The 144,179-nt window shown below is 35.0% G+C and overlaps 1 protein-coding gene across 2 annotated transcripts; it reads left to right on the top strand.

The window, feature by feature from the left end:
- The first annotated feature begins 36,327 nt into the window (after positions 1-36,327).
- On the top strand, positions 36,328-123,703 carry RGS9 (regulator of G protein signaling 9). 2 transcript variants are annotated; one of them, XM_031965684.1, is made up of 17 exons: positions 36,328-36,555; positions 52,065-52,161; positions 64,349-64,399; positions 66,377-66,486; positions 66,735-66,786; positions 67,706-67,764; positions 68,652-68,728; positions 72,053-72,134; positions 75,079-75,141; positions 90,829-90,858; positions 91,752-91,813; positions 102,601-102,714; positions 106,275-106,390; positions 109,132-109,219; positions 112,869-113,007; positions 119,167-119,252; positions 122,633-123,703. In XM_031965684.1, the coding sequence occupies exons 1-17, from the start codon at positions 36,499-36,501 to the stop codon at positions 122,805-122,807; spliced, it is 1,458 nt and encodes a 485-aa protein (XP_031821544.1). In that variant the 5' UTR covers positions 36,328-36,498; the 3' UTR covers positions 122,808-123,703. The 2 variants fall into 2 exon arrangements, with proteins under 2 accessions (XP_031821544.1, XP_031821545.1); XM_031965685.1 differs by lacking the exon at positions 90,829-90,858.
- Positions 123,704-144,179: the final 20,476 nt, after the last annotated feature.

Raw genomic sequence — 144,179 nt, 5'->3', positions numbered from 1 at the left:
TCTGGCTTCTCTTTCCTGAGATCACAAGCAGGGAGACTTTATTTATTTAGGAAACTAGAAATCTAACCTAGAATAAAAGCTCACAGATACACAAGGTTCCAGGGAAAGGGGTTCCAAGAGGAAGGGGCAGTAGGCAGCAGGAGCTCTTAAGGTTAGAAACAGACAATCTGTCAAAAAAAGATCACCTCCCCCCCAAACAAATCATAGGTATTGATTTCCCCCCCATTACAACAATGGAAGAATAAAGTGACTATCCTTTAGACTAAATATCTCTCCAATGAGCTAGCCTTTGTCTTAAAAGGGAACAAAGTATCTAAAAGTGAGTCCTAATCCACTGAGCTATGGTAGAGCACTTGGAAAAGAGTTACTGAAATCCTAGCAAAATATCCCATAATTTCCAGCTTGCCAATCCTATAATGGTATGGAGTTATACTAAGTAATTTGAAGAGTGCAAAAGATACCACTTCAGCTAGATCTTGAAAACATAGGATTTTTTAATAGTTTAATTTGAAAGATGAGAAAGAGGGAGAATATTCTGTGCAGAGAATGCCCTTACCATAGCACTAAGCAAAAGAAACCAGTTATATTCAAGGGAATAGCAAGTAGTCTAGATTGGCTGCTGTTTTTATCAAGCTGCTATTCATTTATTCAGTCAACAACTATTTATTAAGCATCGACTATATATAAAGCATTGTAGTAGCCTTAAGGACAAAGCAAAGATAATTAAAATGATCCTTGTCTTCCTGCAATTAATAGTATATATACACACATATATGTATATGTATGCATGTACATCTCAAGAGAGTATTAGATGAACAAAATACCATATGAGGTACAAGAAAAGAAGGCTCATTTCTGCTTGGATGATCAGAGTAAATCTCATGAAAGTTGTCATTTGAGTTAGTGCTTTAAAGATGAATACAATTTTTTCCTCTTTCTTTTTTTTATTATTATAACTTTTTATTGCCAGTACATATGCATGGGTAATTTTTTTTACAACATTATCCCTTGCACTCACTTCTGTTCTGACTTTTCCCTTCCCTCCCTCCACCTCCTCCCCTAGATGGTAAGCAGTCTTATACATGTTATTATATATGTTATAGTATATCCTAGATACAATATATCAATTCTCTTGTTGCACAGGAAGAATTGGATTCAGAAGGTAAAAATAACCTGAGAAGAAAAGCAAAAATGTAAACCGTTCACACTTATTTCCCAGTGTTCCTTCTCTGGCTGTAGCTGATTTCGTCCATCCTTAATTAATTGGAACTGAATTAGATCTTCTCTTTGTTGAAGATATCCATTTCCATCAGAATACATCCTCATACAGTATCGTTGTTGAAATATATAATGATCTCCTGGTTCTGCTTATTTCACTTAGCATCAGTTCATGTAAGTCTCTCTATGCCTCTCTGTATTCGTCCTACTGATCATTTCTTACAGAACAGTAATATTCCATAATTTTCATATACCACAATTTATTCAGCCATTCTCCAATTGATGGACATCTATTCATTTTCCAGTTAGATGAGTACAATTTTAAAAGGAAGGAAGAAAACAAACTGTGGGCCAAGAACTGTGATCTACACATTTGATCTTGACAACAATGCTGGGAGGTAGTTGTTATTATTATATCCATTTTACAGTCGAGCAAATTAAGGCAAATGGGTGAGTAATTTGCCTAGAGTCACATAGGTATTAAAAATCTGATGTTGAGGAAATGTGAATGGTATAGCTCAATGGAGTGAGTACCAGACTTGGAATCAAGAAAACTTATATTCCTGAATTCAGATTTGGTCTCAGACACTTACTGTGTGATACTGGACTTCCCTTTTCCCTCTCTGCCCCTCCCCCATGTTTGAACTCATGTCTTCTGCTTCCAGGTCTGGTATTCTGTCCACTGGGTCACTTAGCTACAGAAATGGAGGTGAATAGGCATTTCAGGCATAGACAGAGTTCTGAACATGAGGAGGGAGAGTCCAGTCCAGTTTTTTGTAGTGTGAGATAAGGTTGGGAAGGTAGGAAGGTATTAGCGTATAAAGAATCCTAGTTTCTTGTAAGTGGGAAATGGGTGAGAGGGAAGAATCAAACATAGTTTTTAAAGCATGGTAATCTCAACCTTTGACAGAAGTGAGAAATTAGAAGGAAAATAAGAATGTAGGCGTGGATACACTGAGTTTGATCTTTGAGATCATATGTCATATTAGCTTATACAATTAGAAATTGACCTATAGGAGACCAGAAAAAGATAAGATAGAAAAGTAAGATTGTAGAGGACTTGGCAAGAATCTGATTTATTTTGCAGTATTAGGAACCCCTTAATGGGTTTTGTAGTAGGGGTGTTATGCCATTATCATTGAACTATAAAAATCTAAGGCTGGAAGAATCTTAGAAAGCACCTAATTCACCTTTCTTCTCTTCATTTTATAGAGAAGAAAATGAGACCTAGAGTTGGACTTGCTTCCCAAGATAACACAACTAGTTAGTTGCAAAACCAAGGCTGGCACCCAAATTTTCAATTTCTCCAGTCTAATGTTTCTTTCATCACTCTATACCACCTAACAGCCCTTTGGGAAGAATTATTTTCTTTGAATTTTCTAGGCCTGGGAGTATTATGAGGTTTTTGTTTGTTTTTTTACAATACTCAGTATTTGGTGGCCACAGGGCAGCCTGTATTTTGAATAAAGGACCCTCCAGCAAAGAACAAAGAAGCAAAGAACTAAACTAAAATTTCCAAGGCAAAAACTCCCATCTGATGTTACTGAAAAAAAAAAAAAGCAATATTAGATTCATATGGGTGTTAACAGAAACAAGACCATAACAGTTGAATCTCAAAACTCTGTCTTAATGAAGATAGCAAGCACTTGTTGGTATAAAGCAAAACAAACCCTTGGAGGTATTAATATTTCTGTTTTCTATGTGTTTACCTGAAAAGTTACCTTTATAACTGGCACCAGACATCCTTTCCCACAAAAGCCAACCTATATGATTTTTCACTTTAGCTATGTTAATGCAATACCCCTTTTGGACTCATAGAGAAAGGCATTGCAGCAGCATGGAATAATCTACTAATGGACTTAGTCAAGCAGATTATGCTACTGGCTAAATTGACTCCTTAGGAGACCAGTTGTTGAAGAACTACACTGAGTAGGATCTGTACCAGATTTAATCACTGAATGGGTGCGGCCTCAGTCAAACTGAGACTTGTTAAAGACCTTAACTTAAAAAGGCCAAAGTCTCCCATTGCATCCAGAGCCATCTCCAGTCATCCTGACCTATGCTGTTACTGGACCCAGATGACTCTGGAAGGGAAAATGAGGCAGGTGACCTCACACAGTCCTCCCTCATTTAAATCTAATTCACTTACATGTTATGGCGTCACCTCCCTGATGTCATGGTCCTATTCCAGAACAAAGGACAAACAACACTACCAGGACTCAGCCAATTGGTATTATTTCCAGGATGGGCTGGACAGGCTTCTTAGTTACTGGACTGCTATATAACTGAGCCAGACAGGCCACATAGTCATTGATTTATAGTTCCCTGGGCTGGGAAGATTGCCCAGTTATTGGACTTTTCACAGAGTATGGATCAATTTTCTGGTGTTCCTGGGCTTATTTTTCCACAGGCAGCTGCAGACTGACCACTGTCCATTAATGGCCCAGTTAGGTGATACCACTTTCTCATTGCTTGACATTTTATAGTGCTTTTTTCAATTGCATTGTCACTGTGACCTTTCATGCACTACAAATCAGGGCTTGATTAAGTGAAGGAGATGATAATTATGCAGATTAAACTTAAAAGTGTGTCCTGCAAAAATTTATTAACTGATCTCTAGCCAGAAGCTTCTCCTCTCAAAACCTCAGCTTTATTACCTCAAATAAAAAGGGAAAAAATGGTACTGCCTTTGCAGTTCAACTGTTCAACCATCCTCTTAATTCTGAGGTGGCTTCTCCTAGTTTTTGGACTCCATCTTTGCTTATGTTGTTCAGTTGTATCCAATTCTTCATGACTCTCTTTGGGATTTTCTTGGCAAAGATGCTGGTCATTTCTTTCTCCAGTTCATTTTACAGATGAGGTTCTGAGGTAAACAGGGTTAAGTGACTTGCCATGAGTTATACAACTAGTAAATGTGGGTCACTTTTGAACTCAGATCTTCCAGTTGAATTTCTAAGAGGTAGCTGCTAGTCTTCACTTAGGAATATTGGCTACATTACACTTTCCTGTTCAGCCTTATGTAAATGAGTGGGTGGGGGGAAAAGTGTTGAAGTTTGTATCATGGGGCAAGTTCATTGTATTGCCCACTTCTTAATTTACAACTGAGCTAGTTAAAACTCAGATCCTTTTTCTAAGGTGTAGAATGTTTCTTCTGCATCAAAAGTTCTTCCCTTTATATTTTAAAGACTGTCCTTTGCCTCTTCTGGCATTCATTTCTGTTGAAAAACCAAATAGAGCATAATATCTCCTTACACTCACTAGGAAAAGTGTTTGTTTCTGGAAGAGATAGAAAAATTCCATTTAAAATAACTAACAGCAGTATACCTGCCAAGACATAATACAGTTACAAAACACCCTTTATATAAATAAAAAAAATTAAGTAATTGGAGAAATATTACACAGGGTCAGGTCAAGTCTATGTAATAAAAAGAACAATACTACACAATGTAATTTGTGTATTTAGTTCAATTCCAATCAAATTATCAAAGGATTACTTTTTAGAAGTAAGAAAAATAGTAATAAATTCATCTGGAGAAACAAAATGTCAGTATTATCAAGGAAGTTAATAGGGGGAAATGGAAAGTAAAGGGATCTAGCAATAACTGATCTCAAACTACTACAAAGCCGTAATTATCAAAAAAGTTTGGTAGAGATAGAAATAGAGAGGTTGATTAGCGAAACAACTTAGAATAGGGGTTAGCAATTTGGCACATTGCATGCTTTTATATGTTGGCTTGCAAAGTACAAGTGGTTTTTAAAAATACAATATAAAGAACATAGTTTGCTGATTCCTGGCCACTGTTTGATAAACCCAAAGATATCATCTAATAGTACAAGAACTCATAATTTACAGAAACTATTGGGAAAATTGTAAAGCTGTGTAGCAGAAAGGTATAGACCAAAATTTCACCATATATTAAGGCAAGTTTCAAATGGGTATATGATTTAGCAATACAGGGTAAACACCATAAAGATTTAGAAGAATGGGGCAGCTAGTTGGTGCAGTGGATAGAACACCAGCTCTGAAGTCAAGAGGACCTGAGTTCAAATAGGACCTCAGACACTTAACACTTGACACTGCCTACCTATGTAACCCTGTGCAAGTCACTTAACCCCAATTGCCTCAGGGGAAAAAAAGAAGAAGAAGAAATGATGAAAGGGATGATTTCAAAGAAATCTGGGAAGATTTAATTGAACTCAATCAATAAATATTTCTAAGCACCTGCTATGTGTCAGGTACTATATTTAGTGCTGGAAATGAATTGATACAAAGGACATTGAGCAAAAGGAGGAAAACAAGTTCTATAATAACAATATTGTAGTTATAAAAAATTTGAGATTGTAAATTAAAATTGAATTTTTCTAAAAAAGAAAAAGAAAAATCCTTGCTTCTTTTATCACCTCAACTCCTAGTAGAACAGATGTTGTTGGAACCAATTTGATCAAGGGATATGAAGAGACTCAGTTTGCTATCTCTTGGTACTTAGAGCAGCAGAAATATTAAGCTTGTATTTTGATGTAAGGTATGACCAATGTAAGACATGTATATACACCACATATTTAAATGTATAGATTAAGTGGCTCAAAGGAAGGTATAGATAGATATCTCTGGGAACTTGCTCATTCCTCTGGCAGAGAGAATGTAATTCTTGCTTTGAGGAAAGCAGAAAAAGGGACCACAAGACTGGATGCTCTTATCTTCTCTGAGAGAGATATTGGACTAGAATTATAGCTTTCTGCTTCCTTAAATACTACTGTCTAAGGGATTTTATCCTCTCAAGTTAAAAAAGTTATTGTTGTTGTTAAAACCATTCACTTCCTTAATCCTTATCCTTTAAAATGGGAATGTAACCCATGCCTATATCCACAGGCTAGACTCATCTCTATCAAATCTTAGTTGTTCTGGACTGGCCCTGGCTCAGGCTAGTCTAGTTTAGTTAGGTTCAATATTGGAACAAAATGAGACACTTAAAAGTCAGTCAACAGTTAATAAGAAGTGAGGTTTACTTAGCCAAAGCAGGAAAAACATATTCAATATAATAACTATGGAGGATAATTTGAGTTCATATAGCTGAGGAAAAATCCTTTGCCAAAGTTACTGACCTTGATCCACCAGTCAAGCATTTGAGCTTTCCTGAAGTTCCTCATTTTTGTTTTTTACTCTGGCAAGAGGTGATGCCAGGAGTCTCAGGCTTTAATCCTTTGAGCCAAAACAATTCTAGAAGAATATCTCAATACCTTTAAAGGAAAAACTCGTCTAACTTGCCTGGAGGAAGGGGTTAGGGTACTGTACCACTTGTGGGAAAAGACCATTTCCATTAGTCAGTAGAGATGATTTACCTAAACAGAAAACAAACAGAAATCAAAAATGTTTAGATTAGAATCTGCCAAAAAATGCATAAAGGTGCATGAGTTCTTTTGATGGGAAACAAGATATCTTCACTTAACTAAGACAGAGACCCTGATCTCACTCAAAGGAAAATTTCCTGGTCTCTAAGGAGGCAAGATAGAAATCAAAGACACGTTTCTCTCCTTCTTGGAGTTATTCCCCAAAAAGTCTGGAACCATGAACATAATATCTCAACACAGGAAAAAGAATGCCCCTCATCTTTCATATCAACTCTTCCCTTGAGGAAGTATTACAGTTATCGAATGATAACTCTCCATCAATTAACAGAGTGTTCTGCAAAATTCTCCAGATGGGACTAAAAATCAGGTTATAATAAAACAAAACTAGGAAGGCTTGGAGACTATATCTGTAGGCATTCTAACTTCTGTACCTAAGAAAAGAAAGGACTTCCTCCAAGACCAAAGCAATAAGTTGAACTGCATAAGGTGACAGTTTACAGGAAGTGGTACGAACCCATAAGTCACTCCTCACAATTTCTAAACAATCATTTTATAAGTGTTGATTACTAACTTCTCCTGATTCTGTATACTGGTCACTGGGATAGGTATGTTCTGAGAGATTTGGAAGCTTAGTAGGGGATGGAGGCAAAATATACTTTAAAAATATGCCATGTTGTTTACAATTACTTGGCTTGTTCACTGGATGAATATTTAAGTACCTACTAGGTACCTTGTACAGTGCTGGGTACTGGTGGAGATACTTTGTTTAGAGCTGAAAGGAACCTTAGTGGTTATCTAATTCAACCCTATTATTTTGCAGGCTAGGAAATAGAGACTAGAGAAGTTGATTTATCCACTTAGGTTGATTTATCACAAGTGGTATGACAAAATCAGAATTTGAACCCAGGTCCTTTGACTTTAAATCCATCACTCTTGCCATACCCTTGAATAGTCCCTTTAATGGGAGATACTAATTTGGATCCATGTGGTTATATAATCCTATTATGTATTTGTGATTCTATTATATGGATTATACACTTCAATCTAACCCTACTTTCTATCCTTTGCCATTCTTGTCCATTTCATTTCTGTTCAGTCATTTTTTAGTTATGTCTAGCTCTTTGTCATCCCATTTGGGTTTTTTTGTTTTTTGTTTTTTGGCAAAGACACTGGAATGATTTGCCATTTCCTTCTCTAGCTCCCTTTAACATGAGGAAATTGAGGCAAATAGGGCTAAATGACTTGGCCAGGGTCATAGCTAGTAAATGTCTGAGACTGGATTTGAATTGACTATAGACCTGAGTCTCTATCTGCTGTCCCATTTAGCTGTTCTGCCAGGAACTCTTGTTCATGCCCTCCCATAAATGTTCCATGGCATATACTTGCCCATTAAAGAGATATAAAGGAGATTAAAATTTGATAGAAAGTAAGTAGACATTCCCCTAGGAGAATATAATACTTAAAGGTAGGGAATATTTCATTTTTACTTTTGTTATCTTTAGTCCTTAATACAGTGTATGACATATGGGCATTTACAAAATCTTTATATAGTTAAATTGCATTGAATTAGACATGTAGACATTTAAACTATACACTAAAAACAATTAGTTGGTAATCTTGGGCAAGTTATTTTGCTTCTCTTATTCCCAGTTTTCTTCTCTATAAAATAGTAGTTGCACTGCATAATCTTTATATCTTATATTTCTATAATCCTATGTGATAAATTTGTAAGAAACACACAAAATTCAGAAGGTCATGTGAGATGTAGCTCTCATAAGGTTTTGTTTGTTCAGACTTTTGAGGTTCCTAATGTTGAGGGAATTTCTGAAACTTTCTTCCCTAATCCCTTTTGCCCTGCTCTGGAACAGTGCTTAGCACATAATAAACTCCTAATAAATATTGACTAAGTGACTGTTATAACCTTATATTACCCCATTTGGTCATTTATAGATTGGCATATGATAGCACTAAGGTTATGGAGTCCCCTTTTTTCATTAACCAGCTCTGAGTTTTGATTACTGTGATATGTTTATGATCTCATGGTTTGAAATGTGACTGATTTATCAATTTCAACCTGTAGAAGTAAGGCAGGTGATAGATCAAGCCATTGTTGTTGCTGTTGTCATCATCATCATTCTATAACTTTTATACTAAAATGCAAATGCAAGTTCAATTTTAGATGATTTTCATAAATAGGAGCCTTTAAAAATTAAATATATATTTTTTTGGCTTATGTGTTAACAATTTTCTTTGAATCATAAATATGAATATTAAAACTTCAATGTTTTTTTAAAAATTAGTATGAATTGACCAATATAATAAAAATGATAATTTTATAAACTAATTTGCATATTCAATGCCATCCCAACTAAATTAACAAAAAAAATTTTTTTACTGAATCAGAAAAAAACAAAATTCATCTGAAAAAAATATCAAAGCAAATAAGGAGAAAAAATATAAAGGAAGGAAGTTTAGTAATACCAGAATTAAAACTATATTATAAGACAGTAATTATCAAAACTATCTGATACTGGCTAAGAAACAGAAAAGCAGATCAATGGGATAGACTAGACATACAGCTTATAATAAGAAATGTAATCTTATATTTGATAAGTATAAAGACAAGATTTGGCGATAAGAATTCAGTGTTTGGTAAAAATTGTTGGAAACACTGGAAAGCATTGTGGCAGGAACTGGGTATAGATCAATATCTTATGTACCATTTATCAAAATGCAGGCAAAATGGATATGTAACCTAAACATAAAAAGAGATTTTACAAGAAAATTGGAAGAACACAGAACATGTTGTTTTTTAGACTTAGGCAAACAATTTATAAAATAAAATATAGAAAGCAAGGTTAGGTATAAAATGCATGTTTTTGATTACATTAAATGAAAAAGTTTTTGTACAAATAAACAAATATAACCAAGATCAGAAGGAAAGAAAAAAATTGGGGAGAAAAATTTATAGATAATATATCAGATAAAGGTCTTCTATCTAAAATATTTAAAGAACTTTGTGAAATCTTTAAGAATGAGTCAATCGGGCTAAGATGACAGGAAAAAATAATGATGATTGTTGGAGGGGATGCGGGAAAACTGGGACATTGATGCATTGTTGGTGGAGTTGTGAACGAATCCAACCATTTTGGAGAGTAGTTTGGAACTATGCTCAAAAAGTTATCAAACTGTGCATACCCTTTGATCCAGCAGTGTTACTACTGGGATTATATCCCAAAGAGATTATAAAGAAGGGAAAGGGACCTGTATGTGCACAAATGTTTGTGGCAGCCCTTTTTGTAGTGGCTAAAACTGGAAACTGAATGGATGTCCATCAGTTGGAGAATGGCTGAATAAATTGTGGTATATGAATATTATGGAATATTACTGTTCTGTAAGAAATGACCAACAGGATAATTTCAGAAAGGACTGGAGAGACTTACACGAACTGATGCTGAGTGAAATGAGCAGGACCAGGAGATCATTATATACTTCAACAACAATACTATATGATGACCAGTTCTGATGGACCAGGCCATCCTCAGCAACGAGATCAACCAAATCATTTCTAATGGAGCAGTAAGGAACTGAACCAGCTACGCCCAGAAAAAGAACTCTGGGAGATGACTAAAAACCATTACATTGAATTCCCAATCCCTATATTTAAGCACACCTGCATTTTTGATTTCCTTCACAAGCTAATTGTACAATATTTCAGAGTCTGATTCTTTTTGTACAGCAAAATAACGTTTTGGTCATGTATACTTATTGTGTATCTAATTTATATTTTAATATATTTAACATCTACTGGTCATCCTGCCATCCAGGGGAGGGGGTGGGGGGGTAAGAGGTGAAAAATTGGAACAAGAGGTTGGCAATTGTTAATGCTGTAAAGTTACCCATGCATATATCCTGTAAATAAAAGGCTATTAAATTAAAAAAAAAAAAAAAGAATGAGTCAATCGCCAAATGATAAATAGCCAAAGGATATGAACAGGCAGTTTTCTGATGCAGAAATCAAAACAATTTGTAATCAGATGAAAAAATGCTCTAATTATTAATTAGAGAAATTGAAATTAAAGCAACCTTGAGAATCACTTTATATCTATGAGACTGGCTAAAATGATAAAAGAGAAAAGTGACAAATGTTGGAGAGGATATAGAAAAATTGGGACACTAATTCATTTTTGGTGGAATTATGAACTTATTCAACCATTTTGGAGAACAATCTGGAATTATGCTGAGTCATTAAACTATATATATGTTCTTTGACCCAGGATTATCACTACTGGGTCTATTTATGAAGATAATTAGGGGAAAAGGAAAAGAACCAATCTGTTCTAAAATGTTTATAGCATATCTTTTTGTGATGGCAAAGACCTGGAAATTGAAGAGATGTCTATCAATTGGGGAATGGCTAAACAAGTTGTGATATGTGATTGTTATGGAATTCTATATGTGCTATAAGAAATGATGAGGTCAATGATTTTAGGAGAAACATGAAAAGACTTTCAATACATCACGAAGAGCAAAATTAGCAGAACCAAAAGAACACTGTTGTACAGTAACAGCAATAATTTTTTAAAGAACAAATTTGAATGAATACATTATTTTGAATATTATCACTACCAAAATTAACTATAAAGGACATATGAAGAAAGATTGCCTTCAAAGAACTGATGAGTAGAAATATGTGAAGAATGATTATAAATATATGCCTATTTGTATCTAATAGTAGCCATCTTTAGGGCAGGAGGAGGGGAAGAAAGAAAAAAAATGAAATTTACATGATAATTTTGTATATTTGAAAGGAATAACGAGTTGTGCATAGTAGATTTGCAGTTTCATGTGCATTTTTTATTGTACTATGTTATGGAAATGCTTGTTTTATTCTATAAATTTAAAATAAAATTTAATAGTGATTCAAAAAAGGTAGTTCAAATTATTTTTTATCTTCCTCTCCTTTCACCTGCCCCAGATAATTTTTTCTTTCATTAAGCTCATCCTGAGGATACTTATTAGCTTCCAAGCTACGGATATTAATATCTCAGGACTATCTATCTTGAAATAACTGCTACGTCATTTCACTTGATTTAGATTATTTATGTGAAGCATCTCATCACAAGATTTCATTCCTCAAGTAACAGTGCCTATTGAAACTGCTGAGGATCTTGAACACATGCCTAGGTCATGATGTCTCAAAGACCAATCATGAGTGCAGAAAAGACTGTCTATAGTCTAAAAGCAAGAATAACCATGGTAAATTAGTGCATTTAAATTGTATGTAGGGGGATAGTTTGATTTTATTTAACACAATTTAAAATGTGTGATATTTACTCATTTTCTTTACTCCTTGGTCTCAAATTTGGATTGATGGTCTTAATAATAAACTATACTCTCTCTCAGTGATTTTATGATTCTTTGAAAAAACATTGAGAACCATCATCAAGTCCCAAGATTTGTGGCATATCAGGAGCACTTCTACATCTGACAGTGTATATATATTACAAATTTCCTGAATCCCTTGGGTATTATATGTTTTATATTCTTAACATTTCTGTAATCAATATTGGGAATTAAGTTTGGCTTTTGAATTACCTTTGAACTTGTCATTAAGATTATGATTTACTTGAATTTGATGCATCAGTCATCCTGGTTAGCTGTTGGGTTGCTGTTGGATGATTCTTGACCATTTTAAGCTTCATGATGGGCAGGCATTTTGCCTGTGAGTTGTTGACAGCCCCATTATGGGCATCACTGGAAAAGAGAATAAGAAAGTAGTATTCTTTTCTTAAATCTTTAAAGATACTTGCAGAGTGGAGGTCTTATTGATAAGTGATAATAGAATTAGGAACTTTTCTTTATATAAGCAAGAATAATTATTATCCAGTTTCAAACTACAATGCTGCTGAAGGATATGAATTACTAAAAGACACAACTAGATAGTAGCTAGTGACTAGAGGGAGTGAGAATGCTCCTAATACCTCCTCTGGTGCTTCCAGATGAAGATTTTCTCCTCTAGGCCTTTAAGATTTTTTAAATTGATTACTATTTTTATTTTTTATAAAATGTATATTTTTAAATTAATCTGTCCTTCCTCATTTTCTGCTTTCCTCACTAGAAACACACATTCAGTTATGTGATTCCAATTGGGGTTGTAACCCAGAGTTTAAGAAGCTTTGTCTTAGAGGATAAGTGGGTCCTTTACCAAAACTAATCTTTCTGCTTTTACCCTTCCTGTTATCTCCTTCTGTCAACAATCACTGTGTTAGTTTCTTTCTTTTTTTATTATTATAGCTTTTTATTTATAAAACACATGCATGGGTAATTTTCACTGTGTTAATTTCTAGGAAATAAAAATTAATATAAGACAGAATCTACCCTTGAGGAACTTACATTCTACTACAAAGAGGTAGATTATGGTATGTACATAGCTAGGTGTAATACAGGGTGGGAATGATAAAATCAAAGGAAAGAAGCAATTTTTTTTAGAATATTTAAGTTAGAATTTATATTTAGAATATTTTGATGAGTGAGAACATTTTCAGCTGGTAGAAATCAGGGAAGATTTCATAGAAGAGATACTTGGGTTTCAGCCTTTGAGGAAAAGAAGAATTCTGAAAGGTAGAAATAAGAAGAGAATGCATTCTAGGCCTTTGTAAATGAACTTATGTGGGAGTGATACTCTAAATCCCAGAGCATTTGAAATTGTAATATTAACAAAATTCATCTGGAAGAACAAAAGGTCAAGTATATCAAGGGAATCAATGAATACAAATGTGAAAGAAAGTGGTTTAGCTGTGCCAGATTTCAAACTGTATTATAAAGCAGTAATTATCAAAACAATCTGGGTACTAGCTAACTAATAACTAACCACAAAGATTGGTGGATCTTTGGAATAGAAAACCTTAAATGGAATCCCAAAGGGTCAGTCATAATTAAATGGACACAAAAACAGCAAAATATTAGGGACCATATGAATGACCCCAAATGGATCCCAAAATGAAATGCACAGATAAATATCTTTTCTTGTTCCTTCCTTCTACTTGTTATTATCCTAATAAGTTGAATCTATGGGGAGGGGAAGTTCATGGCAAATGAATAAAATGAATGAAACATTTATTTTGTAAGCACTTACTATGTACAACTACTATGCTAAATGTTGGGGATACAAAGAGAAAAGTAAGACAGTACTTGAGTTGGCTAGATGGCAGGCATAATGGATAGAGCACCAGCCCTGGAAGAGTCACTTAAACCCAGTTGTCTACACACACACACACACACACACAAACACAAACACACACAATATGTACACACACACATGCACATGCATATACACAATTAAAGGTCATAGAGAAGGTTTCACCTGCAAGTCAGATAGGAAGTTCCCATGACCTTTTATATGAAACAGCAAAGTAGATGGTAACACCTCTTCTTTAATGTCATTTCCACTGAAAAAAATCATATCAGTTTCTGCTGCTGAACTATTTGCAGTGTTAAGGACTTAATTACAAGAACTTTCTTCTCTTACTCTTCAGTAAATTCAGTAGAACTTGCAGGACAATGCATCTCTACAGAGGTTGCTTCCCAGGAATGATGGGCTTGAGTAGTGAGCTAGACAGAAGCTTTGCAATTTGCACAAACAAAATTAGTATAACCAAAATTTGAAGGAACTTAGAAAACTAAGGGGAAATTTTTTACAACAAATAACTCTGATAAAGGCCTCCTTTCTCAAGTATATAGAAAACTGAATAAAATTTATAAGATTACAAATAACTTGTATTCTTATAACTGATCAATTGATAAGTGGTCAAAGGATATGAACAGGCAATTTTCAGGCAAAGAAATAAAAGCTATCTGTAACTCATATGAAAAAATGCTTTAAATCATTATTGATCAGAGAAATGTAAATTAAAACAACTCTGAGATACCACCTTGCAAATATCAGAGTGGCTATTATGATACTAATATAAAATGATAAATATTGGAGGGAATGTGGAAAAACTACATTTGTTAGAGCTATGAATTAATCCAACCATTCTGGAGAGCAATTTGGAACTGTGCTCCATTAATATAAAACTATATAGTTTATAGGCTATAAAACTGCACATACTCTTTGATTCAGTTAGCTCTGTATCCCAAAAAGTTTTTTTTTTAAAGAAAAAAAGGATTTATTTGCATTGAAATATTTGTAGCAGCTTTTTTATGGTAACTAAGAATTAGAAATCGAGGGGATGCTCATCAATTGGGGAATGGCTGAACAAGATAGGGCGAATCATTGTGATGAAATATTTTTGTGCTATTTGAAATAACTAGCAAAATGATTTCAGGAAAACCTACAAAGACTTACATGACCTCATGCAGAATGAAGTGAACAGAACCAAGAAAACACTATACACATCAATAGCAATATTGCATGATAATCAACTGTAATTGACTTAGCTATTTTAAGCAATACAGTGATCCAAGACAAGAGTAATGATGGAACATGCTCCAGAGAAAGAATTGATATTGTCTGAATATAGATTGAAGCATCCTAGTTTTCACTTTCTTTTTTTGTTGTTGTTTGAATTTTCTTGTACAAAATGAATAATATAGAAATGTTTTACATGATTCATATATATATATATATATATATATATATATATATATATATATATATATATACTATATCAGATTGTTTGCCATCTCAGGGAAAGGGGAAGGAAGGGAGGGACACATAGAATTTGAAAAGTTAAACTTTTAAAAAATGTTAAAAATTGTTTTTATATTTAATTGGGGGGAAATAGAATGTTATTTTTAATGCACAAAAGAGAATACAAGTTAGGCCAGAGAGAAACAGACAAGTAGGGCAATTTTAAAAGTTGAATGCTGAATTTATTATATATTTTCTAATTTAATTTTTATTCATTTTGAACTTAAATACAAAAAACAAAACAAACAAAAAACCCACCAAAACTCACATATTTCCATGTACACAATACAATATAAAAAGAGACTTCTACATATAACCATGAATTTCCGTTTCACACCATTTTTTTATTTACATACCATTTTATTTTTCCAAATACATGCAAAGATGGTTTTCAACATTCATCTTTGCAAAATCTTGTGTTCTAATCCCTCTTCTCCTCCCTTCTAATAGCAATCTGATTTGGTTAAATGTGTTTAATTCTTCTGAATATATTTCCATATTTGTCATGCTGTACAAGAAAAATCTGATCAAAAGGGAAATGATAAAGAAAAAACAATAACAAAAAGGTGAAAATACTGTGCTCTAATCCACATTCTCTGGTTGCAGATGGCATTTTCCATCACAAATCTATTGGAATTGAATCACCTCATTGTTGAAAAAAGCCCAAGTCCATCACAGTTTATCATCAGGTAATCTTGTTGATATGTACAATATTCCTTTGGTTTTACTGACTTCACTCAGCATCAATTCATATAAGTCTTTCCAGGCTTTTCTAAAACAGTCTGCTCATCATTTCATATAGAAGAATAATATCCCATTACATTCATATATCATAACTTATTCAGCTCTTCTCCAACTGATTGGCATCCATTCAATTTCTAGTTCCTTGCCACAACAAAAAGCATTTTTGGACCTTTTAAGATCTCTTTGGGATACAAACTCAGTATAGACACTGCTGGATCAAGGGGTATGTACAGTTTGATAGCCCTTTGGGTATAGTTACAAATTTGCTCTCCAGAACAGTTGTATTAATTCACAACTTACCAGTGTCCCAGTTTTCCCTCCTTCAACAGTAAAATTGTGTCTATAATTCTTATTTCACAGGTTTGTTGGGAGGTAAATGATACAATATATAGAAACATTTTATGAATCTTAAAGACCATCCATTATTATCATTATTATTATTATTATGTAATATAAAACCCAATTATTAATAATTTGTTTTAATATTTCTATTCTATAGTCTTTATGTCCAATATATTTGTTCATATTAACATATCTGAGCAGTGAGGTGGCATAGTGAATAGAGCACTGAACCTGGAATTAGAAAATACTTATCTTTCTGAGTTCAAATCTTAGAAATTTAACTAATTAGCTGTGAGTTGCTGGGCAAATTTGCCTCGGTTTCCTCATCTGTAAAATGAGCTAAAGAAGGAAATGGTAAACCACTCTAAGATCTTGTCAAGGAAACCCCAAATGGGATCATGAAAAGTTGTACACAACTGAAACAACTGAATAACAATGAGAGAGGTTAAGTAACCTGAAAATAATGTCTAGATTTACAAAGTTTACTTTATTACAAGTCTAATGTGAAACAACATAGGAACTTACTGAAAAAGAATGCAGTAGATTAGAAAAGAGGATACCTGAATGTTACTTCTGCCATTTATTATCTGTGTAATTTTGAACATGTCATTTAACCTTCAGTCTCACTTTCTGCATCCCTAAAATGAGGAGATTGGACAACCAGATGATTTTTAAAGTTCCATCCTTCTCTAAAATATTTTGAATTTCTTGAGCAATCAGAGAAGAGTGGACTAAATTGTCTTTGAAAAACTTCATAGTGTTTTTGATGGTCTCAAACTTCTCCCTGAAATAGAAGTTTGTCCTTTAAATATCAGTTTTTATCTAGTGATACTACTTAGCTTTGAGATATGGAATATCAATGTTTCTGAAGAATTCAATTTATATATATATATATATATATGTATATATATACACATATATGTGTTAAATATATACCAGTTTAAGGTTTGTAAAGCACTTTACATATTTTATCTCATTTGATTCTCATAACAATCTCATGAGATGGGTGCTGTTGTTATCCCTATTTTATCGGTGAGAAAACTGAGTCTTGGAAAGGTTAAATTATTTGCCCATAGTCACACAGCTGTTTAGTGATTTAGGTGGGACTCAAATTAAGATGTTCCTGACTTCAAGTCCAACATTTTATTCATTGCACCACTTAACTGCTTGCAGAAGCCTTTTTATCCCTTTCTTTTACCCACTATGGGGCAGTTAGATATAGCACAGTAGATAGAGTTCCTGGCCTAGAGTCAAGACTTCCTGAGTTCAAATTTAGCCTCAGATGCTTATTAGCAGTGATCTGGGCAAGTCACTTAATCCTGTCTACCTCAGTTTCCTCTTCTGTACAATGAGCTGCAGAGCAAATGGCAAACCACTGTCTTTGCCAAGGAAACCCCAAATAAAATCACAAAGAGTTACATACTAATGCTTTGAGGGAAATCAGTCTCAAGATTGTGTTTCCTTCCTGGGGTGTGAAATTTTGAAGATCCCTCTAAAAATCAGTTGTGGTACAATAGCAGCACTTATCAGAACAAGAAATGTTAACCCAATGTTCCAGGAAATCACCTATGGGGTGTGAATCACAAATAAACTTCAATAATGCATGTAATAGTCATAGTTGTTGCAAAGCACCCCTTGAGGTTAACAGTAAGCTTACCGTAACAAAAATAAATTAATATTCATATAACACAAGGAAATATACATCATAGTATGCAAATTTAAAAGCAAATAATAGAATCATTGGTCTGAAAAATAGCAAAGCATTCAGCTGTAGCAATAGCAGCAGCAGCAGCATTTACAAAAATAGCTAACAGGATGAGCTGCTGTGGCCCTCTGGATAGGTGAAGGGCTTCAGACCCTCTCCTCTGGAGCTAGCATGAAACCTTGCTACTGCTTTTGTTTCTGTTATTTTGGTTCTTCCTATCTCTGCTCCCGACTCCATATTTCACCACTATGACCCATCATACTTTCTTCTCACCATAGGACATCCCTTTGTTATGATAGCCCCTAGTGCCCATAGATCTTTTAGCAGTCTCCATTTTAGGGATGGAGACAGGCTAGTTATGCTTCATTTCCTTCCTGAATTCTTCTGAACTCTCAGGACTTTGCCGGCATGCAAAATGTGGGTATCTTTTTCAATGCCTTTTTAGGTGCCTTCTTTTTGGGTACCTTTGCTCTCCCTTTCCCCCACTCTTCATCTTCCTTTTATATTATTTTATTAGAATGTAAGCCCAATAAGGTCAAGGACTGCTTTTGTTTTTGTTTATATTTGTCTCACCAGAAGTTAGCACAGTGTCTGATGTATAGTAAATGCAAGCATTTATGCTTGCTTTGCGCTTTTTGTCTTGATTTGTATCTTAGAGATTTTAGATAGCTGTAACTTTGAGAATTTCAAAAGGATCAGGGAAAGAGGGAAAGAAAGGAGAGAGCAAGGAGAGAAAGATAGGCAGACAGTGAGAAGAGAGAGAGTGAGTGACAGAGAGAGGGGGGAAGGAGTGAAAGAGGGGGAAAGAGGGAGAGAGAGACAAAAAATGAGAAACAGAGCTGGGGTAGGGGGCAGAGTGGAGAGGGAAGAGAAAGAATCAGTTTTCTGGGTATTGGAGTTCATGCCAAGATTTCCAGGAAGCCAGACAATGAGGAGTAAAACTCCTACCACAGCAGTAGCAGAAATGAAGATTTTTCCATCCATCAGCTATACTGCATTTGAAAGTGAACTTGGTGGGGTGCTTGCTACTTAGAAATGGTATTAAGTCTGAATCCACTCTTCTTAGGGACTGAGATGAAGTAGGGGAGAGTGTTTTTCTAGGTGGTTGGAGAAAATGTTGATACTTTTTTTCTTGCTATAGCTTTAAAATGATTTACCAACATTTGGATAACACTTTGAGGTTTGCAAGGAGCTTTACATATACAACCCTGTAAGGTAGGTGTTATTATTATCCCTATTTTAAAGATGAGGGAACTGAGACATACAAACATCAAGTTACTTATTCGTGGTCACACAATGTATGAAATCATAGGCAGGCTTTGAACTCAGGAATTCTGACTCCAAGTCTAAATCTTTCTACTATGTTACCTAGATGCTTAAATGTATCTTTATAAAGGTTAATTATTGTTAATTGGTTAAATTCATTGGGATTGCTAATTACTGACAAGGTGGGAGGGGAAGAAAAATTAGATTCAGGAATTTGATCCCAGCCATGTCTTTAGAGAAAGACATTCCATACAGGGCTAGTTTAGTGAGAAGGTGATATAATTGACTTTGCTCTGGGAGAAGGAAGACAGAATAATTCCTATAAGAACAAAAACAAAACAAAGCAAACATAACAGCCTTTGGAAGGAGTAACTGAAATATAGGAGAATGACGACCAGAATCCTAGGGTTACTAACCAGGCTCCCTGGAAGGGGATGGAGTGGAAGGTGGGACTTTCCAAATCATTGACTCTTTAAAAGCCTCCGAAGCATTATCCTGCTTTTTCTTTTAGTGTTTGAGTAGACATTTACACCTCTTCTTTATTCACTAGAATCCAAGTCAATCTCCTGCCCCTTGGTTTCAAAAGATAGATCTTCATTGAGTAGTTAGTTATCCAGTGATTATTGGTATTTTATTGGTAACAGTGGAAGCAATGGAGAGTGATCTCATTAATTCCCGATTATAATCTGGAAGCAAAAGCTACACTGGATCAGTCTTTGTTATTATCTATAGTAATGCTCATTCAGTTGGGGTTCATATTTCTGCCCATTTCACTGACACTTGGGTCTATTGTTCTGTCTGATATAGCTGTCCTGTGGGGCTGTGTCATCCTGTTTGTGAGACCAAGTGCTGTCATTGGCTGCTGCCATTGGTGGGACCTGTCCTTGTCATTGTATATGTGTCATTAGAAAGGGTCATTTCCTTTCCCTTTTTTCTCTCCTCCCCTCAATTTCCATTCCAGGGCCAAGTAGCTCAGCAACAGTACTATAAGACAGATACTATCTCCTTGTATGTCAGGGTTGAGCATTTCTCCCTGAAGCATGGGTGAGATGTCTCTAGTGAGTCTATCATGTTGATGAGATGAGGAATATTCTATTCAATAGACATTTATTAAGCATCAATAATGAGGTCTTGAGTGTGGTTGACAGAGAAAGAATGAAATATTGATGGAATTGCTCCCTAGGGCAGGGCACTAATAGGAATCAGTTTAGCCTTGTGGTCCCATCCTCTGTGGAGGTTCTCCTCCACAATCTGTGGGAGAGTCCACCTTGCTGTGTCCTGTCAGAAACCACAGTCATATCCTTGAGGTTAAATTTCCCCTATAAATCTGCCTATGGTTCATGTCATCTTTGCTGTACCCCTTTGGGTCATTCTACTACAGCACTCTCCCTCACTTTTTCCTTCCTCCTGCCTCCATGCCTCATGGTGTCTTTCCTCTCATCCACCCCACTATGCCTTATGGTGTCTCTCTCCTTTTTATAGCTAACTAACCCTTTTAGGGTGCTAAATCCCTTTTAGGATTTAGTCTGCCGACTAAGGGCATGTCCCAACTTCATGGGGTGTTGCCTTTCTCTTGGCTAATTGTGAATTCCACTAAAGAATTTGTTTTTCCCATCAGTAATTATTAAAACCTCTTTCTTTACTATATGTTCTCCCAACTATTTCATATTTACCATTCCTGATCTCTATTGTAACTCTTCATTTTGTCTGTAACCTCTTTCCTTAAATAAACCTATCTTTTGCCAAAGAGACTGAACCCCAACATTTGGTGTTCTCCTAAATCACATCATCTGGTACCTACATCAAACCACATCATTTGGTATTTCTGCCACATCATCTACTATGTGTCAGGCATTGTGCTAAGTAATAGATTTACAAAAAAGGGGCAAAAGACAGTCTCCACTTCTTGTACCAATAGATTATAGTAATGGCTAACATCCCTAGGGGAAAGCTCAGGGAACTTAAAGAGGTTCTTTCTACTGACAATCATTATCCTGTGAATGAAATACGTTCTGTTGCGTTATCTTCCACTGAGGGATCCAGCAATTCCTGACATCTCAAACTCACAAAGCTGCCACCAAGGCTAGAAATGTCTAGCTTTTATAGAAAAAAATATAAAAAAAGCAGAAAGACATAAAAGCCAGAGACTCCTCCTCTCAGCCAAGACATATACTTTATCTGATATGTACAGGCAGTTGCTATTTCTGCTGGACTAGAGAGAATATCTAAGGCCTGAAGCCTTCCTCATCCATCCTTCTGTAGAAGAGAGAGACAGAGAAACAGACAGACAGATACAGAAAGAGAGAGGGAAGAGAGAGAGAGAATGTCTCTCTTTTTAATATTTTTAAGCTGATGCAATCCCCTACAGCTGATAATATTGGTCGATTGTAAAAGTCTCTCGACTCTTGAAAATCAAGCAAAGCATTTCAATTGTACCAAAAAGTCCCAACAAAGTCTATGTGGCACAACTCCCAGTGTCCTCCCAATAAAAAAAAAATCCCAAAAAGTTCCTTCAGCACAGTGTTTCAGGCAATCCTAAAACTAGTCTTTAGAGAGTTAGGGGTTCTGAAAGACAGCTATCACCCTGAACTTAAAAAAAAAATCATGCAACAAATGATAATTTATTGAATTTATCTTCAGGGTACAGTTTTTAAAGACAAGGAACTTATTTATGTCTGTCTTTAGTTACTGAATGTTTACAGTTTACTCTCTCTTCTCTGAAGGATGATGAGAAGGAGTACCTTGCAATATGTAGTCACTATTGATAGAAGTATCATCAAGATTACCACCAAAAGTATGGAGGCCAGCTGATTCTCATCTTCCTCCTCATTACCCATCCCTTACTTTGTTGGGATCATTCTGAGCCAGTCCTGCCAACTATTCCAAATGTTGTGGGAAAAGCCTGACTCAAACCTACCCTTTGGCTCAATATTGCAATGAAATGAAATATTTGTACCTCTGCCAGTTAGCAAAAGGAGATTTATTTAGCCAAAATAGGGGAAGAATATTCCAGACAGATATTGTTAGGACAGTGCAGTGAATTGATTTAGATGAAAGCAACTTCCCTGCCTCTCTTTTGTCCATCAGGGTCCGGCTAAAGTTCCTAGTGCTTTTTGTATACAGACTACCAGGAAGCCATGTCAATAGCCCGAGGCTTAGTCCTCTGAGTCAATTAAGTTATTAAAAAATAATTTTATTGATTTTGTTTTCACATTGCCTACATTTCCTTCTGTATCTCTCCCCTTACTAGAAAATGACGCTTTAAAGGAAAGAATATTTTTAAAGAGAAAAATAAAATTAAAAAATCGCATTAATGATCAATACATTTAAAAAATCTGATGTTATATGTAATAATTCATGGATCCCAAGCTCTGCAAAGGAGCAGGGAGTAGTGTCTTTTTATATCTCTTCTTTAAGATCAAGCTGCTGCTTCTTCTTCTTTTTTTTAATTTTTATTTTTTATTTAATAGCCTTTTATTTACAGGATATATACATGGGTAACTTTACAGCATTAACAATTGCCAAACCTCTTGTTCCAATTTTTCACCCTCTTACCCCCCCACCCCCTCCCCTAGATGGCAGGATGACCAGTAGATGTTAAATGTATTAAAATATAAATTAGATACACAATAAGTATACCTGACCAAAACGTTATTTTGCTGTACAAAAAGAATCAGACTCTGAAATATTGTACAATTAGCTTGTGAAGGAAATCAAAAATGCAGGTGTGCATAAATATAGGGATTGGGAATTCAATGTAATGGTTTTTAGTCATCTCCCAGAGTTCTTTTTCTGGGCATAGCTGGTTCAGTTCCTTACTGCTCCATTAGAAATGATTTGGTTGATCTCGTTGCTGAGGATGGCCTGGTCCATCAGAACTGGTCATCATATAGTATTGTTGTTGAAGTATATAATGATCTCCTGGTCCTGCTCATTTCACTCAGCATCAGTTCGTGTAAGTCTCTCCAGTCCTTTCTGAAATTATCCTGTTGGTCATTTCTTACAGAACAGTAATATTCCATAATATTCATATACCACAATTTATTCAGCCATTCTCCAACTGATGGACATCCATTCAGTTTCCAGTTTTTAGCCACTACAAAAAGGGCTGCCACAAACATTTGTGCACATACAGGTCCCTTTCCCTTCTTTATAATCTCTTTGGGATATAATCCCAGTAGTAACACTGCTGGATCAAAGGGTCAAGCTGCTGCTTCTTAAAAAAAAATTTCTACAGCATTAGTTTTAATTGTTTAATGGTTGTTCTGGTTGTTCTTTACAATCACATTGTTGTAGTCATTGTGTATTTCCTGTGTTTTGCTTATTTCACTTTATATCTGTTCATGTGCCTCTCCATGCTTCTTTGTAGTCATCACGCTAACTGTTTCTTACAGCACAATTTTATTTCATGCCCTTTGCTATTACAAAAAATGATGCTGTAAATATTTTGGCATATATGGAGCCTTTCTTTTTGTCGATGACCTTGCATATATGTCTAGCACTAGAAACTCTGGATCAAAGGAGTTGGACATTTTAGTCACTTTTATTTGCATAATTTCAAATTTCTTTCCAGAATGATTATACCAGGGCAGTTAAATGGTGTGATGAATAGAATACTCGTTCTGGAGTCAGGAGAACCTGAGTTCAAATCTATCCTCAAACTTATGACACTGTGTGACCCTGGGCAAGTCACTACTTAACTCCGATTGCTCCAAAACAAAACAGAATATTTATATAATCAATTGTTTTACCAATAATTGCATTATTATGATTGTCTTTCCACAACTTCTCCAACATTGACAACTTCATTCTTTTGTCATCTTTGTCACTTTGCTAGGTATGAGGTACCTCTGGGTAGCCTTAATTTGCATTTTTAAAATTACTAACAACTTGGGTCATTTTTTCCCTATGTGGCTGTTAATAGTGTACAATTTTTCTTTTGAGAACTAATTGTTCATATCCTTTGACTATTCAATTATTGAGCAATTATTTTTGGCTTTATATATTACTGTTAGGTATCTATATATTTCGGATGCCAAATCTATTTTTTCTCTTATTGGTGAATTTGGGACCTTTCATTTTTAAGGAAGGGCCCAGACTAGTCATCCTTCATTTACTGGACTTCACCCATGGTGATCCCAGGGTGAGCCAGTCCTCTATTAGAGTGTGTGCTTCTTGACAGCAAAGACTGTCTATTTGCTTCTTCTTCTTCTTCTTCTTCTTTTTTTTTTTTTTTTTTTTTTTTTTTTTTTTTTTTTGCTTTGAACAGTGCTTGGCACATAGCAAACCTTCAATAAAAGCTCAATGCTTTGAAAATTCAATATAAATGTGTGAGGTTGATAACGGCAATCAAAAGATCTAATGTGATAATAAACTACTTTAACAGAAATAGATCAGAATTGGTGAAATCATGGTCCTATTATATTCAACCTTTCATCTCTGGAATATAGTATAAAGTTCTGAGTATTTCAGTTCCTTTTAGGAAGAACGTGGAATTAATTTATGCAGCATGATCAGGATGATGGGGGACTTGAAATCCTGTGATACATGATTGGTTGAAAAAATGAGAGATTAAAGAAAATTATTTAGCTAGAGAATAATTGCCTTAGGTAGTATGTGGCAGCTTTAAAATATTTAAAGCACTATTTGAAGGATTAGACATTTACTTCTTAAATGCAACAAGTGATGAAAGTTGAGAGGAGTAAGATTTCAGTGACATAAGCAAAAAAAATTTTTTTTAACACTGACAGGTGCATCAAAATGGTATAACTGAGGGGATGGGGGTGGGGGTGACTAGGATTCAATTTTTTTTTTGTCACCAGAGTATTAAGTGAAAGCTAGTTGACCATTTGGAGATGTCTATCAGATTTGTGATTTGATTGTGAGTTGAAATAGATGATCTCTGAGATTTTTTCCAGCTCTAGGATTCTATGATTTTTATTGAGTAAGGGTTATAGAATGTTGGTCTAGAAATAGACCCAGGGAGCAAGGATATTACTTAGTCCTATAGAACTGGGGGAGGGTGGATTGGGAAAGGGAATAGTTTATATTCTAAGCCTCAATAAATGCCTGTTGAATTGAATGGAAAGCAGAAGGCATTTTTTAATTAAAGAGAAGAAGTGAAGATAAGGAATATATGAAAGGCTTGTTCACATTAAATTTTGGTCTTCATGGACTCAAGAAGGAGTTAACAGAAATTGGACTGGCAAGGGGTATGGAGGTAATGGTAGAGCAAGATAGGAATAACAGTACAGGAGAAGAAAACAATGGGTTGGGCCATGAGTCTGCAAAGCAAGAATGAATACAGAATCTGGAAGGTAGATTGGAGACAAATATTGGGGTAGGAGATGGAATGTGAGTAAGCAGAATTTTGCTATAAAAATATCTCTTATTAACCAACCACAAAGTTTCAAATAAATTGTCAGTCAAATATGGAAATATGTTTAGAAGAACTATGCATATTTAACCTATATTGGATTAATTGCTATCTAGGGGAAGGGACAAAGAGGAGGGAAGGGATAAAAATTTGGAACACAAGGTTTTGCAAAGGCAAATGTTGAAAACTATCTTTGTTTATATTTAGAAAAGTAAAAAGCTATTATAAGAAAAGAAAATTTGGGGAAAAATTTTTACCACCTTCTAAAACAAATGAAATGTCAATGTTGGGGGTTAGCTTGAAACCATAAAACAAAAAATTTCAGAAATGGAAGGGACCTCAGAGATCATCTATTCCACCTCATATCTAAATTGTAAATCCCATATTATAGAAGCATCATCAACATATGCAGTCTCAGCTTGAAGACCTTCAGAGGAGAGAAATTTACTATTTACTGTCAAGTCAGTCAGAACATCAAGTATTTACTAAGCTCCCACCAAATGCCATAAAGGGAAGGTGGTAAAGTAGATGGAGTATTGAGCCTGAAGTTAGGAAGACATGAGTTAAAATTCAATCTCAGATACTTACTAACTGTGTGGCACTAAGGAAGTCATTTAACCTGTCTGCCTCAGTTTCCTCATCTGTAAAATGAGCTGGAGAAGGAAATGGAGAACCACTCCGGTATTTTTGCCAAGAAAACCCCAATGAGGTCACAAAGAGTGGCAGAACTAAATAATAACAAAACGTCATACCCTGTGCTAATGGGGCAAAGAAAGGCAAAAAACAAAAGAAAACAAAATGGTCCTGACAGTCAAGTAGAACACATTCTGCTGGAAAGGACAATAAGCAAACAACTGAGTGCAATACAAGATAAATTGGAAATAGCAGAGGGAAGACACTAGTATTAAAAGAGATTTAAAAAGTCTTTTTTGGTGGATAGAGCATCAGCCCTGGAATCAAAAGGATCTGAGTTCAAATATGGCCTCAGACACTTTAGACTTAACAGCTGTGTGATCCTGAGTAAGTCACTTAACCATAATTGTCTAGCCAAAAAGAAGAGAGAAGAAGAAGAAGAAGAAGAAGAAGAAGAAGAACAATAACAACAACAACAACAACAACAACAACAACAACAAGAAAAAAAGTCTTTTCAAAGGATTGCTTTAGTTGTGGCTTGAATGAAGTCAAAGAGGGCAGGAAATAGAGATGAGGAGGGAAAGAATTCCAGACATGGAGGACAACCGGTGAAAAATTCCTGGGGTCTAGAGTCAAAGTATATTATTAAATTGGGGCCTGATATGATGCAGCTCTTCAAAATTCAATTTTTTTTCTTATCTTTACCTAAAATCTGTTATCTTCTATCATTGATCTATTTTTACAGAATGTTAGATTTGGAAAGAGTTCTTTGGAATAATTGAGCCTAATTTTCTCATTTTATTTATGAAGAAACTAAGGTCGTGTGAGTGTGTGTGTGTGTGTGTGTGTGTCTATTCAGTGCATGTGCACATGCATGCTAAATGGTTGTCTGAGGTTATAGAATTATCAGAATTACAACTCAAAACTTAGTTGTGGTTTTTTTTTCCTAACTCCAAATTCAGTGCTTTTGACTCTACTACATGAGCTTCTTGAAGTAGTAGACCAATCCTGAAAAATCTGCCTTTAGCTCACTGTTCAAAATTTTTTTCATGCTATTCTTCTTTATAAGGCAGCTAGATAGAGCATGAATAGAGTCCAGGCCTGCATTCAAGAAGACTAATCTTCCAGAGTTCAAATCTGGCCTCAGATACTTACTAGCTTTGTGATCCTGGGCAAGTCACTTAACTCTGTTCTCATTTCCTCATCTGTAAAATGAGAAGGAGAAGAACTGATAAAATCATTCTAGTATCTCTACCAAGAAAACCCCAAATAAGGTCACAAAGAGTAGGACTTGATTCAACAGTAATTTTCCTTTAGGCACTCTGAGTTCTCACCAACTAGTCTACTACTACTCCCAGAAATTGCCATTTGTTTCCTCATTTCCCTTCTCTGTGCTTTTGTACAAATTATTATTACCCCCGCCCCATACCTGGAATATGTTCTCGTTTAGTTGTCATTTCTTAAAAACTTTATTTACCTTTATAACATCATACAGTCATATCTGGGGATTTGAGGGGTGAGGAGAGATTCTTAGCTTTGGATGTACACAGGAATACTAGGGTCAGTACTGGAGGAACATGGCTTCTCTGGAGATCAAGTGCATTTCCTGAAGTCTTTAGCTTTAAGCTCCTACTCTACATCCCTGGGGAGAATCAGTTAAAATTTAGATAAGGCTCATATCTAGGATCTCCTCCAAAAAAGAGAAATAGAAAGGTTTTTTTTTGTTTGTTTTTTTTTTTTAGTATACAGCATAAGGAAGATATAAAAAGAAATGTTTATATAAGATTTATAGGTTTGTACCAATACTTAAATAAGCAATAGTATTTTTCAACTTTGTTACTCATAAGAGTGTTATTTTTTGAAAGATTGAATTTTCTTTTTTAAAAAAGCTTTATTTAAGATTTGTTTTAAAAAATATTGAATTTCAAATTCTTTCCCTCTCTCCATGCATTGAGAAGGCAAGCAATATGTTATTATGTATTTGAAGTCATGTACAACATATTAGAAGGTTGATTCCCTTGAATCATTTTATGGGGCTACTAAATTGACATTTCACCTTCACTTTGTCACTTCACTGTCCAATTTCTTCCAGGTTTTTGTCTTCTGAGAAGCTAATCCAAGCCTTAGATCCAGACTCTTGTTTGTGTCATTTTCAGGAATTTGTCACTAATCAAAAAGGGAGAGTGATTGCCTCTCAAAAGTGCAGCCATCTTAGACAGAGGAGTCAGGAGCTCCCAACATTTTGAACTCATGATTGCTTCTAAGTCTGTGATTGTTCTTCTCAGAATCTTTCTCAATCCCCAATTCCCAAGAAAGAAATATAAAACACAAGAGATAGATACTTGTGGGAAATATAGTAAATGGAACTATTACAATGGTTGGACCAAAATGCCATCACTAACTTAGTCAAGTTACAGTGCGTCTGACTGTGATTGATCAGATCAATACAAGCTCTGAATGCTCTAACCATAGGCTGGGCACAAGTAGTCTATATTAGGGGTAGATTTTCTAAATTTGTACATCTTCTGTGTGTTTTTTTAAGTTATTGAGCTATTGCAATTCTGTTTTGCTCATAGAGCACAGTATCTTCTTTGACTCTGACACTCCATGATGGGTAATCCTGTGCCAATGTCTCCCATATCACAAAACAGTTCCAAAGTTCTTCAGAGAGACTTTGACAGTGTCTTTGTATTGCTTTTTCTGACCATCATGTGAATACCTTCCTTGTGTGAATTCTCGGTAAAATGTCTTTTAGGCAAGTATACATTTGGCATTCGAACAACATGGTCAGCCCATCAGAGTTGCACTCTCTCGCAGTAGGATTTGAATGCTTGGCAGTTTAGCTTAAGAAAGGACCTCATTGTTCAATACCATATCCTGCCAGGTGACCTTCCTAAGACAATCAAATAGAAGCAATTCAGTTTCTTGGCTGGTATGGGTATACTGTCCAGGTTTCACAGATATACAACAACGAAGTCACCATAGTGGCTCTGGTAGAAAACCTTCAGTTTTGTAAATAGTCTAATACCTTTTCTCTCCCACACTTTCCTTCAGAGGCTCCTAAACATTGAGCTAGTTCTAGCAATGCATGGCTCAACCTTATTATCATTGGTTACTGGAAAATATCCACAGTATTTACAACTTCTCTATTTACTGTAACTCATGGTCCCATGGATGAATAGTGGTGCTGGCTGATAGAGCGCTTGTGTTTTATTGGTGTTAATTAATATGGCCTAAATTAGTATGGGAGCAGAAAATTTATTCATGTTTTGTTGCATCTCAGCTTCAAAAGTCGCATTGAGTATAAAATCATCTGCAAATAAAAAATCATGCTACAACTTTTCCTCTACTTAATCTTGGCTTGGAGCTCTTTCAAGTTAAATATCAGTGAGGTAGCTAACCTTGATATCATGTTTGTCCTTATTAAAGGTGCCTGACAATATTGCTGAAAACAAAATCATTACAATATCCTCAGGTGGGGAATATAGATTCTTCAGAACCTGCAGAAGTCAATAAACTTCTAAGTTTCCTTTTTAGACTATGGGAGACTATTGGAAAGGAAATCCAGAATTATCTGAATTCTTTCCATCTAGTATATTCCCCAGAACTTGGCTGAAAAGACCAGGCTATGAATTTTCTTACCTTAAATTTTTCAACTTCGTTACTCATATGAGTAGCTATTCCATCATCTTATCTAGAACCTCTGCCACCAAGGCTGATATAAATCAACCTTATGTCATCAACTCAGTGGTAGATGTCAATGTTCTCAAGAAGTAGAGCCTCTTTTAAGTCTCTGACCAACAAAACTGAGGCAATATGAAGGAACCCCAAGGAAAAATAGTAAACATAAGCTGAATTCCTTCCTTGGTGAAATCACCTGTCTACTCTTAGCTATAGGTATAAAGAAAAAGACATTGGTAAGATCAATAACCTCATGCTGCTCATCTGATGTCTTGGCTATTTGAGCTATCATGTTAATAAGATCAAGAATAGCCACATCAATTGACATAACTTTATTCAGTTTTTAGTATACTGTAGAGTAGCCAAGTTGCACAATGGATACAAAGCTTGATCTAGAATCAGGAAGATCTGAATTCAAATTTGGTCTCAGAACTTACTGTTTGACAAAAATTGCTGGGAAAATTGGAAACTAATATGGCAGAAACTAGGCATTGATCCACACTTAACACCATACACCAAGATAAGGTCAAAATGGGTTCATGACCTAGGCATAAAGAATGAGATTATAAATAAATTAGAGGAACACAGGATAGTTTACCTCTCAGACCTGTGGAAGGGGAAGGAATTTATGACCAAAGAAGAACTAGAGATCATTACTGATCACAAAATAGAAAATTTCGACTATATCAAACTGAAAAGTTTTTGTACAAACAAAACTAATGCAGACAAGATTAGAAGGGAAGCAATAAACTGGGAAAACATTTTTACAGTCAAAGGTTCTGATAAAGGCCTCATTTCCAAAATATATAGAGAATTGACTCTAATTTATAAAAAATCAAGCCATTCTCCAATTGATAAATGGTCAAAGGATATGAACAGACAATTCTCAGATGAAGAAATTGAAACTATTTCTAACCATATGAAAAGATGCTCCAAGTCATTATTAATTAGAGAAATGCAAATTAAGACAACTCTGAGATACCACTACACACCTGTCAGATTGGCTAGAATGACAGGGAAAGATAATGCGGAATGTTGGAGGGGATGTGGGAAAACAGGGACACTAATACATTGTTGGTGGAACTGTGAATACATCCAACCATTCTGGAGAGCAATTTGGAACTATGCTCAAAAAGTTATCAAACTGTGCATACCCTTTGATCCAGCAGTGTTACTACTGGGCTTATATCCCAAAGAGATCATAAAGAAGGGAAAGGGACCTGTATGTGCACGAATGTTTGTGGCAGCCCTTTTTGTAGTGGCTAGAAACTGGAAACTGAGTGGATGCCCATCAGTTGGAGAATGGCTGAATAAATTGTGGTATATGAATATTATGGAATATTATTGTTCTGTTAGAAATGACCAACAGGATGATTTCAGAAAGGCCTGGAGAGACTTACACGAACTGATGCTGAGTGAAACGAGCAGGGCCAAGAGATCATTATATACTTCAACAATAATACTAGATGATGACCAGTCTGATGGACCTGGCCATCCTCAGCAATGAGATCAACCAAATCATTTCCAATGGAACTGAACCAGCTACGCCCAGCGAAAGAATTCAGGGAGATGACTAAAAACCATTACATTGAATTCTCAATCCCTATATTTTTGCCCACCTGCATTTTTGATTTCCTTCACAAGCTAATTGTACAATATTTCAGAATCTGATTCTATTTGTACAGCAAAATAACGGTTTGGTCATGTATACTTATTGTGTATCTAATTTATATTTTAATATATTTAACATCTACTGGTCATCCTGCCATCTGGGGGAGGGGGTGAGGGGTAAGAGGGGAAAAATTGGAACAAGAGGTTTGGCAATTATCAATGCTGTAAAGTTACCCATACAGATAACCTGTAAATAAAAGGCTATTAAATAAAAAAAAAAAACCAAATCTGGTCTCAGATACTTCTTAGTGAATGACCCTGGACAAATCACTTGCTAAATAACAACAGCTCTCCTTTATGAAGTGTGAAAGAACTGTCTGTTTTCTTATCTGGAAAATGAGCTGGAGAAGGAAATGGTATATTACTTCAGTATCTGCCCCAAAAACCCAAAACCCTCCAAATAGGATCCCAAAGAGACCAACACGCTTAAAACTACTGAACAACTAAAAGGACTATTATAAAAAGGAGTTTTTATAACATTGTATTCTGGTTTCTTTCATATCTATCACCACCCTACTCCCCAGACAGTTAGGAAAAAAACCCAGGAACTTGCTGGTGACTTTAGTTGGAGTGTTTCATACTGATTGGTGAGAGCTCACTATTTCTAAGTGACTCCAGATCCCAAAATCATGCTTTACTTGGATGATCTTTATGCATGTTAGCATTGGGCTCTGGTATTATCTAAATTAGACTTTCAGAGGCTGTGCCCTGGCTGGATTCTCTAAACCACTCCGCTCTCCTTTAGAGGAGCTTGCAATTCTGCTTGCCTGCTAGGTAGGGTTGGCAGAGAAAGCCTGAAATACTAATAAGAATACTCCCTAAGGCAAACAGGGAAAGATGGGCATCAGCCCAGTCTTACAGTTCTACCCCTTGTAGAGGTCTTGGGAAACTCCACCTTACTGTATCTCATCAGAAAGCCAAATTCTATCAAATCTCCCAGGTTAAATTTCCCCTATAAATCCCTTATAAATCCATTACCAATGCCATCTTTGCTGAATCCCTCTTGGATTAGCAATCCCCATGCCTCATGGTGTCTTTCTTTTTCTTATAGCTAACTCTTTTAGGGTACAAAACTCCTATATGGATTTAGCTTGCCAATCAGTGGCGTACTGCTACCTCCTTTCTCCTGGTTAATTATGAATTCCACTAGAGAACTTGTCTTTACTATAGTTAAAACCCCTTTCCTTGCTAACTATATTTCTCCCAAATCTATTTTATATTTACCATTCCTGGTGTTCTATTTTATCCTCTTATCTTATCTTATTGTCTATAACTTTTTATCATAAATATACCTTTTTAGCAAGATAAAAACTATTGTAAATTTGTTACATGACCGAACCGCAATATTTGGTGCAAATTGCTCTCCACAATCTCATCATTTGATGTCTACATCAATCTCATCAGCTGGACCTCTCAGCATCAACCTTGTTTCACTAGGGAAATTTTCTTGCTATATTATCTTCAGGCACTGCCTCCTGCCTTGGGATTGTGCTATTCTGATTGATGATGGTCCATTTTATTTACTAGCTCCCAGATCCCAAACCATACTTAACCCCAGTCTTATTTCTCTCTTGTTTCCTCATCCCATCCCATTTACCTCATGCTTTAAGATGATTAATTAAATCCACACATGTCATTACTTCTAAAATATTTCTAGGGCTCTATTCTCTGTCACTATAACTTCCCAGATTAAAACACTCTTTCTTAACAATCAATCAGTACTTAATATACATAGTCTTCCCCTATTAGAATATAATCTCCTTGAGTCCCTGCTGTTGTACTGCTGTTGTAAATTGAAAAGCTCAGTTAGGAAAAAAAAACCTAATCCTAGCTGGTGAATTTAGTTGGAGTGTTTTATACTGATTAGTGAGAGCTAATTTTGTAAAGGGATAGACTGGGGTAGAATACAAACAATCTCTGTTTTCAAAAAAAATTATATTCTATTTGTAAAATTTCATTTATTTATATAATTTATTAAAATTTATTTTAAACACACATTGCTTTATGAATCATTTTGGAAGAGAAAAATCAGAGCAAAAGGGAAAAACCATGGAAAAAATTTTTAAAAATATTGATTTATAGTTAGTCTCCTTAGTTCTTTTTCTGGATGCAGTTGGTATTTTCTGTCCAAAGTCTGTTGGGTTTGCTTTGGATCCATGAACCATTAAGAAGAACCAAGTTTTTCATAGATGATCATTGCACATTCTTGCTGTTATTATGTACTTCGTATTCCTGGTTCTGTTTGTTGGGGTCAGCATCAGTTCATGTAAATATTTCAGGTCTTTCTGAAATCAGCTTGTTCATCATTTTTTATAGAAAATAATATTCCTTATCTTCATATACCATAACTTATCTAGCCATTCCTCAATTGATAGGAATCTACTCATTTTCTAATTATTTGCTACCACAAAAATAGCTGCTACAAACATTTTTGTACATGTGAGTCCTTTCCCCTCTCTTATGATTTCCTTGGGATACAGACCCAGTAATGGTATTGTTGGGTCAAAGGGCTTGCACAGTTTTATAGCCCTTTTGACACAGTTCCAGATTGCTCTCCAGAATGGTTGGATCATTTCACAATTCCACCAACAATGCATTAGTGTCCCAGTTTTCCTACATCCCAAAGAGATTATATTTTAATATAAGGAGTAAGCAATAATGCCTTTTCTATTGATCATTTTAAAAATTCACTTGTATTTATTTGTATGTACATTAAGCCCTGTTAAAATGTAAATCTTTAGATATCAGACATTCTTTCTTGCATTTTTGTATCCTCAAGGCTTTAGCCCACTGCCTCTTAAATTGTTTATAAAATTAAATTCTATTTAATTTTACATAAAAAGCTTTATTTTTTGAGTCATGTTGCCATCTTGTGGCCTACTATGGTATTGTGAATAAAGATATTTGAAACCAAATTTTCTTTGACAAAAGATAAGTAAAAGAATAAATAGGATCAGTTCTTGGCATGTACACTACAGGTCAGACCAGAGGTTATCCACTATTGCTTTGATGTTCCTTGAAGTTTTTATTTCATCCAAAGAAATGGAGCTCTTGCTTTCTCAGGGCATTTATTTGAGGATGGGATAGAATATGAATATGGCCCTACTGCTGCATAATCCTTTTATTGAATACAATATACATTGTGTAGATAACATTTTCAGATATATTTTCTTTCTCCCAAAGAACCTTTTATTATAGTGAAGAAAAATAGTGGAGTAAACCCAATTAAGTGAGACAAATCTACATCTACAATTCTCACCCGATGGTGTATTCCCTCATCCCTGGGGCTAAAATAATCCCAGGAACATTATATTGGCTATCAGACTATCTTGGTTATCAGACTATCTTGGTGGGGAATCTGTTCACAAAGGGTGGAAATTCTCAGAACCAATCTGGGTTGCACCTTGTGAGATTGAAAATATGCTGGATTGGGATTCTGGAGACTTTGGCTTCTAGTCTCATTCAGTCAGATTCTCATCTCTGTGGGCCTTAATTTTCTCTAGGACGAAGGGGTTATGTTAAATAATCTCTGAAGTCCTTTGCAATCCTAGTCGAATATGCCATAGATGACTATGCCATCTTTTTTTTTTTTTTTTTTTTAAAGATCAAATAGTTTATTGCTGTGAGCACAGTTTAAAAATTTACCAACACACCCAAAGTACAAAAGTACATAGCACCCTATGTTATTTCCTGCTCAGGAAAATATACTATGCCTTCTCGAGGAAAATATTTCCATCCTTCTCTTATACAGTTCCATCCTTAGCCCTCCACCCCCAGCTCCTCAATGCCTACAGAAAGAGGGAGGCAGAAAGAAGAAAGTTAAGTCTTCTCTATGACATTTTTGAGTCACAGAATCCCAGAATTGGAAGGGATTTTAGAGAATTTCTAATCTAATCCTTTCTTTTTATAGATAAGGAAAAGAGCCAGAAGAGGAAGTGAGTTGCTTAAGATCACTCAGGTAGTTAAGAGGCAGATAGGTGACACAGTGGGTAGAATCAGAAGTAGGAGTCAAGAATATCTGAATTCAAATCCCACTTCAGACATTTAGTAGTTAACAACCCTTACTAGTGTATTCCTAGGTAAATCATGCAACCTTTGTCTGTCTCAGTTTCTTCATCTGCAAAAAAAAGAAGGGTATAACAATAGCACTTATTTCCCAGGGTTGTTGCAAGAATCAAATGAGAAGATATTTGTAAAGGGCTTTGCAAAGCTTAAATCAATATATAAATCCCAGCTACCACAATTATTACTTGTAGATCCAGGACTTGAATCCAAATGTTCCCAGTGTTCTGTATGCTATTCCACCTTTATCATCATTCTTACTAACTGTGTTATTGTGTATTTGACAGCATCTGCCAGTGAGTGAGACATGGAAGGAGTGTGTAAGCCTTGTCTTTATCTACTCAAGGCGTGGACAGAGGTGATGGCTTTGTACAAATCCTCTTGTATCCTCAGCTCCCCCATCATTGGAACGCTGATGTAGTCTTGGTTGAGTTCGCATCTTCCCCCTTGTGGCCAGATGGCATAAGTACAGCTCATGCTAATGAACACAGAACCACTTGCTGATTGGGTGGGTGCTTTATTCCACAGCTGCTTTTCAAGCAGCTTGCAGAACGAGACTAAATCATAGCAACAGCAGCAGCAGCAGCAGCAGCAGCAATCACCATTTACCACCTTATTCCTTAGCATTACTTCTCCTTATCTCTAGATCATAAGAATGCTTGTCTTCTAAAAATATATATAATTTTTGTCTTTTAAATTTATTTTTAATTTTCACACCACTTATTTACTGGTTTTTAAGACTGTTCAGTTTCCAGGATGACAATCAAACATCAAGGCCAGCAGTACAGGCCAAGAATGGCATTCCTCAAAAAGGTAACTACCTCTGCCTTTCTTAACTTGGTGGGAAATAGGAGCCACTCTTCGCTAGGAACCAAATCCTGGACAGTAGCTTATATGTTCAGAAGTTGTGGGAGGGGGGTACAGTGAGGAATGGGCACAGTCCCTGTAAAAAAAAAAGCATTTGTTTTTTAATTTTTACCACTATTGCTTTTTGATAAATGTATTGTGAAATGATGTATATGTGTATGTGTGTATTTAAAGAAAAAAACTACTTAGATTTCCAAACTGACTGTGTTTACAGAAGAATCAAAACATAAAGAGCTCTTATTTAGAGCAGTGTGTGGATGAAAACAACCTGTTAGATGAGAAAACAGAGTATTGGGGAGTATCGGCAGATCTGTGTCTGGTGTGGGTTTTTCCCTCCTGTAAAATAGATGCTTGACTTCCTATTCTCTACTGAATTCTCTACTGAAATTGGTTGTTCCCTGGTCTCAAATACAATATTTGAAAGTTTTTTGTTTGCGATACCCTATACAGAGCATTATAATAAGGCATTTCATAGGAACATTGGTCATATTTGAATCTGTATATTCCTGGGTTGTGTGTGTGTGTGTGTGTGTGTGTGTGTGTGTGTGTGTGTGCCAGCAAGTGGCTCTCAATATGTTTCTTTCTAATTACAAACATTTGTAGGACTAAACAACCCAGAAAACTAAGCACTGTCCACTTTTATATGTGGGGTTTGTTGAGCCTACTTGAAGGAGGAAGTATACTTGTCCTCATTTTATTTCAGCGTTTGTAAGAAAGGGGTTTAAGAAAACTGGAGTGGAAAGACTTGAAGGGGATTAAGCATTAATCCACCCTTTCTCCAATTCCCTACTTCCTGTGGCTTTATCTTTTGAGTGCTGCTCATCTTTTTAGGTTTATCATTGAGAACAATATGAGCTGAGTCCTCTGTGATAGACATAGCCCCTTACTTCAGATTGATGATGGAGTCCCAGCTCCCCAAACAATTGGAAAATATGTCCCGCTACTCTAAAAAATTCAGGAACCTATCGCAGCTAGTGAATGCAGGAGATTCATCAACAAAGCATGAAGACCAGAGCATTAGTCTATCTAGTTATATCTCAGAGATCCTTACATATATATTTTAGTATCTTCAATGCAGAGGGAAACTAGCTATATATATTTATCTAATAGTATTTTTTCCAATTGCATGTAAAAAACTTTTCAGAATTCACTTTTGTAAGATTTTGAGTTCGAAATTTTTTTTTCTCCCTCCTTCCCTTACTCCCCCCTCCTCATCCAAGACAGCAAGCAATCTGATATAGCTTCTACATATACAATCATCAGTCATCCTTTTAAGATTTTACATATATATATATATATATAATCTTTGTTCTATTTCTTCCTAATTGAAAAATTTCTTCCCCAACCTCACCTGTCAGGTGAGATTCAAGGTCATCATGTGGAAGATGGGTTAGACTTAGTATGTTTGGCCACAGAAGGCAGAACAAGGGGTTGTATAGTTGGGAGTTGTAGAAAGGCTAAATGTAAAGAAAATCTTCCTAGCAATTAGAGTAGTCTAAAAATGGAAGAGCTGCTTTAGGAAGTTTTAAAACCCCCTTCACTGGAAGGTTTGTTGGGACCACTAGTTGGGAATGCAATAGAGATGATTCCTACACGATTCCATATGAGAACAAATTGATCTAGTTACTTTTTGAGGTCCCTTTAAAATCTGAAATTCTTTCATTCTTGTTTTATAGATTGAGTCTTTTGAAATCCTTTGATAGGTTATGATTCTGAGCATGATATAATCTTATTTGTTCTCCTAGTCTCTGGTTCCTGTCCTTGTTTCTTAAGCTCTGGGTTTTTTTTTTTAAACAGAGTTTAGTCAAGTTTTCAATGCCTAATAATTATTGCAAAGCACAGAAAGGAAAGACACTATTTTAGATTTAATTCTCACTATTTTTCAATTAATAAGCATTTACTTTCTTTTTCTTTCAGTCCACTTCTAATAGAACAACAAGAAAGAAACCCTTGTAACAAATATGTATTCACTAGCAATTGTTCATGTACAAAAAATCTCTGTATCAATATGAAACCTTAGTCCACTGTCTCTTTCAAAAGGTTGGTAGAATGTTTTAATATGAGTCATTTGGAATATTGATTAGCCATAGCATTAATCAGTCTTTCAAAGTTTTTTGGATACACACACACACACACACACACACACACACTATTGTTATAGAAATTGTTCCATTGGTTTTGCTCACTATAGTCTTCATCAAATTATGCAAGCCTTCTCATCTTTCTCTGAAACTCTCTTCTTCATCATTTCTTATAGAACAACAGTATGCGATTATATTCATATGCCATAATTTGTTTATTCCCCGATTAATAGGCATCTCCTTAGTTTGCTAGGACAAAAAGAACCCCCATAATTTTTTTTTTTTACATATAGGTGCCTTTTCTTTTTCTTTACTACCTTTTCTTTGCTGTATAGCACTAATAATTGTATCACTATTAGTGATGTAACTATCACTGGGTCATAGGATATGTCATACATGTTACTAATTTTTTGGGAGGGATACTTAACAAATTGCTTTCTAGAATGGCTAGACCAGTTAACAATTTCACCAATAGTGCATTAAAATACCTATTTTCCTACAGTCCTTCCAACATTTGTCATATTCATTTTTGTCAATCAAGATGATGGGTAAAGTTGTTTTAATTTGCCTTTCTTTAATTGTTACTGATTTGGAACATTTTTTCATGTGGTTATTTGATAGAATGGATTTCATTTTCTGAATACTACTTATTCATATCCTTTGAGTATTTATTGAGTGAGAAATGGCTTTTATTTTTATATATTTGAATAAGTTCCCTATATAGCTCAGAAATGAGATTTTTAAAAGGAAATTTGCTGTAAATATTTTTCCCATTTCCTTTTTCTTCTAACTTTAACTGAATTGATTGTGCAAAACTTTTTTAAAATTTCATATAATCAAAACTATACATTTTACATTCTCTAATCTCTATTGTCCATCTTTTCTTTGGTCATGAGCAATTCCCCTGTTTGTAAACTGGACAGGTAATTTCCTCATTTCTCCTATGATTTGTTTATAATGGCACTCTGTATGCCTAAGCCATGTATCGTTTTGTAGCTTAACTTGGTAGATGGTATGAGATATTGTTCTATAACTACTTTTCCTCAATATTCCTAGAAGTTTTTGTAAAATAGTGAGTTCTTATGGCAATAGCTACGATCACTGAGTTTATCAGCACTAGATTTATTCTTTCATAAAAACCCAACAAATTAATGTCCTGTTTATTTAAAATACCTCAACTCCTAGTTTTATTTATTACTTTTTTGCTTTTAATTTTGTTTATTTTTTCTCTACTTTTTAAAGACATTTTGATGTTTAATTAGGTTTTTTGAACAGTGGATCTTCTAGAATTTTTTTAGTTGTATGCCCAGTTCATTGAGTTGTTCTTTCTTTTATAGGTAAAAGTATTTAAAGATATATATTTTTTCTAAGACTGCTTTGACTATATTCCCAAATTTTTGTTTGTTGTCTCATTGTTATCATTATTTTTAATAAAAGTATTTTTATATGATTCTATTTTACTTTTCCATTATAATTTTATTGTCTGGTTTTCCTTAGAACTCATTTAACTTTTCTTTTAAGTACTTAGATGCTATGCTGGTTAGGGCATATGCTTTTTAGTATTGACATTAATAATAATAATTAAATATGATATCTTTTTAGCAAAATCTCATTATCTCTTTTAAATTAAGTCAATGTTTGCTGTTGCTTTGTTGGAGATTATAATTACTACCCCTCTTTAACTTCAGCAAAAGTATAAGAGATTTGCTTTATCTTTATATTTTACTTTGTGAATTTTTATGTTTCAAGTATGTAAGTACTTGTATCAAGTGCTTGTAAACAGCAATTGTTGGACTCTGTTTTCTAATACAGTCTGCTGTCCTCTTCTACTTTATGGGTGAGCTCATCCCATTCACATTTATTTACCATAGTTATTGCATAATATCCCCATTCCATTCCTTTATACTGTTTCTTTTCTTTGTTTCCTATCCACTCTTTAGAGTATGGTGAGAGAGATGAAGGGTGCTCAGCATCAGTGTTCTAGATTGGGAGTAGACTTCTTTTGTTTTCTTGCCCTTCTTCTTTCTCTTCTTGCCTACAGCCTAATAATAATTCTTTATTTTTTCTTTCTTTTTGAATATCGCTTCCTAATCCATCTACTCTGCTTAGAGTTTGTTTTGCTTAAGACAAATTTCTTCCTTAATGTACTTTCCTTATTTTCCTCCTTTCTCCTTGTTCTCTCCTGTTTTCATGTTGAAAAATATACTTTTTTTACCCTACTCTGTGTTTATTCGTCTATTCTTTGATTAGTTTGGATGACAATGTAATTCAAATGTTACTTGTTCTTTTCTACTCTTCTCTCCTTATTTGTATAGTCTTCCATTTACGTACTCCAATTAAGTGACATAAATCTCGTTCATCCCAGCATATTCCTTTCCCCATTTTTTCTTCTTGAATCATAAAATCTAGGAGAGAAAAAGACAAACAAAAATATTCCCAGTTCTTTTATCTTATTAAACTTTCTCTATGACTTTTGATGATAATAGAGTTGTAAGGGAACACATGTGTCATCTCATCTTATTAGACTCACCTGGGGCTGGATTCAAGCACCTGAACCATTCCTGAATTCAGAGCCAGACTTTCTTCTTTGCTTGCTTCTTGATCAGTATAAATTCTAAGACCTACAGTCATTTCTTACCTTGAGTCCTCTTTCCCCCAGGCTTAGGTGCAACACTGAAAATGACTTAGCAATGATTATTAAGTAACAGAGTTACTAGTTAGGATAAGATCAGAGGAGATCTGGGATCTCTTCTTGCCCTATTGCACAGCTGCTGCCAATCATACAAGTGCAAATGAACCAGATAAATTTGATATTGTTTTGGTCATGATTAAGGTTAAAAAAAAGTTCATTTAAAACAAAATGTTTTTTCCCCCTTTCATTATCATATCATATGGCATAATAGAATTTCTATTCATTTATTTGGTATGCTTTATTTACTCTAACTGACAGGGACCAACTTGGTTTTTAGTTCTTTGCTACTACATAAGACATTGCTATATATAAATATTTTAGTACATATGGACAGTTTTTCTTTCTTATAGCTCTTTGGGATATAGGCTTAGTAGTGACATAACTAGGTGAAAGAGTGTGTCTAGTTAAGAAACTTTTGGATCATAGTTCTATAATAGTTAAAATCAAGATAGACTGAGGCCCAAAGTTCTGCGCATAATCAATTTATTAGTAAAATGTGAATTTGCCAATAAATAGGTTCTCAGTTTCCCCCAAAGATAAAACCCCAAATGAGGGGGAATAGCTTTTTTATAGTTTTGGAGAGTACAGAAAATAGGAAATCTAGCATCATAGATGGAAGAAAAATATGATTGAATCGAAACTGGAAATGAGGGCCAGCCCCCCCTCCTTCTCTTAAATTGTGATTAAAAATTGTTAATTGTTGGAGTACAACTGCATCAACAAGGACAGAGATAGCAAACCAGACTGCTGAATAACAAATCAGACTTAGCTATCCTTGAAGAATAGCTTCGTGATATAAAGATACTAGATCAGATTCTCTGTGCTCCACCTGCCTCCTTCAAAGATAACAGAATTTCTAGACACAAGAATAGAACAGTGATTACTAGGAGAACTAGATTTCTAAACTTAACTCATTACAACACAGCTTAATTTCTGAAGTAAGTTCAAGAAAGAGCCATGACTTAGGCAGTTATAACACAAAATCAATTAATTGTAAGTAGAATCAATTAAAAAAAAAGACACAGATTCTGTCTGATTATTGAAATTCAAAGTGTTTTCTAGAGTGCTTGAACCAATTCATAGGTTCACCAGCAGTATATTAATGCTTCCAATATACACTTGGTATATACACTCAGACTGATAAAAGCCAAGTGGGCAAAAGAAAGCAGTCTTCTCTTTTTCTTCCTCTGCCATAAGTGGGCAGAAGAAAGCAGTCTTCTCTTTTTCTTCCTCTGCCATAACAATCTGATTGAATACCTTATTTAAATTCAATACTGTTAAACATTTCCAGGATATGATATTGAACCAATGTGATGATGTACTGGTCTACTTTAATTCTTTTGTTCACATTGTGGTAGTCTACACACAATTATAACTACTCATTCTTTTTTAGCATGTAATGATAGGTGATGGACTGCTGGAATTTGTATCGATGCTATTGATGTGCTAATTTGTTGGTTTGTTAATTTCTTGTGATTCCATTTTAGACTTTATGAACTGAGAATATAGTCAAAGATTAATTCTTCTACATGGTACACAGTCCTCTTAATGTATCCTAGAATAATATTAGCTTTTGGGAACTGCCAAATTACACTATTGATTCATTTTGAGCTCAAAATCCACTAAATCCCTCAGATGTTTTTTCATAAGAACATTTATCTAGTCATGTTTGCCCTGACTTTTATTTGTGAAGTTGTTTTGTAGAACTCAACTATAGAACTTAAAATTTGTTATTATATTGCAGGTTATTCAATTCATCAGGATTCTAGCTTGTGACGATCTTTCATGAATACCCATTATATTATGCACTATAGTCATTTCTCTAAGCTTAATGTTATCTGCAAATTTGACAAGCATGCCATCCAGGCTTCCATATATGTCATTAATAAAATTGTTGGACAGACTTATGGGAAACTCCACTAAAGAGTATTTTCTACATTGACACTGACACCTGAATAAATATTCTTTGAGAATAGTCATTTGACTACTTTCAAATGCATCTATCTCTACTATCATGCAGCCCATAATCTTTCTATCTAATTCATAACATAGAATTGTTGACTTCATCAAATACTTTGCTAAAACCTAAGCATAATCCATTTTTAGTATTCCCATGATTTACTATGTTAATAACTCTATCAGAAAAGGGCATGAGAATAATTTTGTGGGACCTGTTATTCATGAAGTTGTTTTTACTAATTTTGCCAAAAATGGAAGGCAAATTCACCATTATATTTTTTGCTAAATCAATCTTGTATTCTTTTTTTAAAGCTGAAATATCATTTGTCCAGTATAATCCTTTCACTTTCTCAGCATCTTTCACAGATGACCGACAATAGTTCATTAATCACATCTGCCAGTTTTTAATTACTCTGCAATTTAATTTATTCAGGTCTGGTGATTTAAACTCATTGAAAGCAGTAAGATACCTTTTGATTGTACTTTTATTTAACTTTATACTCACTCCTAGACATTTCAAGTGTCAAAAGTTTAGTATATTAGGAACAAATGTGCTGAGGAAAAAACTGGATTATTTTTTAAGCTTAAATAACATATCCTGAATCCCCAGTTCAGGTGGGACTCTTCTAAGGGCTAATCTAAGTATTATTTATTCATGTTTTCAGAAAAATGTATATAGGCAATTTAATACTTCAGCAAAAATTGAAATAACATGTAATGTTCTTTGGTTCGGTTTTCTTGGGGTCTCTGGAAGCAGCCTTCGTTTAGTTCAGTAATCACCACAAGTACAGCCAGGTTTTAAAGTCTAAATTCTTTATTGTCTCTTTCCAAATCATGTCTCCTTTCCTGGGGCCCGGTTAGCTTTCTTACAGGCCTACCTCTCCCCTTGGTTCTGAGAGCTTGAGCTCCTGCCCCAATCCTTTGTGTTTCTGCCTCTACCAGCTTCTCTTCTGTGGCTCTCAGTCCCTGTTTATATGCTCCACACTGAGTATACACCAATCATTATATCACTAGGAAACCATTATTTGCTGTAGGATTAAATCAATGCTAAACTAGATTTAACTATTGTCTCCTCAATTCCACTTAGTACCTTGTTTCAAGTTCTGGCCCATAAAAATAAAGTATTCTCTCTCTCCAACATTATGTGCGTTAGAATTAATACCTAGATTAGACCATCAAATCTTCCATCTTCATGGATAGGATCCAGTACAGAAAAGATGTACATGAGACACAATGAAAATTTTCTTGATAATGAGTGTTAGGCTGTGAAAGGGTGATGTGTAGAAGGCTGTAAAATTTCCTTTTCTGGAGTTCTTAATAAATAAGATAGGTCCTAATTTGCCTATGATATTCCAGGTGTGTTTCTATTTAAAAGGTGCTTCCCAGCCTTTGGGACTATATGACCTTGCTATACCTTGACTTTTGTAATCCTAAAGAGATTTTCCAAGGAGCATGATAATAGGAAAAAAAATCTATCAGAGCTTTTGTGGGCAGTTAAATAGTTTAGTTCTATCCATTTTTCTCCCACACTCTTCTCTATGTCAGAATGTGGAACAAATGCTGAAAAGGAAAGCTAATCTCATTGAGTATCAAAATAGATACTTATTTCTTTCCATGTGATCCTATGGAAGATTAATTTTTAAGTTCATAGGAATCTTAATTGTCATTATTTTCCCTTTTGGAGAGAAAAAAGTGAACTTAAGAACCTACCTCAGCATCAGGTGTATCTCCGAGTATCACTGTTAACCATTTCCCTACCATATGAAAAGAAAATTGTTGACTCATCTAATTATTTTTTTAAAATTGTGACTTCATCCCAGGACAGCTGAAGTATATAGTGAGAAGGCAAGGTAGATGTAGAAGGAAGAGATTTCATGATGTGGAAAAAGAGGTAGATTTGGAATCGGAAAGCCTTGATCCAAATCCTGGTTCTAATACTTATTACTTGTGTGACCTTAGTCAGACACTTTACCTTCTGGGTCTCAGTTTCTTCATTTGTAATATCAGGGTGTTGGACTAGATGGATTTTAAGTCCCTTCCACTCTAGAATTATGATCTATTTACTTCCTTCAATACATGTATTAGTTAGATTGTCCAGATTACAGGTGACAAATTCTCTTAGTGTTTTTAAAAAGACTTCTCTCCTCAAAGAGGAGCTTTTGCAAGCATCTAATTTTTACCAGGTGCTGGGGATACGAAGGCAAAAATCAAATAGTCTCTAAAGATTACTAATTAGAAGCAACATATACATAGAGAAGTAAACATATGTATCTATATCTATATCAATATCAACTACTCTTATGTCAAACTGAGATGGTCTTGGTCATTTCCTCTTTCACTACTATATCTGCTCATCATCCAGAGAAATGAGAGTAGGAAAAAAAAAAGAAAAAAAGGGACAGCTAGTTGGTGCAGTGGATAGAGCACCAGCCCTGAAGTCAGGAGGACCTGAGTTCCAATGTGGTCTCAGATATGTGAACACTTCCTAGCTGTGTGACCCTGGGCAAGTCACTTAACCCTGATTGGCCTCAGCAAAAAAGCAGAGAGAGAGAAAGAAAGAGAGAGAGAGAGAGAAATGAGAGGGGAGAGTCAAATAGTTGAATCCTTTTTCCTGTGGATCAAATTCTTAGTCACAGTTCCCCCTGAAAACTTCCCGAAACACTTATGAAAAAAAAGGTTATTTTCAGAGTTAAAACAACTAAATAGAAAGTAATTTCCCCCCGCCCCCACAGGATACTATACTTTCCTTTCTTTTTTTAAAGTATTTTATTTTTCCAAATACATGTAAAGAAAGTTTTCAACATTTATTTTTTGTAAGACTTTGTGTATAATTTTTTTCCCTCTATCCCTTACCTCCTTCCTCCCAAAGATAACAAGCAATCTGATATAGGTTACATATGTGCAATCCTTTAAAACATATTTCCATATCTGTCATTTTGTGCAAGAAAAATGATCAAAGCGGGAAAAAGCCATGAGAAACAAATAAGCAAACAAACAAAAAATTGAAAATACTATGTTTCAATCTCTAAAGTTCTCTCTCTGGAGGCCATTGCCATTTTCTATCCCAAGTCTATTGGAACTGCTTTGAATCACTTCATTGTTGAAAAGAGCTGAGTCTATTATAGTTGATTATCACATTAACTTGTTACTGTCTACAGTGTTCTCTTAGTTCTGTTCACTTCACTCAGTATATAGGTCTTTCTAGGCTTTTCTGAAATAGAAAGCAATTTCTTTTTTTTAAATTTTTAATAGCTTTTTATTTACAAGTTATATGCATGGGTAATTTTACAGCATTGACAATTGCCAAACCTTTTGTTCCAGTTTTTCTCCTCCTTCCCCCCAGTCTCTTCCCCAGATGGCAGGATGACCAATACATGTTAAAGTATAAATTAAATACAAAATAAGTATACATGTCCAAACCGTTATTTTGCTGTACAAAAAGAATCGGACTCTGAAATATTGTACAATTAGCCTGTGAAGGAAATCAAAAATGCAAGCGGGCAAAAATAGAGGGATTGGGAATTCAATATAATGGTTCTTAGTCATCTCTTAGAGTTCTTTCACTGGGCATAGCTGGTTCAGTTCATTACTGCTCCATTGGAATTGATTTGGTTCATCTCATTGCTGAAGATGGCCCATCATCCATCAGATGATGGATCCATCAGAATTGATCATCATATAGTATTGTTGTTGAAGTATATAATGAAATAGAAAGCAATTTCAATGGTGGGAACACTAGTACTGGGGAAATTAGAAAATGCTTCTTGTATAATGTCATACTAAGGTTATCGTTGAAGGGAGGTAGGGGTCCAAGAGGCAAAGGTGAAGTAAGAAAGCATTCTAGGTATATGGGACAAACTGTACAGAGAGGAAGAAGATGGTATGTGTGAGCAATAGAAAGAAGGACAGTTTGTCTGGATAAGATATAGAGCTTGTGAGGGGGAATAATATATTATCCTGGAAAGATTGGTTGCAGCCATTTGTGAAGGACTTTAAATGACAAATAGAGGAGTATCTATTGGCAGTAAGGAATTCTTGAAGCTTCTGAAGCAGAGGAAAGACATAATAGAGTAGCAGCTGGTGCTACCTCCTAGTCTACTCTCCCCTATGGATATTATCAATTTTCCTCTTTTCCCGGTGGTTGTGTTATTGACCTAGTGGCCTGAAAGTCTGCCAGACCCTGTCATTGAGGAAAACCAAGGAACAGCTTTAAATGGAACTAAATGAATAGTTTTCTGTTCCAAGCCCCCTCCTTCTCCTTCGCCCACCCCCATCCCATGGCTTTGATGAAAACAAAACACATTTCTAAATTAGGAGCCAATGGGAGTTGTCTGTAAGCCAAGTGTCTGTTTACATATTAGCTAACTGTCTGTAGCTGTTATCCAGGGAGTGATGAGACTGAGACAGAAGGGATGTCTTTGCTAGCATTTGTTTACACATTCAATTACAGTGGCAGAATTCCTAAAATTGTATCATCATTAGTATGTCACTTGATTTGGCTCCAGAGACCCAAATAATAAATCCTATCCCCAGTCTCTTAGCATCATAAATTTAGAACTGAAAGGGATATTAAAGAGTATTCCTTCAGAGGTTATTCAGCTTCTCCTTCATTTGATAGATGAAGATCCTAAGGGGATAATCTAACAGTTTATAAACTCTTGACTTTCCCAGGGTTGCCGCTCAAAATAGCAAGTAACAGCTCTGAACTTTAATTTCCCTCTCTGTAATATGGGGCTATTAGGTGGTACCATTGTGCATACGGTGCCATTCCTGGAGTTAGGAGCACTCATCTTCCTGAATTTAAATCTGGCCTTAGACACTTACTACCTGTCTGATCCTGGGCAAGTTGCTTAACTCTGTTTATCTCAGTTTCCTCATATTATAGAATGAGCTTGAGGAGAAAATGCAAATTACTCCATTATCTTTGTCGAGAAAACCCCAAATGGGTTCCTGAAGTGTCAAATACAACTGAATGACAACAAAAATGGGGCTAGTAGTAGCACCTGCTACTTATTGGTTGTGGTGATCTAATGAAACAATATATATAAAGACCTTTGTGCCATACAAAGAAAATAATCCTTCCCAAACCTTCTGATCTACCCAAGTTGGCCTTCAAATTGTCATGTGTTCCTCAGCCACTACTATTTCCAAGCCTTTGCAGTGGTGTTCTCTATCACTAGAACATACTCCTCAACTTTTGTCTCATAAAATACCCATGAAGGATTCCTTGACCCTGTTCTCATCTATTTTGAATTTTGTTCTTCAGTCATTTCAGTTGTGTCTAACTCTTTATGACCCCATTTGGGTTTTTTTTTTTTTTTTTTTTGGCAAAGATAATTGGAGTGGTTTGCCATTTCCTTCCCCAGATCATTTTACAGGTGAGAAAACTGAGGTAAAGAGGTTGTCAAATATCTAGTAAGTGTCTGAGCTTAAATTTGATATTCATGAAGATGAGTCTTCCTGATTTCAAGACCAACACTCCATCCATTGCTCTATTTAGCAGCCCTTCTAGCTACTTCCTATTTATTTTGTGTTTTTTCCCAGTACATACATAGACCTATAAACTTGTGTTGACTCTTCCAGTGGAATGCAAACCCTTGAGATTAGAGATTGTTTCATTTTATTAATCTCTATTCTTCAATGTTCAGCTTAATAAATGCACGCTGGTTATTAATTGATAAATCTGGGTTGTACTCTCCCACAAATACATATAATATCAATGGGAGGAGTGAATACACAGGGTTTACAAGTAGAGAGGTACATCTGTAGCCAAATTACAAGCTAAACACAACAATTTACATCACTGATGTTGCAGATCTTTGCACTGCTCTTATTGACTTGGGTCTTGTGTATTCCACTGGTGTCATTACATTGTAGTCACTGTGGACTTTTGCTTATGACTTTTCCGAAGTCCTGGTTTAGAGCAGTACTATCTACTTTCTCCTAGAAAGAACTGGAATGATTACCCTGCAATAAATAGTAGCCTCTATGATTCTGCTTTCTCAGTCTTGACTCTGAGGAGCATGGTACTGTCCCCAGGATCTCCTACAACCGACAAAAACTCATCTCCAAAGCTGAATTTCTCCATGTGCTTCTGCTGCAAAATGCAAGAAGAGAAATGACAAGAAGAGAAATCTTGACTTCCCCCAGCATCACTCTGAAAAATCTAAGCTGTACAAGGGGAAAGGTGACAAAGTGAACTGTTCACCATGTCCTTCTTCATAATTGTTTCTCTTGTAGATTCTTTTCAAAGATCCAAAGTTAGAAAGGTCAGCTTAGCCTCCCCTTCAAAACTTTCAAGTCTCAACCCCCAGCCAAGATTCCTGGTCCTTTTATATGCAAATGTGCCCCCTCAGAATCTAGAGTTTTTGAAAGCTTGGAAATATAGCTTCTTAAAGTCTGAAAGGGGCACACTTTGAGAAATCATTGTCTCTGTTACCTGTCCCTTTACTACTGAAACTTCATCAGGAGGATGTTGGGAACTCAGCTGATCAGAGCTTTTCTGTTCAACATCTTGCTGTAGTTATAAGAGCTTTGAACCTTTACAAATCTCCTATACTCGCTCCCCTACTTGAGCAGCCTTTTTTTCCATATTCACCTTTAGATGACTGCCATCAAAAAGTATCTCTTCTCTTACTAGAACAAGGCTCAGGTGCCCTCTGATGCACTCAGGTCTTCTATAAAACTATTCAGAACTTTGAGTCTATTTTGTTATTCTCTAAGCTAATTCAGTTGTACAAAAGCTACTTTCTTTTTTTTATTGAAATGCTCCGATATTTAGGGGCTCACTACTGTGCTAGGCATTATTCTAAGTATTGTGGGTGTAAAGAAAGGCAAACAAACAACAACAACAACAACAACAAAACCCACCAGCATTTGCTTTCAGGGAGCTTACTTAAAATTTAATGGGGGAAACAAGGCAAACAGTTATGTGCAAACAGGATATGTAAAGGATAAATTGGAGATAATCTCAGAGGAAAGGCACCAAAACTTAAAGAAGGGTAGCAAGCGCTTCTTGCAGGCAGTGGAACTTTAACTAAAACTTTTAAAAACCAAAACCTAAGGAATGCATTCTCTCTTAATCTCTACCTTATAGAATACCCCTTCTTTCTTTTTCTTTTAATTTTTTTTTCTGATCATACATCTACATTAATTTTTTAATATACACATTTCTTTATGAATCATGTTGGGAGAGAAAACTCAAAACAAAAGGGAAAAACCAGAAAAAAAAAGAAGAAAAAGGGAAAAAAAAGTGAACACAGTATGTGTTGATATATATTCAGTCTCCATAGTTCTCTCTCTGGATACACATGGTGTTTTCTATCCAAAATTTATTGGGATTGCCTTGGATCACTGAACTGCTGAGAAGAACCAAGTCTTTCATGACTGATCATCACTAAAATGCGTCTTCTTTCAAGATACCTCTCAAACACATTGGCCTTTCTTGATCTCATTAATGGTTATTTGGGAGCCTCTACACGAAAGACTTTATATTGTATAATTGACAATTAGTTCATTTCAGATTTGAGCTCAAATCTCCCAGAGTTCTTTCACTGGGTGTAGCTGGTTCAGTTCATTACTGCTCCATTGGAATTGATTTGGTTCATCTCATTGCTGAGGATGTCCAGGTCCATCAGAATTGATCATCATATAGTATTGTCGTTGAAATGTATAATGCAATAGAAAGCAATTTCAATGGTGAGGGCACTAGTACTGGGGAAATTAGAAAATGCTTCTTGTATAATGTCATACTTAAGGTTATCGTTGAAGGGAGTTAGGGGTCCAAGAGGCAAAGATGAAGTAAGAAAGCATTCTAGGTATATGGGACAAACTGTACAGAGAGGAAGAAGATGGTATGTGTGAGCAATAGATTGGAAATATAGAGTGAAAATATGGAGTATTTGTGATGGTTATTGAAACTGACTTAGAAGGCAAAAAGAGACCAGCAGAGCCATTTTTTTTTCTCTCAGCTTTAGTTTCTTCATCTGTAAAATGGGGATAATAATAGCTTTCATCCCTCAGGATTCTTTTGAGGATCAAATGAATTAACATATGAAAGGTGCTTTGTAAATCTACATAAATACTATTATTTAATTTTCTTTATATATATTTTGTATTTATGTATGCATATACACATATATGTATACACACACATATATACTTACATATATACCCTTATTGTGTTCCCTCTTATAATGTAATATTTTTGGAGTTGAGATTGTTTTCTTCATAGTATTTGTATTCCCAGTGCCTAGCACAGTGCTTACCACATTGGTTTTTAAAACATATCCAGTTGATTATACAGAAATTCCCTAACGTCCTACTTCAATGCCTTATCATACTAGGGCTAACTCTGATTTCTCTAAGCCTATGTTAGGTGAGTTTATGCTTTCAGAGATTATACTCAAGTTGGGAAGTCTTCAAGTGTGGTTCAACTGACAGATGATATTTATCATCTGAGGACTAGATGAACTACATGGAAAAAAAATTACAAATAATTTTATTTATGTTTTATTATAGTCAGAAGTAAGAAACTTGATTCTGGATATCTGGAATCATAAAAATAGAATATCTGTGTAAGTATTCCAAATATCTAGAATCAGGTTTCTTTTTCTTCTGGCTGTAATAAAATATATAATTAAAAAAAAATTAAATCTGAGGAAATAAGCAAGAAATACATTGTTAGGACTCATCTTTTGATTTCCCTCCATTCTGTCTTTCAGATTGAAGCATTGGTGAAGGAGATGCAAAACCCAGAATCAGGAATCAAAATGCAAAGCCAGAGGGTCATGATCACTAATATCCCTCATGCAATGACAGGTAGGGATTGGAAAGATTTGAAGGTATCCTGAAACTGATATTTTTGTCTGGAACAGAATGCATTCTTGTCACAGCAGTTGGATTAAGCCATAAATAGGAAGTGATAGAAGTCAATTCTAAAATAAGGTTTTGATTTTGTAATTGGTGGTAATATAAAGAGATGACTTGAATGTGTAATTTCTTGAAACTTTCTTGTCATTTTTGCTAGAAGGTCACCATTTAAAAGAAATAATATTTTATTTAATACAGTTTGTTTTTATGGCAAAACCACTTCTCAAAAATCTGTTAGTTTTTTCCTCTTTGCTCTTTCTTAATATAGAAAAAAACAGTTCAGCAAAACTGAATAATGCAATGATCACAACTGAGTATGTAACATTCTGCATCCATAGTCTCTCACTTTTTACTGAAAAAATTATTGTATTCAAATATCAAACATCTGAAATTAATTCTGATCATTGAGTTCTGTTTTTCATTTATATTGCCACTTTTAATATTATCATGACAATGAGTATGTTGTTTTCTTGCTTTTGTATCCTTTACTTTTCATTCATTCAGGATGTTTTCTTATCTTTCTCTTAATTCTTCATATTCATTGTTCCTTATACCACAACAATCTTTCATTACATTAATATAATGCAATTTGTTCCATAATCTCCAAATTAAAGACCACCTACTTTATTTTTAATTATTTTTGCTAACATAAAAAGTGTTACTATGCATATTTTATTTTATATAGAACTTTATATTTGTTTCACTGTAGCCATGTTAATTAACATTTCACTGTCAAGTTGCTAACTTCTTCTGTAAGGGATATGAGCCTTAATAGAAACATCCATCTGTGAACTGTGATCACCTCTTGTCTCTTTGTGTTTCATTTGGATTTAAGTCCATGTTTTTTGAGAGACGTGACAAGTTCCAAAGTTGAGCCTTTTGGTAGAGAATTAATTTTGGTATCACCATTTGTGGGAAAAATATTCTGTGCTAATAAGTCCATTGGGAAAATTGTTTATGTTTTCCCTCTTAATTTGTTATAAATTTTTATTTTTTATTTTTGATACTTGGCAATTTGATTTTATCATCTGAGGACCAGATGAACTGCATGGAAAAAAAATTACAAATAATTTTATTTATGTTTTATTATAGCCAGAAGTAAGAAACTTGATTCTGGATATCTGGAATCATAAAAATAGAATAAAATAATTGATATTTGGCAATTTGATTTTTTCTCTTTAAAAAATGCCCTAATGGTTTTTGTTAGTTTTTATTTTTTTATTTTGTTCTTCATTTTGTTAGTTTCCCCACTCCCCCCCAAAACTCCAGCCCAATTAAAAAAATAATTTAATGATTTTTTATTTTCAGTTTTGTATCTTATTTGGTTTTCAAACAATTTCTATGTTTAATTTGAAATTTTTGAATTTTTAGCTTTTTTAGTTGTTTGTGCATTTTATGTTTTTTCTTTCTTTCCCTTTCATTCTTTCTTTCTTTTGCTGAGGCAATTGGGATTAAGTGACTTTCCCAGGGTCACACAGCTAGGAATTGTTAAGTGTCTGAGATCAAATTTGAACTCGGGTCCTCCTGACTTCAAGGCTGGTGCTCTATCCACTGTACCACCTAGCTGCCCTGCCACCCAGCAGCCCCTTTCTTTTTTATTGATGAATGTGTGTAGAAATGACTGCATTGACTACTTTCCAAAAGTTTTATAATATCTTATTTTTGTACTTTTCTTTGTTGACAATATTTTATTCTTATAGTTTGTTCTTTGACCTACATATTCTTCAAGACTAATTAGTCTTTCTACTTAATGTTTCAAATGCCTTTAATTGATTATAATTTGTATTGTCTTATGATCAGTAAAGGATGTTAAATATTTCTTCTTTTCTGTTGTTGTTTATAATATGTAGCACATTGTTAATTTTTGAAATGGTGCAAAAGGCTCCTTAGAAAAATAGGTATTATTTCTTTTGGTATTTATTCAGTAATCACTAGAGATCTATCACATATAACTTTTTTTTCTCCTGAGGCAATTGGGGTTAAGTGTCTTGCCCAGGGTCCCACAACTAGGAAGTGTTAAGTGTCTGTCTGAGGTCAGGTTTGAATTCAAGTTTTCCTGATGTCAAGGCTGATTCTCTATCCACTGCCAGATAGTTGCTCCTATCACATATAACTTTGCTAAAATTCTATTAGATAACATTCCTTTTTTATCTTTTTTGTTAGTTTTGTTTATCTCTAAAAAAGGGTTTAAAGAAATTTAAGTTCTTAGATGCTGTGTTGTTCAGTGCATGTGCACTAAATATTGATATTGTTTTATTATGTTCCTTAAGAATGATGCAATATTTTGGTTCTTTTTTTTAAAACTCTGTTCATTTTAAATTATTGATTTGTCTGGTTTCTTGATTGCTACCTCAGTTAAAAAAATAACTTGAGACAATAAATTTCTTCTCTAAGCCTTCATTTTAACTCTTTGTGAATCTTTATGTTTCAAGTGTGTTTCTTGCTAACAGTGTATTTTTAGATTCTGTTTTCTAATCCATTCTGCTACCCATTTCTCTTTTATGGGTGAGTCTATCCTATTCACATATAAATTCACAGTCACAGTTTTGATTGTTATTTTGTTTTTTCCTGTCATATTCTTGTTTTTTCCCTTCCTTCCTTCCTTCCTTCTTTCCTTCTTTCCTTCTTTCCTTCCTTCCTTCCTTCCTTCCTTCTTTCCTTCCTTCCTTCTTTCTTCTCTTCCTTCCTTTTTTCCTTCCTTCCCTCCTTCTCTCCTTCCTTTTTTCCTTCATTTTTCTCTACACTGAATCTTTCCCTAATAATCAGTCCTCCAAAATCAGTAACTATTCCCTCCCAAACTCTATACACCTTCTTAAAAATTCTTCCCTGCCCCTGACTGTTTCTTTGTTATATTTAATGTGTGTCCAAATCAAATTCTTTGTATTTTAATATATTTGATACTGTTTTGTCTAGGTCAGATGGTAGTGAGTTTCATCTGATGTGTACTTCCCACTTTTTTCCCCACCTCTTTTTCATCTCTGTATACATTTATTTGGAAGAAATCTAATCATGAGTAATAAGTTCTTCCTCCTCATTTCTCATTTATTCTCTAAAACATTCCTTTCCCCCTTCCTTTTCTTTCCTCTCCTTTTCTTCAAAATAGAAGGAAAAAAGATCCCTTACCTTATATTTGTTCTCTTGACAACAGTAAGATTTTAAAAGAAAACTTGTGTTTTCTCCCCTTATTGGAAAGTAAACACTTGATTTAGCATGTTCCGCAAATGAACTTATCTCAAATGAAATTATCTTTCTAGATTTCTTTTATCTCTTCTAGTTAAATATCTGAGATTCTTCTCTGTTATGATCTTTTAATCAGCAATTCTTTAGAGTTCTCTATGCTATTAAAGAGTTATATCTCTGGTATAGGAAGTTACTTCAGGATATGTTATTCTTGGTTGTGAGTTTTTTCTTTATGAAATATTTCATCCTAAGATTTTTTTTTCTTCTTTCTATTAGTTACAACATAGTCTTCTATGATCTTGACTCTGGTTTCTTGGTATCTGAATTCTCTGCTTGGAGTATTGTTATTATTTTTTTAACCTAGAAGCTCTAGATAGGTATAAATAATTTGTGAACTCCAAAGAGTTATCTTCCTTTTATTATAGCAATTTATAAAATATTTCTCCCAAAGCAGACCTTAGTGCATTGTCTATCATCATTCTAGACCTCCAAACTATGCATCTAATTTAGATCATTTACATTTAAATCACACAGCCTAATTAGCCTCTTAGAGTGCAAGACTTGAATAATATAAATACATCTAATTCATTCTGTAGCATGATTGCACTAGAACTGCAGCCATGTTTTGTGTCTAGGAATAAATTATCTAGAGGTTAATTCTAAGCTAACAAATAAATTATCTAATGAGAATAGTATATGAGGCATACTGCCAACAAAAGGAAAGAAAATGAAATCACAGTTAAAACTATAACCATATCTTGAAGTCAGAACAGCTATGGTGTGGCCAAGCCATTAATTGGTGAAATGCATAGTGAGTGAAACTTGTGAGTAGGACAAGCAATCAGGAGCAGAAAAGCAGACACCAGCAGCACTTGAAAAATCTCTCTGCTCCAAAAACAGTTGTAAAAAATACTAGTTGGAAGCAGAAGATAAAGATTTATATTCCCCTTGCTTGCAACTTTGTGCTTAGCTTGAGATATTTTCCCTAATTTTAATGTGCTCTATCCCTTGGTTCCCTGACATCTCTTCTTGCCAAGGAATTCTCCTAAGTGAGGAAGGTCCAGAGTGTAATGATCACCCAGTTTATCTGAGGGTTCCATTGCCCATTCCTTTATCTATGGGCTATGCAGAAAGATTAATTGGACAACACAACTTTCCCCAGTATCTGTTCCCGCATCCCCTCCATTCTTTCCTACATGACTAGGGTTCACTGCCCCCTGCCCTGTGCTGTCAAATCCCCTTAGTTTCCAAGTAGATGATGTTCTCAAACCATTCAGAGAGAAAGATAAATTTGAGATTGAGAGGGACATCCTGTATGGTTCTGGAGGAAAAATGGGTCCTTTGATCAAAGAAAATGACAGTAATGTCTGTCAAGAAACAAGTTGTTCACAGAATTATTTTTTACAGCTGAAGATATATCTGGTCTAGTAAGTACTGATGTGGTTCACCTGAATACATGCCAGCAAAGTTCTGCCATTCAATGGTCCAATCACTGTGATCTCTACTCAGTGACTAAGAACACTTTCATGTTCCCCTGAAGGACTTACCATAATAGCTAGTATTTATATAGTACTGTGAGATTTGCAAAGTGCTTTAAAAGAGTTTCATTTGATCTTCACAACAGTTCTGGGAAATAGATGCTATTATTATTCTCTTCTCAGTTTTACAGATCAGGCCACTGAGGCAGCAAGAAGTAAAGTGTCTTGCCTAGAGACCCACAGTTAGTAAATGTCTGAGGCCAGACTTCAATTCCAGTATAGTGCATCACTTAATTTTTTTTGAGTTTCAGATGTTCTTCCTTTCTTCCTCAATTTCCCCACCCCCGTGATAGTAAGCAATTTGATATAGGTTATATTTGTGTAATCATGTAAAACATTTTAATATTAGTGATTTTGTGAAAGAAAATGAGACCAAAAGAAAAAAAAGTGAATAAAATTTTAAAAAGTGAAAAATAGTGTGCTTTGATCTGCATTGTCTATCAGTACTTTCTCTGGATATATATTGTATTCTTAATTATGAGTCCTTTAGAATTATTTTAAATTCGATAGTGGTTTTTGTTCTCCATATGGTTATCTCCCCTAAAGCTCCCAACACCATGGGGATTTCATATTCAATCTGAATAGGTTCCCCAGGGATGATGACCACTTGACTCCCTATGTCTAGAAGATCCCTAAAGATATGAACTACAGCTTTCATTTAATAAACCCAGGCCAAGGATCTCTGATATTCTTTTTATCTGATATCAAGAACTGAATTCCATTCAAGTCAAGCCCAGCCTTATAATTTTTAAATTCTATAAATTTGGGGCCCATGGGAGTGGGGTTTGACAAAAAGCCTTTTTCTCCTCCTCCTAGTGTGCCCTAACTGGGATATAAAAGAGCTGGTTTTCAATTTCTTTCTTACAAAACTCATGTTTTAATAACCAAATCCATAATCTCTTCTTGGATAAGGAATTAAAAAAAAAACTCTTTACCCTTTCACAGAAGCAGCTAATTACAGTGCCAGGCCCAAATTCAGGAATATTTATCTTTGTGAATTTAAATCTGGCCTCAGACACTTATTTGTCACTTAACCTCAGTTAACCTCAGTTTCCTCATCTGTAAAATGATTTGGATAAGGAAATGGCAAATTACTCCAGTATCTTTACCAAGTGGGGTCACAAAGAGTTGGACATGACTGAAAATGACAGAGCAATAACAAAACCTTTCAGAGACCACCTGAGATGCAATACCATCTAAGTACCTGCTTAGTATCTAAGGGGCATATCCTTCTTAGAAACTTTAAAAGCATATCTGCCCCACTCTGAATAAGAACAAGTGGGGGGAGGCCCATTTCAAGAGACTCCCCATATGGGAGAAAGGGGATGGGGCTTGTCCAGCGGATGTTCTAGATGCAGTCAATCTAGAATTCCTTTTATCATTCAGATAATGAACACCCTCCCTCCTCTGTCTTTAATTGGGAACAGGATAAGCATGAAATTTGTCCTTTATGGGCCAAATCTGCCTTTTCCTTCCTGAACTCTCTGAAACAGAGTTGCAAGCCTCTTATCCTTACAGTTAACAAAGGAGGTACTGGGTTAATCCTCTCATTTTATGCAATTCAGTCTCAATAAATTAATACAAAAGAACCAATCAATCAAGAGTGTGATGGTAAATGTTTAAAGATAGGCTTTGAAATTTAATTTGCATTTTTAACCTTTACTCCATCATTTTCTTGAGTCTAGAACAAAATAAAAAAAATCAAGCCCTGATTTATAAGATTACCTATTTCTTAGGTTTAAATGCTCATGCTGAAAATACAACAAAAGCCAAGACAGGTTCCACCCCCAACCCCCATCCTTGAGTCAGGTCTCTAAAGGCTCAGGTAATATTTAGGCTACAAGAGGTTAATCTACTTCCTTAAATACTTCTTAATCTCTTACAATACACAAATCCCCAATCAGAATATCCTTGGGGAGTGTGGTTAAGTACAGGAAAGATCTCAGTCTTGGGGAGTAGATGGGGTTGAGGGGGGAAAGGCCAGTGTTGCAACCTATCACACTGGAGGAATCAATATGGGGGAATTTTACTTTTTACATCATTCCTACCTTTCTCCTAAATTATATCCCTAGTAGCTTGGATTTCCTGGGATAACAAGGTTAAACTGGGATCTTGATTACATGGCCACTAAAATGAAGTTGGGAGTGGAATGGAGCCCCTTCTTCCTTCAACTGGGTTGTCATAAAATCCATTGAGACTTTATTTCAGTTTCTATACATACACAGCTAGTTTAGTCTCATTTACTTTCACTTTTGTTAATTTAGTGATGGATTTCCAATAGCAATAAGCCATAGGAAAGAAATAGTGAAATGGGTGGTGTTTTTATTTCTCTTCCTAGGAACTCAAATGAGCTTTTAGAATTGGCTTTGTCTTCTGTGGTGACAAGAGGATTGCTGGCTTTTTGTAGGGTTCTCAAGTATATAACTATCTTGCCTCCTTGTACAGTGACCTGCCAGTGTCCTTCTTTATTCCCATTTTTTTTTTTAGTGTCTCCAGACTTCTATCTTTTACTTCTGAAGTCTTAACAATGAATGCAAGTGCTTACTAATATTTGTTGTTGTCGTTTCTTCTACTGCTCTTTTAAATTTTGCTGGAGTGCTTGTGGGGGCAATGAAGCTGACCTTTCAAATTTTATTTGACCCAAAAGTTCTTAACATTTTAATTCCATGTTTGATTCTGCTTTGTGTTTTGGAGATAATCTCATTATGGGGGTCTTTTTGTGGGAGCAAGTTGGTACTTTCAAAAATGTGTTGGGTTTTTTATTTTTATTTTTTTAGTGTGGTAGAATTTGTTCCTATTTATAGGGAAAACTTTTGGTCAAAAAGGGTGATACTGAGAAGATGAGTATGGTATTACAAACTTATAAATCCTGCTAGAGGGGAAGTTGAGGTTGGTGAGTTGGAGAGTGGCAGTGGATTAGAGTTGATTGAGTGTTTTAAATCTAGCACTAATATGGTAAATCCCTGGGAGGGCCTAGGCTGCCTAAAGAAAGGCTGAACAGGCCTGGGTCAGAAATGGTTATTTCTTCTGTGCTGAGAAGTGGTAAGGTCAGTGAAATGTTGCACTTCCAGCTTAACTGAGATAAGGCAACCTAGTCTTTAAAAAAATGATCCTAGGAAGATTTATGAACTGATACAGAGTAAACAGTATGCAGAAACAAGAAAACAACAAAACTATATATATTGATGTATATACAAAAAATAAATAGAAAGAACAATAAAATGAAATGTTTGCTACTAGCAACTTCACCTTTACTAATGGACAAGATAACACAAGATGGATTATAATAGATCATAGATCCATGTAGCACCCTGTATAACAATGGAATTAGGTAAAATGACATACACAGATACCCTATATATCTTTCACACACACATATGCACAGTGGTATTCGGGAATGTGATTTATACCCAACACTATAGGATTTCTGGGTTAGTTGTTGCTCAGTCGTGTACAACTCTTTTCTTTTTAAATAATGACTATTTATTTTGGAACACAAGATTCCAAACTTTTCTCCCTCCCTTCCTTCACCCCTTCCCCTGGACAGCAAGTAATCCACCAATATATATTAAACATATATAATACTTCTATATATATTTCCACATTTATCGTGCTGTACTAGAAAAAAATTAGGTCAAAAAAGAAAAAACGAGAAAAAAAAACACAAAAAGCAAGCAAACAACAACAAAAAGGTGAAAAACCTATGTTGTGATCCACACTAGGTCCCTATAATTCTCTCTCTGGATGCAGCTGGCTCTCTCCATCACAAGTTATTGGAATTGGCCTGAATCACCTCATTGTTGAAAACAGACACATCGATCAGAGTTGATCATCACATAACCTTGTTGTTGCTGTGGTTTACAACTCTTTGTGATCCCATTTAGGCAAAGATACTTGGATGATTTGGTATTTCTTTCTCCAATACATTTTACAGATGAGGAAATGAAGCAAACAGAGTTAAGTGATTTGCCCCAAGTCACACCACTCGTATTTGTCTAAGGCTGGATTTGAAGTTGGGTCCTTCTGATTAAGTGCTCTGTTTACTGTGTCACCTAACTGCCCTCTTCTGGGTTAGAGGAACAAGGATATACTAGTGAAGGTGAGGGTAGTGGTCATAGGCGGTTTTTGTGGTGTAAAACCAGACTCAGAGCTTGGCTTAAAATCATAACCCTTGAACTTTCTTAGTTTTCCCCACCTCCAACATCCTGAGACTTTCTAATTGCTGTTAAAACAGAAGATAAAGAAAACCTCTGCATTCTTTAAGTCAGGTTGAATGAAAGTTAACTCAGCATACCCGATAAATTCTGCCTCCTTAGAGACATCTCTCTCTTTTTTTTTTTTTTTTGTCATGGATCCCTTTGACAATCTGGTGAAGCCTCTGGACCCCTTCTCAGAATAATGTTTTAAAATATGTAAAATTACAAAGAAAACAATTATGTTAAAAATGAGCATGTTCATAAAACCCTGTTTAAGAATCCTTTCAAAAAACAGGGAAACAAATCTATCTTGCAGGGCCAATATTGTAGATAGAAAACCAGACCAGATCAGAGGAACTCAGCCTGCTGGTCTTTGTCTACAGATCAAGTTGTCCAGTTGTGAGTGACAGGATAATCTTATAATTTGATCTATTTCAGGAAGTTGTCAAGTGGGAGCGAAATCCAAGGCTTCTTGGGTGACATGATATAATTAGTTTAATGTCAGTAAAGGACACTATAACAGTCTATACTCTGCCATGTAACATTTACAAAGAGTGACTCTGGTATTTTAAGTGGAATTTCAGATGGAGAGTCTTACTCCCTGTAAAAAATGATTATGGCTGCAGAAGGCTAAGGGAAGAAGAGACAATGGCATCAACTGGTAATAATATGCCATAAATAAAGTGAACTAATCTCAGTGACTGAATCAGGTATAAGCACGATACTGCCAAAGATATGATTGGGAAAAGACATGGGACTGTCCATGGTGGCTCAGTGAATGGAGCACTGGACCTGTAGTCATGAAGATCTGAATTTAGATTTGGCCTTAGACACTTCCTATCTGTGTGACAAGTCACTCCTGTTTGCCTCAGTTTCCTCCTCTGTAAAGTGATCTGGAGAAAGATGCGGAAAACCATTCCAGTATCTTCGCCAAAAAGACCCAAATGGGGTCACAAAGAACTGGACACAACTGAAAAATGACTGAACAACAACAAATCCAAGTAGTCAAAATTGTAAATTGGTTAATAAGGTAGAGGGTGTGTAAATCAATCATTATTCAACAAATGGCCTTGCTCCTCAAAGGTAAGGAAGGAAACTCTGGTACCCCTTATATCTTCTCTGAAGATGAAAACATTAGATCCAGGGAACTAATGTTTTATTTAGAAACCTCTATAAGACTACACTTTAAAAAATATTCTATAATGCCACTAAATCTCTAGCAGATCTTGGCTTCTGGATCTATTATATTGATTATGAGCATTTTACTATTGTTTTGCCAGTTCCTTACCATGGAACCAGGGGGAATACTTTCAGTCTTTAGAAATTGAGATGGTTTGTTAATGCTGTAAAGTTACCCATGTATATATCTTGTAAATAAAAGGCTATTAAAAAAAAAAGAGAGAGAATGAAGGACAAAAACAACAGCATATTTTTACTGGGACTTTGTATATATTTGTATTTATTAACTAGATATTTTTCCATGTACTTGATTTTTCCCATTAAAATGTCAGCTCAAAAAAAAAAAAAGAAAATTATCTTTGTATGTATTTGGAAAAAAATATATAATACTATATAAAACAGACACTTAAATAAAGGTTTTCTTTTTAATAAGCAAAAAAAAAAAAAAGAAATTGAGATGGTTGTTGAAAGATGTAGCCATTCTTTTTATTTTTTTTTGTAAGGAATGGTACATTGGGATGTCTAGTTTCTTCTTTCTTCCCAAGCTTTTTAAGATGTTCCCTGTAAGTTAATGACTTTTTAAAAGTCCATATTTGTTTATATTGAAGAGATTTAGAGTTTTTCCTCTGGAGATGGCATTCTAGTCTCATGAGACTACAGAATGATGGGAAAGGATATTTGTTTCATGAAGCTTTCTTGATCCCTCTCAAAAGTGCTATCTTGTGATACATAATATAACATCATATGTTAGGTTCTAAAGGATATCAGAATCTATCTCATTTTGCTTTTCCTAAAAAGGTTCTCATTTTACCTATTTTCATTCGGACTAAAATTCATGAAACAGAGACTAAGTTTTATTTAACCTGAAAGAAAATATAGAATGTATTTTCTGAAACTTTTAAACTCCTTGATAGCACAATTTTAAAATTCTTGTTCGCTTCCTGGAAGATATTTAACAATTCTTCTATCTTCCCTTGGAACCTATACAGTCCACATGACTCACAGCAATAATAGAGTTTGGTCTGGGTTGCTTCTTGATACAGATTGTTCTTTGCTATGCTAATTTAATATCAAGGGATTCTGCAGGTGTCATTGAGGACATGTACAGTTTCCTCTCTACTCCCTTGGTCTCTGGTGATTCAATTAGCCATATTATTATAAAGATTAATTTGTTTTAGCCTAGAGGCAACATAATGGCCCTTCAAGTGTTATTCTTTAGTCTGGTTTTTTTTTTTTGGAATTTTTATAAAAAGTTGAGAGTACAACCACAATCACTTAAAGCCCAGATTGAGGGGAGGGGTAATTCCTAACTGTTAGAATTCTTACAAGGTGCTAAGTAAGTGGAATTGAGGAGACAGTGATTAAATCTAGTTTAGCATCGATTTAATCCTACAACAAATAATGGTTTCCTAGTGATATAATGATTGGTGTATACTCAGTGTGGGATATATAAGGAGGAGGTCTCAGGGCCAGGAAAGAAAAGCCCACTAAAGAACAAGCCCATTAGAAGTTCTGGGAGCCTCAGCCAGGATTCAGTCGAGAAGACTGTATACATATTTCTCCCTTTGGTAGAAAGATGGTGAACTATGGGTATAGAATATTTTATATGCTGTTTGATTATTCTGTTTTACTTTATCTCTATTATAAGGGAGAGATTGATGGTGTAGAGAGTGTACTGGGGAATTACATTTATGTATATATTATATATGTGTGTTTATATACATATAAATACATGTATACATCTTATTTTAAAATTTAATTTAATTGTGCATGCATTTACAACTATATATATATATATATATACACACATGCAAAATGTATTCATAAAATACTGGAAATAAATCCCTTACAAACATCTGCCTGACATAGGTGAAAATGGGTTAATTTTCTATATGTGCAATACCTATGCTTTTTCCTCTTTACTAATACCTTCCTTTTAAATGTTGTATATTTGAGTGGTTTTAAGAGAGAAGTCTCAGCACAACTATTTTTTGCTAAAGGCTCTTTTCAAACTAGTTTTTTTGGATTTCTTCTGTCTTGTAGGAAATGATATCTTACAATGGATTGCACAGAAGCTTTGGATTGACAACCCAGGTGAGTTCCTTTCCTCCTTCCTCCCTTATCTTTCTTCCTTCTTACCTACATACGTTGTTTTAGGCTCTTCAGTAGATTCTAAAGAAGTAGGAGGCCTGGTCCCTCTTTGAAAAGTACATGCCCTGGGGCAGCTAGGTAGGGCAGTGGATGGAGCACCAGCCCTGAAGTCTGGAGGACCTAAATTCAAATGTGACCTCAGATACTTAACACATCCTGTGAGAAGCTGGGCAAGTCACTTAACCCCAATTGCCTCAGAAAAAAAAAAAGTATATTCCCTAATGCCTATAGATTGGGAATGACTAAATAAGCTAAATATATATAATTATAAATTATAAATAATTATAGTGGGATGTTATTGTGCTATAAGAAATGACAAGCAGTATATCCCAAAGAGATCATAAAGAAGGGAAAGGGACCTGTATGTGCACGAATGTTTGTGGCAGCCCTCTTTGTAGTGGCCAGAAACTGGAAACTGAGTGGATGCCCATCAATTGGAGAATGGCTGAATAAATTGTGGTATATGAATATTATGGAATATTATTGTTCTGTAAGAAATGACCAGCAGGATGATTTCTGAAAGGACTGGAGAGACTTAATGCTGAGTGAAACGAGCAGGGCCAGGAGATCATTATATACTTCAACAACAATACTATATGATGGTCAATTCTGATGGACATGGCCATCTTCAGTAATGAGATGAACCAAATCAGTTCCAATGGAGCAGTAATGAACTGAACCAGCTACACCCAGGGAAAGAACTCTGGGAGATGACTATGAACCACTACATAGAATTCCCAATCCCTCTATTTTTGTCCACTTGCATTTTTTATTTCCTTCACAGGCTAATTGAACACTATTTCAAAGTCTGATTCTTTTTGTACAGCAAAATAATAGTTTGGACATGTATACTTATTTTGTATTTAACGTATACTTTAACATATTTAACATGTATTGGTTAATCTGCCATCTGGAGAAGGAGATGGGGAGAAGGAGGGGAAAAGTTGGAACAGAAGGTTTTGCAATTGTCAATGCTGAAAAATTACCCATGCATAAATCTTGCAAATAAAAAGCTATTAAAAAAAAGAAATGACAAGCAGGATGGTTTCAAAAAAATCTGGAAAGACTTGCATAATCTGATGCCTAGTAAAGTGAATAGAACCAGGAGAATATTGTACAAAAGTTAATAGCAATATTGTTTGATAAAGAGTTGTGAATGACTTAACTATTCTCATCAATGAAATGATCCAAAATAATCCCAAAGGACTTATGATACATACTATGATACATACTATGCCCCTCCAAAGAAAATATCAATGAAGCATACTTTATTACTTTTTTCATTTTTTCTTCTGAGTCTTTTTGTAAAAAAATGACTAATATGGAAATGTTTTATATGATTACACATGTATATCTAATTGTTTACCATCTCACAGAGGGGGGAGAATAGGGAAAGAAGGAAAGTTGGAATATGTGGGGGCTGGGGGTAAATGTATACATGTGCATATATACATATATGTGTATATACACATATACTTACACACATAAACACACATATCCATATGTACATATACAAGTATACCATAGATGTGGGGGAGTATATGTGTATCTGTGTGTATATATGTATATCTGAATGTATGTGTATAGCATGTTGTCTCTCCATTCGAACATAAGCACCTGGAGGACTGTTTAACCTTTTTCTTCTACTTTACCTCCTAGCACAATACCTGGCAGGAGCTTATGCTTAAAAAATGCTTCTTGTTTCTTTCTTGATTTCTATTTCTTCATAGAGATCCCTATAACCTGGATAGACCTTTGCATCTTCTGATAGTGCATCAAAAAGTGAGGGTTCTTTAAGTTAAATTAATTTCTTCCATTATTTGAATGATAGTGGAGGAGCAAAGTGTTTGTGGAATTTGGTAATAGGATTTCTGAGCACTTAACCCAATCTGTCTCTGAGTATGAACTGCTTCTTTCTAGAGGCACAGAATTTGGGGAATTTCGTTGTCAAGTATGGCTACATTTACCCCCTGCAGGACCCCAAGAATCTCATCCTCAAACCTGATAACAACAGTCTTTATCGATTTCAGGTGAGTTATATCCTTGACTAATACTAACCCTTCCTGACACCTGTAGTGCTATTCTATTCTTACTTAAGAAACAAAAAGATTAGTTTCATATCTTTACAAATCAGCATCATTGGAACTTAAATACCAGGGACAGAAGAAAATGGTGACTGACAATTTTAAAGTCCTATGTAAAGCTATTCTTAGGCAATCTGGAAACTAAGAAGACCCTGATAAATCACCAAGCATAATTTCTCTGATTCTTTTTACAGACACCTTATTTCTGGCCCACTCAGCAGTGGTCAGCTGAAGATACGGACTATGGTAAACACTTCCTTTCTTCTCCCCCCCCCCCCTCCACAATAAGCAAATATTCCTTTCTTTAGGCTTTATATGCTATTGCTTCCTCTTTTTCTGGAGTGGTGGTGGAGAGACAACTGTATCTCTGATTTCATTGGTTTGGGAATTTGTCCATTGTGGAAATATGGATGGAGATATGCAATCCTTGCGTTGATTTATAATCTTAAAAAGGTGCTTTGGACCATGGTCACATAGTCAGTATGTCAAAGGCAAGAATGGAATCCAAATTTTGAATGCAGGACTGACTGTCTTGATCTTAATTAATTAATTGATCTTAATCAGTCAGTTATCTAGCATTTATTAAATACCTAATATGTCTACTATATTCTAGGCATTATGCTAAGTACTAGGTGTACAAAGAAAGCAAAACACAGTCCCTGTTCCCAAAAAACTCACAGTTCAATAAGGAAGACTGTGCAAATATGTACAAACTAGATAAATTGAGAGTAGTCTCAGAAGGAATGCTTCTTAAGAGCTTCTTGATATCCACTAAACCCTGCTACCTTATTTTTTCATTGACTTGATATTTGTTCAGTTATTTTAAATATTAATTATATATATAATTATTTAAATAATTAACATAAAATATGAAATTAAATAGCAAAATCATAACCCAATTAAGTATTATATATGTCTTTCTTAAAAACCTATACATATATTAATAGTTATTTGATGTTATATGTTATTGTTTTTATATTGTTTCTACTTGATCAACTAGCTAGTATTAGTTTAGGAGGTCAGCTCACAAAGAATTAGAACTGTATCTGCTAAAAATGCTCTTTGCAGTCCTTGTATACTACCTCTAACTTTAGTGTATCATTTCCCAGAGAGGGGCTGAAAAACTACTTTTGGATGATGGAATATAATCTATTTCTTTTTTTAGCTATCTATTTAGCCAAGAGAAATATCAAGAAGAAAGGAATTTTAGAAGAATACGAAAAGGTACAGAGATGCTTTAGAACTGTGTTTTTGTTGGTAAATGCTGATTCTCAGTAGGTACTTTTCTTGTCCTTTACTTCTCCATCTCAATTCTTTGTGGTTCCTATTTACATCCCCCTAAAAATCTGCCACAATTTATAACTCATCATTCAGGTGTACTGTCTGCAGCTTGTAGGAAGTGGGTATAAAGAATAAGAAACTTTTTATCAGCTACTGTTTTTTGAGTCAAAAGCTTTCTTTCAGGGCCTACTTTGCATCATGTGTTACTCAGTGGTCTATGTGGTATGATTTGAGAACTACTCGGGGACCTTGCTGCTCTGTCTAGATTTCCAAATGAACACAATCTAAACTTTAAGAGATTGGAATTTTGGATAGATAGTGAAAATACTGTTATTGCTCCTATATTTTAAAAAGGTTAAGTCAGTGTTCTGATAGAATCAGAGACTTAAAACTGAAAGGGATTGTAGAAACTCTCTAGTCCAACCCCCTCATTTTGCAGAAAAGTCAACTGAGATCCAGAGTGGTTTGAGTAACTTTTCAAAAATCGCATGGGTAATCTCATTTAAATGGTCTATGCAAGTGACTGTTAATTATTTTGCATAACTTATTTGATTCTGGGGCTTTTTCCCTTCTTTGATATGCTTTTTTGGTAGGTTTTTATTTTTAAGAAGTAGGTGAAAGTTTGTTCTGATATATTTTGAAGAATTTAACATTATTCCTAAGGTAAGATTTATCTCTTAAGAGATATCTTGTGTCGCACACCTAGAGTAAGCAATCTCTGTCTAGACACAATTCAATTTAGCTGAGTCAGGAGAGTCCCCTGCTGTCTTGTCTCCTGCAATGTATGGTAACATGTGTTGTTAGTTCTCATTTTGTTCTTCCTGTTCTAGGAAAATTACAACTTTTTGAACAAAAAGATTAACCATAAGTGGGATTTTGTCATCATGCAGGCCAAGGAGCAGTACAAGTAAGTAAAGAAAAAACATTTTCTTACCCTGTTTCCTTCTCTCCCTCTCTTGACAAAGAGAGATCCATATTTTTCAGCCTCATTCACCCTAACAGTTCGATGTCCTAAAATTCAACAAATCTTTATTAAATGATTATCACATTCAGAGCCCTCTGCTTAAGCAAAGAGAACGAGAAAGATTAGATAATACAAAATTTCTGGCAGCTTAGAGCTTGGGGATATAATATATGTTGAGTCAAAATGTTAGGTGAGGCCCAAGGCAGGAAAGGTAAATAGATTGTTGAAATAGAGGTAGAATTTGATTTGGGCTTCAAAGCTTGGGTAAGAATTCAACAGATTTTGGGGAAGAAGTAGGGGCAGGAGAAGAATCAAGAAAACATTCCATGGAGAAGAATCAATATGAGAGAAAGAAAACCACAGAGATGGGAAACTATAGGGCCTGATCAGGGAACAGTGAGTAATCCAGTTTGTTCAGAACCTAAAGGAGCTGTATTAGAGAAGGGTGAGAAAGGCTGGAAATGAAAGGTGACATTAGATTGTAGCGGGTCTTGAATGTCATTAAGAAGGAAGGAAGAATACAAATATTTATTAAGCAACTGCTAAGTGCTTTAAAATATAACCTCTTATATAAATATAAATATATTTGATCTCCACAACAATCCAGGGAAGTAGGTGCTATTATCATTCTCATTTTGCAGTTAAGGAAACTGAGGCAGACAGAAGTCAAATGACTTTTCTGGGTTCATACAGTTAGTACATGTATAAGACCATATTTGAACCCACTGTGGTACCTCGGTATAAACATCCATTTTCTTTGTAGACAACAGGGGCCCATTGAAGAGTGTGGGATCAGGCAGCGACATAAACAAATTCATGAGGAAGGAAAATTAGTTTTGTCAGGTATGTGCAGGATAGATTAGGAGGAGGATAGAATTAAGGCAGGAAGACCTGTTAGAAGTCAATTGTAATAGTCCAGGTGGATGGACTCTCTTATTGGCAGGAGGAATGGAAAAATGAGAGAACCAGTGCCAGAATGGTGGTAGAATCAATAGACTGTGAAAATTGGCTGGATGTGAGAAGTATTGATGACTAGCTAACAATGATAGATAAAAGAAAGTCAATAGTCAAAGATTAACCCAAATGTTTTGCATAAAGGGAGACTTTATGAATGGTAACACCATAAAGCATTATGGTTTCTGGATTATATTGGACAGGAAGTTCTGCTTTTCACATAATGCACTTGTGTGCCATAAGTAGCACTGCACAAAGCTCAGCATATAGGAGGCACTACATAAAATGATTTGACTGATTAAGCGACATTTTTCTATAGAGTATGTGGAAAAGAGCAATGGGTTTAGGTCTCTTGCTTCTCTAGTGAGAATGATATATTGCAAAAATGAATACTGATTAGATGTTTGCACCCATTTTGGTATCTATCTCAATTCTCTGGCAATATTTTATCCATTTACAAGTCAACAAACATTTATTAAATGTCTACTCTGTGCAAGGCAGAATTTAAAATACTGGGGATACAAATACAAAAATGAAACAGTCCCTGACTTCAAGAAGATTATATTTTACTGGAATGAATCTACTTATTGGATTTTTCACTGGGGGAAAGATATTCTTTCTTTTCTTTTCTTTCTCTTACCCAGCTTACTCATACATAGTTCCACTCCTGGTGACTGCTAATTTATTCAGGAAATGAAAACTTGTTTAATATTAAATATTAGCAAAATATATTTAAGAAGAAAGTCTCCTAATTATATCAACTATTTGCAAATCATTAACATTAATTAGCAATTAATATTAACCATTAGCAAAATATATTTAAGAAGAAAATCTCTTGTAAAAAAAAATCAATATTTTGCACAAAAATGACTTTTTTGATTATCTCCTATTTTGGATGCATCCACATCACTGCTTCCCCTTCAGTGTTGCAGATAATTGAAAACTGAGGATGTTTGCAAGGCTACCTTGAATAATAGAAATCCCATGGTTCTTCAGAAGCATCTATTTACCCACTCATCCTTTAGCATGCACAAATAAGCATACCTAGTGGTAAATATAATTAACTTAGCTCAGTTATGTTGATTTAAAAAAAAACCAAAAACCAACAGAACACTAAGCAGTTGGAGCTATTTACTCAGCCTGACTGTGTATTATTCATAACGTGCTATATGGAATATAAATCTACTGCTTTTTTTTTCATAGCATAATTCATTGTTGCACATTGCTTTTGGCTTCTCTGTGAAAATATACATTATGGAGAATAAGTCAACAGTACTATACTATTCTTAGTAAATGCTTCTGAATTCTGACATGGCAACATTGATCAGCCATTCTTATGGATTTAAGTAGATGTCATTCCCTTGTAGCAGTAGAGTGCAGGGTAATTTTCTGATGTTGATATATGCTGGACACAAAGAAGAATAAAGACAAGAATGGAAATCCTTTAAAAAAAAACAAGGCTTCAAAAAACATCTGTCCTAGGGACCACAATGGAATATAATAGAACAGAATCAATAGGCAGGAAGATAGGTAAATTCCTAGAGGATACTCTAATCCATCAGAAGGCTGTGGACCTTGATCTTTTATTGCCAGTCTTCTTCATTGTTATTTTCCTAACATACAGAGGGAAAATAAAGTTGCCAGAAAGTTAGATTTCATCTAGGATTTGTTGTAATGTGAAAGCTGAGTTGAATGTAGGACAATCACTGACCCTGCTTCTGAAGTCATTGTCCAAAGGAGCATGTCCAAAGGCATTGTGGAGACAGGATTTTGCGACTGCTTCTCCAGATGCTATAGTCCCTGCTTCCTTAGCTGCCAAATTTCTGAATACCTAGAAAAGAGATTTTTACCATCAGAGTCCTTGGAACCATTAAATTACTTGATATCAGGAACAGATATGGCGTTATTTATGGAAATGACAATAAAGAAGATGCCTTGCCTTTGATGCTGCCCAAAAGGATGACTGGCCTTTTTAATCTGATTTGCAACTGAAACTTCCTGCATTTATTGTCTCCTTCAGTCTCCCATTAGAATATGAGCTGCTTGAGAGTAAGGGTGTTTTTTACTTTACTATTTGTATCCTCAGTGCTTAATATAGTTTTTGTACTTAGCAAGTGCTTAATAAATGCTTCTCATTCATTCATTTATTCAATTTCTGGTGTCAAGATTGAATAATTATTAGCATAGGCTATTTTTGCTGGGCAAGAGGGATGGGAAAGGGAGGGAGGAGGCAAGTTATCAGGAACGGGGACAAAAACTCATCCTAAATGAACAAAGCACCATTGGCCCTACACTTTGTTATTGGCTTTGCAGAACTGAAAAAGAAAGAAAGAAAGTGGACAGGTATACCTTGAATTGTCAAGAAAAAGCTTATTGGCTGGTCCACCGATGTCCTGTGAGTAGATCCATAACTAGAAATTATTTTACTTGGGGAACAAAGGGAGGGAGGAGCAAAGATACTATGGAGAACAATCTAACTGAGGTGATACTTGGAGCAGTTTAGGGAATTGAAGAGGAAAAGCAAATCTAAGAGATTCCAAGGGGATAGGGACCTGGGCATGGTATCTGTGCTACATGGAAGTATGAGCCTATAGAGCTGGGGTCCTCAAACTTTTTAAATAGGGGGCCAGTTCACTGTCCCTCAGATTGTTGGAGAGCCGGACTATAGTTAAAATAAAAACTTTGTTTGGTGGGCCTTTAAATAAAGAAACTTCATAGCCCTGGGTAAGGGGGATAAATGTACTCAGCTGTTGCATCTGGCCCACAGGCCGTAGTTTGAAGACCCCTGCTATAGAGAAACTTTTAGGGGGGTGCTGGGATAGTGCTCACCTAATAAATTAATAAAGAACTGCTCTAGGTTGGTGTCCTAAGGCAAAGTTTTACTCACCCTGAATTAGTTATGTTTCTGCTTATGAATTCCATCCAAGGGTTCTATTTTCTTTTACATTTTTGCATGTTCACTGTTCTCCAAGCCTATTGTCAGACTATCTCTGGTGCTGGCCTTAGACCAACTGGGATTGTTGCTTGTGATATTTGAATGTCTAAGTATCTCATCTGGGTGAAAGAGGAAGAGAGAGTTTTTTTTTTTTTTTTTGACTGGAATACACATATTTTGGTTTCATGAGCACTAGCTAAGACCTGATAAGGGAAAGGATTACACAAGCTTCTTTGATTCTACAGACTTTTTTTTTTTAATGAAGGGACTGACTTTCACATTCATAAATGGTTAACTCATGGTGTGGAGAACCCAGAGACTTCTATTGAATATAATTCATGAAACCATTACAAACATGTTTCCTGACATGTTTTACCTGGACTTTTTCCACTTCTTGAAACTAAGAGGCCTACGAGTTAGAAGACAGTAGTTGCCAATTGAAAAAATAAATGAAAACAACATTCTTTCCTACTCTTCTGGCATAAACTCTAACCACCACTCCCACATGAGAAGAGGAGTAGTTTTTGGCAGAACACAAAAGGAATACATACAAAAAGCATTATTGTGTGTCTGGCAGGTGGCAGACATTTTGATGCCTTTAGGATGGTTTTCCAATAGTCCTTCCATCATTTGAAGAATACTGCTACTGTTTTTTTCTTCTCCTATGATAGATAGTTTTGGATGTTATAAGATCCATTTTCATGTCCTGTTTATGAAAGTGGGGATTTAGGCCTAAGTGTTTTATAAAAATTCACAAAGACTAAACCTTAGAAGAGACATAAGAATTTTGTCACGAAGAGAGTATAGGAAGGTTTCATGGTCTGAAAAAAAACATGGAGCAATGAAAGACAGTAAAGTGCTTTTGACTTCTAGAATTGTAATGAAAGGTATCATATGAGGCTATATACACAGTACGTTTTCTGGACTACTCTTCCAACTTGAACTCAAATTTTCAAGTTTAGTTCTTAGTCAGGGAATTGCCATTTGAGTTTTAGGATAAACCTGCAATTGGCTATTCATAATCTTCTAGTTCATGAGCCTTCACTGATATGCTTCCCATTAACAATCATCCAGTAGACTTAATTGCTCTCAATAAAGTCATTTACTAAGAAGAGTAGTGAGAATACAGACATTTTGTGGGAAGAGTAGGCTCAAACTTTAAATGTATTGATAGGAGCACACATGTGTGGAGCAGCTTATAACTCTTGTTACTATAAGACCTGCAAGCTTTTTCTTTTTGCAGACTCCTTACAAAGGCTCCCCTGGGTGCAGTATTTCTGCTGGTTAGGCAGCAGGGTCTGCTTCTCTCCAAAGCCTTGATTTCTAGGGGATACCTTTCTGAAGCTGCTTCCTGTTTTGGGTGACTACTTCTGTATTTGTTTGAAAAGTATATCTATGCTCCTGGCAGTATCTCCTATTGGTCCAATGGTTCTGATGTCATGACTAACATGGGAAGAGGAAAAAGAAAGAATTCTTTCCCTTCCCTTGCTATCCTATAATAAAATATAAGACTATCTTTACACAATTTCCTCCAACTCTTGAATACAAACTTGAATTGGAAAAGGAATAATATAAACTCAAATTCAGACTTTCTCATTACTGAATGGTTTGCTTTTCTTTAAATATAGATTCAAGGAGTGTGATCAATTGTCTTAGTGAATCAAAAGATCTTTCCTATATGATGTCAACAGCTTTTATCTAATGGCCAAGATTTAGTAATCTTCTCAACTTGATTAAAGAATTAGCAATACATATTTGTGGGGTTGTAGGAAATTTGCTTTAAACTTTGTCATTACATTTTGGGCCTTCTATGACTAATGGTAATTGAGGGGGAGAAGTGAACGCCCTTTTTTATATATAGAATGTGACATTTGATGAAGTTCATCTTATAATAAACCAGATTCATTTTAGGGTTGGGAGAAAAGCAGGAAGACAGATTTCTCCCAGGAGAAGACATTTCAGAAAGAAATTTACAAGCAATTAATAAGATAATTTAATGTTGCCTTGGGAAGTTTGCCTTTTTAAAAAATTTTGCAGACTTATAGTTTCCTAGATGGCTAAAAAAAATACCATTCTCTAAAAAGGCTAGGTTAACAGTTACTCAGCAAAACCCTCAAGGGATAGAGCTCCCCATCCTGTGCCTAGTCATTATTTTTAACTAGATTTAGTCTTGGGGATCCAGGCCTCTAATCAGAAGAGGCCCTCTTTCATTTAAACTCATTGGCTCAATAATTCCAGTGTGCTGGTAATCCATGACAAATGAGATTAGGATTTTTAAGTCTGGGATACCTCAGAAGAGGCGGAGGAGTAAATCTACTCAATGTACATAGGACAGGTAATTTAATTGTACTAACAACAACAACAAATAGATTCTAATGGAAACTATTCTTGATTGTTTCCTTAGCCAGGAACAGACAACGTCCTTGATTATGGCTTAAATCGAGTGACCAATCCAAATGAAGTTCAGGTAAACAGGTATGTTTCTGGGATTTGCATTTTGATGACAATAATAATTAACATTGCTTTAAGGTTTCTAAAACACTTTCTGTACAGAGTGTATTTTTGTAGACAAATAAGTTAATGTGGAAAGCCAGGAACAAATAGCTTCTTGTTAACTCAGATATTCTTTAATGGTTACTGGAAGAAAAAGGCTAAAAGGATATATATTTAGAATCAGAGGAGGACAATGACTAATTTTTAGTCATTGTCTAATTTAGTCATTTTTTGAGGGTGGGGAAAGGGAGCTGAGAATAGGAAGCAAAGTAAGATGCATCTAAATAAACCATTAGGCCAAATTTGAATTTAAATAATGTCCGTGCTTTCTTTGGACTCTGGGCATGGGAAGATCTTGTTCTTTACTCTTCTTTAGGAAGCAGCATGGAGATGGAAATGTAATGGAAAGAATGCTGGATTTGGGATAAGAGGATCTAAATTATAAATCCTGGGTCTGATACTTAATACCTTTGTTATGGGGCAAGTCATTTAGCTGAGCTTCCTCTAAAAAATGAAGGGAATTCTCCTTGAACAAGTCCCAACTTCTTAAACTGTGGGTTGTGACCCCCATATGGGGTCTCATAGCTGAATGTGGGGGCTCACAAAATTATGATTTATTGTCAGTAAAAGTTTAATTTGTATGCCTCTTTTATATACCTAAATATCCAAGAACATGTAAAAATTTCTTGGGTAAAAAGGAGTTGTGAGTGGAAAAAGTTTAAGAAGCTCTGGTCACTAAATGGATGACCTATAAGATTTCTTCTAGCTCTAAAGCTTATCTTTTTTGTTTTGTTCCTCAATAGTATTTTATTTTTCTAAATATGTATAAAAATAGTTTTCGACATTCATTTTTGTAAAATGTTGTGTTCTAAATTTTTCTTCTACCTCCCTCTCTTACATCCCCCCACCCCAAGACAGTAAGCAATCTGATATAGGTTAAACATGTGAAGTCCTTTTAAAAATATTTCCATATTTGTCTTGTTGTGCAAGAAAAATAAAACAAAAAGTAAAAAAAAAAAAAACCATGAGAAAGAAAAAAACAAACAAAAAAAGTGAAAATATTATGCTTTGATTTTCATAGTTCTCTCTCTGGATGTGAATGGTATTTTCCATCTCTAATCTACTGGAATTGTCCAAGGCTTATTTTACAAGCCCTTCTTGACTAATAGTAAATTACCTGAGCAAATTTATTCTTTAAAAATTAATTTCTTCTGTAATTTAGATAAGAGCAGACATGTCATAGCATTTGAGTATTAGAATGGATCTCAGAGGCCCCAGTCCATAAACAAAGAAATATGCAATATAACATACTTGACAAGTGGTTTTCCAGCCTCTCTTGAGAAAGTCCATTCCACATGAAAGCCCTTCAAATACTTGAGGACATCCATTTCTCCCCCTTGTTCTCCAGGCTAAATATGCCCAGTTCTTTCAACTGATTGTGATATGGCAAAAAACTCAATGGTTTTCATCATCCTAGTTGCTTTTTCCTGGACACTCTCCAGCAGAAACTTTAAGTCTTTCTTAAGTTGTGGTATACAGAACTGAACACAGTCTTTTTGATGAGACCTGGCTTAAGTAGAATACATCTTAAACTTCCAATAAGCCTTGACATTTTTCCCTACTGAATTTCATCTTATTAGACTAATCTCAATGTTCTAACCTGTCAAGAGAGATCATTTTGGAATCTGACTCCCCTTTTTAGTTATCATTTCCATCTTTATATCATCTGATATTTTGATGAGAATGCTATATTTCCCTTTGTCCAAGTTACTGATCAAAATGACAAACAGTATAGAGTCTGACACAGATTCTCATGGTATTTCACTAGGGATATCCTGTCACATTGACACTGAACTATTAACAACTAGTCTTTGAATCTAGCCATATGACCAATTATGTGTCCACCCAATACAATGTAATCTAATCCATATTTCTCCATTTTCTCTACATGAAAAATATGAGATGTTTTATAAAAAATTTGCTAACATATCAGTGAATAGTATCCTCAAGATTCCTTTCATCTGTGAAAAAAAGAAAATGAGAATAAATTAGCATGACCTGTTAAAGAAAATGAGAATAAATTAGCATGACCTGTTTTTAATACCAAGCTTTTTTGTAATCAATATTTCTCTTTCTGAATTTCCTTAATGATCCCTTCATAGGGTCAGCTAGATGATACAGTGGATAGAACACTAGCTCTGGAGTTGGGAGGATCTGAGTTCAAATCTAGTTTCAGACACTTGATACTTACTATGTGACCCTAGGCAAGTCACTTAATTTTGATTGTCTCACACTTCTCTCTCCCTGCCAAAACCCCATAATACATTACTATAAAGACAAAACAAAATGATCTCTTCTAGAATTTTCCCAGGAATCAAAATTAACTTTACTAGTACATAATTTGTAGACTGTGTTTTCTATTTGTTTTTGCAAACTGGGAAAATATTTGCCCTTCTATTTTGTAGAACCCTTCTTGTTTTTCATGTTTTTTGTTTTTTTTCTTCAGATATCACTGATAGTGGCTCAGCATGGGCCATGCACCTTGAATTCATCAAGGACAGCTAGGAGCTTTCTTATTTATCTTAGATACCAATTCCCTATTAGTCATTTTTGCTCTGTCATTTCTAGTCCTAAGGTCATTCTTGTTAGAGAACAGAGACAGAAAGTCAAATTTGCTCCTTGCAGTGGGACTTCTGGTTCTTCTTGTTTATTGCCTACCCTTTGGGCATTTGTAAATGTTTTTTTGAGACCATAAGCTTTACTGCTGGCTTCTTTTTTTCTCCTGTGAAAGTCTAATTTTTTCAACTGCTGTACTTCTTCCTTGGTTCAGCATAGTGCTTGACATATACCAAGTGCTTAATAAATTTTTGTTGATTGACTCTTTTCAGGTCCTTCTTAGGGTTATCTAACTTGGGGAATTTGCTTAGTCACTCTTATTCCTGAAGCCCTTTTGATTAGATTTGCAAAACACTCAGCAAATACATTCTTTCTTGCTCTTGTTAGGGACTGTCCATCTCTGGTCAGGAGCTCTTTTAGTTATTTTTTGCAGAATATTAATAGGGCTACCATCCCAGTGGATACTCTCATAAGCAGGCTGAATCCAGTTTGAGGTTACCAGAATCCAATCCCAGTTCAATTTTCAGGGTATACAGGTATATATAGAGGGTATGGAGTTATTCCTAGTAATAGTAATTAGTAGCAGCAGCAGCAGCAGTAGTAGTAGTAGAAGAAGAAGAATAGCAGTAGCAGTAGTAGTAGTAATAGTAGCAGTAGAATAACAGTAGTAGTAGTAGTAGTAGTAGCAGTAGAATAGCAGTAGTAGTAGTAGTAGTAATAGTAGCAGCAGAATAACAGTAGTAGTAGTAGTAATAGTAGTAGTAGTAGTAGTAGTAGTAGTAGTAGTAGTAGTAGTAGCAGTAGAGATAATAGCAATAGTAATATTATTTATAGCATTTCTATAGTTCTTTGAGATTTGAGAGCATTTTACATGTTTTATCTAATTTTGTCCTCATGACAACCCTGCGAGTTAAGGGAAATTATTATTTCTATAAATAAGGAAATTGAAGCTTAAAGTGACTTATTCAGGTTCATATAGCTAGTAAATGTCTAAGAAATGTTTCAATTCAGGTCTTTTTTTGAGCTCAAGTTAAACAATCTACTGTGCTACCTATTGTTTCTATAGTTAATATTTACATATCACTTTAATGTTTGCATAGCACTTTACAAATATTATCTCATTTTATTTTTCACAACAACCATGGGAGGTAAATGTTATTATTACTCCTATTTCGTCGATGACAATATTAGTCATACAGCTTCCAGTTTAAGGCTGGATTTGAACTCAGGTGTTCCTGATTCCAGGTATATAGCACTCTCTGTCCACTCTGCCATTCAGCTGCCACACCCTCCATACCTATGTACTTTGAAAACTGAACTGAATTGGATTTTGGTAACCCCAGCTGTATTCAGCCTGCTCATCAGACAGTGTCCATTAAAGTAAAGAGTCTGCTTTCACCTTAAAAATAAACCTCTCTTGAATTGAAACTTGAATTAGAGTGAAAGCATATGGATAGACCAATTATTTCCACAGATTAAATAAGATGGGAATTGAACCAGAAGAGGAAAAATGTAGTAGGAAGCTTTGGTCTCAGGGACCAAAGATGATCATTTCTTTGCTACCCAAAATGATCTCACTGTTTCACATTCTGTTTTCATAAGAGCTCTTGTCAGTGTTCTTTGTCAGATAACAGATAATTGCTGTGTCCTTGTAAGCTTTGTTGCTATGGAAACTGAATCACTGAATAAAATGCTGTACTGGGTTTGAAGCTTTGCCTTTTCATGGGTGACTGACAGCTCTGAAGTTCTTTCTGGTTTTGAGGAGGGGGAAGTCAGGAGGTATCCATTATAACACTTGCCTCAGAAAAATGAATGAGATCTGAGGACCAGTAAAATAAAAAAAGGTCAAAAACAATAATAATCTGTGCCCATGATGCAATTAAATTAATATTTCTTGATCTACAGTGACAAATGCAGGATACTTGAAGAAATTCAAGGTTTAGGCAAAATATAATTTTTGTTGTCACTGAGTCTTCAACTATTTTGTGTTTTATATAGGTAGGCAATGTGCTTTAGTGGATAGGATGCTATACTTTGAGACAGAGGGGGCATGAATTTAGATCCTAGATCTGGTTCTGACTCTTTGAGGTTCTAGGACTATAAATAAATCATTTAACCTTCTGAAGCCTCAGGTATCCCAATTGAAAATGGGGATAATAATATTTACAAGGCTTATTGTACAGATTGTAAGCATCAGAGGGCATTTGGAGACTAGATTCTGTAGGCCAAAGTAAAGTTTTCAAGTCTACTTGTTCATGTCTCTGAATATAATGAGGGTATGCAGGGCTCAGAAAAAAAACACATAAAAAGGCAATTGATAACTCTTGTCATTCCAGGTCCTGGAAGTTCTTTCTCTATTTTTGTTTCAGATAACTCTCCTTGGGTTCAGAATCTCTGCTTTGAGTGCAGGGTTCCCAGAAGCTACTCTTTTTCTTAAATTATTCTTTATTTCAAGGACTAGTTCCTTGAAGCTTCTTCTTCTCTTGAGTGACTGTTTTTCTTTATCTATATGGATCTTCTGTGTATGATTCTACTCTAATAGCTTCAATGTCACAAATGATAGGGAAGAGTAGGAAAGTAAGAATTAAGAAAATTCATTATTTCTCCTTGCAGTATTCTAGTATAGATCCAGGGATTTCCACCATAACCTGTTTCAACTCTTAAACACTGGAGAGAGTCTCTTACACAACACTTCTAGATACCAGGATGCAACAGGGAAGGGGAGATGGAGAGAAATCCTTCCTCCTTCTATACCATTCCAGAGGTTTTACTCTACAACTATTCAGACCTTTGACTGCCTCAAGCTCCTCAGTCCTTAATTATGTGATGCCCATATAGACAAAGCTAATTTGTTAGTCAATGGTTTGTTCTTTCTTGACTAAATTAGCGTATATTCTCACCTCACAAAGGGGTCAGAATGTGCACACATTTTGTATATTCATTGAAATCTCAGCATGTGTATTTATATTTTATGACTTCATTCATTGAACTGGGGGGGAATTAGGTTCCCCTCACCCTTGTATCAATGAAACATCAAGTCTAATCCTATCTACACTCTTACTGTGATTGATTACTTTGACCTCTGTGCTTTGAACTGGACAGACCCCAGGAGCAAATTAATCTAGTCTCTTGTTCAGAGATTTAAGGGTGTTAGTAGAGAGAAATTGAGGCATTTTTTCCCAGTAGTAATCTATTTCCCAAATACATGTTTAAAATAGTTTTCGACATTCATTTTTGCAAGATTTTTTGTACTAATTTTTTCCCCTCTTTCCCTTACCTCCCTCTTCCCCAAGACAGCAAGCAATCTGATATGGATTAAATATTGCAATCCTTTTAATCACATTTCCATATTTGTCATTTTGTGCCAGAAAAATCAGGTCAAAAAGGGGAAAAAATCATAAAAAGAAAACAAATAGCTGTAAAAAAAGTGTAAAAAAGTGAAAATAGATTGCTTCAATCCACATCCATTCTCCATAGTTCTCTCTAGATGAGATTGGCTTTTTCTATCTCAAATCTATTGGAATTACAAGGCATTTTCTATAGGGAAGGCAGCAACGATATATCAAAGTATTCTCCTTTGGTAAATGAGCACTGAAGTCTCAGAGAAATGTGGAAAGACATTACACATACCCTGTTTCTCCCCCTCCCTGTTTCTCTTTTTTCACTGAAGAGGTATCTTTCAGTAATAATCATCCATTATCAGAAAAAAGATTGCATGTGTATTACATAAAAATATTTTCTTCAAAATGACAGTATTATTCTCAGTTGAATGTCAGAAAATCCAGCTTCTATGAAGAGAGGCTGAGCTGAGAGATGCACTAGTTATGCTAATGTTTGACCTGTGGTATGTTTTCCTTTTTGTTTACTCATTTTTTTCTCTCTCTTTTTCTTTCCTACCAGCTATTTTTCTCCCATCTCTAAACTGTGCTTGTGATGGCCTCAGTCTGTCGTGCAATAAAAAGATGAGAATTGTAATTCTCTTGCAAGTTGTGTGCCTTCCATAGTCCTGGAACCTTGTATTCCACTTTCTTTTCACTCTGAACTTCAGCATGCCTAACAGATGCATCCACTAAGGGGAAGTAGAGATGGAAATGAGAATATATGAAATGTTTCATTCTATTTGCCATGTCTTAAGACTATGATTTGGTTTGACTGTGTATCTGTGCTATGTGGTACAGTGAGAAGATGACTGGATTTGGAGGGATAGGACCTGGGTTTAAATCACAGTCACCTCTGTGACAATGGGCAAGCCATTCCTTCCACTGGGCTTTGGTTTCCTCAATAATTGTTTTAAAGTGTATCAAAGGAGAAAACCTATAAAGTCCTTTCCATTATTATTCTATAATCTTACCTATGTTATTTTTTTTATGTTAAACTATCTTATTGTAAAAAAAAAAAGCATTGGGAAAAGTGAAAGAGAATTCTGATTAGGTCATCCATTTAGACCTCTGTTTCTAGTACATAGGAAATAGTTCGGTTGTAAGAGAAAACATTTCCAAAAAAAGTAAACACTTTAAGTAGATGAAATAGTTTCTACTTATCTTTAGGTCCCTTCTGGAAAGTCTGTTTAAAAGGAAGCCTGCTAAAATGGAGACAGCTAATTAAAAACAAGCAACTACCACTTCAGTAGGAGGACTCATCAGAAGGCTAAGTGAATGGAGTCTAAGACATATGAGATAGTATATATTGTTGTTTGGTTGTGTCTGACTCCTTGTATCCCCATTTTGGTCTTCTTGGCAAAGATGCTGGAGTAGTTTGCTATTTCCTTCTCTAGCTCATTTTAGAGATGAAGAAACTGAGACAGAGTTAGGGACTTGCCTGGGGTCTTACAGCTTCTAAGTGTCTGAGATCACTTGTCTACAGTGGACAGTTTTTTTTTTTTAATCCTCTCTTAAATGACTTCATCAGAGATACATCCCACATAGTTTAAAGCTAAAAAAAAGTTGTCCCAAAAAAACCTCAATGTTGACCAGAGAATATTACCCTGTCTTAACTCAGGTCTTCCTGATTGCAGGCCCAGCACTCTATCCACTGCAACATCTACCTATCCATGAGATAATATAAAAAAGACCTAAATATGAGGAGTACATAGTGTAGTGCATAGAGAGGTTATCTTGGAGAAAGGAAGATCTGAGTTCAAGTCCAACTTCATTTACATACTAGCTATGGGAACATAGGAAAACCACTCAGCCTCTTTAGTACTCTGAGCAACTCTTCAAGATTATAAATGATAGCTGTCATTTTGCAAAATGGAGGGGTTTTCAGGCTAGGAGTCCTTAGCATCAAAGAAATCACAACTCCTGACCCAAATAAAAATGGATAATGTTGTATTCCTAAATAGCCTAAGATTTGGGGTAGAGAATGTATCTTGTTTTTCCTGACAATTTGAGCCAGGAAGTGATGGTATCAGCATGTGTACACAGCATTGTCACTTGCCTTTAAATTGGTGCATTTTTGCAGGAGGTTTTAGAGGTTTAGCCTTAATCCACCCTCTGGAAACTCTTTGAAGAGGAAAACATAAAAGCTTTTAAAGGTCTCTAGAAAATGATTCATTATGGAAGGTGTGCATGTGGGTGGGAGTCACATGCTTTAAAGAAGAATATTTGATTCCCAGAATTGAAGTCTTAATGTCTTTTAGCATGTCATCTTGTGAATACAAATCAAGACTGGGTAATATTCTCTGATCAACATTGAGGTTTTTTTGGGACAACCTTTTGCAGTGTTAAGCTATGTGGAATGTACCTCTAATGAAGTCATTTAGAAAGGGATGAAAAAACTGTCCACTGAATACAAGTTAATACAATACTTACTAACACAAATATGATTGGTTCTTCCTTCTTTCCTTTTTCTTATTCCTGCCCTCTTTCCTTTCTTCTCTCCCTTTTTTCTTTTTCTTTTTCCTTCCTTCCATCCTTCCTTCCATCCTTCCTTCCATCCTTCCTTCCTTCCTTCCTTCCTTCCTTCTTTCCTTCCTTCTTTCTTTCCTCCCTCCCTCCCTCCCTCCCTCCCTTTCCCTTCTTTCCTTCCTTCCTTCCTTCCTTCCTTCCTTCCTTCCTTCTTTCCTTCCTTCCTTCCTTCCTTCCTTCCTTCCTTCCTTCCTTCCTTCCTTCCTTCCTTCCTTCCTTCCTTCCTTCCTTCTTCCTGAGGGAGGAAGAGAGTTATTGGAAATGATGGACTTGTCTTTACAAAGTACATATTACAACAAGATACTTAGGAGATGTTTGTTAATATGGAACATTTTTTTCAAAAGTTACATGCATACAATGACCTCAAAAGCCCTTAACAAACCAAACAAAAAACAATCCCAAATGCAAAACCCTATCAGAGTAACAAAATCAAATAAAGTACATTCTGTTTTTGCTGTTCATCTTGTAAAAGCCTTTGATTATGGTCATGGAAACAAAAGTATTAGGCCAAAAGGAAACCACAAGAACTAGAATAGAAAACTATTTTCATTTTGTATCACTTAAAACAGTAGGGCTGTTGACTCACAAGTGTAGCTGCAGGGTGACATGTCTTTATTTAAACTACGCATATTGAGGATTCACTGACATATTTGCTGTTCTCTTTTGATTATTGTCAAAGGAAGAAATCCTAATATTAGTACCATCCTCTATGATTTAGACTCAAATCTTCTAGAAACAATTTTATTTAACAATCTCTAAGTAATTTTTAGCTTTGAAAGAGAGATATGTCCAAACTGGTATAGCCCCCAAGGTTCTTGGCTCCAAAAAGATCTCAGATAATATTGACTAGAATCTTGAACAAAGAAATGATCATAATATATTAAAATAGAGTTTGGGGTTAACATTCCAGAATACTGACTATCCATTTCCTTCTTTCTCCTTAATAGTTCCTTTTTGTGATCAATATCTTAACCTTGAATTTCAAAAGAGAAGATACTGACCTTAGGGTCATGATACCACTCACCCCAGGTGGGTGAGAAGACAGTGATTCTATCTAGACAAGAGTTAAATTTGGTTATCATCTTTATTCAAATTCAAAGGAAGACCCTAGATTTTGTTCTTATCGTTTTCCTAAAGGGAAAAGTCTGGAGAAGGTTTTAGTTTGAAAAAGTAGTAATTTTTAATATTCATAAAGAAACTAAAAAAGAGATTAAAAATGTATGCTTCCCCCCACTCACATTTCATTCATTTAAGGATAATTCTGACATATCTATCTTTGGCATTTTTGTGGGGGTATGTATGAAAATTTATATCCAGGCAGCATACGGTATCATTTCCCTATAATAGCACTGTTAATTTGAGAGCATTTTCCCTATTTGCCATTCATATAATTCTTGAGATTCTAGGGAAATAATTACCTTTTCAGTATTTATTTAATTTTATTACTTTCTAAGAAATAGGATCATTCTATTTCTCAGTATATAATCTTTCCCCAGTTGAGTAGGGAGGAATTCATTTTGAAGAAAAATGGTATACTTCTATTTTGTCTCTCTAATGGGTTAACATCTACATCTGTAAAAAATATGACTTCCCTTTTGAACAGTGGATAGATCCAAATTCTTACCCACGTATGATCAATCATACCTTATTAGGAGGATCCAGTATCTTATAAGTCTGTATATAAATCTGTTGTAAATATCTGTGTTATTAATATTATTTATTAACTACATATTATGTTCCAGGTAACTGGTTCAGAGCATAGAGCACTGACCCTGGAATCGGGAAAGCTGAATTCAAATCCAGTCTCAAACATTTATTAACTCTGGGCATGTCATTTAACCCTCAGTTTCTTCATCTGTAGAATAGGATGTAGAAAGAAATGGCAAACCACTGCAGTATCTTTGCCAAGAAAACCCAGATAGGGTCACGGAGAATTGGACATGACTGAAATGACTCTTTGATATAGGCCAATCTTTTATATGATTTTCAAAAAATTGCTAACTACAAAAATATTATCTGACTTAGCAATTTATGTTCACTCTCCTCATATTCAGTGATCAGTGATTCAGTAAAAATTTATCAAGCACATACTTCATGCCACACTAGCAGTCCTTTATCCTCACAATCTAATGAGAGATAGGCTGTGTGCAGGCTAAATAGGAAATAATTAACAGACAGAGAACATTAGGATTAAGGGAGCTTTGGGAAAGGCTCCCTGTTGGAGAAGGGATTTTAGTTGGGACTTAGAGGAAACCAGGGAAGGCGAGAAGCAGAGATGGGGAGAAAGAACATTTTAAGCATGGGGGATAGCCAGAGAAAATTTCTGGAGTCTGGAGAGGGAGTGTCTTATTTGTGGAATAGCCAGGAGGTCACTGTCGCAGTATGATAGGAGAAAAGTATAAGAAGACTGGAAAGGTTGGGTGGGGTATGTTGTGAAGGGCTTTAAATGCTGAGTGGGATATTTTTGTATTTGATCTTGTAGGCAATAGGGAGCCACTGGAGCTTATTGAGCATAGGGGAGACTTTGTCTGACCTTGATTTAGGAAAATCACATTAGTGGCTAATTGGTTTGAAGAGACTTGGGGCAGGTAGACCCATCATTTTGCTATTGCAATAGTCAAGGTATAAGGTGATAAGGGCCTGCACTAGAGTGGCAGTGACATCAGAAGAGAGAAGGAGGTATAATTGACAATTGTTGCAATGGTAAAATTGATAGACCTTGGCAACATCTTCTATGTCGGGGGTTATAGATAGGGAGGAGTTGACAATGACTCCTAGATTGTCAATCTGGAGAACTTGGAGGATGGTGTTACATTCTACAATAATAAGGAAGACCTTGTTTAGGAGCAAAGATAATGAGTTGCATTTTGGACATATTGAGCTTAAGATGTCTATTAGACATCCAGTTCAAGATGTCTGAAAGAGAATCGGAGATGTTAAATTAGAAGTCAGCGAAGAATATAGCTTAGGATATGTAGATCTGAGAATCATTAGTGTAGTTCCACATTAGTGTTAATTCCATGATAACTGATGAGATCACCAAGTGATGTAGTATAGAAAGGAAAGAGAAGAAAGCCCAACATAGAATCTTCTGGGGAACTTATGGTCAGAAGGAATTATATAGATGAGGATTCAGCAAAGAAGACAGAGAAAGAGTGGTAAAATATGTAAAAAGAGAACCAGGAGAATTTGAAGTTTCAAAAACCTAGAGAGAAGGGAGGAGAGAGTGATCAGCAGTGTAAAAGGCTGCAGAGAGGTTAAGGAGAATGAAGACTGAGAATAGCCATTGGATTTGACAACTAAGATTATTGGTAACTTTGGAGAGAGCACTTTCAGTAGAATGATTATAAGGGGTTAAGAAGAGAGTGAGAAGAGAAAAGGTCTCCACCTATTATAGATGGCCTTTGTGAGGACTTCAGCCACAAAGAGCAGAAGAATTATAGAACAAAAGTGGGGATGGAAAGATCAAGAGGGGTTTTTTTTTCAGAATGTGGGGGGCATGACCATGTTTTTAGGCAGTAAAGTATGAACCTTATTTTCGTAAACAGGGAAAAATTGAGAATAAGTGATGGAGTGAGTGTGACAGAGGGGGCAAGAAGGAATGGGATCACTTGAACGTGTAACCTCTCTAGATTAGCTTTGGTAAGGAATAAGTCCTTCTCATCATATGGGATAGGTATGAAATAATAGGTAATGATAGAAGGCATATGAGTGAGATGAGATGAGGAAGGTAGGAGAAGAGGGAGCTCAAGGCAAATGGCTTCAATTTTTTTTTCTTTAAAATAAGAGAAAAAGTTCCTATTTGGGAGAGGGTAGGGAGAGGACAAGCCATGAGGAGGAATGAAAAGAGTCACTATGGAGAGTGGGTTAGTAGTTGATAGGGGAGAAATAGAATAAGATAGCTTAGCAGCAGTGAGAGCCCAGTTGAAGTTGTATAATATAAATGTGTATGGGACCCAGCCAGAATAGTCATGTGATTTTCTTTACAATCATTCAGCAGCAAGTGTTTAGCTGTATAGGTGAAATGTATAGTTGAATAAATGAAAGTGGCAAATGGAAGTTGTGCTCCAAGGCTGAGACTTAGCAGGGCAAAATTCACAAAATGATAAGGAGCTAGGCAAACAATGTAGAGTTGAATCAGTTCACCATGAGGTTAAGATGAAGAAAAAAGGAGAGAGTGGCTAAGTGCAAAGAAGATAACCTGGGAGATAATGAAGGGTTCTGGGTTTTGTAAGGGAAAACAGAGGGAGAGGTGAGAAGCCAATAGTTATGTATGGTATGTTAAGGGAATTTCAGAATTCTTCAATGTGGATGGAGGTGGTATGTTGGTGGATGATGGCAAAATGAAGGTTATGACCTTCTTTGTGTGTAGCTAAGAGGTAGAATGAAGGTGTAGATCATGAAAAATGACTAAATTGAGGAATTGAATGGTTAGGGTATTTAAGGGAGAGTCAGTATCCATTGTTTTAGTTACCTAATTATGAGGACAAAAATTGAAGAGGAGAGAAAAATTGGGAGCCACGCATTGGGTTCATTGATATATAAAGGGGAATTATCTGGAGGTGTGTAAACAACATCTACCCAGATATTGATTGGGTGCTAGATATGAATAGCATGAATCCCTAGGGAGAAGAGGTTACTGCAGAGATCCTCAAACTTTTAAAATAGGGGGCCAGTTCACTGTCCCTCAGACTGTTGGAGGGTTGAACTATAGTAAAAACAAAAACTTTGTTTTGTGGGTCTTTAAATAAAGAAACTTCATAGCCCTGGGTGAGGGGGATAATCGTCCTCAGCTGCCACATCTGGCCCGAGAAGGCCGTAGTTTGAGGACCCCTGGCATTGAATGATGGAGGTAGAGAACCCAGAAATGACAACGGGAAGTAAGAAGTATGCTACTCTTGCTATTTTGATCAGTAAATCAAAAGAAATGATTGAAGTTGCATGTAGTGGTGAAAAGAGGTGAGGTAGGGAGGCTTCTATATTTTACTCATGTCCTTCTTTGCTTCTATTTTCTGTTTCCCATCATCTTTGTTGTTTTTTGTCCTTCATTCTAAAAAGGAACCAGTGACATCAGGATAGTGATGTATTGTTTTACAAATGAATTGGATTTAAATGAGGCAAAGAACTTTTTTTCCTCATCTGTCTCCCATCTTCTTCTCCCTTCTGCCCCCCCCCCCCATCTTGTCAAAAACAAAAATGAAATTGAAAAGTGATTCTGTTTCATGCTTCTTGTTAAAAATTTATTTATTTATTTACTCATTGATTTTAACTATCTATCTGTTTGTTTGTTTATGTTGGCCCTGGACATGGGAGCAAGTACTTATTTTCATGGTTGGCAGAATGGGCTAAGTATTTTAAGGACTGTCAGATAAAGTGATTCAGAATATCTAGAACTACGCTCTTCAGAGATGTGGTTTTATTGCTAGTTAAGCACTTAATCAAGAGGTAGGATAGAATAGTCAGGAAAATCTGAATTAAAATCTTACCATTAACTGAACTTCATCAACTCTCTGACTTATTTATTAAGTTACAATGGTTCCCAGACTAATAAAATTGTAGATCCTTGACATAAGAATTGTTAGTTATAAATAATATAGATGTTAGAGTCCCTGGATTTCAAGACTCATCCTAGAATTTGTGAGTCAAAGCACAAAATGATATCAATGTCAAAAAACCATGACTAAAAATGAGGCTAAAAGTAACTTTGTGTTTAATGGGAAAGGGTGGCACTGGAGTAGGGTTAAAACTTTCCTTTTTGAACTACAGGAAGTCTTTATTGATTTTAATGGAGGCATAGATTAGAAGGTTGTTAGGGCTTAACACTAATTTCAACTGAACTGAATTGGAATAGCCTACTTCTTAGTTCTGATTATTCATACCTAGTAATTGATTTAGCCATTTTTAGGGCAAAAACTGCTTCTTGGAAATAATGTCATCTTGTGGATAGTATCTAATGAGATCTACACTGTTTAAACATCAAGATAATGCTCATGGTAGATAATTATGTATTTTTGAGACTTTAAATTGTAAAGTTAATATTTTTGGGAAATATTTCCATTTTCATCTTATAATATAGAACTAATTATTACATACCCATGAGGAATAAATCTATTTATAAACTCATTCAATATAGTTATGTTATACAGTATTTAAAGTGACTCGATAAAGACCATACTTATCTATTTTTTGGAGAGGCCCAGATTTAAGTTTTCACTGGTGTAAACTTCTATTGTGCAGATTCTACCTACCAGTTCAGATTAGCAGTTCACCTGAAATTTATTATCTTAAATAGTTTTTAAGGCATCAAGAAATTCAGTGAAAAAATTCACTGTGGTGCTTGGTCACACAGCATCATACAAATAGGAATTGGTCCCAGATTTCTTTTACTTCAAAGCTGATCCTCTGTCCTACTACACTGACCCTCAGTCTAATAAAGCATAGAATTATATATATATATATATATGTGCATATATATGCATGTGTATATGTATATAAATATCCTAAATATATATGTATACATATTTATATATTTATATAACATATAATATATATACATATTTATATATTTATATAACATATATTATATATATCTATATCTATATCTATCTATATATCTATATCTATATCTATATCTATATATATATAGATATATATATATATACAGCAGAGAAATGCTAAAAACCCAAGCTCAAGACTCAGTTCGACCAAACAGGCTGGTATAAGCAAAATACTTAAATATGAACTTAGCCACTTGCTATATAGATTTTGTGTATTCTACCTGAGTTCTGAAATGTAGGAATAATAATACTGTTTCCAAGGTTTAAAATACTGTATAAATATAAGCTAATATTATTCGTTGTTTCAGTTTTATATTATAGGTGCATCCATATACATTGTTAGAATCAAACCAACTCATACCTAACCCTAAGATTCATTGATAATGCTCTTAGAGCAATGGAACATGATACTGGCAGATCAGACCTACATTTTTTTTTTTTTTTTTTTTTGCCCAGCTCTTCTGTGGCCTGGTTGATCAGGTTTGGAGATGCTCATTTATTCAAATAAGGAAGAGATAAGCTCAGTTTTTGGAAGTTATTTTGTTAATTGCTTAATGATTTTTTTGTGTTTTATTTTTACAGAAAAAAACAATTAGCTTGATCAGAAAAGAGGTAATTACTCTAATAAACTTCAGTAAGATTAAATTTTGTATAATGCAACAAATGTGATAGATCTTGAAATTTCCATAAAGACATTGGCTTTCTAATGGGTTTGATTTCTAGGATTTGAACTAGGCTGTCCTGCTATCTGTGAATGACCAAGTGTTTTGTCCATCTTACTGTAGCCTTTGTTCATTAATTACTTCTCCTTCCCTCACCTTTTTCCATAGGCCCTTTCAGAGTCTGTTCAGGATAGAAAATCATTAATGGCCATCCCTGGATCTGAAGTAGTTCTTACAGAGGCATACTATGTATTTTTGTGCTTGGATTGACCAGGGAACCAAATTGTGCTTCTGGGGGTGGAGCAGAGAAAGGAAAGAAGACAAAGGGTTGTTTAATATTAACTTTAAAGCCTGGAAGTGGTGAAGGTATTATCTATTTCAGGCATTATTACTTCCTGTTTTGTTTTTTTTTAAGCATTGGAGTTTATCAACAATTCATGAAAGAAGATAATGCTTCAGGGTAGGGGGAAGGAGAGAAAAATTTGGAACACAAATTTGTGCAAGGATCAATGTTTAAAAATTATCTGTGCTTATGTTTTGAAAATAAAAAGCTTTAATAATAATAAAAAAAGGAAGATAATGATTCAGAGTCTGTTTTCCCATCTCTCTGTTTAAGAATTTCTAGAGCATTTTTCAATCAGTGTCTTGCCTTTTAAATAATAAATGCAAGATTGGGAAAGAGTTACCCATCAACTCATGAAGCATGCCTTCTTGTGTTGATGAGGACACTTTCAACCTATGATTTGATGGGGCGGGGAACTAGTCCATTAGAGATGATTTGGCAACAGATACTATTTAGAGAATGAAAGGTTGGACATCTTATAATATTTTTGTCCCTTACAGATCATGTACTACCAACAGGCTTTAATGAGACCTACAGTGAAATCATCAGTCTCTATTGGAGGGTATGTTACTGACTTTATAATAATACAGGTTTTAAACAAGTGCTAAACAGAAGTGGTTGTGCTGTGTATATATAAAGATATGCCTAGCCCATGTGTGGTATAGATAGATATTTAATCTGGAATCTATTTCATTCCTTTCTCAAGGGAAATTGTAATTTACAACTTTGTGAGGAACAAAAAGATGGTCATGACTGACTGCAAGCTTCTCCCTTCTATATCCAAAAACATTATTAGATTAAAAAATATACATATATATGTCCACCACACTTCAGATATCTATAGTCTAAAGGTATGAAGGTAAATATTTCAAAATATAAATCTGATCATATAACTCATCCTTACCATCTTAGTTAGCCCCTTTCACTAAATGCTAGTTAATAAAAGTCAGCATGAATAGCTAGAATATCTCCTTATCAAAGTAAAAAAAAAGCCACAGTTAGAATAAATTATACATATTAGAATAAACCAAAGAATATGAAAGAGAGTAAATGAACTCTAACTAATAGTGAAATCAGATTTTATTTCAACCAAAGATAGAGAACACGATTTTGTCAAGGGGAGTCCACTCGTAGCAATTTCTAGGATTGTAAGTGCTAGAAGTCAAGTAGGGAGCTAAATTCCTCACAACAACAATTTGTTGTAGGTTAGGGGGATATCCTATCCACCATTCAAAAGTCTGTTTTTGTCTTTAACAACTGCCTCTTTTGAAGTCCTCCAACCACCTAAAGAGCTTTCTTTACTCATATAAATATATTCCATCACAGCTACTGAGCAATGTTCTCTTATCTATTCAGGAATCATGTCCCACAACATGTATATAGTGCATTATGGTCATAGAGATGCCTTTAAAGGCATTGCCCAAATAAGTAGGTGGAAGTGTTACATAAGGTTGGGAAGAAGGGAAACTGATTCTACTTGGTCTAAGGCTGAATAGGAAACCCTAGGATTGATTATTTTGAAATCATGGGTCAGAACCCTGGCAGTTTAGTTACCAACTTTAATCTTAGAGTAGATCCCTAGTGATTGAAACTGCACTGGGCCATGTCAAAGATGATACTTTAAGGAAAATCCAAAGTGTCTTTGGAGAACAGCTATATTTCCAGTTTTAATTTTAGAATGATCACCAAGATGGGTTGTCGGCTACTATCATTAAGCATTTGCAGTCACCAATAAAAGGTTCTGAATAATAACTGCAGACATTTCAGAATCACAGTACTTCAGAGTTGAAGGAGACCTCTAGTTCAATCCATAAAAAAGGAAAGTCCTCTTTAATATACTTAGCAAGTGGTCCTCCAACCTTTTATTGAAGACCTCCATTTCTGAACAACCCATAGTCTCCTGTGGTAGTGCCGAGAACTTTCAGCTCTACAAAGATTTCATGTGCATCATCTTATTTGATTCTGAAAATAGACTTGTGAATAGTTACTATTTTATCCCCATTTTATAGATTAGGAAATAAAAATTTAGAAAGATGAAGTGATTTGCCCATGACACAACTAGTAAGTGTCAGAAGAGCAAGATTTTACCATGGTACATTTGTGTAGCTGTTATAGATCCAATTCACATTTAATTGATCAGAGTTGAATCATAGTATTCATAGGTTAGTTTCTGATGTAGCTGAAACTTTCCCAGTTATAACCTCCATAATATCTTTCACAACCTTCTAAGGGACACAATGATTTCCCAAAGAATAATTTACAAAAAAAAAATTAAGTATTCTACTTCACAGATTTCTTCTTAGCTCTGGAAGTTTTCTGGGCAGATAAGAACAGATTTTATTTATTCCTGCAGAACTAGCCATAATGTGGTTAATCAAGTTCTCAGAGAAAATTAGCACTTTGGGAGCATCTAGTTATATAATTTCATTGAACTGGAGAACTCACATCATAGGAGAGATCTCTTCTCTTGAAGAGCAGCAACTCATCTATAACTTTTAGTCTTAAAGAGTTACCCAGATCCTGAGAGTTTCAGATTGATTTGATGAACAGCACAGAAATAGTAGGGGCACCTAGGTCTTGCTGATTCTAAAGCCCTTATCTACAGCTTCACTCATCCCTCAATATCATAGCATGATTAGGATGGAAATAGTGATGTCTTCTTTTTGACATCAAAATGAATAAAAATCCTTAGTTTTATTTGGCTAATAGTGATAAGGTATAACTTTTTACCCTAGCCTTTCCTCAGACTATTCAGTAGCATTAAACAGAAAGCAAATAGACAAGAAAGAAGCTTATAAATAATTTTTAGGTCCATTTTCCAGTTTGAAAAAATATTAGGGTTATAGCTTATTTTCCTTAGATTTTTTTCTGATTGCATTAGACCTCAGATAGTAGTTAAGTTATTGCTTTCTTGCTGTTTAAGTGAAAAGAATACTTGACTTGGAATCTAAAGACCAGAGTTTAAATCTTGGCTAAGCCACTTTCATGATGTGTGATCACCTTAGGCAGTTCACTTGAATTCTTTGAACCCTAGTTTGTATGTAAATTTTATTTGGTAATGTAAATTGTAAAATATGTAAAATTAAAATGAAAATATTTATATATAACACAGCTCACAAGAGGAGGGTCAAACTAATATAAAGATCAGGTTAAAAAATGAAGTATAAACAGGAATAAAGATGATTTAATGAAAAATACTTAACCAGAACTGTAATCATCATTGGAATAGATATTAGGATATCTTCCTTAGTGTGGCCACATGCCTTGTGATTTACTTCTAAGCCACATCCTGTTTATCAAAATTCTATGATTTTGGTTACACTAATCTCCAGTGTAGTAATAATGACTCAAATTTATTTGAAGCTTCATAAATACTTTCCTCAGGAAACTCCCATATATTTGATAGTATAAATGTTATCCATATTTTATAGATGAAGAAAGGGAAGTGGCACAAAATTAAGTGATGTGGCCCCAGATCATACAATTAGTAAGTGTTGGAAGTAAGATTTAAACCTGTCTTCTGTGTCCTTTTTCCACCACACCAAACTCAAAGTACAGATGACTTCTCTATGACTCATGGAATATGCAATGTGGTTTTAACTTCTCTGTAGGCAAAATGCTCACCCTCTAGGTTAGAGACAAAATAATTTCCCCACATGCCCTAGCTGCCTAAAAATATGTGTTGATTCAAAACCACTGACCTCATCTAAAGGAAATGTACTTTTGCACAAAATAATGGGGCAGTACTTATATCTCAAGTCAGTCACAAAGTTTGAATGCCTAAATGAGAACTTAATGTGATGTCCAAACCCTAGCTTACTCCCAAGATCACTATTGGGGCTAGTTAATTACCGTAAATTGTTATTGCCTGTTAATAGCAAATTGCCATTGGTTACTGTTAATTACAAAATAATGTACAAATTAATCTTAGTTCAAAATATTTGAAAGTTGAGCTGAGACTTCTAGTTAGTTGTAAAATCTAGTTCTTCCTAATAAATTCCAGCACATATCTGAAAATAGCTCCAGGAAGATTAATGGAAAGGGAACCAAAAATAAATGTAAACAAGCTCTTTCTTCCAGCTAAAAACTACCTGGGGAAAAGCTGGCAAAGGATGGTAAAAGGGTAAATCAAGGAACGCAGTATGAACTCTTGCTAATAAATGGGTCATAAGAAGCTGGTTATAGGTAGAGAAGAAGTCATATGAGGAAAACTAGTATGAGCTACTACAAAGGGACCAGAAGCCAATTAGCCAACACTTTAAGCAAAAGGTCACAAGCCAACTTAAGCTTTAATAGTTGGAGATAAGAAGCCAGATCCCAACTCTAGCCTATTAAAATAGAAATGAGGGATATCTTTCATAGGTCACTACAGAGATAGGCAGGGCCAAGACCATATACTTGTTGGAGTACTGAGAGTCACAGTAAGATGCAAGCCAATTCCGGTGCCAGTGCACCGAATATTTTGTATAATAACCTCTTGCCTTAATCAAGATTTGGTTTTTTTTTTGTTGTTTTAAGTTTAAATTATAGAATTTGTCTATAAGCAAGCAGGTACAGTACTAGAGGCCTGAAACCAATATAATGTCCAATATCTAACTGGGGAATTTTAGGATGGCAGCAGGGGAACCAGCTACTAATTAGAGACTGTGCAAGGAAAAGCCAGATAACTTAAAAAAGAGAGAAACAAGACTGAAAACAAAAATTACCTTTGAGTTGGCTAATAAAAAATAGGAAAAATTAAAAAGGACTCACAACAAATAGAAATTAAATTATTAGAAATTATCCTTTCCAATTATATGCCAACTTAGCAGATAAGAAATAAATTTGATGAATAGTTATAAAAATGAAAAATTTAAATCACTCATCATCAAAACATTTTGAACTAGATATATTTGTAAAGAATTTATGTTACAACCATCAAAGAACAATGAATCATCACATTACATAAATTGCTAAAAAAAATGAAGGGATCCTGTAACACTTCTTACACTGGTAGATATGGTCCTGGTACTTACACAGACAGAGATAAAGCAGGGAAAAAAACAAAACTGTAGACTAATATCTAATGCATATTGGTGCTAAAACATTGAATAAAATATTCATAGCAGCATTTTAAAACTATTTAGATAATATGATGAGATTGTATTTATATTATATATGCAGAAGTCCAATGTTATATTATATATAATATAATCAGTCATATTAATAAGAAACAATAAAAATCACATCATTGTGTCAATAAATATAGAAAAATAATTGATGAATTAAAATACTTCTTGATGTTAAAAAAAATTTTAAAGCACTAAAATACATGGACCATTCTTTATTTTGCTAATACTTTACTATTCTGTGTAATCAAGAATTAGCCTTAGACATAATTGAGAAGTGCTAGAGGTCTTTCAAAAAAGATCAGGCATAAAGCAAGGATGTCTACTACTATTATTATACTACTACTAAGGATTGTCACTACTATTATGACTAGAAAAAAGAAATTGAGAGAATAAGCATAGGCATATTATCATCAAAACTATTTGATACTAGTTTAAAAATAGAAAAATTATCAGTGGTACAGATTATGTACACAAAACTCAAAAATATGTGAAGAAAGTAGCACAGTATTTGATGGGGCACTCTTTGTGCAAATGATTCTTCATAATAAAACATTCCTTCTCATAATGTGCATTTTTCTTAATCATGAAATGCAATACAAAAAAATAAAATTGGTAACATCCAAAAACTTTTTTCTTGCTAATAATTTCCCTAAAATCTTGTGATCTCTTGTCCTAACATCTAAACAAAAAATTAATTTCAGACAGTATTTACTTTCATAACACATGAAATCTACAGTACCATAAATACTTTTCTCTTTTTTTTGCATATATAACATATCTTTGATTTGTTAACTCAAACTCAAGATAACAGTGATTAGACATTATGATATGAAATTTATCTATCACCTTTATTTTCTCATTAGGTAGCATCACTGATTTTGTATTCTTTAGCCTAGAGCATAAAGGACTTGTACTTCACTTTGGAAGCATAATTGAAAAACATAACTTGAATTTTAAAGGCAAACAATGAAAATGAATGCATTGAATACATGGGGAGTTCTTTACAATCACAGGGTGAACAAGACCAGTGAATTGTCCAAGTAGAAAAGCACTTACTCCACAAACTTGCATGTAATTTTGCCTCTCACTTTTTCTCTCTACCATCAGTTTACTAATAGAACCATACAAACACTTGAATTCAGGTAAATTAAATGCACAAATATTGAAGCGTGATTGTATAGGAAATTGATACAAATATATTAGACCAAAAGCTATTTTCCAGAAGACAAATGGTTAAAGGATATGAATAGGGAATTCCCAAAAGAAGAAATAAAGCCATCATTAATAATATAAAAAAGCTCTAAATCACTAATAATAAGATAATATACATTTTTCCTTTAGAATGACCAAATTTGCAAACCTGACAAAAAAAAGACACTTTTTAGAGGGATCTCTAGAGAGGCAAAGACTAATGTGTCTGCACAGTGAAATGGTCCAATCATTCTGAAAAGTAATTTGAAATTTTACCTCCCAAATCACTAAGCTACTCATACCCTTTGAACCAATGATATCATTTACTAATAAGCATATACCATTCATTCTCTCACTGTCCTCTTCCTCAAAGTGATCAGAAAATGATAAAAAGGACCCATATATAGAGAAATATTTATAACCTTTTTGTTGTTTCAAAGAACTGGAGAAACAAAGTGAGTGCCTATCAATTGGGGAATAATTGAAAGAATTATGGCATATTAATAAAGTATTATTGAACTATAAGAAATGTTGAAATGGATGGATTCAGAGAAATTTGGGAGGACTTTTATGAAGTAATGAAGAGTTAAATAAGCAGAACCAGAATAACTAGTTATATAATTACTACAATATTATTATAAAGGAAAACATTTGTAAAAGCATTAATAGCCATGATCAAATAAATGACCAATTAATAACTCTAAAAGACTGACGATGAATTATAATCTCTATCCTTCGGCAGAGAGAAGATATATTAGAAGTGCAGAATGAGACATGCATTTTCTGATTTAGCCAATATATGGATTTGTTTTATAGTAATCTATTTGTTATACTGAAGGACTTTTACTTTTTGGGGAGGAGATGGAGTGTTAAAGTGTTGTATAAATTAGCCAAAAGTCAGTAAAATAATTTTATTGACATAATAAACCTTATGAATTTTACAGCCTTAAAATATTTTAATTTACAATATTTCCTTTTGTTGTAACCACTTTTTAAATATAATTTGACATTAAGTTCAGAATGTTTACATTATAAAAAAGGGCTTTTATTTGTGGGGGAGAGAGTTAAGTAAGTGGCTTGCAAATGAACTGGGACAAGTAAAATAAATTTAGTGACATATAACAAACCTTATGGGACACCTAGGTGTCCCCAGAGTAGAAAGACTCATCTTCCTGAGTTCACATGAGGCCTTAGACCCTTACTAACCTGGACAAATCACTTAACCCTATTAGCTTTTGTTTCCTCATCTGTAAAATGAGCTGGAGTAGGAAATGGCAAGCCACTCCAGGATCTTTGGCAAGAAAACTTAAAAAAATGTGGTCATGAAAAGCTGGTATAATTTAAATGTCTTAAGAACAAAAAAACTTAAAATTTTTCATATCTTTTAAAAATTTAATTAATATGCAGTGTGTCCCTCTTAGTTTTAATCATGTATTTTCCATAATTTATCATGTTTCCACAAGCTTTTGGCAATATTGTTTCATTCTTCATTATGAAAACACACATATAACATTAAGTGTACTTTTGATGGAGATATTAAATGTACTCATCCCCAAATCCAACCTCGATTCACAATAAGATTTTTAATAACATTTAAGTAAGGGTGTGTTGGAGTCAGCTCAGTTTGGCTCCTGATTACTTACCTGATAGAGAACTAATTAAAAATGGAGAAATAAGCTTAATTTGGTTTTACCTGTTATCATTCTAATGTTGGCAGAAGTACACATATATGACCCTTGCTGTCACAAAATGAAGCCATATCAAAGTTATTATTCATCTAGAACGAGTCCTCAAACTTTTTAAATAGGGGGCCAGTTCACTGTCCCTCAGACTGTTGCAGGGCCGGACTATAGTAAAAACAAAAACTTTGTTTTGTGGGTCTTTAAATAAAGAAACTTCATAGGCCTGGGTGAGGGGGATAAACATCCTCAGCTGCTGCATCTGGTCCAGGGGCCGTAGTTTGAGGACCCTGAAATATGACCAATAATATAGAAGGAGAACAACATGTATATGTGTCATAGTGATTTATAAAAAGAAAGAAAAACATGTTGAAAATAAAGTTGAACAGAAGAATGTTCAGAAAGGGATAAGTAAGGTAATATTAAAATCATATCATATTTGAAATATACTTTCCTTTAGCAAAAAATCCCCAAACCTAATCATAAACTATGTATAATGAAGATTAAAATTTTCATATAAAGTTCTCTTTTCCCTTCTAGTCTTTGTACATATAAGGAAATGTTCCTCTTTGTTGATGTATGACAAGTTTGTCATAAGGAAAGAAAAAAAATGGAATCAGCTGTGAATTTCAAATATGAGAGATTTCTTTTTTTCCAAGGAAATAAAGTGTTTAAAAATACATATTAAATATTTGCAGATAATAGGTTGTTCCTTATAATACTTGGCAAGTTTAAAGGATTTCAAACCATAATTCCAAGAAACAAGCTATCCCCTAGCTGATATTTCAGTGTTATATTTGTTATAGGCAGGAACTGGAATAGGGCATAGCAAGTTTACTCATTCAATAAGATTTTATTGAATTCCCACATAACTCCTAACATTATACTAAGAATTTCTACCAGATATGTTAATATAATTAGCTTTCTCATTTATCTGACCATCTAGGATCATAGTTAAAGTGAAGTCTACTTAAGTGGCATTGAACCAACTGTATTTAGGAGTTCAGCTAGTTACTATCATTTAATAATACAAATTGGAAGAGAAGGAAAGAAATCAAAAAAATATTTTTATAAAAGGAAACTATAGAGATTTGATTATAAAATTTGTATTTAACTTCAAATTTTAACAATCTTAGATATAGAAATAATAGAAAACTTTAAATGTCATATAAAAGGTAGATGCTAATCATAAAAGGTAGACCCTAATTTAAAAAAATTGGGGGGAATAACAATTTAAAAAAAAATTTGAACTCCAAATTGTTCCCTTCCCCATCTACTGAGAAGGCAAAAAATATGATATGTAGTCATGTGAAACATATATCCATATTAGCCAGGTTGGGAGGGGGGAGGAAAGGCAAGAAAATTTTTTTTAAAATGAAAAAAACAACATAATCCCATTTGCATTCAGAGTTCATTACTTCTCTCTCTGGATGTAGAAAGCATTTTTCATCATGAGTCCTTTAGAAATGACATGGATCATTGTATTGACCAAAGTAGTTAAGTCTTTCATAGTTGATTATTGTTACAGATTGGGGTTACTGTGTGTAATGTTTTCCTGGTTCTTCTCATTTCACTTTGTATCACTTCATACAGTTTTCTAGATTTTTGAAACCATTTTCCTTGTCATTTCTTATAACACAATTCTGTCCCATCAATATCATATAAAAGGTGGATCTTAAAGTTTGTACTTGTTAATGTTAATTTAGGATTAATTAGTTTTCATTTATTTTCACAGAAGCAATTCATGGAATTATTGAATAGCAACCAAAATTAATTTGAAAAATGCATCACAAGTGGTTACAGTTATAATGAAAGTGAAAAACAATCAAGCTCTATTCCTTTAAAACTTTGAGATCTCAGATTTTCTATGTAACTTGCCATGGGCTTATGTGCATCTTATGTGCATCTAAAATTGTTAAAGTTTAAAGTCAGACAAGGAATTTATAACCACACTGAAAATTATGTGGTTGCCAACAGTGTAGCCTGCTTTAGAGAGGATATTTGTAATGATTTGACCCAGTGAGTGTCAACTTGATTCCCTTTGCAACCAAAGGTAGATTTTTTTCCAGGCAGTTGGCTGAATCAGGAATATCATCCATGACCATGGAAGAAAGTTCTTTGTGTTGTTTATTGACCCTTGGAAAGATAATTTCAATTTCCTTAGTATATAGTGTTCTAAGGAATATTTAACAAGTGGATTTTGAAAAAAAAAGTGCCCATGACATATATACTTGTAAGTTTAATCTGCATCATTAACATTTTCTACATCACTTTTTAAGTTTAAACAATCAAAACAATTCATCCAGACCTGATTTGTAGTATTTGCCAATTAAAAAAAAATTTTTTTTTGATGAGGCAATTGGGGTTAAGTGACTTGCTAAGGGTCACACAGCTAGGAAGTATTAAGTGTTTGAGACCAGATTTAAACTCAGGTTCTCCATAATTCAGGGCTGGTGCTCTATCTACTGTGCTACCTAGCTGCCCCTATTTGCCTAATTTTTAAGTTGTAAATGCTCTTAGTGAAAATTTAACAACTGGATTTTGAGAAACAATTTGAACTAAGTCCGGCATACTTTTGACTCTAACTAATTGGGAAACCCAATCACAGATTCAGTACCTGATTCAGCGTTGTAAGTTTATGTTGATAAAAGAGGAAAGAAAAGCAAACAATCAAAAAAACTTATTAATCCAACTATGTATAAAGTACAGTGGGGGATATAAGAAAAGGCAAAAGATAGATCTTGCTCTTAAGGAGCTTACAATCCTGTGGGGACAATAATATGCAAAAAATATGTGCAAAACAAATAACAAGTAAGAAATAATTACTGGATGGAAAAGATAAGAACCAAGAGGAGTTTAGGAAGACTTCCTGTTTAAAAAAATGGCATTTTAGATGACTGATAAAGGCAATTAAGGAAGTCCATAGGTGAAGCTGAAGAGAAAGAATATTCTGGGTATAGGGAATAGCCAGAGAAAATGCCTAAAGCTAAGAGATGGAGTGTTTTGTTCATGGTAATCTGATATTGACAGAATATTGATGAAATCACTTGAATGGTGATATGCTATTTTCTTTTTAATAGCTAATAACACTTACAAAAATAAGGGCTTTATTGTTGTTTTCTATATATCAATGTAAAAAATCAATTACCTCCTTCCATCCATCCTTAGCCAATAGAACCCTTCCAGGAAGAAAGAAGAGTTAAGCAAAATAAACAGCATGTTGGTATATGCTATGATATATACTTCATTCCATACCTGTAGACTACCAATTCATTTTAGAGGAGGAAGAGGTTTTTCATTATTGGTTTTCTGGATTCAAACTTTGTCACTGGGTTGATCAATTTTCTTTTCATCTTTTTTTTTTTCAGAATTGTGAAATACAGTGAACAGTTCTTTTCCAATGATGCTATCATATCAGGATGTCTCCCTAGCAATCCTTGGATAACAGATGATATCCAGTTCTGGGAACTAAATGCCAAATTGTACGTACCAGACATTGTCTCTAAAAAACAAAATTCAAATACTTTTATGTACTTTTTATATTTATTAAGACCAGAGTTCCTCAAACTTTTTCAGGTAATAAGTTCACTTAGTGGCTCAGTAATTTTTTCATGAATTCCTAGGCCAAAAGAAATACTAATAGTTCTATTTATTGAAAAGTTAGATTGAAAATTTAAAATATCCCTTGATGCCCCTATGAATTTTCTGCCTATCTCAGGAAACTAGGAATATAGTTTGGGAAGCAGGGGTCCTCAAACTTTTTAAATAGGGGGCAAGTTCACTGTCCCTCAGACTGTTGGAGGGCCGGACTATAGTAAAAACAAAAACTTTGTTTTGTGGGCCTTTAAATAAAGAAACTTCATAGCCCTGGTGAGGGGGATAATTGTCCTCAGCTGCCACATCTGGCCTGCGGGCCATAGTTTGAGGACCCCTGTAAAGCTTCTGAAAGACAGGGACTGCCTTGATTCAATTATTTAACTAAGTAATTTATTGGATTTAGCGTTTCACAGATTTAAAACTAGAATGAACCTTAGAAGTCATCACACTAATTTTGTAGAAATTATATCCCAGAAAAGTTGTGACTTGCCCAAGATCACACTGTGGTTCTATTAGTATTTTAAAATTAGCATGATTTGTGTTTAGCTTCTGGGGATATAACTACAAAAATAGCAATAATCCATACTCTCAACGCACTTATATCCTAATGGGAAAAACAATAAAGATGTATATAATTATATATAGAATAAACATAAAAACAACAAAATAAAGTCACCAAATTATAAGCTAGTTTGAGAATGATGGCCCTAAGGTGAAGGAATCAGGTATAGGAGATACTTAAGCTTAATCTTTTAAAAGTATAAATTTTTATTAGTATATTTTGTTTTTATATAACTATAACTTTCCTTTGTATCCCTTCCCTTCTTCTTCATAGAGCACTATCCTTCGTCCAAGAAAATTGAGTTGCTTTTTGAAGGAAATGGAATAGAAACAAATATCAATGCAATAAATATCTATTAAATGCTTTTGCTATTTGGTTGTTTCAGTTTTATATATAACTCCTCATGACTCCCTTTGGGGTTTTCTTGGTAAAGATATGGGAGTGGTTTTCCATTTCCTTCTCCAGCTCATTTTATAAATGAGGAACTGAGGCAAACAGAATTGACTTGTCCAGGATCACAAAGCTAATGAGTGTCTGAAGGCAGGTTTGAATTCTGGAAGAAGAGTCTTCCTGATTCAGTGCTGATGCTCTATCCACTGCCCTATCTACCTGCCTCCATTAAGTGTCTACCATATACAATATACAGTGCTAGGTAATGGGGTTACAAAAATGAAATAATCTTTATTCTTAAGAAACTTGCAACTTTATAAAAAGATAAGACATTTATAAAGAGATTTAATATGGGTTAGAAAAACAAATTAACTAACAAATTTTACATGTCAACATGAAGCATCAATAAAGAGACTGGTGCGGAAATTAGTGTATGAAAATAAAGGCCTACCTATTATTGCTACTTTAAAGCCTAATTGAGGAGTCTTAAATGATAGAATTTATAGATGGGAATCATGATTTTTGTAAAGGTTAAATAAGATATTTGAAATCTTTGCACACTCATTTTTCTCTTCTGTAAAATAAGGGATGTAGATAATCTCCAAAGTTGCTTTTACTTCTAAATCTTATGAACCCAGAGAATCTTTGATGCTAGATGTTTCAACCTTCTAAGGGCCATCCATGATGGACAATGTATTATGCACCTCCTGAGCTCTTCAGCCATCAAAAGCAACTTGAATTATGAAAAGCTCTCTGTGCTAGAAATGTTATTTCAGTAGTGGTTAGTTGATGGGAATAGAAGATGCATTCATGGAGCTTGTAACTGGGATATTATGACCTCATCTGCCTCCATAATAAATGGCTATATGACATCAAGCTGGCCAAATTATTTGCTTTCAGTTGAGTGAGGCTTTGGAAGTAGCTAAAATCCATGGAAAAATGCTTACTTAATTCAACAAAGTCATAATAAACAGCACATTTTTTTGAAAACTTGTTGATAAAAGCAGAAATTGAAATTGTAGAATCCGAAAAATTCCTGAGGGCTGTGGTGATTTTTATTTTTGTGCTTCAAGTGTCTAGCAGTCATACATTGCATATAGTAGGTGCTTAATGACTATTTTTAAAAATTGGATTCAATTAAATATTTGCCTTTGGTACAAGTTAGTAGTTGGCTCACAGTTGGTCATCCTCTGCAATTGCTTGGTGGAAAAATAAAAAAAAAAAACTTCTATGTATCTGAACAAAAATTGATTAAAGTAATTCCTAAGCATGTTGTTAACAAAGTGCCAAGCAATAATAGAGAGACTGAAACACTAAAGAAAATGGGCAGCACATATATTGTATCTAGAATATACTATAACATTTAACATGTATAAGACTGCTTGCCATCTAGGGCAGGGGGTGGAGGGGGGGAAGGGGAAAAGTCGGAACAGAAATGAGTGCAAGGGATAATGTTGTAAAAAAAATTACCCAGGCATATGTTCTGTCAATAAAATGTTATAATAAAAAAAAAGAAAAAAAAAAAGAAAATGTGCAGATCTATTCTGGGAAAGGAATTCCTTCCCATTTCTCTTGGGCATCAGGATAAGACTTTAATTCCTTGGAAATCTAACTTTTTAAACTACCAAAAGAATAGCAGGTGGTACAGAGTAGATTTGTAATTTCATGTATCATCATCTTTTTGATATTATACACACAATATTATATATATATATATATATATGTTATGTTATGGAAATGCTTGTTGTATTCCAAAAATTAAAAAAAGAAGAAGAAAAAGAAAGATGGGGTGGGGGAAGGAAAGCCATTTATAAAATATTTGAAAAGCTCTAGGATAGGGAGCAATGAGAATGGTTAGACATGACTTCTTAGCTTAGCATAGAATCCCTAGCTTATAGGAGTAGAGAGACTTAATTGATAGTGATCTTTATGTAGAGGTTGAGGATCAGGTCTATACAATTTTGGATGGACAAATTTGGATGCAATATTTGGTGAGTACACAGAGAACATTGGTATACTGTGTCTCACACACCTCTAAGTGGCATTCATTGTCTCATAGATCTCTACTTTTTTGGGCAAAATAAAAATTTATAGAGTTTCATGAGATGTTATATACTAATGGTCTCTACTTGTTTTCAGTTTCTTACTCTTACAGGTCAAATTTATTTTGAGATAGGGAGAACCTTCTTTAGGACTAGAGATCACATTGATTTAGGAATGTAGTATCCCTTAGAGATAATCTAATTCAACGGTGCCATTTTCCAGAACAAGAGATGGAATCCCAGAGAGATTGTGATTTGCCTGTGGTCTTGTGGGTAGCCAGAAACAAAGGCAGGGTTTGAATCCTACTTCTTTAACTTGTGGTTCAGCATAATTCCCACTATTTCACCCTGTTTCTGCTCTTCTATGAAGATGGGGAATGGGAAACATCCAAAGCTGCTGCTATAGCATTTTCTATTTCTGAGTCTATGTATATATGTGATCCTCTTTCAGGGTGGACATCCCAACCAAAATGAGAGTGGAACGATGGGCCTTTAATTTCAATGAACTGATCCGAGATCCCAAGGGGCGACAAAGCTTCCAGTTATTTCTGAAGAAAGAATTCAGTGGTACGTCTGAATTTAATCTCCCTTATACACTTTCTTTTTTATACCAGACATGAATTTTGGGAGGTTCTCAGGAAAGTAGAAGCTTTTTCCTGGATATCCTCACGGTTTTATTTGTTTTGTGCTTATCCAATAACCATCCTTTCTTTTAAAGCTTTCAGCAATATTTGCCAGTCCTGGTAATAGCTGACATTTATATAAGACTTATATTTGCAGAATGTTTTATGTAATTTATCTTATTTGACCCTTATAACTCTGTGGGGATTTTACTTTACCTTAGGAATTATTATCTACAATTTACAGGTGAGGAAACTGAGGCTCAGAAAGATTAGGTTAGTCATGTCACATAATTAGAACGTGACAGAGATGGAATTTAATACCAGGCCTTCCTTAATTTCAAGCTCAAATGCCAAATTATCCTTGGGGTGGGGAAAAACATGCACCAGTTTATAAAATCTCTATTAACGTTGGCACTTGTCTTAGTACTACTTTCTCCTTTTTTCTTTGCCCACATCCTCTCCTGCTTTGTCACTGATCAATCAAAGGACTCTACTGTGACACATATCCTTGAAGTTTTTTCTCTCAAACATAAATTCTGAGACAAACACAGGAGAATGTAAGGGGAATTAAATGTATTAATGTCTTTAATGCCCCATTTCCTGATTCCCTTTAGCTAATTTTTTTTCCCTTGTCATATCCTATTTGTCCTGACTGGGCAGGATCAACTTTGATGTCTAATCTCAGGAAAAATAAAAATCTCCTCAAGGTATTCATGTTCATAAATATGAAATAATGTCTGAAAAATAGCTGTCTAAATCAGAAAGCTATGTCAGAGGGCAAAAATAATACCAAACAAAAAAATCCCTTCCTTCCTTGGACAGAAAGTCAAACTGGTTGTGTGAGCTTAGTTGAAACCTATCTCTTTAGCATTCCCTGTCCCCAAACCCACCCCTCAGGGAGAGTGAATTATTTGAGGTCTGATAATCAAGTTACATTCATGAGAACAACTAGATGGCCCCATTTCCCTTCCAACTGAGATTCTGTTACTCATCAGTAGGATCCATTATCTAATTTTCATTGACATACCAATAACCTGTCTGCCAACTTCTTGTAGAACATTATTTTATGATATGGCTTGTTAAAAATCTTTCTCTGTATTATATAGTCTAATTATAAGTAAGAAAACCCAAAGCAAGAGAAGTGCATTTAGTTCTACAGAGATCCAAGTGGCCAGATAAGTATAGTTCCATCTGGTGGTCCAAGTGACAAAATACAGCTGCTGACAATAAGCCCTTAGTATATTAAATATAATAAGAATTCTCTGTAGCAGTCCCTCTGTCATTATTGTGTTATCTGCTGCCTATCCCCTCCTTTAGGCAATATGTAGGCCTCAGGTACGAATCAGGAATATAAATTGTTAGTTCTTTAACTTAACCTTACCTACATTATCTAATTGCTCCCCCATGCAAGTAGATAGTTCATTTCTATTATACTTAATCTAATACAGTCATGTTCACCATCTAGGTTTTTACATACTGACTCCCACACAATGACAATAAGTATCCTAATTAGCAGTGTGCATGGTATTAGGGAATGGCCTGGATTATCTCTAAGATCCTTTCCAATTCTCAAATTGTGCTTTCCTGTAGTTTCTGCTGAGCAGGGTATATTTTTCCTTGAAATCCTGGTTTGCTTTCACACTTCAATTTTCAGATAGTCTAGTATTTGCCTTTTTTTTCCTATCTGTGACATGTTCAAGAACTTGCCTACATACAAAAGGATGAAGAGGTACCTTCCTGCCATCTCCCAAGCTATCTATTTGGCACTCTATTGCCACATTATCTATATAACCTTTCTCCCCCTCACCCCAGTCTCCCTACCCAGTAATTTCCCCTCTTTTCTCTACTTTACTGTTAAACTGAAGAATGTCAAGATAAGGAAGCTCATGGATTTCTTCATAGGACACCAAAGTGTGATGAGGCACTAACTTAGTTGAGAAAGAACTGAAGAATTGTTAGTTCTGCTTTCTGTATCTTTCCTTCCCATCAAGTTAAAGTGGTTTTGGCATGCAAAAAGTCACTTAGTTGGATGTTAATTATTCTATTCTAATTATTCGGCCAATTTACCAAAACCATTAAATGGCAATTTTATTCTGCATTTTGTACATAATGGGATGAAGAGGGAAGGATATACCAATACAGGTACTGTTCTTGTCCAAATCCAGCTGGGGAAATGGGAAACACACACACACACACACACACACACACACACACACACACACACAGGTGTGCAAGCATATACATAAATATTTCCCTTGGAATAACTCAAGAAGATGAATCCTATTACAAGCTGCCAAAAATGGCAGATTAGTTAAATTTAAATTTAAAAAAAGATTCCTAAGCCTCAGTTATAGGTCAGCTTGTTACAAAAAATATTGGCCACAATCAAATTCTAATACAATAAAGGAACAGCAAATGATCTTATAGGGTTTGTTGTAATGGGATTTGATCTGTGTACTTCAATAGATGGGAAGCTTGGCACTAAGCCCAGGATAATTATTCACTATGAACCATTTGAAGATAGGAGTGTTTTGCAGAATTCAGAAAGCAAGTAGCAGCCCAATGAATTTATAAGGAGGTGGTAAATAATGAATGAAATTTTGATCAACCTCTGCTGTCCTATTCCTTTTTTCTTCTCATTTCTCTTTTGGTTCTTGTCTATCTGGTCCTTCTTAACTTCTTCAGGGGAGAATCTGGGATTCTGGGAAGCTTGTGAAGATTTGAAATATGGAGATCAGTCCAAGGTCAAAGACAAGGCCGAGGAAATTTACAAGTGAGCATTGTAAAGATTGAAGTTTTTGTGAAAATCTTTCTCTTAGCCTCTTCTTCTACCAGCCCGTTGTATTATCATCCTTTTGTGAATAGCTAAGCAAATCTGAGGTGTGTGAAGTTGTATTGCCTATAAATTAGTTATGGTCACATGTATTGGCAAGAAACCATGGAGACCATCCTTTCTCTGATTTGGGAAAATTTGTAATGTCTTTGCACTCCTTGTCCATTTAAACCAACCAGTCAGGAGTGAACAACTGAAGACCAGAAATCAAAAACTCATCTCCCAGTTGTGTCTGTGTATGCAGGTGTGCTGGGCTTTGCATATTTCTCTTGTCAATTAAGGTGAGATTTGACCGTGGTAAATCAAATGTTTCAACCCTTCTTGGGATACTTTTTTTCTAGGGTTTCTTTGAAGACAGTCTAAGAGGTTTCTGTAACTTCTTCCTCAATAAGAAAATATTTAAGATCAGGAAAGATTACAGATTAGTTATTTTCTCTATACTTCTTCAGCTTTACAGCCCGCCAGAAAAAGTTACTTTGTACCATATTAGATCAATCACAACTTGATCCCACAGGAGAAAGAAGATTTGAACCCCATATGGCAACATCATTATGGATTAACACCAAAGAACTCTAATCCTTGAAATATTCACTTAGCACCCTTCTCCAATCAATCTCCAAGTGGCAGGAGCATAAATTAACTAATGGGATTTCACAGAGCCCACCTGCTGGTAAAGATATTTTGCTGTTGTTCCACAGCCCTCACTTACTGCACCCTGCCCCCCATGATGGAAAGTGGTTGGAAACCCTGATGGGGACAGTCTTATCACTCAAGAAGCTACTGAGAACAGAGACTGAGTCTGAGAGAAACCTATATCCCCCAACTCAATGGGGCTGAAACCACCTTAATGTTTAGCTTAACATATAGAATACAAAGAAAAGTTAACAAATGTTCCATGAAATAAAACTCCCTAGTTATTCAAGGAGAAAATGGAACAAGGATAACAATATAATACCTACAATTTAAAAAATGAAACCCACAGAAGAAATTATGAGGGAACATTGGCCAGAACTTAGAGCTCTCAATGCAGAATTTAAATGTTCAATTGGAAGATTAGGAAAAAAAATTAATTTATGATGAAGTATTTCTTAAATGAGAAGATAGATGAACAAGTTTCAAACATCACAATATTAAAATGGAGTAAAATGTAGTAGAAGAAAAAGCAATATTTTGAGAATTTATAAATTCCATATAAGGAAAAGTGATTGACTTTGAATAAAGTTATTCAGAGATAACTTAAAGTTCATAGGTCTCCAACCAGAAGAGACAAATAAAAAAAACCTGAATGCCATAATATAGGAAATAATACTAGAAAACTGCTCAGAATTTCTAAATATTCACCACTATGCATCAGTTGAGAGAATTCATGGATAGTCTCTAAATATGCTCATATACATACACCCTCCCCAAACTATGCTTCAAATTCCAAGACTAAATTGGTTAAACTGAACAATCTAAATGAAGGCAATAAGCTTTTTCAGCATCCAGGAGAAAGACCTTAAAATATAAAGGAAAGGAAATTAGATTATTCTGTAGCCACAAGGAATTGGAGAAAGGAATGAAAATTCAAAATGATATAATATTCCCTGAGAAATTGAGTCTAATCATCTATGAAAAACAGATGGTCATTTAACAAAAGAGGCAGTCCTGAAAAAAAGGAGAATATTCTACTTGCAAACATTCCAAACAACTTAAAAATAAGTAAGTACAACTATAAAATATAAGTATTACTTATCCACTAATTAGTAGTGAAATCAATTATCCCATATTTAGAAGTATGATTTTTTAAGTGAGAGAAATATTAACCTAAAATATTAAAAAAAATTCCAAAAGAAATCACTAAGGGATACAAAGGAATAAAAAGATAAAAAGATAAATAGACGTGAAAGTGCAAGAGCTGAACTATATAGATCAATTAGTGTCACTGCATTTTGTGGGATAGAAGTTTAGAATGGGAAGCCTAACAGAAGTGGAGAAAGACAAGAGAAAGAAGGAATGGTTGTAATCATACTAAATCTGTGAGTGAACAGTGGAAGGATAGTGAACCCTAAAGAATCTTGGCAAGTCGGGAGTTGCTACAGGAGAATGGGAAAGGCAGCAGATTAGAGGGGTTGAGTCTGGGGGACTGGGACTCAACTGGACTGAGTTCACTCTAGTTGCAGAGAGGTATCCTAATGAAGAGCATTCCCATTTGCCAAAATACTCTAGGGCTCACCATCCCTCCACTGTTCACTAACATATAATTAAATATGAGTGGATAAGCCAATAAAATGAAAGTGTGAAAGAATAGATATCACAGAATTGTAACAAACCATGTAAATTGAAAGAAACAATCAATATTATAAATACAGAGAAGCATAAAAAAACATGAACTGATGCAAAATAGAGTAAGCAGAACAAGGAAAGCACTATATACAAGAATTGCAGCAAAGTAAGTGAAAAGAACCACAAAACAATTGAATCTCAGTTTTGTGAAATTAAAATGTCCAAGCCTCCAAAGAAGAATTGTGAGAAACTATCTTCCCTCTTCAGTTTTTGTCAGAGGTAGGGGATTACAGATATGTAATACTGTATATAATGAGACTTTTTTGGGGGATATATTAGCTAGTTTTGATGGTCTATTCCCCCCCTCCTCCTCATCCATCTTTCCCACTCTTTATTATAAAGGGTGGTTCTCTGGGAGACATTGAAGGAGAGACATTGAAGAGTGATGTAAAAGCAAAAGAGATCAATAGAATTTTATTTTAAAAATAGGAATACACATACACACATATATACATGTAATCATGTTGTGAAAGAAAACACAGACTAAAAAAATAAGAAAAATAAAATTTAAAAAGTATGCTTTGATCGGCATTCAGACTCTATCACTTAAACAGAATATATTTAGAAAATGGAAAAAAAAGAGCTCTTCTGGTTATTAATTCAGCAGTTTATTTTTATTCTAAAGTCAGGGCTAACAACAGATCTATTGAGAAATAAAAATGGAGGATAATGTGGTGAAGGTGTCATGGTTTTGGATAAATGTGGATTATGAATATAGATATATTTTTGAAAATTTTGAAGATATATTTTGAAATATATCTACCCAAGCAGAAGTGTTTGGAGATTCATGAAAAGAAGAGTGTTTCTGGGACAGTTATCAGGGTGGGGGGTGGGGAAGTCATTTGAAGAAAAGAGAAACAGACTCGTAAAATGTGGTTTAAATTTCATTGGTGGGAACCCTTTCTATCTGAATTTCTAGCCAGCCAATTAGCAAGCAATTATTGAGCACATAGAGTCCTAGATTCTGAAGATACAAAGATAAAAGCCATAGTCTCTGCCCTAACGGTGCTTATAGTCTAATAGAGAGACAACAGGAATAGAAGCCCTGCTAGCTTTAAGTCTATGATTCTGTTATGAGTTTAGGTAATCCATACATACACACACAAATATTGATAGATATAGATGTGTATATATATGTATATGTAGACATATATAGATGTAATCTATATATACATATTCATTTATAGATATACACATACATATTCCAAACTCCTTTGGCTCAGAAAATTTGACTTTTGCTAATAATTTCTCATTGATACCCTAGGCTTTTTCTGGCTCCAGGAGCAAGGCGGTGGATTAATATAGATGGCAAGACCATGGACATTACAGTCAAAGGACTGAAACACCCTCATCGCTATGTTCTTGATGCTGCTCAAACTCACATCTATATGCTTATGAAAAAGGTTTGTTTTTCTTCCTTCCTCCCTCCCTCCCTTCCTTCCTTCCTTCCTTCCTTCCTTCCTTCCTTCCTTCCTTCCTTCCTTCTTTTTTTCTTTCTTTCTTTCTTTCTTTCTTTCTTTCTTTCTTTCTTTCTTTCTTTCTTTCTTTCTTTTTCTCTCTTCTTCCTTCTCCCCTTCTCTCTCTTTCTCCTTCTCCCCTTCCCTTTCTCCCTCTCTTCTTTCTTCCTTCCCTCCTTTTCTCCTTCCTTCCTTCTCCTATCTTTCCCTCCTTCCCTTCCACCCTCTCTTCTTTCCTTCCTTTCTTTCTTTTCTTCCTCCTTTCCCTTCCTCCCTGGACTTCAGTTTCCTCATCTTTAAAATGAAGGAGTCATTTGACAACCTATGATTCTATATTGTATCCCCCAGTGGAATGGAAGCTTCATGAGGGTAGGGACTATTTATGCTTTAAAAAAAAACTTTATCTTTTCAGAGACTATCATATGTCTTGTATGTATGAGGTGCTTAATAAATGTTAAATTGGACTTCTTGTGTCTACAAAAGACCCCATTGCTTCCTAGAGAAAGCTAGAGAATTCATTAATTTGAAAAAGAAAAGGAAATTTTGTTTGATTAGCAGTCTAATTTTGTTTGAGGCAGAAATTATATAAGTAATTCCTCAGCCACTGAGGTAGGACCTCACTGAATCAAAACCATTTAGGGATAAAGATGATACCCTTTTAGAAACTACTCTTTTAGGCTGATAAGGTACAATTTAATTCAATAATCATTTAATTTCCTTCTGTATTTACCAAGCCCTTATCAGGTAATGGAGATACAAAAACACACAAAAATAAAAATTAAAAAAAAAAACCTGTCTTACTATATCATAATCTAGTATGTCTATGCCTTCTTCCTGTTTTTCTTGGAGAGGTGGAAGATTTCAGATATAGATTGCATATGCAGTCAATTTTCGTAATCCCTATATCAATCAATTGATTTTACTATTTTTATTTGTACAAAGGGAAAATGGATTGGGAAACATAGTAGTGGTAATAGCCTATCCAGAAATGACTATAATATAAAATTAAAATGCCAGCAAAAAACACCACCACCAACAAAAAACTCCCTACTAATAGATGTACTCTACTTTGAGAAAATTCCGTATATTAAAAGAGGAACTTAAAAACATAAATTTGAACAAGTTAAATAAAGTTTCACTAATTTGGGCCATCCACACTCAGTTTATGATATTTTTGATAGTTTGCTTGATCCTGATTGTTTGTTTTCTAAAGCAGTTTACAAACTGTTTTCCTCATACCACCCTTGGAAAATTAGTATTGTGTTAAGAGCAACTTTGAGTGAAAAGTTATTTTGACTATTATAAATACCTAAATTAACTATAAAGGACATATGAAGAAGGATACATCCAGACAAAGAATTGCCAAATAGAAGAATATACAGAAGTCATTCGGTGTTCATTCAACACACTTAAGGTCCATATCTTTTAATCAACTGTAAGGTTTATCCTCTTACTGGCTATCTTAAACTCCAAAGAGTACTATACTAGTAGCAAGCACTTCTTGATATATAATCATACCTGCACCCAGGAGCTGTTGACTTCTTGAACTTATAAAATTGCTATCAATAGTATTTGATTTTTCCAATTACATGTAAAGATAGTTTTCAACATTCATTTTTGTAAGATTTTGTGTCCTAATTTTTTCATCTTCCCTCTCTTCCCTCCCCTCTCCCCAAGACAGCAAGTAATCTGATATAGGTTATATATGTATAATACTTTTAAACATATTTTAAACAATTTCATGTTGTACAAGAAAAATCAGACCAAAAAGGAAAAACTTCAAGAAAGAAAAATCAAACAAATAAACAAACAACAAAAAGGGTGAATATAATATGCTTCAATTCACATTCAGTCTTTATAGTTCTCTCTCTGGATGTAAATGGCATTTTCCATCCCAAGTCTGTTGAAATTATCTTAGATCACTGGATTTCTGAGAAGAACAAAATATATCATAATTAAGAACTAAATATATCATAATTGATCATCATATTATCTTGCTGTTACTGTATACAATATTCCCCTGGTTCTGTTCACTTCACTTAGCACCAGTTCTTTTAAGTCTCTCCAGGTTTTTCCGAAATCAGTCTGCTCATCATTTCTTACAGAACAATAATATTCCATTACATTCATATACCATAACTTATTCAGCCATCCTTCAATTGAGGCCATCCACTCAATTTTCTAATTTATTGATACTACAAAAAGAGCTGCTACAAACATTTTTGCACAGGTGGGTCCTTTTTCTTCTTGTATGAACTCTTTGGGATATAGATCTGGTGGTAACACTGCTGGATCAAAGTGTTATAGCCCTTTGGATATAGTTCCAAACTGCTTTCCAGAATGACTGGATTATTTTTTAACTCCACCAACAATGCATTAATGTTCCAGTTTTTCCATATCTCCTCCAACATTTATAATTATCTTTTCCTGTCATCTCAGCCATTTGGATAGGTATGAAGTGGTAACTCAGAATTGTGTTAATTTGCATTTATGAGATTTCTATCAGGGCTGGGGAGAGGCAAGGGACTTTGTTCAAAGTCCAGTTTCAGGCTTGTCTAGACCAGATCAGAACATATCAGTACACATGCAAGTATTTGCTATTGCTGCAGGGGTGGGAAAAGACAAAAAATAGCTTAACTGGACGTCTGAGAGAAAATATGTTGTAACATGCTTAACAGATGGAAAGAGAGTTATGGAGAGAAAAAAAAAGAGAGAGAGAGAGAGAGAGTGAGAGAGAGAGAGAGAGAGAGAGAGAGAGAGATAGAGGAGAAGGGAAGGAGGGAGAGAGGAGAGAGGAGAGAGGAGAGGAGAAGAAAACAGAGAGACACAGGGGAAAGAGAAACATAGAGGGAATAGAGTTAGACACAGAAGGAAAGAGAAAAGGGGCAGAGTTACTTCTTTCAAAATATACTTTTATAGATCTTCCCACTTCAGTATATATGCCTTTCCCATTCCCCATCCCCCTAGCTGGGTACCATGGGACTAAAAAAAGATTCCTGAATAATTTCCAAGTGGCAAGTCATTCAATACTTAGAAAGTGGTGTATATCACAAGAAATGGGCCAAGTACAGGCTCAATTCCATTCATGTTTCATGGAACATCCCCTGAAAGTCCATCTCTGCACATGCTCTATGCAATATCTCCAATCCAACCTTTTGCCACAGTAATAAAATTCATTTCTTTTAAAAGATCTGATCAGGTTTTCACTGAATAAGATTAGTTTTTCTCTGTCCCACCCCATTAAAAAAGAATTAGTAACATTTAACTAGGTTCATCTTATAGAAGGATTTCTTTAAATAGTATATGAAAAAATAGTATTATGAAAATAGTATATGAAAAAATATTATTTGGTTTATAAAAAATTCTATCTGCATATAAGTTTTCAGCTAAAGTGAGTAATACTTTAATATTAATGACCAGAATCAGTTCAGCCCACAATTAAGGATTCACAAAGTACAACCAGGAAATATCTTTGTAATATGGAGACACTTTCAACTTTTTTCCTAAGGGCAAATCCCATGTCAGCAAGTGCCAATATGGTCAGAGGATTAACAACCAAGGCTTTGCCTCCAGGGCACTGAAATTTAGAGCTTTGACAGCACTATACTCTTTCAATAGCACAGAATATACTAAGTTTAGCATTTAATTAGCAAGAATAATTAGAATTTATCTGATGCCCGCTTTTCTCTGGTACCTGCAAATCTTTACCTACCTTTACCCCCTTCTCCTATGACTATATCCCAGTTGAATTCCTCCTCAATAGACAGCTAGGTGGCCAAGAAGATAGAGTGGTGGACTTAGGGTCAGGTATACTTGAATTTGAATCCTGCCTCAGATACTTAGCTGGATGATTCTGGGCAAGTCTCTTAACTGCTGTCTTCTTCAGTTTCCTTATTTATTAAATGGGATAATTATATCACCTACTTGACAGGGTTGTTGCAAGGATAAAATGAGGTAACATATATATAGCATTTTGTAAATATTAAGGTGCTATATAAATGCTAACTATTATTTTTGTTATTGTTAATATTATTATTCCATGGAAGCTAAAGTGTCATAAAATATCCCCTCAGTGAGCTGGTATCCCATGATTTCTTTTCCTAATCACTGAATCGATCTTAAAAAATGATTTGATGTCTGATTTAGTATAGTTTCATTTAAGCATGTTTTGTCAGAGTTTGTCCCAGATGCCAAAACTGCTAGTTATGGCTCTGATTATGGATCAAAATTTGTCATAGCAAAATTCAACACCATGGATTAAGATTATAGTTTAATTTATTATAGCCCTTTATGTTACAAAAACCTTTTATATCCATTATAGGTGAGTATTATTATTTATATTTTATAGATGAGGAAAGAGTAGTATAATGGAATTATGAAACTGATCCAAGGTCACATGGATTTTAAGTATCAGAGTCAGAATTCAAGACTAGATCTTTTAACTCCAAAATCAGAAGTATTCTATTGTACTTGGTACAGTGGAATAAGTATTGGCTACAGAACCAAAGGACTTGGATTCAAATCTCACTTCTGATGATTATTTATGCTTATAGGCAAGTCACTCTCTGGGCCTCAGCTTCCAAATAATGAAGTTGAAATAAATAGTTTCTCTTTTTCTTCCAAACCTAATTCTATGATCCTCTTAAGTGACTATGTATAAAACACTTAGAATACAAAAACAAAGTTGAAACTGCAGCTGCCTTCAATGAGCTTGCATTCCATATAACAAAATCAATATACCATCAATAATGTTTTCACTCTATTTCAATAGCATTCACCCCAAAAACTAACACATTTCTAAAAGTTAATGAAGACTCTCACAATAATTCTTTCTTATTGATCATAGGACATAGATTAAAGCTGGAATGGATTTCAGAGACCATCTAATTCAACTCTTTCATTCCCATATAAGGAAACTGAGTTGATAGAGAGTCACATAGATCAAGACTTTTTAAACTTTTTCCACTCACTACTCTTTTCATCCAAGAAATTTTTTTATAAGATTTTTTTTATTATAGCTTTTTATTTACAAGTTATATGCATGGGTAATTTTACAGTATGGACAATTGCCAAACCTTTTATTCCAAATTTTCCCCTCCTTCTCCCCATCCCCTTCCCCAGATGACAGGTTGACCAATACATGTTAAATATGTTAAAGTATAGATTAAATACAATATAAGTATACATGTCCAAACAGTTATTTTGCTGTACAAAAAGAATCAGACTTTGAAATAGTGTACAATTAGCCTGTGAAGGAAATCAAAAATGCAGGCAGACAAAAATATACGGATTGGGAATTCTATGTAATGGTTCATAGTCATCTCCCAGAGTTCTTTCGCTGGGTGTAGCTGGTTCAATTCATTATTACTCCAATGGAACTGATTTGGTTGATCTCATTGCTGGAGATGGCCAGTTCCATCAGAATTGATCATCATATAGTATTTTTGTGGAAGTATATAATGATCTCCTGGTCCTGCTCATTTCACTCAGCATCAGTTCATGTAAGTCTTTCCAGGCCTTTCTGAAATCATCCTGTTCATCCAAGAATTTTTTACACAAACCTGGGTATATAGGTATATAAAATAGATGCATAAACCAAACATTTGTTGATAATAAATCATAATTTTGCAACCCTTTATTCAATTATGCAACCCCATATGGGGTTACAACTCACAGATTAAGTACCTTTGACATAGATAGTAGGTGTTACAGGTGGATTTTGAACCAATCTCTGATGCTTACTTTTCATATGACTTTTCAAATACTCTTTATGTTTATCATGTAGTAATTAAGCACAACCCTGTTTCAGTTCCATAAATCATGTGAACTAGACTTTGGAATTTGTTTTTGGAATTTCTACATGGAAAAGGCTTTATGGTACAGTATAGGATTGGATCTGAAGTCACAGGATTTTGTTTCAAAGTCACAGGATTTGTAGTTTTACCACATGGATTTTAATATGTAGATTTATACATCATATGTGGAAGAGTATAATTCTTTAACTTTGGTATTTCTGTCTTGCTATAGCTTGAAAATAACTTTAATTTTCCTTTTGATTTGGCTCATTCTCTCCTATAATTACTCTTTTTCTTTTGCTCCTATCAGGATTCTTATGCTCGGTACTTAAAGTCTCCAATTTACAAGGAAATGCTGGCCAAAGCCATTGAACCTCAGGGGATATCCAACAGAAGGCAAGTGGAATTACCCTGACTGATGGTTGTAAGGAACTAACATTTTATTGTACAAAGGCACAAAAGAGGAAATGGGAGCATCTCTCTCTACCAATGATAAGGCGTTGAGCTATTTGCATGTTTTTAGGAGAGCAATACTTTGTAAGTCATGCTATCATCAATTTTCCTGAACAATCACTTTCAGTAAGTTTTTCTCCCTGATACAATTTTAGAAGAATTTGGTTATATTTTGATTCAATAATTTTCATAGCATGAGCAATGACATCTTATTGGATTTAAATCAATATTCCTTTTTACTCCTAACAAGTGATAAATAGCTTAGGAACTGACAAAAGCTTTATTAATATTAGAAGTAGTCAATGAATCACTTAAAATAAAGTGGATGCAGGGTTTTGGAACAGCCACCAACTTTCCTATCCCTGCCAACACAATTCTTTTGAACACTGGCAAATACATTTGCATTTGCAGGTAGTTGGTTCATCTCATGACAACCCCTCCACTAGAATACATCTTCAGGCAATCCAAAGAGGGAGGAAAAGAGATCAGAGCCACACATCAAAGGAGGCTCAAAAACAAAAACAAACTTTATTTCATTGCTAAGGATAATGGGCTGTAATAAAAAAAGAGGAAGAAGGAAGTCTTTGTGTTCCTTCTACCTCATTTACTCCTAAGGAAAGGAGCATCCAAAGGACAGGAAAATCTCCTTTCGGCAGCAAGAAAGGAACTTGATAGTTTTACACATCCTGCCAATAAAGTAGGAGGAAAGGGACTAGTACCTTCAGATCACTTGTGACTTGTGCCTGTGTGACAGAGTGGTTAAGATCTTCTTTGGGTAAGAAAATTGGCTCTTTGACTATTTGTGTCTTGGATGATTTTTGCATGTAGAACAGTATTAGATTAATGGGAAAAATAAAGGAATGAGTAATAAGAATCAGGGAAATACTCTGATTGATCACAATTTAGTAAGTGCTGGCTACGCTCTTCAATACAATTCCATGAACACTTATGTGTTTACTGTGTGCCAGACCCTGTGCTAGATAAGGGAAATGCAAAGATAAAACTAAAACAGTCCCTGCTCTCAAGGAATTTACATTCCTCCTGGGAGTTACAATAAGTTCACAGACAGGTATAATATAATTTAAGGTTTTATGGGAGTGAAGGGTTCTGAGAAAGTACTTTTGAAAAGTGTGAGGAGGGAGAAAAGGGAGAAGAAAGAGGGAAGGAGAAAGAAAAAGAAGGTAGGAAAGGAGGAAGTTGAAAGAAAGAGAGGGAGTCACACTTACTCTTTTTCAGTTAAAGAGAATAATAGGGACAGCATAATGTCAGAATATGCATATAACAGGATGGTGGCAGTACTTGTCATTGCATTTGGCAGGGGGCTCCAATTGTTCCCAAAGCATCTATTCATTCTTCCTCTTCCTCCTTCCTCTCAAATTTTCTCCTTGACTGTTCAGCACAAGAGGAACATTTAGTCAGAGAAGAATAATTGTTTTTAGGGTGTCTGGTTGTAGCCCCTCATCAGAAACCTTGCTGCCATTTCCTGATTGAAGGGGATGCTTGACTTTTGCCAAGTAATAAGGTTTCACAGGATGCAAAACTGTAAAGAGGGTGGGATGACCAGGGCTAGTCTTTAGGGTGCCAAATGAGGGGGCACCATATTGCAAGTCCACTAATAGCATTTACAATGCACTGAGTTGAGCTCATTCCCCATAATGATATCTTCAGTTCCTGAGGCAACTTCTTTAGCAGTGACCTTCAGTCAGTATTCCAGGATTTCTGTTCCACTATCACAAGGAAGTGTTTTCCTTACTTCCTAGATGAGGGAACTTTTTCTATATGTGTATGCATGAATGTATGTATGCCTCTATGTGTACTGCTTATTCCAGGAACAAAAATTCCAAGTTATGGTTTGACTTGAAACTAGAGCTCCTGGTCTTAATTGGCAATCACTCTGGAGACAGATTCTAGATGAAAAACCCAGTTCACAACCCAGTTGAACTATAGTTAGGTTTTAGGTATCCTACCGCTCTTTAGTACATAAAGGAGAATAATATAGCTTCTTTAGCATAGAGTGCTATATAACATGCGATTCTAAGAAGGGAAGGCATAGTCCAAATCTTTCAACAAGTCTCTTAGCTGACTAAACTGTTACAAAAGGACATTGTCAGTTCTCCATTTAGTCTATCTTCATAACTATTCTTTTTTAAAACATGACTAGAGAAAACGAGCTCATGACCATTGCTTTTCAAAAAGACTACTAGAGAAAAGAAGTTTGGCCAAATATTATCAATGTAAAGATTTTTTTTTACTAAAATCCAATTTAAAGCACCCACATTTTATCTTTTCCCAGTAATAAGTGACATTTATATAGTTTTAGGGTTTACATAAAAATTTATTCATAGCAACCTTGGAAAGCAAGCAGCATAGTAAAGATATGATTTTGCAGGTGAAGAATTTGACAGAATAAATGATATGTCAAAAATCAGATTAAAACCTTCAGATAAAAAGCCCTCAGTCTAGTGCTCTTTTTCTACTAAAGTTTTTAAAAAAAAATAGATTGATCAACAAGAATTATTATTTATTATATGCCAGCCACTGTTCTAAGTTTTGTAGAAACATATTCAAAAATGAGATAGTCCTTGCCCTCAAGGAGCTTATATTCTACTGGAGGATACAAAATGTCATAGATAAATAAGTAATATATAAAGTAGTCCACAATAGTGAAGGAGGCTGATAGTGGAGAGGATCAAGAAAAATCTTTTAAGGGAAGTGACATTTGAACCAAGTTTTGAACAGAGCCAAGGCAAATGTGAGGGGGCGGGGGGAGGAAAGAGAGAGAGAGAGAGAGAGAGAGAGAGAGAGAGAGAGAGGAAGAAAAAGGACGGACGGAAAAAAAAGGAAAAAAAGGAGGAAGTTATGTACAGGAAATAGTGAGTTGGCCAGTTTAATCAATAGTGCAGGTAAATAGTAACATGCCATTGCCTTGGAAGGATAGACCAGAGTCACACTGAAGGGCTTTAAATGTCAAATGGAAGAATTTGCGTGTTGTCCTACAAGTGATGGGAAGTCCCTGAAACTTCTTGAGCAGGGAATGTCATAGTCAGACCTGTACTTATCGCTTGGGGAGCCATGTGACAAATAGTGTAGAATGGATTGTTTTGTTGTAGCTACGGAAATAGTTTAGGTGAAACTTGAGAACCTGAAGTAGAAGCAGAACAAAGGAGCTACAAAGGAGCTGCTGTTGGAAGGGAAGTCATTTGAAGGATGAGCTAACACATCCAGATTTTGTCTCTCTCTCTTTAGCATCTCTGCTGGGCAAATACTATGCCCTATCCCTTGTATCCCTCTAATTAATTCTTTCTCAGTGTCCTTATTTTCAGGAGCAGTATCCCATTCAGGCGGCGGCGTCTTCAGTCCAGCCTAAGCCCTGTCATTGTTCGGCAGCTGGAGGAAGAGGCTAAAGCTCGAGAAGCAGCCACTACGGTGGACATTACCCAGGTCATGAGCAAACTGGACCGGAGGAGCCAACTCAAAAAGGAAATTCCTCCTAAATAAACTAAGAGGTGCCGGCATGGAGGAGGAAAATCCAAGGAAAGGGATTTTCAGTGGGGAGGGGAAGCTAAAAAAAAAAAAAGCCACCAAACTGAAATCCCTTGCACACATTATTCTATTTCCTATCCTCAATGGACTCTCTTCCTTTCTAGGTTCTTCTCTCATTGATTGAAGACCACCACTAATATCACTCACTAGGGCAACCAAAGCTGATTTCCCCATCTTATTTCATAAAGTAGCAGAAATAGAGGATGAAAAGCTTGGGGATGGGGGAGACATCTGACTCACAATCACCATATATCAGTTTATATTAAATTCTGGAATATGGGAAGTAAGAGAAATAGGATACTTGGAGTAGCACTTCTTTTTTTTAAATTAACATTTCATTTTCCCCTAGTTACATGTAAAACAATTTTTAATATTTTTTTTAAATTGTGTTCCAGATTTTGAGTAGTATTTCAATTATAAAATCATAGATGTGGAATCATCTCTTCTTTAAAGCTTAGTTAGCTTAGGAACATCAGTTAAAATTTAAATCTGAAATGTCCCTCACTCTTGCTATCAATCCACTTAATGCACTGCCTGAATGAGATTATTAAAGTAGTTTAGGGGCAAGGGTGGGGATTGTTGAGGGGTTCATCAGTAGCTTTCTTTTTTATTCCCACAAATTCAAGGCTGTCCAATCCCTCCATATCTGGATTCCTTTTCCATGCTGTTCTTAATTCATTTCAATAAGCATCTATTAAAGGTCCACCATGCAAAAGGGAGGGAAGGAGAGAGGGGATAAGCATTTATATAGCTCCTATTATGTGCTAGCCACAGCACTAGATGCTTTATAAATGTTATCTCACTTGATTCTCACAACAACCCTGTGAGTTTGGTGCTGCTATTATATTCATTTTATAGTTGAAGAAGCTAAAAGAAACAGGATAAGTGACTTGCTCAGGGTCACACAGCTAGGAAGTTTCTGAGGTTGAATTTGAATTCAGGACTCCAGGTCCAGTGTTTTATCCACCATGCCCCATAACTGCTTAATACACTATTACAGTAAATGCTGGGAGGTACAAAGACAGTTGCCCTCAAGAACTTACATTCTACTGGATACATTCTTAGGTTCAAAATCATCTATAATGGATTATTGGCAAGTTGTCTCCAACACACAACAGTTTATATAAAGTTTATATAAATATCCTCCCTCCTTTTCTGTATTTAGCAGCATCTTCTAGGCCAATGAATAAAGACATATTTTACTGTATTGCCCCAAAATAAGAGTTTCAGTACTTCTTATACTGGACCTTTCTCTAGAATAATAATATTCTGTGGGTCTAGACATATTGCAACCAGAAGAGTGACAAATGAAATTAACATGCACAAAAATTAAGGAAATATCATCTTTAAAGGTTTCTTAGTAATTTACACTGGACAGAACTCTGCTATGGCTCTGCTTAAGATTTAGGTTGATGTATGACATGAAAAAAGTAGGTTGACTGAATGGATCCTCTAATTAGAATTAATGATAATCCCAACAGGTCAGCATTAGCCAAACTGGGATATAGGTAATTCTATTTGATCTTTTCAAGATCAACTATGATTTGATCCGTCTAGTTTTTTCCTGATATAGCTTTAGTGCTTATGCTAATTGTCAGGTGAGAAAGGAGGGTAACTCAGCTCTTATGACTGGAAGGTTAATGTCAAGGATAATCATTTCTACAAGGACATTAAGAAGGCAAATTAAAGAATTGAGAATGGGATCAACTTTTTTATATGTGTGTAGCCATGAGTTTCATGGTGATAAAATGACATTTCATCAGTAGCTTGTTTACCACCAGTAATTCCTGCCATTGACTTTGGTAGATTTCTTGAGCTTGGGAATTCTGGGTTGCAATGGATTAAACTCATTGTATCTGGGAATAATTCCCCCTTCAATATGCTGAGCTCTCTGAAGTTGAGGACCACCAGTTGTTCAAGAAAGGGTTAGGTGACTTGAAAATGGAGCAGGTCAAAGCTCTTTTGCCATTCAGTATGGTATTGAGTGTGTCAGTGGTCCTTAAACTTTCAGCCTGTACAAAATAAGACTATCTGATTAAAAAAAAACTCTTTAAAAGTATAGCTAGATAAGTTCTATTCTTCTTTACTGTGAAGGACAAGGGAGTTCTCACACAAATTGACACTATACTTATTTATGACAACTTTTCTGACTTGTGATTTTTTTATGCAAAGGAAACTGCTAGGGAAGAAATTCCTTCTATCAGTTCCAGTGGTCTTGATGGTATGGTATGGTATGGCACGGTATTGTACCACTATAATTATTGTGCAATTTATAGTCTTAATGATTGGCCTAGAGACATCAAAAGGCTACCCTGAATGCCCTGGATAACAAAAGTCCAAAGGTAGAATTTGAACTCAGGGCTTCTTGACCCTAAGGCTGGCTCTCTATATATCATGCTGTCTCTTGTGACGACTTTACACCCAGATAATTCCTGGTCCTGAATTTATACAACTAGCAAAATAGGAGAGAATCAAGCTTATTGTCTAGACACTAGAAATCTGGAGAGTAGTAGTTTGATGGGATTCAGGATCATATGAAAGAAAAGAAATAGGGTCCTATTTGTCTATCCATACTTTTCTTACCCAAGGACTTATTTTATTTGATAAGGATAAGGTGGGATTCTATGTCTGGAAAAGAATGGAGGACAATCAAATGATTTCTGTTTTTACAAATTCAAGCAACTATTTTTAGGCAGTCATTGAAATTCTATTCAGTTGTATTAGTGGGAGAGATGATGGAGTATACATGAAGATATGGAATAGGCTTGACTCCAGTTCAATATACTCTGAATACTGCTTTTGATAGCATACTTTTAGAAATAAGCTATCTATTGACTTCTTGTCAACATATTCTCTTTCACTATGTTCTAACCCAATAAGCATTTATTAAGCACCTCAAGTGCAAAACACTGTGCTCACTGTGTGAAATCAGTTCTTGCTCTTAAAGGACTTAAATTCTATTGGGTGACATCAGTACAACAATATGAACACCAGATATACCTATTATGTATACATGAACTGTATGTACATGAACAATTCTACAAGGATATTGAGATCACCTAGACCAAGAGCACATAGTCTTCACTATGATTCCATTGAAATTATCAGGACTGAGAGTGAGACTTTGTCAAACTAGTCTTTGCTATCAAGTCCCAAGTCCTCTTCCACCAGTATTGTTAGATGTCTAGTTTTTAGGGATCAGGATACAGTTCTCCTTGGAAAGAACTCTGTAAGAGATTTAATTATTAAATATAGGTCTCAGAAACCATTTCTTCTGACCACCTATTCACAACCAGAGACCAAGATAGTGGTAAATAGTCTGGCAATTATTTTGGTGAAAATGGGCACTGTAGGTAATCAACTAAGGTCATTCCATTGTAAAAAACAAAACAAACAAACAAACAAAACTCCTTGTCTTTTTTTTTTTTTTTAACCATTTTAGGGCTTAATTATTTGAATTATCCTCTCAACTCTTTACCTTACTATGTCCATGTAGATACTAAATTATTACCATTTTCACTACACTGAAGCTCCTACATAAAATCTTAGATACAGAATTAAAGGAGCTAAGCTTACAGACCTAGATTTGAGACCATAATTTGCAGAATCAGTGTATATTCAGCTAATGAAAACTGATCTTAATTTTAGCCTGGGCAAAATATAGAATGTGTATGTGCTATGGTAGATAGGGTAAGAAAAACCTGGGTTCAAGTCCTGCTTTCATATCTAAACTAGCTATATGGCAAATAATTTTTCAGTTCCTAGGCAACTCTCTAAAGAACAGGTTTAATTGCTAAATTTGCATTGGTGGAGAAAAGTTCCACACCAGATACTTACCTAAATTTGTGAAATCATAAATCTGCATTCCCTTCTCTGCCCTGTCTTCACTCCCCAATGGCAAACTAGAACCATAAATCAAATTTTGAGAGGTAGTATAGTGTGGTAGAAAGAACATTAGGGGAAAAAAATAAAAGAAAGAAAGAGCATTATACTTGGAGCTAGAAGGCTTGAATTGGGGTCTTGGCTACTTCACTCACTAACTATGAGAACAGATGCAAGTGATTTTATTTCTATATAACTTAGAGGCCTACTATTCTACAGCAGTGATTTCTATGCTCAGATGAGAAGATGGGGAAAGAAATCTTAAAACCTTAAGTAAATTTATATACTAATAAATGGGATTCAGAAAATTCTGACTTAAGGACTCTCCCAGGATGCAATGTATGCTAGAAGGGACATCCATGAGATATGTGTTGGGACCTAACTCTGAAGAATTGTTAGTGTTCTTCCCTAAAAGACAATGAGATTTGGAATTATGAGGTCAACTATATCCAGGCAACAAGAAATGACTTATGAAAAAGGATGGTGTAAGAATGGCAACAATAAGAAGATGTCTCAGAATCCAAAAAAGTGCTGGAAATACACACTCTATACCATGAAATCTCCAAATTTCCATAAGTCTTACTGCCATTTTAACTTGTTTATGGGATATTTTTCCACTCCATGGCAAGACATACCATATTTTATAATGAAAATAAGTAGGAATCTACTTAATCTCATTTTATAGTCAAATTTGCTTTAAAATAGATTTGTTTTAACCTTGCATTTCTGAAAAACAAGAAATTCCTGTAACACATGCCATAGTTAAAGAGAAATTGTTTTGTAGATATATGTGTTTTTGGTAAGATTAAGTCATTGTGCTCCTATATTATTGTAGATAATTGAGGACTCACTTTATAGTAGAGATACTGAATTGTACAAGACACATTTTTTATAATATTTCCTTCACTGTCAAACATATCCAGTGCTCCATTACATCTCCCCAGTTACATAATTTCCTAACTAAAATCAAAGAATCATAGAATTTTAATGAATAATCATTAAGTACACACTGTGTGCCAGGTACTATGCAATGTTATAAATGGTCTCAGAGGTCATCTAGTTCATCCCCTGCACAATTTTGATATTTGGAAGTTTCATTTCAGGTGCATTGTGAGCCTCCTAGATAATCTATATGAAATTTTCAAACCCAATGCTAATGAATTTGGGGTCAATGTCTTATTTTTCCCTTATCTAGCCTCTTGTGAAGGCTATGTTTGAAGCAGTTACCATCTTCCCAATTCCCCATGTCCACCGAAATGACTATCTTTTCTTAAATCTTAGCAGAGTCCCTAATTTTACTAGGAAAAAATATTTGAGGTAAAGGAAAAATACTAATATCATTTCAGTCCACAAATACTATCATCTGCCCTAAAGACTCCTGGACCTTGCCATCTGCCCTCCAGCTAAACTTTCTTTTATGTGTAATTTTTTTCCAATTTGAATTTAAGTTTTTTTGAGAGCAAGGACTCATCTCATGTTTTTCTATTTGTATTCCCAGCGCTTAGCCCATGTTTTTTCATTCATTCATTCATTCAGGACCTTCTTATGTAAGGGGTGGACTGGAAAGTTGGTGTCATGCTTGGTCAATCCAGTGGTCTTCATATTCATGCCTTTGAAAAAAATAAGGTGCTAGGGATCATTTCTGACTTAGGAAAAGGAGGTTACAGGAGAAGTCTCCAAATAAGATCTACTGGTAGGAGAAAAAATATGTTACTAGTAGGGATCAGCTTAATTTGAGGCTATAGCTCATTTCTGTTTGCTTAATAATTGGAGAGTTCTGGGATAGGGGTAATGTAATGGGGTTAGGGACTAAAACAGGGAGTCCACTTGTTCTGCAGTCCTGGCAACTAGACAGAATTGGAACCTATGCCCCAGGTTGCTCCAATTATAGATTCAGATTTTTTAAAAAATTTAATTTTCAGAATAGATGCAAAGATAGTTTTCAACATTCACTTTGTAAAACCCTATATTCTAAGTTTTTCCTCCCTCCCTTTTCTCCATCCCCTCCTTAGATAGCAAGTAATCCAATATATGTTAAACATGCAATTCTTCTATACATATTTCCAAAATTATCATGCTGCACAAGAAAAATCAGATCAAAAAAGGAAAAAAACAACAAAAAGGTGCAAATACTATGTTGTGATCCACTTTTAGTCCCTACAGTTCTCTTTCTAGCTCTAACCCAAGTCCATTGGAACTGGTCTGAATCACATAGGTTCAGATTTCTAAGTAAAATTCTGCCTGGGAAAATTAAATGAAGCATTCACAAGGTACTCATATTATTGTCTTCTAATGTTATCTTACCTTCTCTGTATCATGCTACTTTTCTTTGCATCTTTTATACAATAAAATTCTTGTACAATTCAGCCAAGAAACGAAGCCCTTTTCTGGTTTATATAATTTCCTAATTTCCTATATTACTATCCTATTGTTTTTGTTACCATGCATGTTTTTTTAATACCTTGTTTTTTCATACTGCTGCAGGGAGAGGTTTGGTATAAAAAGGAAGAAAATCAGTCCCACAACATAAAATTGAGTTGAGTTCAAAGCTAAGGATTAACAGCTACCCTGGCAAAAGGGGATTAGGAAATTTACTCAGTAAAGAGTTATCATAGCTAATAACCATTTGCCCAGAGGAAGAAACAATTGAGATCAGGTAAGTAAAATGGGTAGGAATGTAGGTGGGCACAGTAGATAGAGCACTGAGTTTAGAGTTAGGAAGACTTGAGTTCAAATGTCACTTCTGGTGACCCTGAATAAGTCAAACCCTGTTTGCCTCAATTTCTTCATCTATAAAATAAGCTGGAGAAGGAGATGGCAAACCACTGTAGTATGTTTGTCAAGAAAACCCATAAATGGGGTCAGATAAGATTAAATAACTGAGAGAAGTGAAAAAGAGTGATTATTACTTTTATTAAACTCCCTATAATTTATTGTTGGAGGGAGGAGAGTGTATATGAGTGAGAGAGAGAGAGAGAGAGAGAGAGAGAGAGAGAGAGAGAGAGAGAGAGAGTGCTTATTTAATGTTTAATTGAGATGAAGAGGAAAGAAAATTATTGATTTGGTGGGAAGGGGGGAGTAAGAAAAGCATTTTTTTTTCAACTTTCACACATATCTATAGTAACTTGTTTTGTCCAACGAATTATTGACAAATTGAGGTCTTTTTAGACTTATTTCTAAACTAGTTTTAAGACTCTTAAAAAGTCTATTTTCTCAAGTCAGAAAATAATTTGTTTTTAACATCTTTGGTTGAATTTCCTTCCCAAATCTTTTTTTCCCCCACTGATTCTTGCACAGCTAACTTTCAGTTTAGTGCCTGATGAGATGAATATGAATTCATATTAGTGAGGTTAAATTAGAAGGCAGTGTTAGTCTAACTCAAAATTTCAATGCAATTGGACTTTATCTTTTATACCTTTGCACCATTCATACCACTTCTCCTAGTCCTCTCTGACTCCCCACCAAACCAGCTTCTATGTATCCTCTTTCCCCAATAAGGCAGAGGTAGAACTATCAGTTTTGGTGCTCTGGACAGCAACCTCTTATAAATCATGCAACTAGCAGTAATTAAGAATACTTCAATTCAATTTAATTCAATAAGTAATGTATTAAATCCTTCTGTGGCATACAGAAAGACACAGGAAATAGTTCTTGTCCCAGAGGTAGGTGGGAAGACATATAAATAAATGCAAAATAATCCGGGGAAGGGAAGGAAAAGAGCCCTATTCAGTTGAGAGAAGATAATTTAGTGACGTGATTAATATAGGCAATTTCTAGTTAGATTAAGGTTCAGACACTAAATGTTGGAATTCAGTCATGTGAAGATTTCACAATAGCCATTCTTTTTGGCAAAAAGTAGGTTTATTTCGAAGTATAGGCTATAAACAAAATGAAAAGGTACAATAAAATACCAGGAGTGATAAATATGAAATAGAGTTGGTAGTATACAGTTAACAAGGAAAGGGTTTTTTTTTTAAACAAGTAATGATGGAAAAGACAAGTTGCCTAGTGGAACTCACATTTAACCAGGGGAAGGGAACACCTCCATAAGATTGGAGTATGCTCTTGGCTGGCCGGCTAAATCCTGAAAGGGATTTAGCACCCTAAAAGACTTAGCTATAAGAAGGAAAGACATAAAGCATGGTTGGGGGGAATGAGAGGAGGTAGAATTCCATGGTGGACTGATCCAAAAGTGATTCAGCAAAGATGGCGTGATCTATGGACAGATTTATAGGGGAAATTTAACCTTAGGGGTTTGACATAACTTGAATTTTAGACCAGATGACCTCTATAGAGAGTGGGATTATATGATTAAACTGATCTCCATCAGTGCCCTTCCCTACTTGCCTCAGTGAGTAATTCCATCAATACTTCAGTCTTTCTCTGTCAACTTCACTTAGTTACTTAGGGCCTCATCATTTCCTCAGTGGCTTAGAGACTCACATTATTAAGAAGGGAAAAAGAATTCTAGTATCTTTCTATTTTGATTAATTATTTTTGCTAATTATATTTTTGAACTTTCTAAATTTCAGGCAGAGCCCTTGATTTTAGACCTGGACCTTAGAAGTCACCCACTTTAATTTCATTTTATAGATGAGAAAATAGAGCCCAGGTTGTATAATTAGTAAGTGTCAGAGAGCCAAGATTCAAATCCACATTTTGTGATTCCAAATCCAGTGCTGTTTCTGCTATGGCACAATACTTTCTAACTACTTCACAGAAAAGGAAAACAGGATTAGTACTTGAGATTGAGAAGCAGCTAGCTGGCCCCGTAGATAGAGCATTTGGCTTAGTATCAGAAAGACATCTTCGTGAACTTAAATCTAGTTTTAGGCACTAACAAGTGATTGGAAAATCACTTAATCTTATTTGCCCAAGTTTTTAGTTAAAAAAAAAAAGGAGAAGGAAAACTCAAACAACTCTAGTATCTTTAAAGAAAATCTCAAATTGGGTCACAAAGACTTGGACACAATTGAACAACAATAGCAACTTTAGATTTAAATAAAAATACATACAAACACTTACAACACATAGTAAGAACTGCTTTAGAAATAATCATACATGAAAAAAAAAAGGTGGGCATGTTGGAACATGCTAGTAACCCAACCTGCTTGGGAGGCAGAGGCTGATTGATAACTTGAGCTTGGTAGTTCTAAGTTATATCATGCTTAAAAACAAATAGATGTCCATCCAAACTCCAGCATCAATATGTCAAACTTTTTCTCTCCTTCCATGCCCTCCCCAAAGGGAGGTGCAATCTGCTTAAGGAAGAGAAAATTAGCCCAGGTTGGAAAAGAGCATGTCAAAGTTGTCATGTTGATCAGTAGTGGGACTAGGTCTGTGAAGATAGGAAACCCTATCTTAAAAAAGAGAGAGATGCACAGAGACAGACAGAAAGAGATATACACAACATACAGAGAAAGAGAATTAGTGAGAAATGCAAATAAATCACCAATGCAGGAACTGATTTAAGTCAAAGGAAAATGGTGTGCCTGATTGGTAAAACTGTAATTTAAAGACACAGTTTGGGGAAAGTGGTTGTCGTGCAAATCCTGCCCTGAAATGAGGAAGGGTAGAGATGGAGGGGATTTTAAGACCAGGGACCTTCTGCAACCCAACTCTCATCTGCGCCTCCAAGAAGTTGTAGCATGAGTAGCTTCCACATCTTGGTAAAACCATCTCAGCAGAAGGGCTAAACCAGATCAGGTTGAGGGTAAGCAATGGGCCTCAAACCTATTGGTCAGTTAGGGAAATGTTTATCCCAAGAATGTGAAGACTTTCCTGACAGAATGGGTGAATGAGAACAATTTGTTCCCATAGTCATGAAGGAGGCTGCAGCAGGTATTGTGAAGCACTTAGAATTTGGTCATAAATGATGATCCCAAGGTCATCCACAGTATCCCAAGCCTTCTTCACTAGTCATTCTGACTTTAGTTCTGCCATTGAATTTTGATGACTTTGTAAGAGAGAATAAGGATGATGATTTTGTGCAACTCTGCCTCACTTAAATCAATTCACATGCAAATCAAGACATCACTCTGTGATGTTATTGATCGTCATCAAAAACAAAGGCTGGACAACAACCTTATTGCTGTGGTTGACTTTCTTTTGCAAGCAAAGTTTTATACAGATCACAAGGAACATTCATCTGGAGAATAAGAAATGCCTGATGAACTTCTGGGAAAATGACTCTGCAATGAGCCAAGGATGGCTGTTCTTTATCCACAGTACATTAAGATCATGATTTTAAGTTGGGGAGGCAGATAGAGGAAATCTGAAGAAAGGGTCTCCTCTTTGTTTTGTTATTTGTTTTACAAGATTTTTTCCCTTGCTATTGTCCCTTTTTTGAGAAAAAAAACAGAGCTCTCCTGTTGGAGACTTTTTAACAATATTACAATCCTAAATGTTTTCAGACTTATAAAAGCTTACTTTTGGAATATGTTCCTTTTATTGTATGGCTTCTGATGTATTTCTACACAGCACAATGAATGAATGGCGTACTAAGATATTGTCAAGCCATCTTGCCCTCTTGATGCTTTCTTAAATTGATTTATATAATCAGAGACAGAACTGGAAGTAATCCTGATGTTCATTTAGTTAAATCTGCTCATTTTCCTGAGAAGAATATTAAGCTGGGAGGAAGGAAAAGTGCCCTGCCCAAGGTCACACCACTACTTAGAAAACAGAAATGGAAGGAAAGAAGAAAACAAGGGGGAAAGTTTTTTTTTTTTTAGCACATTCTCTGATAAAGATTGTATATATATTTTTCAAATATAGAGAACTAAGTCAAATTTATAAAAATATGAGTCATTTCCAATTGAGAAATGATCATAGGATATGAATAGGCAGCTTTCAGAAGAACTCAAGCTATCTGTAGTCATATGAAACTCCAAATTACTATTTATTAGAGAAACAAGAATTAAAACAACCCTAAGGCACCACTTCACACATATCAGACTGTTAATATGACAGAAAAGGTAAATGACAAATGTTGGAGGAAATAAAGAAAAATATGGACACTAATGTATTGCTGGTAAAGTTGTGAACTGGTCCAACAATTCTGGAGAACAATTTGGAATTATCTGCCAGGGAGCATAAAACTGAGTATACTCTTTGACTCAGAAATACTACTACTTGGTCTCTATCACAAAGAGATCAAAGAAAAAGAGAAAAGTCTTACTTACATGAACAAAAATATTTATAATATATATATTTGAGGTGACAAAAAATTGGAATGCCTGTTATTTTGGTAGTGGCTGAAAAAGTTGTTTTATATGATTGTAATGGAATACTATTGAGCTATAAGAAATGATGAGCAGAATGGTTTAAAAAAACCGGAGAAGACTTATATCAACTCATGCAAAGGGAAGTGAGCAGAACTAGGAGAACAATGGACACAATAAAGCAATACTGATCAATGATCAATTGTGAATGATTTAACTATTCTGATCAAAAAATGATCCAAGACAATTCTGAAGGACTTATGATGAAAAGTTTTATCCACCTCCAGAGAGAGAACCAATGAAATCTGAGTGCAGATTGAATGATAATTTTTTCACTTAATTTTTTTTGCCTTTTTAAAATATGGCTAATACAGAAATATGTTTTGCAACATTTTATATATATAAAACTGATATCATATTTCTTGCCTTTTCAATGGGTAATGGAGAAGAAAGGAAGAAGGGAAAGAATTTGAAATTCAAAATTTTAAAAAGTTGAATTTTTAAATAAGTAATAAATTTATTATAAAAACAAAACAGACCTAAGTCTCCAAAGTTTTATTCCAAAGCTCTTAAGTTCAAGCAGATTTACCAGAGAGAATAAGAGCTGTCTCCAAAAACTCAGGCTTCTCCTTTACTTTTCTTCCCTCTTTAAAAAATTATATTCTATTGATATCTTTTATTATAACAGTTATTTTCAGAAATTTGGAAATTTTTCTACTTATAAAAGACTCATTTCCAAACATATCTTCCTCTATAACAAAGATAGTTAAAAGCAATTGACACAGTGACTATGTATAACAATATACAATGTTTTGAACTTTTGATAGCCAAAAAAAATTGCTATATGGGCAGATTAGTTTTTCTTTTCTTGCAGTTTTAAAAGTCTTTAAAACCAAATTTTCAGTCTTTTACTGGTTCGGGGGCTAAGGTTCATAAGCTCACTGGTGATCAAGTACAAAAAATCAGCATTGAAGAGTCAGTAGTTCTTCCGCAGGCCTAGTATAGCAAATATAGTTCCCGATTTAATCAATGCTATGTTCTTTCAAGATATTCTATGGCTAAGTTAACTTCTTTTTGTTAACAGTCAGAAGTTTCATGAGGTCTCATTTCATTCCCATCCTGAAACTGAACTACCAGACTCCCATGACTCAGATTCACTTCAGGATTGATAGTGAGCCCTCCTTAAAGACTAGAATTTGGGGATTGTGCTAAGAATTATGCAGAAGGAACTATTTTGGGGTCTTTTTGTATGGCTTCTGGGAGGCCGCTGAGAACTGCATGGCATTTGAAAGAACAATGTTCAATTCTCCCTAGGAACTTTGGGAACTTTCTGGTATAGGGATGTGAACAAATGTGTCAAATGTACCCCAATTCATTTGTTGAGGAGCAAAATGGACTATATCAATTTAAAAAATGTAAAAGTAGAGTAAGCTTCCATTCTCAATCCTATGAGTTGACTCTCTGTCTGTCTGTCTGTCTGTCTTTCTCTTTGTCTCTCTCTCTGTCTGTCTCTGTGTCTCTCTGTCTCTCTCTCTCTCCCTGTCTCTCTCTGTCTCTCTGTCTGTCTGTCTGTCTGTCTCTCTCTATTTGTCTCTCTTTCTTTCTGTCTCTCTCTCCCAATGAAGGCAGCAGACTTCAGTATAGGAGTCCATTCGCCATCTACATGGTAAGGTAGAGGGGCACCCACAGCAGCTTCTATGATCAGGCTGTAGAATTGAGAGTACCTCATGTAACACAAGAATGGAGTACTTTCTTAGGCCTTGGCAAAGGGGAACAGTCCTTAGCAGTCCTTAGGCCCCATAATAAGAGAGCATCTTGGGCCCCACCCTAGTGGGGCAGTGCTTGGTTCCAACAATATAAATAGCATGTGTGTGTATGTGTGTGTGTGTGTGTGTGTGTGTGTACACACATTGACGTTAAATGGGCAGCGAGTAACTGAGCAGTCAACAGTGCAGGTGCTAAGACTGGCATAGGCAGCAGGAAAGAGAAATCCAAGATATACTCCTTTGCTTATCTTAATCTGAAATGTATGGGGCTCTCTCTACTTTGCTTTCAGTATAGTCCAGGATGATCAAAACAGAGGCAGGAAAATTGTACTCAGCTGAATGAATACTGTCTCCATGCTTAAAATAAATTTCCTTTTATAGTTGAGTAAACTTTTTTTGGTTAACTATTAGGTGATTTGTTAATGTTTTATTTTATTACAATTCCAGACGTGAAGTGTCAGAAATCTGAGTCAGGACTAATCTATAAGAGAACTCATAATTCCTACTTTTTTGGGGAAGGGAAGGAGGTACATTTCCTCATCTCCTCTGAGATGTCAAGATGGATCAGTGTAATTACATATCAGTTAATTTTTAGTGTTCTTTTAATTTTGTAACTGTAGACATTGTGTATATTTTCCAGATTTTGCTGCTTTGCTTTACATAAAAGTCTTCTCACATTTTTAAAAATTTCTCATACTCATTTCTTATGGCACGATAGTATTGCATGACATTCATATAGCCGACATGACTGAGCAACAACAATATATCTCTGAGTCTTATATTCTCTGATTTATGCTCTGGTTCACTATCTCAAAGTCAGAATGGTACCTTCAATCTCCCCTAAGCAGAATACCCCTGAAGAATTTGCTGTGTTTCTTTGCTAATATTATTGACTCAATCCCCCTTTGGTTGTATTGACCCCCCCCCCGACCCTCCTCCCCCATCTATACTTTCTCCCCCTCTCAGGAACCAGTGGCTAGACCTCATAATCAATTTAACCAATTAACATCAATTGAATTGTATAAAGAATTAGCAATAACAAAAGTATTTGGGGGACACACTCTATCATAAAGAATCTTTGATCACTGAGGGAGAGCAGAGTCAGATTTAGCTCAGGTTTTTACATCCAGATACATCCAGATGACTGTCAGATGAATCCTTATCTCAGCTACTCATAGGCTGAATCCTGAAACTTATTCTTCCCTTCTTGAGAGCTACAGGTAAGGAGAACTCCATAGAGAAAAGGACTTCCAGGGCTAAGTATTGAAAGATATTCCTTTGACATAAATGTTTTTTATAACTACCTTTTAAGTGTGAGACCCTGAGACCTGCCAGTATGAACTCAGATGGAGGTGAGTAACTCATTTTAGAGAAAAGAGGAGGTCTTCTGATTGGGATTTCTTGAGTACTTGTTCAAGAACCCTAGTGTTACAAGATCTATTAGAGTGAATTAAAAAAAAGTTAAGTTTGTCCAGCATATTTTTCCTATCACAAATCAGATCATTTTCTCTGACATGATTTTGATTATTTGAATATTTAGTATTAATACCTATTGATTTGCCCCTTGATGTTATTATATAAAGATATTAATATGAATTCTTCAGATACTGTATATCTAGAACATGGAGTTTACTTATGCAGATAGAGTCAAAAAGAAGGGAATATTATCTGACCTAAAAAATAAAGATATTTGAGACTATTTTCTAAGATGTATAAAAATGTAGGGAGATGTGAAGTGTTAAGAGAGATGAGGAAAAGATAACAACATCCTATTTTCTATGAATTACATGAAGATGTAGGTACTCTTTAAATTTCTAGAAAAATAAGAGTTTCAAAAAAGTAATCGGAGTCTGACTGCCAAACCTCTCATAGAGGAGACAATATTTCATAGTGTTGAATTGATGTTAATTAAGGAGGGCATATTTGGAACTAAATTATTCAAATTTTCCTGGAATAAAAAACTATATGAAATATTAGAAATAGCTACAGATGTGAATGGGCTTCTTCCATGCCAGTTTATAATATTCAATATGAATTAATGAATATAATATTCAAAATGAATAGCAAATCAGACCTTACTTCTTGTTATAATCAAATACAAAATAACCAAAAAGCCTGATGCTTTGATGGAAGATCAAGCCAAAGTAAAGAGAAGTAAAAGAGATTTTTTTTTAATATTATAGTTATAGTTTATATTATATATATTTATATATATAGTATTATAGTTATAATGGTGACTTGCATGGACATATGATATTGTGTGCTGGAATGAAGTTTTAGAATGTGAAAATGAATTTCAGAGGATTATCTTCAGGAAATGGAAATAGGGTGAAGGACAGGATTTCTCTCAAACTCTGAAAATATATTTTTTTAAATCACCTCATCTGCAATTAAATTAGCTAGTTGAGATGCAAAATTGTTATGCTCAAGATAGTTCTACCATGAGAGTGTAAATAGTATAGAAGGTGAGACCAGGGATAGATTAACAAGACTGAAGATTGAAACTTTAGTTCTCATTTTGTATCTCTTTGAAGAGTATTGAAGACATCAATATTGACATCATATTTGGGGGTTTGGCAAACTACTCCACAACAATAACAAACCTTGAGTTTACCCTCTTCTAATATTGAGTTATAAGAATTGTAAAGTTTTCAAGTCCAGAGGGGAGGGCTGGGAGAAGTTTTATTTGTATTTATTTGTATTCAAGTATATAGGGTGCTATATATCTGGAGAACTGCAAAGGTCTCTGAGAAAGATGGTACTCAATAGAAGAAGTAGGAAGCTGGCTTTCAAGTTTTCCTAAGGACAATTTACCTTTTATGGGGGACCTATGCACATCCTCAGGGATTTATGCTCTCCTAAGGGCATAGAATTGCACTAGAGTGAAGCACTTTAGACAGCTCCAGATAGAAAAGGACAAGTAAAAAAGTATTTGGATATTTTAAATATTTTAGGTTAGAGGTCTAGATAAAGGGCATTTTAAAAAATTATTACTTATTTTATAAAGCTTTTTATTTTTATTTATTTTAATTTTTTAAATTAAGGCTTTTTATTTTTAAAATATATGCATGGATAATTTTCAACATTCACCCTTGTAAAACTTTGTGTTCGAAATTTTTTCTCTCTCTTCTCCCCCACTCCCTCCCCTAGATGTCAAGTAATCTAATATATGTTAAATGTGTAATTCTTCTATACACATTTCCACAAATATGCTACACAAGAAAAATCAGGTCAAAAAGGGAAAAAGTGAGAAAGAAAACAAAATACAAGCAAACAACAACAAAAAGAGTGAAAATGCTATGTTGTGATCCATACTCAGTTCCCACAGTACTCTCTTTGAATGTAGATGGTTCTCTTCATCACAAGATAATTGGGACTAACATCAATTATCTCATTGTTGGAAAGAATCACATTCATCAGAATTGATTGTTGTATAATATTGATGTTGCCTTGTACAATGATCTCCTGGGTCTGCTAATTTCCCTCAGCATCAGTTCATGTCAGTCTCTCCAGGCCTCTCTGAAATTATCGTGCTGATCATTTCTTACAGAACAATAATATTCCATAGCATTCATATAGCATAGCTTATTCAGCCATTCTCCAATCAATGGGAATCCATTCAGTTTCCAGTTTCTTGCCACTACAAAAAGGGTTGCCACAAACATTTTTGCACATGTTTCCCTCCTGATAAAGGACATATTGATGTTCTGAAGGTACCTACAAAAGTGAAGATGAAAACATTACCAGTGATCTTCGATAAATCATCAAAAACAGAAGTGTTAAAAAAGGTCTGAATTTTTAGTAAGGAAAAAGATGAAAGATTAGAGGTTGGTAATATTTGAAAATCAATTATTAACTAGATGGTTTTTAAACATTAAGGAAATAAAGAGCCCGACATAATAAGATATGCCAAATTAAGCTGGACTATTATGATAGTGTTCTCAAAAATTTTCCTTTCTACTTTAAATATCTGTTCCCTTTATATCACTTCCATGCCACTTTCAGAATTACCCTTCTTGGGCACAGTTCTGACCATGTGACTGTGCTCAAAAACTTGCTGTGACTGTCCATTATTTAGTAAATAAAATTCAAAATCCTTTGCCTGGAATCCAAGATCCTTCACCAGCTGGTATCACCATACCTTTATAGGGTTATTTCTCACATTGCTTCATTCTAAACACTCTCTACTCCTCCCACATCATTCCTCCAATACAACTTAAAGCTTTCCTGCCCCATGAGTGTATTTCCCTATTCCTGGATGTTCCTTCATCTTTTTTGACTATGTAAATATTATCCCTCCCTCAAAGATCAACTCCTTTGGTCTCTGTTTCAAGATGCTTATTTTTAGTTTTTCCCTATTGTCAATGATTGTCTTCTTTAGTCCTAACATAGCACTTGTTACTCTCTATTGTACTTATGTAATAATGCATATCACAGTTATATTCCTACTAGACTAAAAGCTCCTTGAGGGCACGGCTATATTGTTAAGTTTTCTATTGACCTCAGGACCTAGTAGAGTTCTATGTGCATAATAGAACCCTAGTAAAAATTGAATGAATTATTGAACTAACTTCATCTCCTTTCTTTAAAAAAATTTAACAGATGTTTGGATGGGTTCAGATGTATTAGTATAAATTCATGCTGAAAATCATGGGGCTTGTAGTATTCTTCCTTGTTCTTCTGCTAAGAGAAGATGAAAATTTTGAGCAATTTGGATTAGATTGGAACAGGGTTGTGCTGCCTGTGGAAAGCTTTGAGCTATTCTAAGGGAATAACAGGTTGAGAGTGAAGCAGCAGCAAATGCAAAGGAACAAAGGAACTATGGAGTTTAGTAACTGCTATGGTGACCAGGATTATGAATTAAGCAGAAAACAAAAGGAACTTAGAATGTTCGTTGCCAGGAAATGACTGTTCCCACTCCAAGAAGCTGAAGGTCAACAAGGTTTCTCTCTCTCTCTTCAACTCTCCCCTCAGGCTATCCTGATGTCCACTCTTGATGTATTTCTTTGAAATGTTCTAAGTTATTCCTTCATTCTGACTTTGTTTTCCTTTTCACATTAAATTATGGTTGACAATGAAAGCTGTGCTTGCATGTTTGCATGTGGATGAATTGCAGGGTTAAGGGGAATTACAATGGCTAACTATCTCTAACTGGAGCTGTAATAAGCTGTTATGATTTTTATTAATTCATGCAGTTGGACAAATAATAACAGAACTGTAAACTTAATTAGGGTTTTTTATTTTACTTGTACAACAATGAGTTTCTGGTTGTAATAAAGTATGTATAAAAAAATCTGCACAAAACTCCAGAACTCTAATGAGAGAAAGAAAAGGAAAGGGGAGGAGAGTATGATGCATGGGCCTCTTAGGCAAAATCTCCGTCCTTTACCAGAAGAGAAAGTGAGGGACAATGAGAAGGTAGGTACCAGAAGAGAAAGCTCTTTAACTCCCACTTCCAGAAGAGAGAAATGGGCAAAGTACTCCAATCAGCCATCTCACTATTTTTGCCTTCCAAAGTGGTAACTTCAAGTTATAATAGGTTTAATAGATCGGTAAATCAGGAAAATGCCATATATATATTACATCTTGATTGTAGGAAGGATGTGAAAGTCTCTTGTGATACCTTTATTGATAAAAACCAATAAAAAACATTTATTAATTGTTTTACTGTCAGAAATATACTACAAAGATGAAAAGGACTCTGGAGAGTATAAAGTAAGTTGCTTTATTTATTGTTCTTACAAGAAAAAGGTGGTCTACCCATGGGCAGATCCCCTGCTTATAGATAAGGAAATAAGCCTTTTATTTCCTATTCTGAAGTACAAGCTTCCTCCCTTGTCATCTCATTGGCTGGGGATGATGAAGTTAACAGACTTCCTGGTCCTCCCATTGCATGTTCCCCATCCTTTATCATAAAACTCATATTCAAAAAAATGACAGAAAGCTCTTCCTTTGGGGAAGAGAAGTTAATATTAACTAACAGTGTTTGCAGTTACCTTTTATCTACATTTTGTTTTTTGTTAATTTTTTTATGAGTTTATCAGTTCAGTGATTCATTATTTTGTTTTGTACAACTCAGTCAGCTGATGTGAACTTTCTCTAAGTCTTTGTGCCCATATGGAAATACAATTCTATAGGTTGCTCATACTTACTATATGCCAGGCAGTGTGCTAGGCATGAGGAATACAAAAAGAAACAAACAATAGTACTTGCCCTCAAAGAGCTCACAATCTAATAATACAATCCAATATGCAAAAAATGCCTGCAAAGCAAACTATATGTGATAACTAGAAAATAATCAACAGAGAGGAAGCAATAGAATTAAAAGAGATTGGGGAAAGCTTCCTATAGAACATGGGATTTTAGTTGGACTTAAGTCAGGGAGGTAAGTAAGTAGAGATGAGAAAGGAAAATATTCTAGACATGGGAGACAGCCAAACAAAATGTCTGGAGCCAAGAACTGGAGAGCCTAGTTCATGAAAGAACAAGGAGAGCAGTATCACTATATTGAAGATTACCTATTGGAAAAGAAGGTATAAGGACTAAAAAAGTGGGAGGAGGTTGTGTTGTGAAGGGTTTTGAATACCAAGCAGAAAGTTCTCTGATCTTTGAGGCAATAGGGAGCCATTAGAGTTTATTGGGTATGTGAGGTGACATGATCAGCCCTAAACTTTAGGAGAACCACTTTAGTGGCTGAATAAAGGATGGATTGGGATGGGGAGAGACCTGAGGCTGGCAAAGCCTCCAGTAGGCTGTTGCACTAGTCCAGGTGTGGAGTGACAAGGGCTTGCCCCAGAGTGGTAACAGTGTCAAAGGAGAGGAGTTTTATTTGAGAGGAATAGCAAAAAGTGAAATTGAGAAACCTCAGCAACATATTGGTTATGGGTTGTCCTCTAGAATAAGAGGTAAAGTAGGAGCAGGGCAGTATTTAGGGGGTTCATCTTTATAAACAATAGGGTCACCTCATCTTGTAAGTCAGTGATATAGGAAGAGATAATGGCAGAAGGTATCTGTTAAGATCTGGTAGATAAAGAAGAGAGAAAACAAAGGAACTCAGCAAATTGTCTGTATTTTTTTTTTCTGTAAAACATGAGGTAAAGTTCTGCTTAAAATGAGAGAGTCAAGGGAGAAGAAATTGTGGGAAGTTTGAGGGGGAATGAAAAGATTTGGAAAAGTCTCTCTCCATAGAGAGTAGGTTAGTGAGTTGATAAGGGATGCATGGTAGGATTGCCTAGGAGCAGAGAGAGTCCAGTTGAGGTTGTATAATATAAACTTATAGTGGACCCAGTCAGAATAGTTGTGATTTTCTCCATCTTTGTTCAGCAGCATTTTGTAGAAGTGAAAGTTGCGAAGGGTAGGAATGATGCTAGGTGGCTAGGTAGTATCAACAGTATGATAAGGGGACTAGAGAATCAAGGTGTAGAGTTGAGTTGGTTACACAGAAGATCTAGATGGGGAGAAGAGAGATTGACATATAGGAGATGTTGCCTGGGAGAAAATTGAATGGTCAAGGGATTAAAGGTTATGATGTGGGAAAAGACTAGGGCTTTGTGAGGGAAGGCACATAGAGGTAGATCATTTGTGGGTTATGGAAAGATCAAGGCTATCAGCATCTTTGTGTGTGGCTGAGTTGGAGTGGAGTAGCTCATCTGAAGTGAGTAGGTTGAGGAACTGAATGCATAAGGTATTTTCTGGAGAGTTGATATGTATGTTGATCTTCTCTCGTATGAGGGCAGTAATTAAAGAAAAAATAATTGAGCCAAGTACTGAACTCATTAAGAAAAAAACAGGTGTGTCCTGGAGATCTGTATTCAATAGCTGCCATGATTTTGACTAGTTGATAGATATGATTAGCATGAACCTCAAAGAAAGACAGGTTACTGAGAGAAGAAGGAAGGAGGACCTGAAAGTGGCAATGTGAGCTAGATTGTTGTATAGTTAGAAAAATGGATACCTGGTTGAAGATATAACCTGAAAGGTGATTATAAGATCATGGATCTAGAGAAGGAAAGGATCTTGGAAGTCATTCAATCCAAACCTTTTATTTGATATATGAGGTCACTGAAACCATCCATATGTATTCCCGATAACTAGAAAAGATATGGGTGTCTTCTGATCTGGAATATTGTGTTCAGTTTTTGGCATCATATTTCAGGAATGACATTCATTTGGTTGCCTTTAGGAAGAAAGCCAAAATGGTGAAAGGTTCTAAGTTTATGACATACAATTGTAATGTTCATGGATATTATTGTAGACTTTATTAATTAATTAATTATAATTACAATACAAGTTAATACAATTAATACAATTAATTAATTAATTGTCAGATTGTCAGATACTTGATCTATTCTGGTCTCATCATCCATTCTGTTATGTGATGGAGGCTTTTCTCATTTCCTTCCTGGGAGTAGTTTAGAGCAAAACTTCTTAAACTGTGGTTTGTGACCCCATATAAT

This window comes from Sarcophilus harrisii, chromosome 4, assembly GCF_902635505.1.
Source record: "Sarcophilus harrisii chromosome 4, mSarHar1.11, whole genome shotgun sequence".
Classification (NCBI taxonomy): Eukaryota; Metazoa; Chordata; class Mammalia; order Dasyuromorphia; family Dasyuridae; genus Sarcophilus; species Sarcophilus harrisii.
This window is presented reverse-complemented; position numbering and strand designations above follow the sequence as displayed.

Bases quoted from the DNA above. Each gene is read 5' to 3' on its own strand.
- RGS9 (XM_031965684.1), top strand. From the start codon at position 36,499: ATGACAATCAAACATCAAGGCCAGCAGTACAGGCCAAGAATGGCATTC. The intron at 90,859-91,751 runs GTAATTACTCTA...TGTCCCTTACAG, and splicing joins TTAGCTTGATCAGAAAAGAG to ATCATGTACTACCAACAGGC. The intron at 119,253-122,632 runs GCAAGTGGAATT...CCTTATTTTCAG, and splicing joins CAGGGGATATCCAACAGAAG to GAGCAGTATCCCATTCAGGC.